The sequence below is a fragment of the Uloborus diversus genome, chromosome 2, assembly GCF_026930045.1.
Source record: "Uloborus diversus isolate 005 chromosome 2, Udiv.v.3.1, whole genome shotgun sequence".
Lineage (NCBI taxonomy): Eukaryota > Metazoa > Arthropoda > Arachnida > Araneae > Uloboridae > Uloborus > Uloborus diversus.
The window spans coordinates 82,441,261-82,585,439 of record NC_072732.1 but is presented as its reverse complement, the minus strand read 5'-3'; the positions used below and the strand labels follow the sequence as shown (position 1 = coordinate 82,585,439).

Here is a 144,179-nt window from a genome sequence, read left to right as displayed (position 1 = left end):
CAACCTCCATTAGTTGACTACTTCTCTGAGTTCACCACTGAAGTATTGCACCACATGTAGTCAACTTATACAGAGTTCACTGTACTGGTATAAAAAGGAAAAACATTTAAGTAGTGATTGCTGGTGCTATCTCAGAGCATTGATTTTGAAAACAATTGAGTTATGATGTTTTTGTTTTGAACTTTCTTTTTTACTGAATTTTAATTTTCATATTTTGTAGTTTGCAAATATCTTGTTGTCGAACTGGAAAATAGACTATCCGAAACTGGCAAATCTCACGATGTTTTAGAAATAGGATATGAACTTGATCCTGCAGCACGAAAAAAGAAGAAATATGCTCAGTCGTAAGTGAAATTTGTGTAAGTTTCTTGTAAAATCTATTAACAAATTTTTGTTTGCGGTGTTATAAATTTCAAGTGTTACTTGCAATATTTATAGTTAATATTCTTTGAGGTGATTTATGTTCTCATTAACCTTTTGTTTCTTAAAACATTTGTTTAAAATTAATCAGAGATGCAAGTAATTCTGTTGAGGTGGGACTCATGTTTTATGAAAATATGATCTTCTCACCTCGAATTTGGTCCCTTTAACTGAAAAAAAAATCAAGGAGAAATTTATGCCAGATCTAACAGTATTTAGAAGTAACAGACTGATAAAAAAGTTAATGATGCATATGATTGATATACTCTATTACTTATGGAAATTTAATTTAACAACTTGAGTATGTCATTAAAAGACATGGACGGCTTCCTGCTACCAGGCTTTTCAGGAAAGCAAAGACATTTGAGGGAGACACATAGATACATAGCCCAAAATAATATCAATTAATAATTGCCATTTATGTTACTGAACTTTAATTTTCATCATACTTATTTCATTCAAATCCTTAAATAAAATTCGAAATGTAAATGCTCACATGGTCTAAAATTTATAAAACACTAACAAAAACATGCTAACAAAGCTACAAATAAAAGAAAAAGAAAAAACAAGCAGTTAATCTGTTGTATCACCCCTCTTTCTTGTGAACGTTTCCAGTATGCTATTGGTTCAAAGGGTCTACATGGTTCCGTGGTGTAAACAAACGTCATATCTTCTCCACAAGACATAAGTGTGTGTATAGTGAAAAAAGAAGACTATGATGCATAGTTAACCATTGTTATGCGCATAGCACGAACTACGTACGCATGTACGCATCTTATATTGCCCTAGTCAAGTGGTTAATGATAACATTGCTTAAACATGTTTTATATTGTTTTAGTTTTATACTTGAAAGTAATAAAAGAAATTAGTGGACCATGGTGTGACAAATACGAAGCACTAGGTCACCTGGGTGGCTAAAAAAACCTTGATGACTAGTTCTCAATCCATATCATGCTGAGTTTTCTTATGAACAGGGAAATAATTTGGCTAGCACTTAAAATTTATCTTATAGCTAAGATTTTAGTTTTTATCGAACTCTGTCTTCTAGTCTAGGCGAAATTGAATAATATTTTAAAAAGAAAGAAAAAAAAAAAAGAAAAGAAACAGATATGCCATTTTTGTGTTGCAATCATAAACTGCATTAATCTCTTTACAAAATTTTTCCAAAGTTTTTTTTAGCTTAATTTTTAACTGTTATGGATATTTTGTATTACTAAAATTGAAGGCTTGGTTTTAATTCTTAAGGCAGGACTTAATTTTTATTTGTTTCAAATAGTGCAGGATGAAACTGTTGTGATAAAATTTATTTAATTGCTCTATCAATGTGCCAAATTTAGCTTATTGTAATTGGGATGGAAAATCTATCCATAATCTTACCAAAAAGTAGGTGATTGATCTTTTGACAGCTAACCAAACACTTTGATTGCTGAAAAGGGCATCAGAAATAAGCAATAAAATAGTTAAAAATTCAATCTTCCTCAAGCTATTTGCGTACTTTTTTGCAGTTAGTATTTTTTTTTCGAAGATTTTTTGTGCATTGCATTTCTACATATTTTAGTTTGTTAAAAGAATGGTCTTAAGTTTTTTTAGATATTGCTTACTATTTGTTTAAAATAAAAATATTAAAGGGTCACATGGGGAAACAGTGATTTTGTCCTGCATGTGACTATTCATGTATTTCATTAAAAATAATACAAAAGGGTAATGAACAATATTTTGTTGCTTTAAAAATCAAACGTACGTGTGACTTCCTAAGCAAATAATTTGTTCATCATTGCCTTTTAAATTAATTATTTTTAATGAAATTTATGAGCTATCACGTGCAAGACAAAATTGCCACTTTTTCACGGAATGGCCCTAAATTGTCTTGAATGAAGTACTGAATTGGAAGGGGGCATTCAATAAGAGTGCATGCAACCACAACCGTTAATCTGTTGTACTGTCCTTGTTAGAACCCTTAATGAAGCCTGATAACAGAAACCTCTTTTTTATTTATATAATAATCTCATAATTTTTTCAGAGTTGTTTTTAAATGAGTTAATGCAAAAAATATTGAACAGTTATCTAAACATATATATATTTCTTCTATCAAAAAATTAATGATACCCATAATTTTTTTTTCTTGTTTTTTCTATTGTTTAAAGTTAGTATATTTCAGTGAACTTCGTCTGGTTGAATCCTTGGAAGGAATATGTGATAGATTACTCGATTATAACATCCATAAAGAAAGGAAAGATAGTACTAGATTTGCAAAAGGAATGAGCACAACTTTCAAAGTGTTACATGATTTGGCGTAAGTATTCAAAAACTTTTCGTTGCATATATTTTTTTTCTTTTATGTGGGTTGTTACAGTTAATTAATGGAAAACACACAAACAAATATTATGATTATAATAATAACTATATTATTATTCCGATTGGTATCTATCAGACAATCATTGAATATTTTCTGTATTTCTTTCTTTCTTTTTCTTTTTTGTTGTACCTACATTATTTGAAAAAAAAAAAAAAAAAAACACTGACTCACAAAATGAGTTTTATTGAGCTTTGAAAAGGAAGTTGCCTTGCCACACCTTGTATGTATTAATTTTGTGCTTTAATAATCTGTATTTTGTGATTTATGTTTCTGTACGAAGAAAATTTCATTTCATAATGGTTTGTCATCTAATATTTCTTTTCTTTTTTCTTATCTGTCTTTATTGGCTCAAATTCAAATAACTAGTATTATGCTTACCTGTTTTCCCCCCTCCCTTCCAAAAAATTAAAAAAAGATAGAATTTATTAAAATTTTGATATCTAATTATGCTATTTTTCTCTTTTGTCAGAGATAAAGGAGTCAAAGTCGAACTTGGAATTCCAGAAGAACTATGGGATAAACCATCTGCTGAAGTAACACATTTGAAAATGCAGGTTTGTTTTCCTCATCTGTTTACTTTTTTTTTTTTTTTTTCAGAACATTGTTTTGTATTTTGTCAGAAAAATATTTTGATGGATAAAATGTTTACTAGAGGGTGGAGCAAAATTTTTTTTTCAATAGTTAATTTCGGGTAAAGCTGAAAATTAGTGGTCGCCACTCGCTACGTGGCGATTAAAGTTGCAAAAGTGGAGATTAAAAATGTGTCATGGATCGCCACCCCCGGTCGCCACTCTTGCTCAGTCACTCTGCATGCATTCCCAATCGAACCACATTCTCCTCTCCCTGTTTAATGTTTTTTACCATATTTAAAAACTAAAAGCATTTTGCATACATCTTCTTGGACATGCTCATGAATAGTTGGCAGGTTACAGAAATCAATGTTTAATATATCGCTCATGCACAAAAAAGGAGCACAACTCAAAACACATATTTTGCAGTTCATTTAAAAATATATAGCAGTTTGAGATGTTGCTTACAGCAGTAAAAACATCATAAAGGTCCCTATGGTTTGCAAAATGATTTACTAATGCTCTAAAACCGAACTTTTTCCGCGTTTTGCTCTGTGCTAAAAGTTTTTTTTTTTTTTGGTCTCTTTTGTAAAATTTTATGCTTTTTGGTTGTGTCACCTTTTTTGTGTGTGAGCATTATTCTGATACTATTTTTAATTATTTATAAAAATTTGAAACATAGTTGCAGCTTTAAAAAATGGCTACTAACTTTAAAAAGTGGCCACTAATAAAACTGAGTCTACCGGCCACTGGCTACTAACCAAATTTCCCAGTTTTCAGCTTTAATTTTGGGCGGTGTGGGATAGTTGCTCTATTAAACCAACGTCCTGAATATGAAATATCTTTTTAAAATATTAATATTTAATACTTCCCCAACAATGTTAAACATTTTAAAAAAATCACAGAAATTGCCATTTTTCAGAATTTTTTACCGTTGGTTAATGGTTATACTTAGTCACATTGACGAAAATGATTAAAATGTGTTCTCATACTGTTCTGTATTGTGTTTTGGTGTTAAAGACTGGCATTTGTTTGCTTGACTCCGAACAAGTTTTAATAAATCTATGCCGTCTGAAGGGTCCGCAAACCAAAGCGGACGCTTCGGCTACTTATTTTACACACCATTTAGTGGCTTGAGTGTGACAAGAGAATAGCTTGATATTGGATACAATGAATTTGTAGTTTGGATTCATGATGCTCCCTGAAATAACTTGATCATCTAACTCTTTGGTTAACGGTGGCTCAGCGACTGTCACATTAGCCCAATTTATTATATCAATGTAATTAGTAGCTTCAAAATTGAACTTGGGAATTTCAAATGCACGAATGATATTCTTTGAAGGATTCTTTACCTGCTGTGTCTTTAAGATTACTTGCTGTGTCTGTGCTTAAGTCTTTTTTATTGACAAATTTTGGGAGAATACAACACATCTTTTTAAAAACACAACCAGAAGGTGTTCAGTCTTTCAGGGATTTACCAACAGGTCCTGTAAAACTTTGAGATCCACTTGTAGTACCATCAAGGTATTTGAAAATGTGGCGTAGAATAAGCTTTTTTGCATGACAAATAAACCAGTGTAATGGCTTTTCAAATTTCGTTTCTAGAATTCAAATGACACCTCCTTGTACTCCAATATTAACCGCCGTTCTGTCGCTGCCAATAACAACAATTTTATGGTTATCAATGATATTTCTTGTTAAAAAGTTCTGAATTTCTTTACTTAGAATTATACTTATATACTCTGTATATTACCTATCCATATACTACCACTGAGCCCCATATACTCAGACCCTGGTTCCTTTATCAAGCTTATATGCTCCTCTAATATAACTTTTCTCCTTTAATCCTCCATGAAAAGAGTTATCTTTACGGCCATCAAAATATAAACCTATTTGATTAGATTTGATATCAACCAAGGTTGCATTAGTTAACAGAGCTCTTTCTTTTTGTCTGAATCGTCTAATTTTACTTCTGTCCACAACTTTCGATAAGCCACTTTGAGAAACTAAGCCAATATCTTGGAGTGCAACTGAGACAATCGCTGCTTCAGCTCAGTCAGAAATTTTGTACCTATCTAAAGTTGTAGCTACAGCGGAATACTCCTCTAAACCACTATTCATCTATGATGTACTTGGTTCACTCTCTTGATATGTTTCATTTGAACAACGTTCCATTTTCTTCCTTACTGGTGGACGGGTGTTGCTGATAATGGAAGGAATAGACATTGTATTTTTTTCCTGAAATAGTTCAAATTTCCTCTTTCAATCAAGGTTTTTCTTTGTTGATTTTAAATCAATGTTGCCAATGGTCATCTTTTGGTCAGTCCGTTGATCAAGCAAAAAATTTCTTTCTGCAATTGGTATTTTTTGCAGTGTTTCAGTTACAAGAGTCAAAAGATTCACACTTGTATGTTGCTATGTCAAAAAGGGACTTTCCATTTTCTCTGAATAATTTTATCTTATCACAATAACTTTTAACATTTTTTCTTGATGCATACGGTTTTAATAAGTTTCTATACTTGTCATGATATGCTTTAATCTTTTTCACTATCTTACAATGGTTCATAATTTTAATTGAAGCTAATTCCCATTGTTTCATCACCTTCTCAGCAACTTCTTCACAGGTGTCACTAACTAAGTTCCTGTCTTGCTTTGGTTTGCTACGACTTTTCCACACGTAACACAACATTATGTCTTCATAAGTAGGTAAACAATTAATTGGTAAATCACACCCATGCAAGAAAACAGAACACACAAAGTTGCTCCTTAACAACTACATTACATCGTTTAAACACAATTCAACCACTGAAATAATTATAGCTGTTTAAACTAGCGAAATAACTGGGAATAAAGTGAAATCTGTTGGATAGGAAACTACTTAACGGAAACAAATGCTCTAAAACAGGTGACTTCTAATCAACAGTGCACAACAGCACCTCAGACAGCTGGCAAGAGAGGGAGGGGGGGAGAGGTTGTTTGTACAATACTGGAGGCTAGGAGGCGTGGCTAACAGGAAGGGAAAATAAAAACCAGAAATAACCATATTTCTATGTGTTTTAAAAATTGCTTCATGGTGTTGGGGCAGTATTAAATATTAATATTTTTAAAACATATTTTATATTCAGGATCTTTATTTCTTAGAACAACTTTTCCTCACCGACCAAAAATGATCATTAAAAAAAGGTTAGAAAAAAAAAAAAATCTGAAAAATGGCAATCTCTATGATTTTGTAAAATGTTTATGGTTGTGTTGGGGCAGTATTAAATATTAATATTTTTAAAAGATATTTCATACTCAGGATGTTGATTTGATAGAGCAACTATCCCACACCGCCCCATTTTGATTTGAACATAAAGGACCTCTCCACCCTAATGCTTACCTTTGTGCAAAACGAAAAATTGCATCCAAAAAACTACACACATTAATGAATATAGCTGGCAGCTCTTATGAGGGAGGGGGGATCTGTCCTCTCACTTTTAAAAGTCAACAGGTTTTCAGAATAAAGGAACCACTTTTCAATGAAAAGTAACTGGCCTATGTGATGCATTCATGCTCGACAGCAGGAATACAAAATCCCAGTTATTAAAAGAGTATTTTTTCTATTGACAGCCAAAACTTAACCTTGTTTCTTTATTTCTCACTGCTAGCAACAAAACGGCTTTGAAATGATGTCTTACTTTTTAAGCTTAATGAAGTATTAAGACACTTGTGGGCATACACAGATTTCAAATTTGACGCCCGTAGAGACTATACAGCTTCTAAATGCATAGACAAATTCGTGCCAAAGACTTGAAGACTACACAAATACATACAAATAACTAATGCAGAATTTGAATATAGTTAAAATTGTTTATGGTTTTTTATATCAACTTTCAACTATTATTTTTAAAATGCTCAGTTTAAAATGTTGATTTTAAAAACGAGATTGAATGTGTAATAATTTTTCTTCAATTAATTGTGAAAATTTTTATGTGTCAGGGAAGCATATGGTCTGGTTATATTAGTTTACAGACTTGTAAGTTAGTAATGACTGATGCAAGATGTCATGCCTTGACACTTATATATTTAGTATTGACATACATCAATACAGTAGACCCTCGTTTTACGCGGGTTCATTTTACGTGGTTTAAGATTTGACACCTTTATTTTATTTTAGGCGGATGAGTTTCGGTTTTACCCTCCTTCAAAATCTTAACTCCAAATAATTGCAGATTATGCATAATCAACTGCATTTTGGCATGCTAATAACCGAGCTTGGACAACTGGAGACATTTTATGCAATTGATTCCAGAGCTCTTTCTAGAAGTAAAGTTATTAAACTCGCACAGTTCAGAACTCACTGGAAGAAGAGCTCTTAGGAGTGACAAAGGGGGCCAAAAGCAACGAGGATGCCAACTTTGATGACACACAACGAAAAATGTTCACATTGAAAATTTTGAGCCATTCCTAGACAATAGAAATGATCTTTCTGATTTATTAGTGAAGGAAGGTTCTATCATGGAAATGTGACGCATGTGATCATGGATGCATTAATGCTCTGCAGAGAATTACAAAGAAAAATTCTTAATGACTGCCAAAAGACTATCATACCCAGCTCCTCTTTATACACAGAACAAGAAATTAATTTATGTTTTCTTTATGCATGTTGTGGATAAAAGTCGATGTAAGTACACATTAAACTTATACAATTAGTCATCACTAGAATGAAGTCTTTTGTTATCTACGGAACCTAACACCTATTTTAACACTAGTAGTAGGTCTCAATTTATGTGGCATTTTCGTGGAACGTAACCCAGACGTAAAATGAGGGTCTACTGTACTTAATTTTCTATGATAAATTTATAAACTTTTAATTTTGATGGTTACAAGAAGTGAAAAAGAATGATCTTTATCTCTTTATATTAAAACAAAGTAAGGTCAAAGATATTCTGAAAGGAAGTCTGTGGCGGGCCTGCGTCCAGGAGACCACATAGCACCTACAGCCTTCAAATTTTATACAAAGCATTCTACGCGGTTTCGATTTACTCATTTCCGTGGAACATAACCCTCGCGTAAAACGAGGATCTACTGTAAAAATGCTCGTATTTATACTATCAAACTATCATGTACTAAATGTTTTTTTTTTTAATGAAATTGTTCTCAAGTGTTCATTCACAGGTCAGTCCACCCTGCATGAAAACTTAAGTATTAATGTTTTTTAGTGTGAAAATTTGTTAGAGAAGCATGAATCTGATATTGAAGATTGGTACTTTAAGCATCAAGATATTCCTTTGAAGCAATATTTGTGTATTGATAAAGCGCTACATAAAGGAGATACAGGTGTGTTTTGATTTTAAAAATTAATTAAGGGACTATTCATGTACAGTAAAATCCCTCTAATGCGGACACTAACGGGACAAATTTTTTTGTTCGCAATAGAGTGGTGTCCGCAGGACAGGGGTTTAATAATGTTATTTGCATTGGAACTGGGGAATTAAAAATTGTCCATGTAAGAGGAGTGTCTGTCTCTGAGGGGTGTCCGTTAGGAGGGCTTTTACTGTATTTCTTTCTAGAAAGATATATTTTGAAAATTTTACATAGTTCTAATACTTTTTTTCCTATGATGCAAGTATTTTGCTACAGAAACTTCCCATAATATTTCTAGTAAATACTGAGTTTAAAAAGTATTTGCATAAAATTTTAGTTCATACATAAATTTGTTGAAGGAAAATATGTTCATTATTTTTTACTAATGTCTGGTATGAAATTGAGACACACAAATTCCTTATGTTTATCAGCAGAAGTACAGCAAGTTTTGGGCCATATTGCCAATCCTAACATGTTGATAAGTTTTATACATGTATTATACCTTTAAGCCACATTGCAAATCTAGTTAAAACCATGGGTTTGAGGATAAAACCACCCCAAACCCTTGGTTTTAAATTATATTGCCAATTCTAACATGTTAATATATAGTAGCAGACAAAAAAACTGCAACACTTACAAGAATTTACATTTAAGGAATTTCTCTAGAAATAAGAAAACAATTGTTCTGTAACTTTTGTCACATAAAAACTGTTTCAACTGACATGATTCAATAAAAATTAAACCTCCCACGCATTTAGGAGATTAGCAACAAATTATAGAAATCCAATCTAGATCTCTTTTGATCAACTTTCATCATAAAATGCTTGGAATAAGTTGCAAATTTCAGCAAACATAGTACTTACTATGTGTAATAGTTTCATAGATTTTCGCTCAAGTATCACTTATATTCCCAAAGATACAAGCATTTCTTTCAGCAAATATCTATTTTGTTCGATGTTTTTATCTCATAACATTCAGAGTTTTCCGTCAAACTTTACCAAATTTCCATGAAACTTGACCGCATAGAAGAGAATTATTATTATAAAATTAGAAAATTTGATGAAATATGAACATTTAAAGCACTAATTTTTTTCACTGTCCATGGCTAAAAGACAGCAATTTATAACCTTCATAATTTTGCAAACATTTTTACATTTGCTCATGTTGCCTTTAAAACAGCACCCCTCATTTAAATAACATATTGCAGTGAAAATCTATAGAATAATCAAATGGAATCAAATTTTATTTGATCATATAAAGTGTGAATGAGAAATATGTTTGTTTAAACCTTCTCTCGAAATTCTTTAAAATGTACCTTTTTGCAAGTGCTGGAGAGTTTTTTTTTTTTTTTTTTTTTGTCCACCACTGTATTACTGAACCCCTCACCTGCAAGAGAAAATTCTGGCAGTTATAGTGGTTTAGTGCTGATAATTAGTTACATGTCTCATCAAATCAAATCAGCATTCCAAGGTCTTAGGTCTGGCTCCTTTTTTCTTCTTTTTTTTTCTGAATTTCTGAAGTTAAATACAATGAAATCATTTTACTATGAACACCAATAAAACGAAATATCCCTTTCAACCAAATTAATTTTTGGTCAGTATTTAATTTTCATTTCATTGCTTGAATTCCATTACAACAAAATTCTGGTTACAGCAAACAAGATTTGCGATTCCTTGAAGTAAATTGTAACGAAATTTCACTGTATGTACTCTTCAACATTGTAACTCGTTCTTACCTTCTACTTTACTATCTAGGCTGTCTTGATGAAGCATATGTACCCTCCAAACCAGAAGAGAAAGGTGAAAAACAAGGAACAAAATCTAAGTCAAAAAACAAATCTAAGAAACCAAAAGTAGCTGTGCCAAATAAGAATGATGAATCAAAGGATGAATTGTAAAAGTATTGAATGATTTAATACTTAATTATGTTTGTCCAAATTACAATCATACTTTGGATATTTTTTTAATATGTTTTCCAGATATTTTTTTTAAAAATGTAAATATGTATTTTGTGAATCAACATAATAAAAGTGCTTTTTCTTGTTTCTTTGTACATATTAAAAGTGCCTATAGTTTTTTTAATGAACCAGTCTTTTGCATGTTATATTGCAACTTCCATTTTGATAGTGACTGTAGATAGGATGCTGTATAATATTTAACAACATTAAATATATTTCTATCCTCCTTCTCTCGCTTTACTTTGTTTTAAAGTCATTGTCACATCACTGCAAATTTTTGGTTATTTTAAGCAAGTGATGTAAAGATCATTCCACGTCAAATCGCCTAAATTAAATAGTCAGCTGTGCCGTCATGTCTCCGATTTTTCCATTTTTTTTTCAAATAGATATCTATGAGAAAAACCCAAATTATTCTTTTAGATTTTTGGAATAAAAATTACGCTTTTGAAATTTTTTTCAACAATTCGATTTTTGATCACTTTTCGGAGTCGCGGTTTTGGCATGAATTCAGAAAATCTCTCTAATTTCTTGATTTTCCAACCAATTAAGCTGAATTTACTATCAATTTCAAGCTAATATTTTTCTCTTTCAGTGTGAACGACAGAAAGTATTCTATAAACAGTTGGGTGTTGCCACTCTTATCTAAAGTCAGTTTTTATGTTTTTTTTCAGTTGGGAGATTAAATAAGTTATATCTCCGGAGTACCTACTGCGATCTGCATCAAATTTTTTTTTTAGAGCATATTTAAATCATTCTCTTGCTATGTAGAAAAAAGTAGAAGGGTGTTTTTGTTGTTTTGAAATAAATAAAAAAAGTTTGTTTTGCAGAAAATATAAATTTTCTACTACTTTAAATCCCTTTTAAACTTAAAAAAGGCCAAAAACTTTTCAGAACAATTAATGCTGGACTCTCAAAGGATTTGTATCAATAGTTAATCGCTAAAAAGTTGTTTACTTTTGAAACGAATTGGGCAAAAACCTTCGTTTCAGCCTTCGCAAAAATAAATAAATATTAAAAAAAAAAACACTTTTGATTGAAAGTGTGCTAAATATTAAGAATAATATTTAGCACACTTCAATAATAAAAAATATTTTTAATGGAATTATTATTATCTTTTTTTTTGTCATTAAAGGATGGAAAAAAATTTACTGTTGAAAATTTTTCTTAGCATAATCTTGTTTGGGTTACGTTACATTTGACAATGAACTTCCACACTTACAGTAAGTACTTTACAACTCTAGATTTCTCTGAAGAAGATTATTTTTGCTGATTGAAGTATATTTTAAAACCTCTTTGAAACTTATTGATAGAAATTCTGGCTTTTTCATTTTCTAATACAAAGAAAATAGTAAATTTTTTAAAAAATGCCGTCCGCACAAGCATACCTTTCATTTCACATTTTATAATCGACGAAAGCTATGTGTTGATTAACCTTCAAAGCGAAAGAGAAATGATGCGTATTGCATAAGTATTGTGAGAGCGGAAGATCATTGTCAGGTGTTACGTAATGAAAACAAATTTAGGCTATGAAAACTTTTCAATAATAATTATTCTTCCCTCCCCCCCCCTCTTTTATTGTCCAAAAAAAAAAAAAAAAGCTGAATAATGCCATTAGAAATATTTTTTACACCATTCTTCTAATTATTATTCTTAATATTTAGTACACTTTCAATCAAAAGTGTTTTTTATTTATTTATTTATTTTTGCGAAGCCTGAAACGGAGGTTTTTGCACAATTCTTTTACAAAGTAAACAACTTTTTAACGATTAACTATTGATACAAATCCTTTAAGAGTCCAGTATTAATGGTTCTGAAAAGTTTTTGGCCTTTTTTAAGCTTAAAAAGGGATTTCAAGTAATAGAAAACTTGTATTTTCTGCAAAACAAACTTTATTTTTTATTTCAAAACAACAAAAAATAGCCTTCTACTTTTTTTCTACATAGCAAGAGAATGATTTAAATATGCTACAAAAAATTTTTTTATGCAGATCATAGTAGGTACTCCGGAGATATAACTTATTTAATCTCCCAATTGAAAAAACATAAACACTGACTTTAGATAAAGAGTGGCAACACCCAACTGTTCATAGAATACTTTCTGTCGCTCACACTGAAAGAGAAAAACATAAGCTTGAAATTGATACTAAATCAGCTTAATTGGGCAAAAAATCAAGAAATTAGAGGGATTTTCCGAATTCATGCCAAAACGGTGATTACGAAAAATGATCAAAAATCGATTTTTTGATAACATTCTCCAAAGTGTAATTTTCATTCAAAAAATCTATTAAAAAAATAATTTTTGCTTTTCTCATAGATATCTGTTTGTAAAAAAAAAAATAAAGGACAAAATCTGAGACATGACGGCACATGGCATTAGGCGATTTCACGTGAAATGACCTATGATGATATTTCTAAGCCATTAACTGTTTGGTTCAATATATTGAATAATATTTTCACATCAGAAATGAATGAAATGGAAAGCAAGAAATTCTTGCTTATAATTTTCCATTTTGAAAAACCCCAGGGCTCCCAAATGGTTCGCTTTTCCTGCCAAAGTCCGTTTTTGAGGGTAAAGTTCACTTTTTAATATTTTGGTCCGTTTAGTCCACTTTTATATTGTTTTTACTTAAAAATCAAATTTTAAAAGTTTTCATTACGTTAAAAGATACTGTGTACTAATGTTTGTTACGCCCTAACACGGGGCCGCAGCACCTTGTTTCTATTTAACCTGACTTTCCCATATTATTTCACTTCAGATTGACATCATTACTCCTCCTTCAACCGTTGCAGCATGGAAATCCAGCAAATGGAGAGGTTTAGGGGAGGAGTTATGACGTTTTTGCACGCTCTTTAAAAACCTTGGAAAAGTGCTCAAAAAAAAAAAAAAAAAAATCATTTGCAAGTGTTTAAAAACCTTGAAAAAATGTGAAAGTTTTTTTAGTGCTTGAAAGTGGTAGAAAGAAAATCATTGAATTGTGCTTAAATATTTTACAAGAACATTTCACCAGTGCAATTTTCTGAACTTGAGTTCGATATGCAGCATCGCGGGCTTCCTGTGTTCGCGAGTTCTATCTTTCTGCATCTTGTTAATGTTTTGATATTTTTGACAATCAGAAGTTATTTGAACGTTCATTACCTTAGATTAGCTTATTTTATGTTTAATTTAAATAGATAATAAAGTACTTTTTTTTCGGAGCCATGGCAACAGCAAACTTACTTGGACTTTGCCTAAAATTGCGTATCGAGTTTGAGTTTTTAATCTCTAATTGAAAGTTATAATGACATATGCCACCTTAAATTAGCTTATTTTATGCTTAATTTTTATAGGTAATAAACTTTCTTATTTTTTTACCATAGCAACACTGCATTACTTGGACTTCGCGGAAAAAGGCGCCCATATAGGGGCTCGAGCCCCCCCTTTGGAAATTACAACTTCTTTGCTTTTAGTACTTTTTTCTTTGCAAAAATATAAAAATATTTCTTCTCCAGCCATTAATGAATGAATAATTAAAAATGTCAAATTTTAATGACTAATCTGTCTTGAAATCAGCCTCCATGGGGAAAATATTTTGCTAAACCATGGTTAAAATTTCTGAGCCCCCCCCCCCCCTTTACAATTTTGCATATGGGCGCCCATGGCTTGTCGTGTTTGAGATTTGAATCTTTTTGCATCTTGTAAATAATTTAATATTTTTGCCAATCTGAAGTTAATTCGACATATGCCACCATAGACTAGCCTATTTTTTGTTTAATATTAATAGATAATAAAGTTTTTTATTTTTGGAATATTTCAGCATTGCACTTATTCGAATTTCGCGAAAAATTTCTTCGTGTGTTTGAGATTTCAATCTTTTTGCATCTTGTAAATATTTTAATATTTTGGGGAATCGAATGTTTTTTTCACATATGCTATCTTAGACTAGCATATTTTGTGTTTAATTTTAATAAATCTATCTAAATAAAACAAAGAATATATGTGTGTATGTATGTATGTTCATACACAAATCCAGTTTACCTCAGATCATGACCAAATTTGGCAGGGAGGTACTTAGGCACCTGAAAAGGAATGTGGAGGGGTGTTAGAACGCCAAAAAAGAACCAAACCGTTCAAACTTTAGTTTTAGGACTCGAAAATGGCTCTTACCGGAAATAATTATCCAATGAGCTCAAATTTAGCACCATTCGAAAGCCCGCGAAAAATACCCCTAGAATTGAATTAATTCCGTCAAATTTCCAAAAAAAAAAAAAAAAACAAAGCTGTAAAACCACTGGAAAAATTTTAAAAACAAGTGTTCGCCTAATGGAACTGTTTTCATATCGGGAAAACTATTGTTTGCGCCATCTCATTTTATATTAGCGTTCAGAAGGCTGCCACTTTTTTTTTCTCCTGTGACTAAATTTTTTTTTTTTTGAGATAAAAATTTCTCCTTTTGATTATTTTGATTATTATTTGATAATTTATCTTCTTTCTTTTTTTTTTTTGTACTGCCAGCAGAAGATAAGCAGGAAGGTTCTGTTTAAAATATTTGGGAATTTTTGATTTGCTGTTTTCTTTCTTTAAGAATGATTATTTTGACGGACAATTTTACAGTATTTTTGTGTCTTTAATTGATGCCTAGTTGTTGAACACGCGTCACTTGACATAACTTTTAGTTTAGAGATACACCGTGCAAAGCCGGGCGACGCAGCTAGTAATAAATAAATTTATGTTTGGAAAACATGCTAAGAGTGAACGTACTTCGCAAAAATTCGACTGTCGTGTTCGAGATTCCAGTCCTTTTGCAACTTGGGATTATTTTAATATTTTTGGAAACTGGAAGCTATTTTTACATTTGCTACCTTAGATTATGTTATTTAATTTTATTTAAAAAAAAACTAAAAACTAAATTACTTTTGTGTTTCTTTGTATCCTTATTTGTTATTGAAAATATAGTTCTATGAATCTGAACTTGCATATTAATTGATTACATTAAGTTATTCAGTAAATCAGGATCAAATTTCAGTTTAGTGTATTTATCACTTAAGCAGCATTTGCATATTTTTTGGATGAGGCGACTTCAATAAAATATTTTCTTTCTTAATAATTTTTATATGTACCTGAAGACAACTACAATACCTTGGTGGCAGAACAACTAAATACATACAAAAAATGATTTCAATACTTAGAGCACTAATAAATGATTTCCAAACCTCTAATATTTATGAGCTTAGGCAGTTAGCGTAGCCAGAAATTACCTCCTGGGTTGGGTGTTTGGTCATAAACTCTCATATAAACTACCATATTAGGGTTGAAAATATGTGTTGAAAACAAGGGCTTTGGGGGGGGGGAGAGGGGTGACTCCCTCGTGGACTTCTAAACTATATCTTCTTGTCTTGCAGTCCCTTATATCAAACTTATATTAAACTGGTTATGTGAAAATTTTTGTAAATGACTATGTGCTAAGATGTTTATTGTAAAAACTGGATCTATGAAGTTTTAACTAGGTATGCACCAGGGTTGGCCGAATTGGACCCAATTGGGTTGGACCCAATGGGTTTTTTTGAAAAAACCCATTTAAAAAAACCCATTATTTAGCCCACTTTTGGGTTTTTTAAAATTTTCTGAGAATTTTTTTTTTTAAATAATTAATTTAAATACTTTCACAATTTAAACTTCTTTCTTATTTGTTCTTCACCGCAGACAATGAACACAAAAAATGAATTTTGAACTTTAATAGAATTTCTTAACTCTTAACGGCATTAAAAAAATACTTCAAAGATTTTAAATAAATGTATTTAACTTTTTTCTTTAACTGGTCAATAAATAACTCAAATTATCTCCATCAAGTCCTGTCACGTCTGATTTTCTCAATATGTGTACAGAGGAAACTAATCTAGTTAAAAGGCTTTCATGTGAATTATTTTCTGCTAACCAACACATCACAAATCTCGAATAAACACAAGGTATATTTTTTAGAAATAAACAGATTTTTCAAACGGTCGACAGAACAGGTACGGTATTTTCATTATCTTACGAAAAAGTTTAATATTTCTTACTCTGTACACAGAAATAGAAAAACAGGCAGCATAAAATTCAAAGAAATATCTTGATTAAGCTGGAATTCAGTAAAAAGGGATTTAAACTACTTGAGGTTCTACAGTAGTTTTGCATAACAAAATAAATACAATAAAGTAAAATGCAAAAAAAAAAAAAACGTAGTAATTAAAAACGAACAATAGATTTTATCACTCGAGAAGTAACTTTGCCTTAACTGTTGGTAATAATGAAAATTAAAAAATCCGAAACTTCACCATACTTAGATTTTTTCGTCTTTCATACTTTTCTTCAGAAAATGCTGAATTTTAACTAGTTTTCCAGCTTTTTTTCCCCGAAGACAATTTTTGCACTTTGCCCATATACTTACGCTACAATATGCTACAAGTACCCTACATTTTCCCTAAAAAAAGACAAAAAAAAACCCACATTTCTTTTAAAAAACCCAACTTTAGTTGGGTTTTTTTGGGTTTTATTTAAAAAAACCCAAAAAAACCCTGGGTCCATGGGCTTTTTTAAAAAAACCCGGGTTTTTGCCAACCCTGGTATGCACTGATTCATCGGTCACTTAACTGATAATTTATAATCCACCAGTTTTCATTTGTTAATTAGTAGAAAATTCATTTTTCAGTTAAAATTAGTTAATGCATGCTTGTCACCCCCATCCCTCCCCTGGGAAATATTTGTAAATAATATAATTCAATGGATAAAAAGTCAGTTGTACAGAAGATAATAAGGCATTGTTTTATTAAAAATCATTATTATGGTTAATTAACAAATTATCTTCACGAATTTAGTAGCAGGCAGCTAATTTGCCTTTTATTGCTTCCCTATGTTTAACTATGTAAGGTCCTCCCAAGGTCCTCTTTTTAATCCTAACTGGTCTTCTTTAGTCCCCTTTTTGATTGAAAGTGGTCCTCTTTTACCCTTTTCTATATCTAAAATGTGTTGGAAACTTCTCCCAGATAAATGTTCTGGCTGCACCACTGGTGGAGGGCAGAAAGTAAATTTCCTTCCACTTCTTTTGACTACACACCTGTACTATGTAGCACTTTCCAGTGAAAAAACTGGTCTACGTCACCCCAATGTAGAAGAGGCATTTATCTAGTGAATGAGCACTAACTCATGGATCAGAAGAAGTGTTGATCACAAAACATAAATTACGTGTTTAGGAAGAGAGAAGTCTCTTGTGATTGCTGCCTATTTACAGGACGTTTGAGAAAGGACTCCCCTGCTTTAAAAGGACATAACAGTAAAACACTGCAAGATAGAAAAGTGAAACAAGTAGTATGTTGAATAGACAGGTCTGGAACTTTTTTATACCCTGGTTTTCAAAATTTGTTCAACGGTTGGACATTAGAAGGCGCTGTAGTCACAAATGTGTTCAAGTAGTGTATAAAAGTATGTACAGAGGTCAAATCCAAGGGTGTCCCAAACTAAAATGGAAGGGGGGGGGGGATTTCTCAATTAAAAAAAAGAAATAATTGTCTCCAAATTCATCAAATCATCAGGCAAAATTTGCTGAATAAGGACTTTTTCGGACCTCACAGTGACCTCTTATCAGGGCGCCCTAGTCAAACTTCATTGTAATGAACTCTTTTTGACCACTTTTCATAGCACTTACATGAATCAACTCACTTGTTCAAAATCACTCGCTATAATGTTTAAGGCAGAAGCACCCGTCTCAGTTGAGAGAAGTGACTTCAAACTTTATCCTTCAATTAAGTTATGTTATTGCTGTGAGACGTGGCCATATTGAATCCATTGCAATGAGATTTGACATCTATTCAATAAGCACATTTTCATGCACTAATTAAAAGACATTTCTGACTACAGTGTCTTCTAATGTCAAATTCTAAAAATTTTTGAAAACCTGAATAGTCGAACCTCATTAAACCGCTAACCTTAGTGACGGGCCAAAAGTTGGTGAAATTCGAGGGTGGCGGTTTACCAAAATTTCCCCTATCCTTCATAAATGCATGGTTTTAAGAAAATATAGTTAAAAATATGTATTTTCCTTCCCAATTGATCTTTGAATCATAATAGAAAACGGATACTAAGACAATAAATAAAACAAACACAAATATTTAAAAGATAAACTTACCGGCATGAACCAGTTTAATGTTTAAAAAAATAACTATCTAAAGTGTTTTGTTTTTTTTTGTCGGGTACATAATTCATCCACATTTTTTTCAAGACGGAGTACATTGTTAATCATTTCTCTGTCAGTTTTTTCGTTTTGTTCGAAGTAGAGTCTAATTTTTTAACGTAATCCTGTGCTTCTTTCCCGGTGATTTTTGGTTCTGATTCCTCTTCGTCACAATCCGATTCGCTGTGGTCTGATACTTCGGGAGCTTTAAAAAAATTAACTATTTCTTCATCTGTCAACACTTCAAATATTGGCTCGTCATGGTCAATGTTTAAAAATTCATCAGTGTTCATTTCAAGGCTAAGCACCTCATTCGCTTCTTGAAATGTTTCATTAAAAGCTGTGAGTGCAGGGTCTTGAAAAATCTGTTGGTCAACATTTGCATCGGCTCTTATCAATCCGGTATGTTTCCAACAGTTTCTGATTGTGTCCTCACTTACACAGTCCCTGGCTTTTTTTGCAAAGTAAATTGCATCTTTCAACGTAACATCACATTTACGATTTTCATTTATATCCTCCACGGTTTTCTTTACCAAAAACCGTCTGTAATGGGCCTTAAACGATTTGCTGATGCCAGCATCCATTGGTTGCAGAATTCCTGTGGTGTTCGGTGGCAAAAATTCTATTCTCACATTAGACAGTTTTTTTAATTTGTGGCATGATGCATTGTCGAGAATTAGCAGTACGTTTCTTTTTTGCATTTTCATCGCGTTGTTAAACACATTCACCCAGTCCGTAAATTCAACTTCATTCATCCATGCCTTTTTATTGAAATGATACTTCACATAGAGTTCCGGACGAAAATTTTTGAAGCAATGAGGCTTTTTCACTTTACCGATGACTTCTAAAAGTCGTTTGTCGCTTCCATCAGCATTTGTGCAGTGCACAGTTGTTATCCTTGTTTTCTTCTTCACACCTTTTTCGACTTTATTTGAAATCGTTTTGGAGGGCATCATCGCAAAAAACAATCCAGATTCGTCCATATTGTAAACATCTTTCAAGTTGTAACTCTGCAATAATTTCAGCTAGCTTTGTTTTCCCAGCATTAAGTTTTATGGCATCAACTGTAGCAGTCTCACCGTTACGAGTGTGCAAACACAGGCCATTCCTTTTTTTTAAATCGGTCGAGCCAACCGTTACTGTACGAAAAGTTTTCAACGTTCAGTTCTTTGCCAAAAATTTTTGCTTATTCCTTTATAACTTCATCAGTCACAGCACCATGATTTTCGTTCACTTGGGTTATCCACATGAGTAGAGCATTTTCCAAATTTTCGTGCTTCCCAGTTTTTATCTTCTTGACTGTATGTAATGATTTCTCTAATCCTAACCACTTTTGTTTCTCTTGCAGAATATCTCCAACGGTTCTTCGGCTAACTTTTTTTTTCCAGAATATCGGAGAAATGATTGGCAATAGATTGCTGGCTTGTGGCTTGATTTTTTTCCTTAAACACACAAATTAGAATTTTTTCGTGCACGCTTAAGATAGTTTTCGACATTTTTACTCTGCGAAATGAGAGAACGGGACGTTATAGAATGCTGATACCTAAAACAACATTCGTTTGCAAAACCTGCATAAGATGTCAAAGGTTTAGCCTCACCCCCTCCCTCCCCCAAGCCCCAAACCAGATCCAAGAAGGGGTGGAGAATAGCTGAGTAAAGGCGAAATGTCAAAATGAAGAGTAGAAACGTGGAAAAGCTGATAAGCTCAGGTTAAGAAGTCTTGGAGACGTTGAAAACAATGTTCCTTGGGGAACTGAGCTTCGCAGGGGACGGACGGATTAATGGGTAAATGGCCAGAAAGTAGAGGTGGAGCTGAATGTTGACAGAGAGCGAAAGAAAGCTGGACAATTACCTGGTGACTAATCTAGGGAAATTTGTTAAGGGCAACACATTGTGGGCAACAAGAAGTGGCAGGTGCAAGTGATGGCATATGCATGATTTCTGTGTACGTAGTCACGCTCTAGTAAATGGTTTATCTCCTACTTTGAACTGCCTGACATTCTTTGAATACAGGGCATTGAAAAGTATCCATTGTATAGTCTATCTTCTCTAGTCCTGCTTTCAATATGGCGATTTAAACAGTTATTTTAACATGCTGAGTATATAGTTTCCGTGGAAAATCAATGACGGTTGGCGGACAGTGAGGTGGCGGTTTAATGAGGGAATTTGTACTACATTTCAATACGGAATGGTTTTTTTTTCAGTCTTTCTTGGCGAACTAAGAGGGGGGCGGTTTAACGAGGTTCGACTGTATTAGAAATTCCAGACCACTCTGTCTAATGAACTACTTGTTCACATTTCTATTCCTCAGTTTTACTGTTATAAGTCATTTCATTTCATATCAGGCAGTTAACTCTGAAAAGTCACAGATTTTTTGAAAAATATACGAGAGTTGTAGCTAATTGACTTATAAAATATTCCAAAAGGATTTTGCAAGAATTCTTTTTTGCTCCAGTTACAGCTTTTCAAAATTCTGCATAAAGTCTACAATTAAAAAAAAAAAAAAAAATCAGCAAAACACTGAATTGAGTTTGAGAAGAATATTAATTCTGTTTCAAAATAGGCACTGTTTCAAAAGTATTTCACCTGTTAGAATATGTTTTTCTACAATCAAAAAAGGACCTACTTATCTAGTCATCCTTCTTAAAAATGTAAATGGATTTATTGCTAAAGAAAAAAAATGTGTTGAAGAACTGCATTTTTTACCGATTTTATTATGTTTTTCCCAATAAACGAAACTTTTATAAAGAAAACTTTTTCTTTGCTAAACCAAGATGGCAGTCAGCAGCATTTATATTGTAGTTTCATGGCATATTTTATTATAATTCTTAAATGCATATAGCCTAGGAAATCAAATTTTAAAATTTTCAAAAATTAACAAGTTTTTAAGCTTACTGAAAAAGCCCATTTTTTTAAAAAATCTAAAAATTGGCTCATTTGAACCCCTTTTAATGCGTAACAAGTGGATATATACCAAATCCCGTCGTTTTGCTCAACTGATGTGTTATGATATAAAGTGGCCTTACCTCCCATGACATTCATGCATGTGAAATGAAAATATTTTTTCTAATATCTTTAATTGAAATTCTATATTTTAATTTAGCACCTAACCTTCTAACAGTTACAATAATAACACTTTATCAGTTACAGGTTTTTTTAAAAAAATTTTTGGTTATATATCATTCAATTATACTTAGTCCCTGAAGTTATGCATTCACTGTTGCTTAGATGCTGCAATGAATCAAAATGTCTCTCATTCTATTAAATAATTCAAGGTATTTGTATTAGTGTCCATTTTAAATACAGTGTTTTGCTGATTTTTTTTTTTTCAAAATGGCCTATTTTGTGCAGTATTTTAATGGGCTGTAACTGGAGGGGGAAAAAAAGCTTACAAAATCAGGGGTCTGGCCAGAGGATATTTGGGTCCGTTAACGGACCCTTCACAAAATCCCAATCAACCAAAACGGACCTTTCACAAAATCTCGATCAACCAAAACGGACCTTTCACAAAATCCGGATCAACCAAAATAGACCCTTCACAAAATTCTGATAAACAAGATCGGGTCTTTCGCAAATTGTTTATTGAAAGAGCAAATGTGAAAGCAAAATAACGCATCTTTCTGTGTATAAACCGATAATTTTTGGAACCTTTTCTGAAGTCAAATTAGAGGGATCAGCTTATACAAAATCGTCTAATTTTGCAAAAAAAAAAAAAAAAAAAAAACCGGCACCCTTGTGATGCTCCTGCAAAAGATAAATAATTGCTACTGCCAAATAAATATAATGCTTGTTGTTTGTTTTATTACAGCTAATTAGCAGCGGTGTTGTAAACTTTTCTGAAAAGGCGTTGGTAAGCACTTTTCTCCCCGCTCATGACTTAATAAACAATAATAATATATATCTGCGAAATGAACTTAAAACTGCAAAAGGATAGTAAGGGTGGGGGGAAAATATGATCGCTTCAGATAGGGTTACCAACTTCAAAATTATCACCACTTAGAGTCTGGCGTTGAACCTTTATAATGACTTGATTAGAAACAATTCTCATCATTTTATCAGCTTGTCAATATTTGCGTTTTTAGGGTGCGTGCGGTGCGATGTTTAACTGTTATTTTGGGAGAAAATTATATGGGTTTTGATTTTTCGATGCTAACAAAGATGATTAACTTTAAATAAACTCTTTTAATTACCGTTTTTTTTTGTTCTTTAGATGTCTACACTTTAAAAAATGTAATCTTTTAACATCCGATATGAGAATCATATTTTGTTCTTTTTTCAAGCTAACTTCGCTTTATTAGGATGCAAATAAGTCTTTTTATTTTTTTTAGAACTCTCATTTCAAGTTTTTAAAGTAAAATTCAATTTTCTTTTATGGGGATAGATATAGATGGTTTAATTTTTTTTTTTGCTTCAACTGTGTCCACAGATATTAAGGAAATGTTTATCATAGGACTCTAAAATGCAATTTTAAAATAATTTTATCAAAAATATTTCTCTTACAAGCCGTTTTTTATACTTTTGATGCCTTCACTTGGAGAATTGCGATCTCTTTGCATCCGCTATGGGAATCCGATTTTTCGAATTTTTGATGTTTATTACGCTTTGTTAAGAGGTAAACAATTAAAATATGCTTTTATTTTTGTTAAAATCACGGAATTTATAAGTTTTAAACGAAATTCTGTGCTTTTTAAGAGTCTTGTCTCTTGGGTCAAAAAGTTAAAAATGCTGAACCCTTGTCTGAATTTTATTTTATTTATTTATTTTTTTGTTACAAATATTTTAAACACTGTACAGAAATGTTTCTAGTATAATTTAACATAATGTAGAATGGTAGATAAATGTTGATACTTGATAGAGCGATGCTCCCCCCCCCCCCCTCACTAAATGTCCAGAACAATATAAAAAACACTCCAGAATGATATTCTCGACATAGAGGAAAACACTTAACTTTAAGTTTAATTGATGCAGTTTGTACCATTTCTAAATTCTAAAATTTCGTTTTAACAAAAAAAAAATTTTTTTTTCTCTTTTTTTTTGCGAAATAATTTGATTTTTCACAAAATTAATTCATTTTTCACAAAATTATTTGATTTTTCACAAAAAACGGACCTTGTAAAAAATCCTGGACAGACCCCTGAAAATACTTTTGGGATATTAAGTCCATTAGTTGTAACTACTCTAATTTTTTTCAAAAAAATTGATAGTCATGGTACATGCTTTGCCTGATTTGAAATGGAATGGCTTTCATGTCATTTCAAAGTACGAGAGTCCTTACTAAAACACCTTGTAGTAAACTTTTGTTAACTGTTTGAAATTTTTAAAGAAACTGAAATTTTATTCATTGATTTCTATCTTGTTTTTCTGAAACACTTTTCTGAAAACTAGCTACAAAACATAAGCCTGCCGGGAATTTCTTATGAACATGAAAATTTTAAGTCAAGTCTGTTACAAAAATCTTAATTGTACTCAGGACAAAGCTATTATTTCCTAAAGACTAAAATTTAAAGCACAAAAAATTATTGAAGCAATTAGGTAAAAAAGGAATTTTATTTTCTTTTTGATCACAGGTAAAGATAAAAAAACAAAAATCAAATGAAAAAAAAACAACACTTGAACAGATAATAATACTATTAATATACAAATCCCCCCCCCCCCCCATTGAAAATGTTTCAATACAACTACAATATTCGGATGTTTAAATTAAAATGTTAACTAGATTTGAAACACCAAAATTCTTTCATTTTTTTGCAAACTATCTTCCAAAAATTGTATGATAAATTATAAAATGAGCAAGTCAGGTTTAATTTCTTCAACTTTGTTTTAGAAATAAAGCGTGCATAAAAATAACTTATAATATGTTTTAAAAAGGTACAGTACTTTGTGAAATGTTTGGGAGAGAGATACATGAATAATATTTTGCATTTCTGTAGTTTTCAAACAATACCAAATTTTTCACAGAAAATGTCCAGACTCTTAAATGGTTTTTTCCTTGCCCCTTTGAATTTTTTTAATAAAATATTTCTTTACTTATGGTGTTCAAAAGAAATGACTTCAATTGTTCATGTGTGTACTTAAAATGGAGAGGGATGGGCACATATGAATAAAATTCATCATTACAGGTTATAGCAGAGGGGTTGTAATCTACTTTGGAAATTAAAATTGTACAGTTTCATTGCAAAATAATATTTTCCTTCAAAATAATGTTAATTACCCTAAAATCACTCGTATATTGCATTCAAGTTTTATAGCATATTTGGTTACAATCCCCTGAAATTTATTTTAATAAAAACTCAATGTGTATTATACTGGTCTAACTAAACAGAAATTAGCTACAATGGCATGACTCCTTGACTATAAATTGTTGGAGCAGCTTCATCGTCATAACTCTTTGCAGTATTGCATCATTTTCCTTGAAAATGACCTTTCTAACAAGCTGTTTTAGTTTTTAGTTCCAAGAAAATTTTATTATACTAGGGGGCTCCGCCCCCTGCTCGCTGACGCTCACCAACCGCCAAAGATTGCTTCGCAATCTGATTTGATTCGCAAAGATTTAAATCGTCAATTAAAAAGAAACAAATTAGAAATGCATTGTGAGTTCCCTTTGGAACAAACAGCACCCCTTCCCTGGGTTTAAAAAAACTTGTACAAACTTGAAGAGCAGTAAGAGCTAAGAGGCTCTTGAGCATTTCAAAACTGCAGTTTTGTACGTTTGAAAAGTCGCTTTCATAATCGTGGTATCTAGTAATATATTTTGCTTTCTAGCTCCGTTGTTGAATTGAGTTGAGCCTAAGATCTTCCGTTAAAATTTTCGTCAAAACCCTTAAAATTTAAATAAGATGGAAGAAACATGCGAATCAAAAGAACGTAACGATGGCAACGCCAAACAAAACATGAATAATTTGAATGGAGATGAGATTTTTCGAACTTGATTAAAACGGCTTGTAGCTTTTTCTTTTGGAGGTAGAAGTTTAGTTTTTTGACCACGGGTCGAGTTGGATCTGGGGTAAAAAAAGCTGCTTTTTCCAGCGGTGTCAGAAAGAAAACTGTGGGACAATTCTTTCACTTTCTACTGATAGGTTTAATGAAGAAAGTAGTGCTTAAATTTCAGCAAAGCAAAAAAAAATTGAGCTTCAACGCGTAAATTACTCCTGCCGTAATTAAATTAAGAGCATTGAAAAAAATTGCCTAGAAGGCGGAAAATTCCACCCTTTCCAACCATATATAATATTTCAACATGCGCAAGTAATTTTCACCCCTTAAATAGACAATTTATGTGAAATTTGAGCTTAAAAAATCAATTACAAAAAACTATAACAAAATTTAAAAAACAAAACCCCAAGTGCAAACCACCGGGACTTGAAAATTTTTTGTACAAAATTTCAAGGCTGTAGGTGTTATGTGGTCTCTTGGACGCAGGCCCGCCACAGACTTCCTTTCAGAATTTTTTTGACCTTACTTTTTTTAATATAAAGAGATGAAGATCATTCTTTTTCATTTCTTGTAACCATCAAAATTAAAAGTTTATAAATTTATCATAGAAAATTAAGTACAGTAGACCCTCATTTTATGTGGGGGTTACATTCCACGGAAATGCTGCGTAAATTGAGACCTAATACTAGTGTTAAAATAGGGGTTTGGTTCTGTAGATAAAAAAATACTTCATTCTAGTGATGACTAATTGCATAATAAGTTTAATGTGTACTTATATCGATTTTTATGTATAACATGCAAAGAAAAAACATGAATTAATTTTGTGTCCTGTTTATAAAGAGAAGTTGGCTATAATAGTCTTTTGGCAGTCATTAAGAATTTTTCTCTGTAATTCTTTGCAGAGCATTAATGCATCCATGATCACTTGCATCATTTCTATGATAGAAATCTTCCTTCACTATCAAAGCAGAAAGATCATTGCTATTGTCTAATAATGGCTCAAAATTTTCAATGCGAACATTTTTGGTTGTGCGTCACCGACGTTGGTATCCTCGTTGGTTTTGGCCTCCTTTGTCACTCCTAAAAGCTCTTCTTCCAGTGAGTTCTGAACTGTGTGAGTTTAATAACTTTCCATAAAGAGCTCTGGAAGAAATCACTGAAATATGTCCCCAGGGCCCAAGCTGGATTATTAGCACACCAAAATGCAGTTTATTACGCATAATCTGCAATCTTTAGGAGTTTGGATTTTGAAAGAGGGGAAAATTTTATCTGTTTGCATTACCGCATCTACATAAAACCAAAAATCATCCGCATAAAATGAAATAAAGGTGTCAAATCTTAAACCGCGTATAATCGAAACCTCGTAAAATAACCTAAGTAAAACGAGGGTCTACTGTACTAAAGATTTCAAATCTACACAATTTTGACTTGAGTAAAATACAATTTGACATAAAATTAACTAAATGTTTGTATCACATTCTGAAATAATTTTTGCTTAAGAGTTATTGGGTTGGAGGGAAGTTCTGTCGTATTTTGAAGAAAACATTTGAATTCAGCAACAGTTCAAAAACCAAATATCCATCAAGGAAATGTACTGCTTTGTTTGAGGTGGGACAGGAAAGGTCCAGTGTACTAAGAGTTGCTGAAACAACGAAAATCTATCAATGTGCGGATCTGTACTGCAATCAGTTGAATAAATTGAATGCAGCTATCAAGGTAAAAGGGCCAGCAGTAGCATCCAGAAAAGGAATAGTGTTCCACCACGATAATGCTCGACCACATATTGCAAAGGTGAAACAACAAAAACTGAATGGGTTAGGATAGGAAGTCCTTAGTCCCCACCGCATTCACTTGACATTGCACGATCTGATTATTACCTGTTCAGATCTCGGCCAAATTACCTAACGGGAAAAAAATACGAGTCTTTTGAAAGTGTTTCTAAGGCAGTTGCTTACTATTTTGACTCCAAGGACGAGAACTTCTACAAAACAGGAATTCACAGGTTACATGAAAGATGGCAACAAGTTATAACAAATAACAGAGCATATATTATTGTGATTAATATTAAACATGTTTTTATAAATGAATTCAAATGTTTTCTTTACAATAAGACAGAACTTTCCTTTCTCTCCTACCCAATAGTTTAAGTTATGTTTTCAATTGAAGAAGTCAGTGCTAAAAATATTAGCTACACTTGCTAAAACGAAGGAATTGCTATAGCAGAAAAACAAAATGGCTCATTGCTCTGAAAAATTTAGGACTTGTATCTATTGAGAATTTTTCATGATTTTTTTTCTAAATTATTTTAATGAGTAAATAAATACCATATGCATGTGCTCCACTCTCCTCTAATCAATGTGATTTTCTTATATTATCAAATGGTTCTTTGCCAAAGTGTATCAGTAAAAGTAATTTGAAAAACATAAAAAATTAACATGAAAACATTGCACAAATAGTACACGTAAGAATATCCAAATTATAACTCTCTCTTCATTAACTGTATACAACATTTGTACTTTTACATATACTTTTTCAGTACACTTCGCTCCAAAAGCATTGGTAAGTTAAGGGAAATAAGTATTTTAAATAACTCTACACAAAAGAACACAGGATTCGGATTATATATACATAGTTTGGCCAGTCAGGTATACTAGATTTAAATTTATTTACCTTTTCAATTTGTGTTGGTAATGCTTATATTTAACAATTGCATTCAGCAGGTGGTAAGGTATAATAAAAATGAATGCCTATTTTGGGAGAAAAAATGTATTATTATGTGTAAACTATGTTTGATTTTAAAATTAAATCTGGCATACTCAGTGAGCCATGCTATATAAATATGCACACACACACACACGCACACACAAATTAATCAATTCAATTGACTAACAAAATATGTACATAGTGAATATATTTTTAAATGGCACTTAGATATTATACAAAAAATTTAGAAAGTACTTTTTTATGTATTTAATAACTATGTAGATTCTTTAGTTTTATCTTCCAACTTACAAACATTGCTTTTATTTGAAGCAGAAAGCTCTTTTTCATTTGAATTATTTGACATTAATAACTTATTACTATTGGAATATTTTGAAGATAATAGTTCTTTGTTTTCTGTCTTTTCGTTTTTTAATGTAACAGAAGATTTAATAGAAGTTTCAACAGTTCCTTCTGTAATAGATATAACTTCTGTTTTACTAAGATTTTCTGCATCTAAGTCAGTCATAGTAGAAATGCATAGATTTTTCTGAGCTGCAGGCGGAAGACTTGATGAAGATCCAGCTTCAGAGAAATCACTAATTATATCTTTTTTACCAGCCTTGTTTAGTTCTAGAAATAAAATATGATTTTCATTATGTCAATGAAAAAAAATATAATGTTTGTACTGCAATGTAATGAACAATTAAGATGGATAAAACACATATTCAGGTATAAAAACCAGTTGACTCCACTAGTTTAATATATATATATATATATATATATATATATATATATATATATATATATATATATATATATACACACACACAGGGTGTTCCATTTTAACCTGCAAAACCTCTAATTTCGCAACCAGATACAGCTTCAGAGAAATCACCAATTATATCTTTTTTACTAGCCTTGTTTAGTTCTAGGAATAAAATATGATTTTTACTATGTCAATGAAAAAACCTTATTGAAAAATAGAAAAAATAAAATGTTTGTACTGCAATGTAATGAACAATTAAGATGGATAAAGCATATTCAGGTATAAAAACCAGTTGAATCCACTAGTTTTCAATATATATATATATATATACAGGGTGTTCTATTTTAACCTGCAAAAACCTCTAATTTCGCAACCGTAAGTCCTAGATGCATACTTCCAGGGGCGGCATTTCAGCATTTCATTTGGGGGGTCGAGTTTCTTAAATATGTATTATCACAGTGCAGTCCAAAAGCAAATTAGCTAACAGGAAGTGGTCATAAAATCGGTTTAATATGAATAAAAATTAGTGTTTAGGAACAATTAAAATTTTTATTAACTTTCTAATAAGTTATCATGCAAAACATCTCAATACTGAAGTTTTTATACCTTTTGGAAAAGTTTTAATGTATGATTTTTGAAATTCGGAAGAGCAGGGAATCGTTTTACTAATCAGTGCCCAGTGTCGTGCTGTTTTGCCAGTACAGCTATCTAGAAAAGATGGTGAAAAAGCTCATGCCCTTTAGCATATATGACTTTGTTTGAATTTTTGGCCCATTAAGCTTCGAAATTAATTCTCTAACCACCTGAGACATAAAAAAAATCTTTCCCCACTGGCTGAGCTGATAGGAATAGTTAAAAAATAATTGAAGTAACAAAATCATGTATGAAAACATTTTTTATACCTTGCTCTTCAAAATCACCCAGACAACTTCAAAAACTGTGAGGGGCTTAATTTTTCATCATTGAATAATCTAGTGTCGACAGCGCTCTCAGCTTCAATGAGATGTATCTGCCTCCAGCTCTGTTATTCACTATTCCAGAATGATGAGTCCATAACAAGGACCAAACTGCAGTCTCTGGATGTAATAACCGATCTGTCGGTATATTGCTTGTAATTTTTCTCGCCTCATGCTAAAAATTTTACTCATAATTGAAACATTTTATTTTTCGTTTTCAAAATCCAATTCAGATAATATAGAGCCAACCATACAGAAAAATAATTATCATCAAATCTTGTGTTAATTTCATTCGAAACTGAATCTATTACTTTATACAAAATATTAAAAAATCAATGTTTGACTTGACATCATCATGTGGATTTTTTTTTTCACTTTTTAAAATTGTCTCGGAGGAAGAATTTTTTTGAAAAGTTTCACGCTTGATTGAAATATATATCAATATGTAAAATCTTATTTTCAGTTTCAATTGTCGATTGAAGTATGGTAGTATGGTGCACAGATCAATTGTTAGATTGAAATGTGGCTTGAATAGTCCGAAAATTAAGGGTAGCGGATTGAAGATGTTTTGATAGAGTAAAGCTTTTTTCAAAAACTTTCCTCAATACAAACAAATTGAATAAAAATTCTAACGAAGTCATACATGCTAAAGGGCATGAGCTTTTTCACCATTGAAAGAATTGTTTTGCAATAATTCTTCCAGTCGACAAATCGCTGCTTTGAAGTTATAGAGAAATGTTTTTATGATTTTAACTCTTGAAGGCCAACTTGTGTCACTTCGAGATTGCATAATTATAGAGCCACAAAAAAGGTATTTGTTGATATGTTTTTTTTTAAATGCAATAATCACATGCATTTTTAATAAGGTGCTATGAAAACATATGATGCATTGAGCAGCTGAAACGTGTTTTTAGCAGAAGAAAGCGATGAACACTCATTAAATAAATATACACTTAAAAAATTAAGCGTAAAAGGGAATGTAAAATATCAAGGAATTTTTTTTCTGAAAATTATGCAGCGACACCACTTTGCATGAGCCTCTCATATTGAACATACCTTCGTTACACTGGGCACACAAGTATGAAATATTTAGCCTATATGAGGAAATGTCTTCTTTAGTTAAAATTAACCATGGTTCTCTATCAATTTTCTATGTTCAGAAAAGGCAGAAAAATATTTCATGAATTTCTAAGTCATCATCCAAATAACGAAAAACACTTTTTCTAGTCAGGGAATGTGTCGAGTTTCATCAAATAGTTACTGAGAACCAGCGAGACTTTTTTTTTAATGAACATAGATTTCCGACTTACATAAATTGAATTTACCCATTTTCTATCATTCTGCTCAAAAGATTTGAGGGTGCAACCGCCCCCTCTTGACCCCCCTATTTGCCGCCCCTGCATACTTCCAATTGCAAAAAGCTTCAAAATCAGATGCAGAGTTAAAATATTGAAAATTTGAAGCAAAAATAGAAATGAGTAAATAAGTAAATACAAAATTTAACTTTTTATACGGACCTTAGGTCCCCAAACTTATATTTAGGGAAATACTCTCCATTGAAAAATACTACTTACACAAAAAACTGGACACTTGTGCGATCAAAACTCAAGGAGATATTCGAGTTTAAAGTTTTAAGGGACCATACAAAAGATGAGATTGGAACTTATCTGCCTTTCAGAGGATTGTCAGGTTGTCGAAGTAAAAAAAACTAAGTATTTGTATCTTTCATTGCTAATCCAAAATAAATACATTTGGTTATGATACGCAAAATTACACTGCAAAACCTCGAACTATTTGAAAAATCACCCTATATTTGCACATATGATTTCAAACCCTGGCTAACCGCTATATTCCCCCCCCCCCCCCCCAAGGTTGAAAAACCACACTATGACAAATATAATTTTAAACACTTGTTAACCGCTATATTTTCCCTCAAAAGGTGTTATTGATGGTGAATGTAAAGTGGTGGAGGTCACAAAATGCTGGGTTTTATAGCTCAGTGAATATTGGTCGTACTAATGTCAAACCTTTTCTGTTTGAATGATTTTTCGATGGAGAAAATTTTCCTAAACACATGTAAGAGGACAATAGAGCTCGTATAAAATGTTATGTTTTGTATTTTTTTTTAATTTTTGCTTCAAATTTTCAACATCTTAACTCAGCATCTGATTTGAACATTTTTGCAATTGGAAGTATGCATCTAGGACTAGCAGTTGCGAAAATAGAGGTCTTGCAGGTTAAAACGGAACACCCTGTATAAATGTATATATATATATATGCTACATGACCAAAAATATTGGGACACTTTCAAAAATTCATATTTTTAAGGATTTCACAAGAAATAAGAGACCAATTGCTTTTAACTTTTGTCACATCTGTCATTTTCCAATAAAAGTTACATCACCCACTCGTTTCGAAGATCAGTAACAAATTGAGGAAAACAAAAGTGTTTTTTGATCATAATTCATCGTAAATAGCTGATAATAAGCTGTTAATTTCAGAAAATAGCTTATTATTTTCAACTACATACTTTCATGAAAGTATCACAAATATTCACGAAGATATGAGCATTTCTTTCAAAACTACAAATTTTATTTGAAGATTTTTGGCTCATGCACAAAGTTTTCCATCAAAGCTTGCCAAACTTACAGAAAACTTGACAGCATACAAGAGAAGCATAATACTAAAATTTGAAGTTAAAATGTTAAAATTTGATAAAATATAGACATTTAAAACAATTAATTTTTCACTGTGCATGCGCAAAAGATAGCAATTTATAACTTTCATAAACTAAAACCAACTAGAATTCCTAAACTCTTTAAGAAATCCCTGTTCAATATCTTAAAAATTCAGAAAGTTATCAGCAATCTAATGAGCCCAATTTCAACAATTCTTGGATAGGCGACAAGTCGTGAGGGGTTGTTCGCAAGTTTAAAATATTTGTTTTCAATCGTTAAGAGTGATTCATGTTAAAAACAGTATATTTGAGAATGACCCCTCCCGACTCGTCACCTAGCCAAGAATTGCTGAAATTCGGCTCATTAAATTGCTGATAACTTTCTGTATTTTTAAGATATTGAACTGGAATTTTACTATAAGGTGAAGAATCTAGTTGGACTTAAGATTGTATCTTTCGCGCATGCCCAGTGAAAAATTAATTGCTTTAAATGTCCATATCATTAAATTTTCAACATTTTAACTTCAAATTTTGGTACTACGCTTCTTTTGTATGCTGTCATGTTTTGGGAAAGTTTGATAATCTTTCATGAAAAACACATGTAATGAGCCAAAAACCTTTAAATAAAATTCGTAGTTTTGAAAGAAATGCTCGTATCTTCGTGAATATCAGTGGTACTTGCTCAAAAATATGTAAAATATTTGTACGTAGTCAGCTAACTAATTTCTGAAATTTACAGATTATTCTCAGCGCTTTACGATGAATGATGATAAAAAACCATTTTTGTTTTCCTCAATCTGTTACTGATCTCCTAAACGCAAGATTAATGTAAGTTTTAATGAAAAATATCAGCTAGCGAGCATACCTTTTACATGATATAAGTTACAAAGCAATTGGTCTTTTATTTCTTGAGAAATCCTTAAAAATGAATTTTTGAAAGTGTTCCAATACTTTTGGTCATATAGCGTTTGAGCAGAAAACCCTCATTAATCCAGACTTTGTTTAATCCAAACAGCCATTTAGATGCATGGGAATATGAGGCAAAGCGAAATGGCGAAAAATTTACTCTGCTTTTAGCACCACATATCTGGTAATATTTTAACGATATAGTAGCACATACAATCTATTCCAGTCAGGAAAAAAATACCACCAAAGATTCAAGCATATGATAATACAGGCTATTTTCAAAAATTGATACTCGTATTGCAATATTTTGTTGCAAGTCAAAAATAATTTTTATTATTATAAAATGATAAAAATATTGTTATTAACATGTTAAATGAGACGTTCTAATATTATGGGAAATATTCAGATAATATTAAGCTTATTTGTATTTTAAGTATTTTCTACAATTAGTCAAGTACATGCGGCACAAAGTGAAATAGTTTATTTTGTTTACTCACTTAATCATTTACTAAATCACCTATGTATATTCCTTTATTAATTCATTTATTTACATTCCTCCATTTAGTAATTCACTTATTTTCTTATTCATTCACTGTTTTATTTGCTCATTTATTTTTCTTCATACATTAAACCTTTAATTTACTGATTCATTTGATCAAAAATATTTTCTATAATTGAGTAGAAAAGATTTTATTAGAAAAATTTTATTTTTCACTTTGTCCCATTGGAAAAAAAAGTGAAAATTTTCCACTTTTTTTTAAAGGTGCAAATTTACTGCCAAAAATGAAAAAGACTGTTTCAAATGCAAGTTTTATTATAAAATAGAATGTTCTTTATATGCTGTAATTTTCAAAATAAATTTCCCATTTGTCCATTTTGAAAAAGCTCAGTCATCTTAACTATCTCACATTGACCCACATCTCCCTACATACTGTATAAATGAAAAGCGAGTTATTACAATAATGAATTTTTTATTATTTTCTCTTATTCAGTTTTATACTTATCCTCTTGCTGTTTCTCTATGTAATACTTCATGGTGGATACCATTATGTTACAAAATGATTTCAAGTGCATCCAGCTCAATCAAGTGGAAAACTGCTGTCCAAAACTTTAATTTTTTGAAGAAAAAAAAATCTAATCTGTGAATGTTATTTGTCACTGCTGTAATAATTTTTTAAATACAAATTGAGCTGGTTTTGGTAACAAACCCCTCAATAATAAAATTAATTTGACAATTTGTACATCATTCACATTAATTCTTTAGTTAAAGCTATGAAAACAATTTCAGTATTTAGCAATTTTTATTAATGCACTCTGCAACTGCACATTAATTCTGTAATTGAAAAGAATCGACTCTTTACATACACTGCTTGACAATTGCTAAGGAACAAGTGATTTACGCAAATTTGTACCTCAACCACCTGGCCAATGGAAATAAATTCAAGTTCAGATGGCGTGGTAGAACAAGACTCCTTATCTGTATAAAAGACAGTGCATACACGCTCAAGATTCGTACGAAAATTCACGCTGTTTGGTTTTTAACAAAAATAGTGCTGGATGTTAAAAAAGGATTTTCTCTGAAATTCTGTTTGGTTCTTGAAATACTTAAGAGCAAAATGTCAGCACAAGACATCATTTGAATATCTACGATCGTGGACGAGCCGTTGGATGACTAGAAGCAGGTCAAAGTGTCACCACTGTGGCCGCTGCAATGGGTATATCAAAAAGTGCCATCTCCCGATTAAAGAAGGCCGCTTAAGGTGGAAATGTTTAGCAAAAGCTTGCCGGGGGTCATGGTAGAAGCACCACACCTTTAGAGGATCGCTATGTAGCCCTCATGGCAGAAAGGTACAGAAATTTCACTCCTGGACAGATAGCTGCAAATATAACAACCGCTACCCATATGCATGTTTCTGCAAGAACCATCTCATGGCGAGTAAATAATGTCGGTTTGTATGCACGGAAGCCCTTACGTTGCATCCAAGTTCAACCACGCCATCGTCGAGAGAGATTACGCTGGTGTAAGGAACATGTTGGTAGGATCGTTAAAATTGGTCTAGAGTAATGTTCTCTGACGAATCTCGTTTCAGTGTGACAAGTGATTCTGGTCACCAACTACTGTGGAGAGAGCGTGGAGCACGTTATGCACAAAAATTTGTTTGCGAACGTGATCGGTACGGCCCAGGCGTCATGGTGTGGGCAGGCATCATGCACAATGGCAGAACACCACTTCAAATTTTTGAATAAGAAAGCGATACGTCGCAAATGTATTGCAGAGATGTTATGCTGGACCATGTTCGTCTTTTTAGGGGGGCTGTAGGTTCACACTTTCTCTTTACGGGCGATGATACACGGCCACACTAGAGCATTGAAGTGTCAGACACACTGCAAAGTGAAAACATTTTCCGTATGCAGTGGCCTGCTTACTTTCCCGACTTAAATCCAATTGAACTTGCCTGGAAGGTTCTTGGCAGACGTGTTGCGCAAAGAACCGTCCCTCCCAAAACAGTACAAGAACTCAAATCCGCATTGAGAGAGGAGTAGGAAAACATCCCCAAGCACTCCTCAATGATTAGTGGGGAGTATGGAAAATAGATGTAAATTGTGCTTTAGTGTCCCTGGTAATCATACATCATATTAAGGTACTCATGTCACCATCATTCTGACCTAGATCATTTTTTTGTTGTTATATGAAAATCATTTAAGTAAGATTATTTTTTATTTTTAAGTTTTTACTTCATTGATGCAGTTATATCTGTATTAGTTTGTACTTATAATAAAGGCACATCCTCCCTACTAACTATATATTTCATTCTGTTTCTTTAATCATTATCTATTCTTAACTATTCCAAAAAACGTAATTGTTCCTTAGCAATTGTCAAGCAGTGTATGATGATTTAATACAAAAAATTGAAATATCATTATTGTAGTATTTTTGAATACAACTACACAACAGTAATCTAATAAAAATATATTGCCAAATTTTTTCAAACCTTTGGTTTCTTTAGGTTGTAACTCAGTGTTCATATCGTTTTTAGAAAGTTCTGACTGAAGTTCACTTTGTGAAACTTTTTCATATACTAATCTTTTCAATGATAACTCATCAGAATTATTTCTTTTGGCATTTGCATCTTCTAATTTTGTTACATCGGCTGGTAGATTTGAGTCAACAACAGCTTGGGAAAGATCAAGATTCTGCTTCTTATTCTGTTCATCAAAAGCAGGCAGTGTAGAAATATTTACATTGGTACTAATTTGTTCTTCTGAAACACTGCCAGAGGTAGAAATATTAACAGTTCTTTGTAAATTACTAATTTTTATGTCTGAGGTTGAAGGAAAACTTGAAGTGGGTACAAATGAAGATTCATAGGGTATAAGAATATCATGCAACTTGCTCAAAACAGCTTGCGTAGTTCTTTCAGAATCACTTAGATCAGAAACTGCTTCCAGGTAAGCTAGTTTTGGGGATTTGCCATCTTTCTGAAACAATTCTCTTTCTAAAAATAAAAAGTTAAAGATATGTCAGAAGCTATGACATACATGTATCTCTCAAAGCTAAACTACTCAGTAAAACATAATAGTATGATCTGGCAAAAAATTACCAGGTTTATACCAACCTTGGAGAAACAATTTGAGGAGGATCTATAATGATTTTGAGGAGCATTTTGAAATTTTGTGGAGCAGCTCAGTATTTTGTATAAAAATCAATAAAAAAAGTAAGCCCTTTATCAAAAATTGTTTTTGAGCTTTGATAATCATTTTAAGCATTAGCATAAAGATTTTAATAAAGAAAAAACAGCTGTAAATACTATATCATGTTTGAAAACGCTCGTCCTGGGAAATACGGAGCTATTAACTTTTCTGCCGAGTTTCGCTATTTTTGCGGAGAACTCCGCAAGCGGAGCAGTTGGTAACTCTGCCAAAGCAGTGGCATACATAGCATTCACGCGGTGCAAAGGGTTTTTGTTGCTACTGCAACAAAGTTTCTGAACAACAACCACTGTTAGATTACGTAAATACTGACTATTATTTGGAGGTGGCCTTAGATCAGAGGCAGTGGCGGCTCGTGGAAGGGACCAGAGGGGGGGGGCCGGGTCCCCTCACTTTTTTGAGGAAAAAAATTTATAACTTCTTTTTTTTATTTTCCCTTTTTTTTGTGTGTACCTGCTTGAAATTAAAAAAAGAGAAAAATGGATTGTACCATAATGTCCTGCGTAAAATCTGTTGATTATCTGCTAAAAAAATTAAAAAAAAAAATGGATGGTGTGGATTTTTTGTGTGTTTTTTTACCCTCAACACCAATGCATTGAACCTCAATATTTGCCCTTAGACCATTGATGTAAGATATTTGCAGAGCAGGTTTCGCACAGACAGTTAATCTGGCTGCATGTTGTTTATTTTACATACTTGAATGTTCTTCTTATGTGATTCAGGCTATGTAAAATACAACATATGGTAAAAAAAAAAGAAGCCTTCATTTGCCCAAGATTTGACCGTTTGTTCCTTACTTGACTCATTGTCTTCAAGTAATTGCAAGTGACCAATTTAGAGAAGAAATCATTAATTTTTTAGATTATTTTTTTTTGTTTTTGAATATACCTTAAAAAGTTATTACTTCTTCATGTTTTTAATTTAGTTGCTAAAATTGTATGTTAAATCAAAACGTATCTGAGAAACACAGGGCAGAAGAGATTTTAATTCGAAAAAAATAATGATGTTAGGGTAAATCTCAATTTCTTTTAAAAAGAAATCTTTGAATTAAAAATGTTCAATAGTTACAGCTAATTGGTCAGCTAGTTGCCCCCCACCCCCACCCCGTCCAAAAACATTACGGAACATCTGAACTTCCATTTGAAGACCTCCAATTTCGCAAAATTTCCAGGGAAAGTCTCTGAATACCTTACAACATCGCTTAAAATTGCATTTTTAAAGCTTCAGTTTCGAAAGATTGCTGTCGCTTACATTACCAAATATGGTTGTACAATTGCGTTTTTTAAGACTTCATTTTCAGAAAATGTTCTAGCAAGGGCCCCCGAACCACCTTCCTTTAATATCATCAAAAAATAGGTTTTTTAAACTGCCACTTATAAAAAAATTAAGAGGAATATTCTCTGAACCCCTCCTTATAATATCATAGAATATTGTGCTCAAGCTTTTTAGGACTTTCGGAAAAAAAAAAATCTAGACGAGAGCTCCAGAATCCCTTCCCGTAAAAACCTTCAAAGTTTGTCTACAATTTTTGGAACTGCAATTGCAAAAAATTGGGAGAGGGGAGAAGGAATTGATTTCTATTTATTTATCAAAAAAAAGGAAAAGAAAAAAAAATACGATTAAGGAGAGTTCCAGAGCTTCATCCCTTACCCTAACATCAAGAAATATGGCCTATAACCACGTTTTAAGGCTTCAACTTCTACAAATTTACGTGGAGTCCCCTGTACCATTCTTTCCACATACATCACCAAAGACCATCTAAAAATTGCGTTTTTAAAACTACAAGTTTCAAAATTGAGAGATTTGACGATGATCAAATCAAATCAATCAAATTGATGAGATTTTTTTCCTACTATGCCCCCCCCCCCCCCTAAAAATTATTTTCTAGTTGTGCCACTGTTGTGTGGTATGTACGTGTGTGCATATATCGTTACAAGGTTTTTTTTTTTTTTTTTTTTTTGATTCAAAAAATGTCTCCCCCTTATATTACAGAAATTTTTACTCGTTTTAAATTACTGCTCATGTACTTTTAAAGAAAATGTGACAAGTTTTCAATAATTTGTTGGCAGATTCATATCCAGAAGGGTACATCCACATGTAAATCATTGAGATTTTTTTTTTACTATGCTTTTTATTTTATTTTTATTTTTTTTAAATTTAGCTTATCTATTTTTATTTTATTTATTTTAAAGAGAATACTGATGTGTATTTTCATCTTTGTTAAAGTTAATTAATTTATAATCTTTATACATTTCTCTGATCACAATATTTTTGCACTTTTGTAATTTGGTCTCGTTTAAAATAAAGTAAATTTTACTAATTCAAAATAATTAGTTATTAAAGGATTTAAAAAGACCATTACTATTAAAAATATTAGATTAATACTGCTTTTTTAAAAATTTATTTATTTTTTTGAAAAGCCAGGGGGTGAAAGTGCCGGAAAGCGTACTGGACATTAATAATTTTCGTGATATATTTTGTAGCTTTTCCCTATCTGAATAATTAAATTTTATTTTTGAGTCAGGGGGAATAAGTGCGTCATCCTGCCGGCAATCATGTACATAAACATGATATTAATATCTTTCGTGATTTACTTTTAATTTTATTAATTTAATGCAAAAAAAATTGAAGAAAGTTTTAATATTAAAAAAATTATTTAAAATATTTAATTTGTTTTTTCAAAAACCGGGGGGGGGGGGGGGGGGCGAGTGCACCCAAGATATGGCCCCTCACTTTTTCAAGGAACAAGTCGCCACTGATCAGGGGGATCAATAAATAGCAAGGAACTAATTTGATTTTGCATGAAAATAAATGCTGATGAACTGTAAATAGCGTAAAAAGCTATACTTGTTTATAGTCATTCAGTTAACTTTGAGCTATGTCACTTTACTTAACTTTTAGACTACTACAAATTTTTTAGTACGATTGGTTGGGGATCATCCCCTAAAGCTGAATATGTGTGTGTTCAGTTTGAAAATGAAGGCATCAAAATTCTCTTTGCATCCGATACAAGAATCGAGCTTTCCTCATTTTTGACGCTTTGTTAGAAGGCAAGTAAATGAAATTTCTTTTTATTTTATTATTAACATCATGAATTTCAAATTTTCAAGAGAAAATCCTTGTTCTTTATGAATGTCAAACAGTTAAATGCTGAATCCCTCGTTTAATTTTATTATTTGCTTCAATTATGTTGATAGACCTTAATAATATGTTTATTGTAGACATTAAAATGCAATTTAAAAATAACTTTACTGAAATATTTTTTTTAATTGCCGTTTTCATACATCTAAACGTTTATAATTATATATTAATTATAATTATATTAATACACTTTATTTTATATGCCAAACATGTAATAAAGGTACCTGATTTAGATAGACCAGCCAAAAATGTCTTTTCAAACACTTCTGCATCTTGTTCTAAGCTACGAGCACCAGAACTTTTTTTGCTTGACACTGATGACATAATGGGCTGATCAGGCTCGTTTACAAAATCTGGAAATAAATCATGACAATTATCAACAATTATTTAATAAATCATGCAGAAAAAAAATTACTTCAATAGATATCAATTAAAAACCAAGAAGTCTGAATTTTTAAGCATTGATATGCAAAATAAAGTACACACAAAGCATCTAGCATTACAATACATATGAAAATTTCAATTCAAACTATAACGATTTCAGCATTAAGAATGGTGAAAAGTGATAGGTTTTTTTTCTTTCACTTATGAGGAAACTTTCAGTATCAGTAAGCTCAATATTAGCCATCAGAAATGCTCAAGATTTTATAGGAAGTTTAAAGTTTTAGATGACCAAAACGAAAAAAATTTGTATCAATAACCATTTGACAAATCAGTGGGGAAGTGCATAGAAATTTCAAAAAAAAAAAAAAAGAAACACATCTTCATTAGCCTCCCCTCAAGTATTGATCCAAGAAATGGGATACGATTAAGATTAACAAAGTAAAAAGTTTCATGAATGTAAAATAGTTAAGTTAAAACGCTTTAGACTGATCAATTGGGAAGAACTAAAGTAGTTTGTTACATGAAACTAGTCATTAGCGTATTAATTTTTAGATTATACTAAATAAATAGTGACAGACTTCTAAAAACTCAAATTACAAATAGAGGTTATGCACATATAATGCAGTATGTATAGTTGTAAAATTTCTAACATATGCTTTATTTATTTTGAAATTTGTATAACAAATATTTAAAATTAAATGAGAATAAATCTAAAGACTTCATTAATAAACTTCATTCATATTAAATCTTCCTCAATCTAATCAAAATTCCTGTAGTTCTCAAATCTGAAAATGATGTAAACACTTGTTACTTCCGAAAATCTCAATAGCTTATTTTATTTTGTTAAGGGACTGGCACCCAACATTTTAAATGCAGTTTTAAACATTTATTTGAAAATAATTCTAATGTTCATAATTAATTTCAAACAAGTTTAAACTAAAAGAATAATATTAACTTACACTGATCTTTCTTAGTTAATACATTCATGGACAATTCATTGATGGTACTTGCTGAAACAAATAATGATGGTTTAACATCTTGATTTTCAATGTCAGTAGCAGAACTTGGTTCATCTGGGTTATTATGTGAGGAAGGCAGTTCTAAAAATAAAGAATAAGACTAAGAGTTCATACAAAATATACTTTTAAAAGACCTCACAGAATTTTTACAAAAAAAAAATATTTGAAAACAAAATCATATGAATAAATCGGAGGTCTTTTAACCCCTTCAAGACCTGGTGTCCGGTATACCGGACAACCACTTTAAACAGCTGCTAATCATTTAATAATTGATTTAATTAGTTGATTAATTTTGTATTTGCTTCTTTACATTCTGCTTATTATAATCTGTGAAATAATTTTTTGTTTTGGGATTGACAACACTGACATACAAGGATTGAGAGATAGATAGTGGCTCATTTTTCCAACCATGGATTTTCATCTGAAAAGCGAGGTTTTTTTCCTGATTATTTTAAAAATATATAATCTTTAATTAATCGTTTCAAACGTTTATAGTATGTTTTATAATTGTTTGTAGAACATTTTATAATGAAGTTTGTTTGGTATTTTATCGCTTTTGTATATGAAATATTGATTTCAAAAATATAAGTTTAGAATATTGGACGTGCCATAAGTCTTTTAATTTTTCTCCTACAAACTCAAAAATTTGTCAATAAGATACCCTGTACCATAGTACACTGTGTACCAAATACCAACATTTTTGGTCAAATATTTCATAATTCCAATTGAAGGGGTTAACACCTGTTTGAGCTAGTTATATTTTGTTGATTGAATTTGATACAATAGACCAATAAAAAGCTGAAAAAAATTCTATTAAAAACTAAAGTGCGCACAAGAGAACAATAAAATAGAGATACAAAAAAGTCGACATTCGTTACAATGACCCTTGTTGTCCAAACTATATCTGAAGCTATATAACGTAAACGTACAAGGTATTGGATATTATTTAGTCATAGTTTAAAATATACTTGAATAACTTTCATAAGTTATGTTTCATTTTGAAAGAGAATCCAGGAACTAATGAAATGAATAATAGCATATAACTTTAAAATAATCCTTTTAAAGAAAATGTATATTGAAAATAACTGTCACAAACTAGTTGTTTTTTTAATTAGAAATCATGTTGTGCTTCTGCCATGTGTGAAATTTTTCAAGAAAAAAAAAGTTTCTTTTCTCATTAAGCTATTGTAGATGCTTTTCACTTTTTCCACTTTTTCAAAAAAAGTATAAATTTCCAATGTCTATCATTTGTGTGAGGTTTAGTGGCGGGACCACCGTGACAAAAATGCGCGCTTTCTTCGGTCCTTCCGGGCCCGGAATAACTTAGAAAAACCTAGGTGGCGCTACAGTCTAAGCGATTGAGATTCAAATCAACAATCCAATGTTTTGCTTTACGTTTTCCAACGACCCTTACTGAAAATGTTTGACCTTTCACCTTTCTGTAAGCAATGAATTGATGATTAACAGAAATAAAGGTAAGTGATCTGAAATGTTACTTCAAATGATTTAGTAACCTTTATTAAGGTTATGTTTTAATGTTTGCGTAAGACAGTTGTTTCACACTTCTTACAGGTTGAATTTGTTGTTAGTCTCTCTATTGCTTTTTTAAAGGAATTCTTCCGATCTTTTAAATTCAGCTTTGCACTTGCATTAAAGATTAGTAAAAACGTTCAGATTATCATTGTTTTTATTAGGTTAAAAAATCTGTGCAACGATTTAAAAGGAAAGTTAAGAATTCGATTGCTGAATCTCAGACAGCATATTGCAAGTTATATAGTGTCTTCAATTTACAATCTAGTACTATACCTACAACATCAAATATCTTTCAGTTTTACATGAATAACTTTAATGTTAATTACTTTCTAAAATGCCATCTTTCTAGAATGGATAAACAAGTGAATAAAAGTAATTTCATAAGTTTAAAATATTTAATTGGTATTTTGGAAGTAAAAATGTAATACCAATCCAAATATCAACTGAATATTCGGTGCATCTGCAATTGATTATCAATGTTTAATGAATATTTAGAAAAAAATATTTTTTTAAACTTTAGCTGCACATTTGGTTTAAATTATAGGAGAATGAATTTAAAGTGCTAAATTTTTCTCTTATTTCCTTAGTAAAATATTCAATTATTTAATTTATTTATTTTGGTTATATGCATGAGTATATAACGTTTTCTATGTTTTTCTCTTTTTAACCTACTATTTTTACTTTTTGAACTAATGGTGGTTATTTTACAATAATAATTGTTCTGATAAGTACTGTGTTATAGAGAAAGAGATATGCGAACCTTTCATGTGTCTTTCAAAAGGAAGTCTTAACTCTAAATTTGACCTATCTATTGAATTTATAAATATGCTTTAGTATATATATATTCTTGAAAAACCATTCAACTCAATCTTGCTTAGTTGGGATTTGTTTTCAGTGCGAAATAATTGTACACAGAAATATTTTTATCTTAAGACCAATCAAAAAATGACATCATTTTCAACCTTTCTTTGTTTCTGTTTTTTAATTTTATATTACATATTTTAATGAAATTAAGAGTTGCCACTAAAAGGCTCGAAAACGTATCGATATTATCTTAAACGTTTGATGGAATGTATATTGATTTTTAAATTACAAGATAATAATGATAACAATAAAAAAAATACCTTGTCTATTTATTGGTAAACACATTTTCATAGTATTGTCATGTATAATATACAATTAATAATTTGTTTCTGTTGAAAAATCTTTTTTTTTTTTTTTTTTTTGGATGATCAGGCTTTTAGCAACGTTTTCAAGAAAATTTATTTTGAAGATTTTCACAATTTTACTTTTTGTTGAGAAAATATTTTGCTTCAAAATTATTTGTTGTTATTTTTTTCTTTTTACTTTAATCTGTGGAAAACAGTTCATGGGTAAACACATTTTAAGAAGATTTAATTTGCTCTTTCAATGAAAAAAAGCTTGCAATCGAGTATATTGTCAGTGAACGAAGCAAAACGTTCGATCGCTTAGCGTGACTCACTCAACTGTGTTCCGGGCCCGGGTAGAAAGAACGCGCGGCGACGAATGGAGCGCGCGCTTTGTCACGGTGGTCCCGTTAGTGGCATAGCTAGGGGTTGCCTAAAATGGCTCTTGCCAGGGAGGGACAGCAATTTATCAAGACTATTTCTGAAAAAAAAAATGATTTTTAAGTAAAATACTTTAATAAATTTTTCTTTGTACAAAAATTAGTAAGAATGAGGAAAAGCAATCCCTAATGCTCAACAAGAAAATAAAAGAATAAATATTTTGCATTTATAGTACATTCCCTGGGTTGGCTAAAACAGCATGCAGCATCATGAGTTTCATATGGAGATGTAAAAATTTATGATAATGTCTGAGTTGTGCAGAATGAGATCTAACATTGAAACAGCAACTGTGGACAACAAATTCTCAATTTGAATAAAAATAATGTTTGGGAAAATGTGAGGCATTTTTCTATTCGGAACTCCAGCGCTCGAATACGCTACCTTGCGGTGATTTACAAAACTGCCGATGGAACTAAAACATTGCCACGTTTTAGTTCCATGTGTGTCTGTTGACGTAAACACAGGCAGTTTGTTCTGAGTATTTATTAACGCAATCGATGTGTCTTAGTTTGCTTTCAGCTACAGAAATTAATTCGTCCCCTAAGAGTATTCTCGAGCTTCTCAAAATAATGTTAGTTTTCCTTATTTCTTTCAAAAAAGTATTAAATGGTGGACGCGTAAACAAGAAAACTCTGGATTAACAAAATTGGATAACGTTATACCAGGTAAAATTTTTTATTGTATGAATTTGTAAGAATATGAGTTTTTTTTAATCTTAAATTAATTTAACTAATCATATTTTACAGCAGCATTTAGTTAGAATGGACAGTATGCAAAATATTTTCTTGGATTTATTATCGTAGAACAAAATGAAAAATGTTTAACCTAGAAAGAATTTACTTTATTCCTTTTATTCTCAGCTGAAAGGTTTCGCCAAATTTGTTTAGGGTTATAATTTTGGTATTGTGCGAGCAAAGTAGCCTTGGCGAGATTTCGCGTTTTTAGTTAAACCATTTTTAATTTTTATCATGAGTGGAATAAAATGGTACTAAGATTACAGAATTCGATAAGTGAAAAGAAATAATGGTCAATCAACTGAAAAGAAAACTACCACCATATATCCGTGAGAATTTTGTTGATGATTTGCATAACATGACACAATTAAATCGTAACTCAGAAATTAGAAAAATCGAAACAGAAAATTTTTAAATGAACCGATTCGGGAATTCGAGAGAAATAACTCAGCTACAAATGGAAAAAAAATAAGCGCTAGCCAAGCAAGGCAAAGAAGTATCATCTTCTTTCGATAATAATTTGTAATGTCATATTGAATTTTCTAGCATTAATTGTTGTTCTTGTCAGGCCACAATTATTATTTAGTTTTATCAAGAATTGATAAATATCGAATTCAACATCATGGAAATAGCTGCTTAGAACTACGAACTACGTAGTTTGCATTAATCTTTGACGTTTAGTAATGCTTCTTGAATTCTCATTTCTTTCTACGTGGGCCAGAATATCCACAAGACTTTGAAAATTAATTTAAAAAGAATAAAGCGAAAAAATCATACGTACGAACAAAAATCACAACACTTTTAGCATTTTCTTCGTTACCATGTGCGTTTGTTTTAGTTTTCAATTCCGCCATTAGACAGTGACTTCAGTGCCCCCTACAGTTCGTTGGAGTTGCGAATCTCTAGTATGAAAAAGAAAATAGTCTAGATCCAACTCTAAACTAGTATAAAGATAGTTCCACACCCATACTTGATGACACAGCACTGCAAGATTATAAGCTATAAGGTAAATCATAGAGGAGAGAACAAAAGTCATGCATTGCATTTTATTTCTATACCTCCTTGTAAATAATTGATTATCAACTAACTTGCCATTTTTAAAACTGCATTTTTTAAATGGCATATGGTGTTTCAGTCATAAAAAGCAATGAAAATATTAGATGCACATTACTTAGACATGAGTACACCAGATTGCAATTTCAAACCAAAATCTTAACATAAAGTTTAAAATGAATTGGTTGTAAACAGTTGCTTTGCAATACATTAAATAAACAAATAGTGCTGAAATTACCTAATGCTGACAATAAACTTTGCATCTTGCTGTTAAGTTCCTTTACTTCATGTTCTAAAGATGCATTATATGCATCAGACAATGTCATTTCTTCTTGCAAGTTCTAAAATCAAAATGGAAAAGGACATAAACTACAATTCTGAAACAGGAAATTGCTACCACATAGAAAGATTTTTCAGGTAGTTTGAAATGTATGTAAAAAGTTTACTTATTGGGAGTAGTATTTTCAAAGAATAAAGCAAAACTGATTTACAATAGGGGTCATGAAAGTCTACTACAGTTCAGTATTTACATCACACTGCAAAGTATTTACATGAAAGTAAGCTCAGAAGATTGAAAATGAAAACTATCTCATCTAAAATATTTTAATACAGTCGGACCCCGGTTCAACCAACCTTTTTTAGTCGATGTGGCGAATTTTTCTCTTTCCCCTACTGAAATGAAGGCAAATCCCCCAATTTACCGAATTATAAACCCCAAATTAACAAATTATTTTAACAGCCAAAAAAAAAAATTTTTTTTTTTGTTAATTTGAACTAGGAAATATTGGATTGTTTTCCAAATGATACATTCATCTTGTCCGAAGCAGAAAAAGACTTTTCTTGGAATCAGCCTTTTTAATGGACGATGGGGCAACCAATGAATAGTGATTCTGATGTAGAAGGTGAAATTGAGATTCCCATTAAAACTGTTATTTTTTCAAATGCTTTACATGGCCTGGAAACTGTAAAAACATATCTCATGCAGCAGGCTGTAAATGACACAGTATTTTTCTTCTCTCCATCAAGTTGAAAGAGAACTATTTTGAGTCAGATATCAAGGAAATTATCAAACATCTACAACTCAGTACTTTTAAATTAACTAGTGTGTAATAAATCGAGGGATGCTGAATAAAAAGTGTACACTTTCTAATCATGAATATCTTTGTGCAGTTGCTTATTAGGACTTTTAGATAAGGTAAGTGCATTTTTTCGCACCCTGATATTATGAATAGCCCCCATTTTACGTGTAAAAATTTCGGTCCCGATTAATTTGTTAAATAGGGGGTCCGACTGTATTTCTATACAACAAGGGAATGATACAAGTTTTTGAGATTCTGGCACTTCCAATATCAGACATTTTTTAATGGAAATGAAGGGCATAACTGCAACTCCCACAAAAATTACATAACCACATTTTTAAACAAAGTATTTATCACAAGAAAAATTAAAATTAAATAACCTCTATTTAATTTTCAACCAATCAACAAATATTCTATGCAATCGTTGAAGCTTGTGTGACCATTAGCTGAAAACATTACTAAATCAAACCACATTAAATTCTACGCAATCGTTGAAGCTTGTGTGACCATTATTTGAAAACATTACTAAATCAAACCACATTAAATGTTCATTGCAGGAATAAGAATACAAATGACTATGTGCCCAGTAAAAATTGTCTAATCAGCATAGTTGGAAGGTTTTTCTTATGAGTTATGATTGTATTGCTAAATAAAACCACTGATTCTAAGAATTAATCATCTGCTCTGGTCCAAATGATGAGACCTGAACCAAAGCTGCTCAAAAAGATTAAAAACTCGCCACCAATTAAAATGCATAAAAAAAAAATCCTTATACAAAAGTATGTTTATTTGTGTGACTACCTAGAAACAAAAAATAAATTTAAATCATCAGTTTTTTTTTTTTTTTTTTGATCCTATTGCTCTTTTATTCTAATGCGTTTATTTATTATTATTTTTTTGGTTTGTTAGGGGGTAGAAGGAAGCAACAAATACAAATAAATGCATTTTTTGTAATCTTATCAGTGCAATGGTAAGTTACAAATTCTTTTTATTGATAGGCCACCATGAAAGATATCTTGATTTCTGTCTACAATTTGAGTAAAAGTTTTTAGTTCAACAGTGAAATCCCAATACAACGAAATAAATTTTCAGTCCCAATTTAATTTCTATTACATGGCTTGAATTCCATGACATCAAAATTCTCGCTACAACGAACAAAATTTGTGGTCCTCTGAAGTAAGGGGATTTCACTGTTTTTGAAAACACTAGTTCCAGCAATGTCAAAGCAGTATTGTGTACGTATTTGACCCAGAAGTACAACATTTTGATTAAATCAATCTTTTAGCATTTTACAAAATGTATTCCAAAAAAGGTGACATAAAAACTTGAACTCTCCCACTGTTTTGTATGCAGGTAGTTCAAAAAATGGACTTCATTTATCACTAACTTTTCCCTACATCAACAATTATTATTAAACAATTAAACATAAATGGAATCAATTGATAATAAGGCTAATTTTTGACTTAAAATAATGTGCAACTTACATCCAATTTATCCCGCAGTCTTTTATGAAATTCAAGAATTTGATCTTCAGTTTGCCAACAACTATTAAAGTCCCTGAAAGTATTACAATATAACTTCAATCAAGCATTTTTCTGGTTTTCAATGCAAAGAGTTAAAAGGAATCTTAAAAATTTAACATACTTACCATGTACGACTTAAAACAGAATTAAAACTAGTTGATTCCATATATGCTGAAGCATCAGAATTCATGCGATATTGTCCTTTTGTATCTCCCAAATTCAACAAACTAATAGTCAGATTTTTGAAAGACCTAGGGCTATAATATTTACAATTAATATATTTCACAAATCAGTTTGAACTTGAATTGTCAGTGTTTCAAACAGTAATGCATTCATGTCATTCAAGTGCAGGCAAAAAAAAAAAAAAAAAAAAACCTCCTTTTTTAAAGGGATGGGAGATATGAAATATTAAACATTAGATAAATAAATCATATAATTCAGAAACATTTATAAAGTAATTAATTTAATGGTTATGTTACAATAACGGGTTTCATGCCATTCAAGAGCAGGCAAAGAAAAAAGTCCCTTATTAAGGGGGGGAGGGACATATGAAGTATGAAAAATTAGTCAAATAAATAATCATGGGCGCCCGTATGGGGGGGGAGGCAAGTGGGGGCTCAAGGCCCCTGGAAATGAGAAATTCCTTGCTTTTCGTACTTTTTCTTTCTAAAAATGCATTCCTGCTAAACCATCAATCGTTCTGGTGCATGGGTTGGACTTTTTTCAGTGTAGTTTTCTTTTCCTAGGCCTGGTTATACCTGTTCTGGGGAAATTGAACCCAGTGAATTGAAAATTAGTTTTAAATTTTTTTTTTTTTTTTTAATTTTAAGTGAAAGTCAAGATAAGAGAGAGCTTTTTTTTCATACTTTCTGTCAATTATGAGTATACAAATGAGAAATGAAAATTAGTTTTGGAGTGCCCAAGCTCTGTTTGGTTTGCTTGGGTGGACCGCACGTCACTGGTTATTTTGATTCTTAAAATAATATCTATAGGGGAAAGAGGGGCACATGTGAACATGGTATGTTTTACTAAGATAACTTCAAGCAAAAAATCTTCAAAGTTCTCAAGTAATGGCAGAACCAGTTCTACCTCTTGGCCGAAATTTTAGAGCAATGAGTTATTTTACGTTTATGTGATGACAACTTCTTTGTTTTAGCAGGTGTTGTTTATATTTTATCACTGTCATTTTTTTGTGAAAACACATTTTAAACTAACTATTAAGCCAAACTTAATTACTGCAAACTATTATATGAAGATTCGTATAAATTTAGGATAATGTTGAAATTTTTTTACTAAATCAAGAATTCTTCTTTTCTGCATGTTAGTTCTAAGGTAGATGACAGGGCACTTGTGAACACAACATCAAGGGGCACAAGTGAATAATTACCATATTCCTTTTGTAAAACTAAATATTAGTGTAGGATATTATAAGGGTTAAAAAAACTCTATTTACTCATCACAATCACACTTTGCTAATTTATTAGCTTTGAATTATTAGTATTCATAGCAAAACTTGGGCTATTACTACTCATGCAATATGCTAAAGCTCAGGCAATATGCCCATCAGTTTTGTCCACACGAAGTTTTGACTGCGCGAAGTAATGGATCGGCGAAGTTTTGACCCCAAACCCATTAAAATAGCAATTTATATTGCAAACTATATTACAAAACACAGCAGTTTACGCAAATAACCACGCAACCCAAGCAAAAAAACCATGACAACAGAAAAAGGGCGTTATTTTTTCTATCTTCTTATATTTTCTTCTTTTTTTTTAATTTTAAAACATTGAAAATTCAATTTCCATAGTATTACTGTTTTATTTTGGATTTATTTACAATTTTGATACTTCAGATTTATTTACAATGTAGTGGTAAGTATACAAAATTCAAGAAACAAAAAAAAAAAGAATTTCATTTTGCTGCTAATTATGTTACTGAAGTCAGTATAGATGTAAATTTTAGAAGTTGAATCAATAATGTTTTAAAATATACTTTGTCAAGAACAAAAACTAATTTATTTTACATTCATTTCTATTTTAATGTTAAAACTGTAATAGTTCAAATAAGCATCTTTAAGACGAAAAAACAACCTTGAGAACAAAGTTTTCAAAAAAAGGAAGACTTTTTTTTTCTTTTGCAGAATTTGTCTGGTCCGGTCCGTTTAAAATGCCGTGCTAAAAATACATTCAAGAGTCTTAGACGGAACTATCTGTTTAATTTCTTTTTTTTTTTTTTTAATTTTCAATATAATAGTATTGAAAATGTTGACTAAATCACTTTGCAATTAAAAATACAAAATTTAAACATTATTCAGTGATGTTCCCATCTATTTTTCTGAGGGTATACTCCCAGTAATCTGTTACGCACAATATGTGTATGCGATCATATGCATAATACGTAAATCCATGAAATTTTTTGAAGCTCGAGGGTATATGCTTAAAGGCTAAAAAATATTTGAGAGTATACAGTGTATGTGGAGTATACAGTGTATGTGGAGCATACAGTGTATGGAGAGTATACAGTGTGGTTCCCTATGGGAACACCACTGACGTTATTAATGTCTTATGTTAAATGAATGTCAAAAATATCATATATGTGTCACAGAACAATAAAATATCAATTTATATTGCAAACTATATTATAAAATACCAGTAATTCAGGCAAATAGTATGAAGAAGCAAAAAGCCATAATGACAAAAATATGCAAAGTTATTAATTAAAAAAAAAAAATTTAAAGCATTTCACCTCAATATAATTTACTGTTTTGATAAGACCAATAATAGGGCACAATAAGGGCAAAAAATTATTTCAAAATGTTGTTTGCGCAAGGAATTACAACAGTTTGAATATAAATAAAATGTGACAGTGTCCTTATTTCGGCCTAATGTAACTAAAAGCACATTAAACTTGCTTCAGTTAATTAGGCATTTTTTTAAAATGCATATACTTACCTTTCAAGCGACAGTACTTTTGCTGTGACAACTGAAAGGTGCAATCTGTTTTTGGACCTCAAAAATGCTAAAAAACGTCAAAAATGTCACTTTTTTGTGACCTTCATTGACCTTGCTACAACAACTTGCCACAAATTTAGCATTCATTTTGTAAATTTTGAACATCCTATCCTTCATACATAAAAAGAGTTTGGAGGCTAATTGTTCTCAGCAACAATTGTGGCTCATAGCAATTTCCATGTCTTAAAAATCCGCTCAATTTTTGCTGCTGCGTGTTGACTTTTAGGGGCCCATAAAAACTGAACAAATTATTCTTAAATTTTTTTGTTACTAAGCAATTGGTCAACAATTTAGTGATATATAATAATCAGGGATTGGATAACTTCAGGAAATCCAAAGACAAAAAATATTTTTATTTAATTTAAAACTGAAGCTTAAAATCATTTTAAAATACATTATCACACAGTATATGATGCTTAAAAGCAATATAATTAAAATAATCTTTACAAAATGAAATATTATTTTTACTAAGTAGTCTTATTTTTTTCATGTCTACCCAGTGCCTATGGAACAGGCTATTTAGAGTTTGACAGTAAGTAGAGTAAGACGTTTGGGAAAAATATTTTCTTGATGATTCAATTACTGTACAATTTAAACTGACACAGTGTAGGTAATAAACCCTTAAATGTAGTTAGTAGATTATATATTTCATATTAAACAGTTTTTCTTTGAAATTATGATGATTTTCAACACATTTTCTAATGGTATTCATATGTGCCCTAGGCCTGTTTACACCTGGAATAACTAAAAAAACATTATTTAAGAAATAGATAAATTAGTTGACTGAATGTACAATTTTTACCTCAGAAGTTCTTCAACAAAGAAAGCATAATCAAAAGAGTGAGTAGCAAAACTAATATTCGATGAAGTCAGAACACCAAATATCAGACAGTCATCTTCATGCACAAAATTGCTTGAAAATAATTTTTTGAGTTCTCTATGAACAAGCGTTTCATGAAAAGAAGGATACGCAGGACTGTGTCGTCTAAACTTGTACCAACCTACAACAGACTTAAAAAATAAAAAAAAAATGTTAAAAATAACCTACATAAGAAAATATAATAACTTTAATGAAAGCATTGAATATGCACAGAACCATATTTAATTACTGCATTTGGAGGAGAAAACATATTAATTTCAATGCATCTAATATAAACAATAAAATTATTAAAACAGAAGTTTCACAAGAAAAAAATATTAACAGTTTAACCACCCATGTTTGAAAAGCGGAACAAGTGATTGCTGACTAGTGGTAAAATGATACAAAAAAAAGGTGAGATTTAAATCAGGTATGGTATCTTTCTATGTGTAAAATGGTACAAGAACTTTTTATGGCTAAATCATTCTAAAGATGTTATACATACCCCTTGCATGAAGCCTGAACTACACTATACTTGTGCTTAAAACTCTTGCCATACACATTGTAGCATTTACAGTTACAGAAGCAATTGTTGCAGCAATTCAGTTTTTCAGTTTGTTATAATTTGCAGGTAAGAGGGTATAAGCACATTATCCTTTGCATACCCCAAACAGGAAAAATAAAGTGTTAAATCACCTCTCCCTTGCAGGTCCATATTTAGGAGAGGGCAGGCGGGGCTACTGCTCCGGGGCCTCCACAATAAAATTTTTACAAAATATCCTAACTTTCACGGGTCGAAAATATCGGATATATACGTATATATCAAAATATTCAGATATATATCAAAACATCGGATATTTTCGAAAATATGATGATCTTTTCGAACCTTGATTAGGGGCCTCCACTCCTCCGTTGCCCCGGGACCTCCACATTTCCAAATCCGGCCCTGCTCCCTTGATTACCATTCACAAAGTTTTGTGACATTTTTTTGAAAAAATAAAGATGAAAAAAAAGTTTAACGTCAACAGCAAACGTTAAATTTTGTGTACATAATATAAAACAAATCATCTTTTTGTGTTACAGGGTGGCGACAGGAACTGTGAAAAAAAGTTCCCTGACTTTTCCCTGATTTCCCTGATTAAGTTCATCAAATTTCCCTGATTTACGTTATCAATGATAATGGTTTTCTTTCTTTGCTCTACTTGAAATCCATTGTATGTTTGTATAAAATGCAGTATTTTAAACGTTTTAAGTTATGTAAAGTTGTTGAACTAATGATATATTTTAAAAAAATGCTACTTTTTTAATAAAATGGCTAAAAAAAACATATCAAGTCAATTGTTTTGGGGGAAAAACCCCCTACAAAACAGTACATTAAATTTTTCTACATGGAAAAATTATAGAAAATTAAAAAAAAAAAAAAACTTCACTTCCAGAAACCACTTAGCATAAGAATTTTAAGAAACTTAGAGCTAAAAAGTAATTAAAATTATTTTGAACTAAGTTTTCAAACAGTATAATAATTGTTGCAAGAATAACAAGTAATAGTGAAAGACTAGAAGTAATGTAGTTATTCTTATATAACTAATTGACATATTTATGCAAAACAGATGAAACCATTTGACATCCATTCATAAGGAGCTTTTCTCTAATCAAGAACATAGGTTATAATGAATGAATGCAGCATTTTAACAATAAAAAATTAAAGATATTTACTTAAGTACACAAGTTAACTCTATTTCAAATGATTTCACCATGCAACGAAAAAAAATCTTAGATTGCTTTTGTAACAAACAGCTTTGAAATGCAAGAAAAAAAAGAACAAAAAAAAGCAATCAGTTAATTTCAAAATATATAAAAGAAGAATACAACTTGGTTATAAAATTAAAGAATCACTCAAGTCTGAAGAAAAGAAAACCTTTATAATCTGCAGTGACAACAAACAGTATATAACGGCAAAAAACACATTTTTTTAAATTGAAAGTTCAATTTTAGCAATTAAATTAAAAACGCAAAGAAGTAATAACTTTTAAGTTTTAATAGTATTAATTCAAAAACCAAAGATTTCTTCTTGAAATCGTGATTACAGTACGCTAATTACTTCGAGACAATGGAATAAAGGCAAAGGAGCTAAGGCATTAATGAAGGCTTCCTCTTTGCCTGTATGGTTGTTTATTTTACGTAGCATTGAAAGCGTAAAAGGAAATTTCAAGCTAGGTAAAATAAACAACCAAACAGACACAGAAGCAATCTTAGGAAGTTCATCCTGTGGTTAATAAGTAAGATTCAATGCTTTGACGTTGAGGAAAAAAGATGCACAAATATGCAGCAGTGTATAATCGCACCTCATTAATTTTACTTTTTTTTTGAACAGGTAATTGGCAGAAAATGGGTAGGAATTAGAATACTTAATTTTGTAAAGCAAAAACAAAAAAAAAAATTTTTTTCCTTCATAAAATCAATTTTTCCTGATTTTTTGTTATTTTTTCAAAATTCGCTGATAATTCCCTGACTTTTCCCTGATTAATAAAGTTCCCTGACTTTTCCCTGATCTCCCTGATTTCCCTGATCTGTCGCCACCCTGTGTTATTCATAAGCCCAAAATTGAATAAATTATTGATTCTCCATACTAAAAAAAAATACCCAGACACAATGATTTGAAAGGAAAAAAACTTGATTTCAAGTTGAAACTGAAAACAACATAAAAACTAATTACACATAACTGTTTGTCTTTCTCAGCATCTATTAATGTTTAACCTGCCTCAATATTAGTCATGCAGTTAAATTTAAGTTCTATATTCAATCTGCTATTCCCCTCATCTCTTATGGTCAGAGTCAATGAATTGCATTTGTTAAAGGAGTTGCCCCTAAAAGATATCAAACTTATTTTAAAAATCTTTGCTTCCCTTTCTCTTGGTCACAAAGTGTAACCTTACACCTTATTTCCTCCCCTCCCCTTGTCACATTCCATGCTCTTTTTCAAAGGCATATTGTTGTAGAAAAAGTATGGAGTCAGATTTCTTGTTACCCCTTCCTCCCCCTCGTATAAACTATCATAATTTCAAAAAACCCCTTCCCCCTCATGGACAACCACAAAGCCAGTCTCAATTACTTTAATGCCATTGATATTGTCACGTAAACAGATAAAATGTTGCACCAATAAAATGAAAACAATTTATCAGTACAAGGCATGAAATGTCTACATAAGTAGAAGACAACGAGCACTAGTTCTTAAGCAAATAGAATAAAAATATAACAGACGCTTACAAAAAAAACTGATAGCATACACAAAATTGAATGTTTACTTACAGCTTTTCTCTCACCCAAACAAGACTCAATATCAGCCATCCTAATATGCCCTGAAGAGTTATAGAAAGACTGTACACCGCCAGAAGGCACAGATGAATATATGCCTGAAACATTTATAGTTTATTTACATAGCTAGAAATAATAGAGAAGCACATTTCTAAAAGAAAATTAAAATATTTGCATTTTATCTTTGTGGAGACAGGACAGTTGAAAGGGAAGAAAACTCTTTTCAACGGATGTAAAACAGCAAAATATATTCTATAATTACAACAAAAAATTTCATTTTTTGTAAATATCTTACTTATTTTTTGAAATACAACAAATCTCTAAATAAATCTTTTTTTCAGCAACCAAACTTAACAACACTCAAAATAACATCTACAGTGAAACTTCGATAAGTCAAAAATGCAGGGAAAGCGAAAACAAAACTGTAGATTAATATAAAATACCACCACTGAAAATTATTAAACTTATAATATGAGCAAAAAAGTGATAGAAAAATGTATCAAAGATAATATATCGTCGCCTCAAAGCACCAGTAGGATATTTTACTGATATTCCTGGGATTAGATGTCTTACTGTTGTCCTGTGGGGACAATATATACTCAGGGTGGCAAAGAAACTGTCAAAAAAGTTGCCTGACTTTTCCATGATTTCCCTGATTAGGTTCACCAAATTTCCCTGATTTATGTTACCAATGATAATGGTTTCCTTGCTTTGCCCTACTTAAAAATCATTGCATATTAAATAAAATGCAGTTTTTAAAAATGTTTTAAGCTGTTGATTAAAAATATACTTTGAAACAATACCCTTTTAATAGTAAAAATAGTACATTAAATTATCTACTGGGAAATATTATAGGAAATCTAAAACAAATACTTTACTTCCAGTAGCCAGTTAACATAAGAATTCTAAGAAATTATTACAAACATTCTTAAAAAAATATCTAATCGTGATAAAACTATGAAGTTTATATAAAAATAATTTTGAACTAAATTTTCAAACAGTATAATTATTAAGATAAATAAATACCTTTGTGCTGAACAGTAAAGTAAGACAAAACAACGTAAGTAGAAGCACAAATTTGTAAATTACAGCAGACACATGTTTCAGCGTTACAGGGAACGCCTTTTTCAATGATCCGACAAAAGCTTAGCTTTTGTCGGATGTCTTTTCACCCATAAGCTCATTATTTTTTGCATTGAAAAGGGCGTTCCCTGTAACGCTGAAACATGTGTCTGCTGTAATTTACAAATTTGTGCTTCTACTTACGTTGTTTTGTCTTACTTTAGTATAATTATTGCTGCAAGAATAACAAAAAAAAAATATACTTGTGTACACAAGGTAAGTCAATTTCAAAAGATTTCCTTATTTGTCGGGGGAAAAAATCTTAGATTACTTTTGTATCAAACAACATTGAAATGCAAAAAACAATCACTTAATTTCAAAATATATATGTTTTTTTAACTTGGTTTTAAAATGAAAGAATTTTAAGGTCTGAGAAAAAAAACCTTCGTATCACCTGAGGCGACAGCGAATAATACGATGGCAAAAAACAAAGTTGATTTTCATTCAACATTCAATTTTAACAATTAAATTAAAAACGCACAGAAGTAATAATTTTTAAGCTTTTATCTGCACTAATTTAAAAAACAAAGATTTTTCTTGAAATCATGATTACAGTATGCTAATTACTTCAAGACAATAAGTAAAGGCAAGGGAGCTAAGGCATTAATTATGGCTTCCTTTTTGTCTGTAGGGTTGTTTATTTTACGCACGGAATTCGTAAAAGGCAAATCAGATCAAGGTAAAATAAACAACTTTACAGACACAGAAGCAATCATAGGAAATTCATTCTGTGTTTAATAAGATTCAATATTTTGAAGTTGAGAAAAAAAAGATTCACAAATATGCGACAGTGTATAATTGCACCTCATTAATTTTACTTTTTTTTCAACAGATAATTGGTGGAAGACGCGTAAGAAATTAAAGTACTTAATTTTGAGAAGCAAAAAAAAAAAAAAAAATGTTTTTCTTCATTTAATTGATTTTTCCTGATTTTTTTTTTTTTTTTTTTGAAATTCCCTGATATTTTCCTAATTAATAAAGTTCCCTGACTTTCCCTGATCTGTCCCCACCCTGATACTTGACCTAATCAATGTATAATTTGATGCTATGAATTCTAGAGCTTGAATAGGTTGGAAAACAAATTTATAAATTTTTGTTAGACGTAATAATTTTTACTTACCAGGGAAAAAATCATATTTAAAAAAAATTCTGTTTTCAAACATTGCTTTCAGCAGAAATTTGTTCTTTCATTAAATAGTCTTTGGATACTTTTAAAAGCATCAAAGAGGGAGGGAAAAGCATCAAAAAGCACCGCCAAGAGAAATATTTTTTTTGATTTTTTTAAAATTGCTGAAAACTTAGCGGCACGAACTTTAATGAAATTTCCCTCTTCTTTGCTACGCTAAAATTGAATAAATTTAACTTTTTTTGTAGCTTATAATTTTAAATATTCAATTAGTCTATTTTAAAGTTCAATTCCAAATGTTCAGGAATCAATGAAACGGCACAACAAACTAGGGCTCGACTGATGGCATTTTTTGGCCGATGGGCCGATGCCGATTGTTGGCCGATTGTTCAAAGATTGCCGATGGCCGATTGCCGATTGTTTTTCTCCAAATGGCCGATTGCCGATGGCCGATGGCCGATGCCGTAGGCCGATGGCAAAAAAAAATCTAACGGAAACAAATTGATAAGATTGTCAGGGACTTAAAGTATCATTTATTCATTTCACTTTACTTCCTTTCTACGTATAAGGAATTGAAATCACAAAAAATAATAACAATAAGATTTAGACCTAAATTTCTATTTTACGATCACCCAATTTAAACTTCACAAGTCTTTTCGGCACATCTGTACATGCATATGTACCTAAGATCACATATATGACCGAAATAGTCGTTTTGAACACCTCCTCAGTTAATTATCGCAAGTTCTCTTGTGATGTCTTTATGCGCGTAAACAAGCGTCACTCAAAAACGTTATGAAATAGTAAGTTGAAAACTCATACGTATAAAAGTTCGAGAACAAGTTGTATAAAACATTACCCTGAATAGTTCACATTACCGAAGCACATCTATCTACAAAATAGTTACCTTGAACGCCTATGCATTTCTTCCAACGTTCGTATAGTTTTAAAAACACTCATGACAGCCATTTTTCGCAACCTCCTGAAGGGCCTTTTGCGCTGCTGCTTTAACTTAATCGTGGGGAAGAAGGTGACTTTCATATTGAGGATGCACGGTTCGAATGGTCAACACTCTCATATGACAAACAAATAACATAACGTTTCGTCGGACTTAGCTTCGTGTGATTTTTAGCTGTTCCCAGCAAAAAAACATTTGCATGGACGCCGCTTTCTGCCGTCAGGAAAAGATAAAGCTGCATCTTAGAAGGTTGCGAAAAATGGCTTCTAGGGGTGTTTCCAAAAGTTATATGAACACTGGCAGAAGTACATAGTCCCACCTCAAGGTGACCCTTTGAAGGTGGATGTGCTTCGGTAATAAAAACTATTCTGGGTAAGGTTTTATACAGCTTGTTCCCGAACTTTTGGATCATACTACGTACAATCTGTATAGGGTGTAAATATGCTTCTCCTTTTTTGACTGTTGCATGATGATAGAGAAAGAACAACAGCCAAAAAAAATAAATAAATAAATAAATAAAAGAAAAGAAAAAGAAAGAAAGAAAAAGGGAAGAAAAACAAAGACAATGTTTAATAACCAATTGATTTGTTTTGTTTTTTTAATTGAACATATAACTAAGATTTCAGTAATATTGTATATTTATCTAACAAAATGACACAAAAACCTGTTTCGCCATCTCATATTTGTTCCGATGGTCTCAAATTCGGAAATATATCACCAGATGATCGTTAGTCTCAGTCTCAGACGCTATATTAGTTTTGAATTGAAATAAGTAATTAAGAGCCACAAAAAAAAAAAAAGAGTAAATGGGCTTTTTAGAAAACCCGATCGAAAACAAAAAGGGAAGTGCACAACTGGAACGTACGCACAACCCACATGGAAAAATTTAACCTTCTACATCTTACCATTTTTGAGTTATGACTTTTGAGAGATACATACGTACATCCAGCCACAAGAAAGTACGCAATAATTAACTTGTTTGGTATCTGAATGCAGTATTAAAATCTCTTTCAGGGGCAAGGATGGATACAAGGGAGGGGCGATGGGGGCGATCGCCCCCTCCTTGAGCCGAGAGACAGGAAATTTCTTTATGTATATTTTCAATACTATAGTTTCAAAACCGCAATGTTACGTAATATTCGATGGTGTTAGAAGAAAGGGAGCTCTTTCTTCAAACGCAGATGTCTTTAAAACGCAATCGTACTACATCTCTTTTTACTCTGGGGAGAGAGATCAGTACTTTCTGCAGGAATTTTTTCGAAATTGAAGTACCAAAATCTCAATTTTAGACGATCTTAGATAATATTAGGGGTAGGTAAGCGACGGGTTCAGTACACTCCTTCGAAAATTTTTAGAAATTGAAGTTCCCAAAGGTAAAGAGTGAAAAGTAATCGCCCCCTCCTTGAATATTTTCTGGATCCGCCCTTGTTCAGGGGTGACTAAAATAGAAATTCACACTGAGAAATTTAAGTAAACAATTTTATATAAAAACAATAACTCCCTTTACTTCGTATTAAAAAGTAAAACAGCAAAGGTCTTTTTTTTTTCGAAAACATCGGCCAATTCCATCGGCTTCTCGATGTTTTTTAAGGCCGATGGGCCGATGTTTCCTACAAATTAGCATCGGCCGCCGATGCCGATGGCTAAATTGTTGAACCATCGGCGCCGATGCATCGGTCTAGTCCTACAACAAACATTAGCTTTTTATAAAAACTAAAGAAAAAAGTCAGTCTTGGAAAGACCAGCCACTTCGTAGAATACCCCACAATCCCAAAAATAGTCCATATAAGCCTCCCCCACCCGTTTTCACTAAAAGTGGAATTATTCCATAATCCCAAATATATGCACCCCTCTCTGTCATTTTTAAGTTCCATTTTCAATCTGCCCTTATTCAAAGTCTTGGTTTCCCCCATTAGTAAGTTTTTCTTTTCTATGGAAGGAAATGAAGCAAACAATAATTTGAAAAAAAAAAACTTGCAACATTATGTGCTAATAATCCACTTCAGAGATTTATTTGATCCACTTTGTCTAGACCCCTTTTGATGCCTCGCTATTGTGCCGATTTCTTTCTTTTTAATCATACTTTTTTGGAAGAAGAAAAAAAAGAAAAGATTTCGACTTATAGAATTACGTTAACAAGGAAACTTTGACAACAGTCAAGAAATAAAATTCAATTTATCAAATATTTCGACTCAGCGAAATTCGCCTTATCGAAAATAAATAACGTTAGTTCTCCATTCAGTTAAGACAGAAATAAATATTCACTTCGGCTAATCAAAGTTTTCGACTCATCGAAGCTCGACTTATCGAAGTTTCACTGTATTTTTTAATTTTTCAATACAATGAAGGGGGGAAAAATCCAATATTTGTATTATGTAAGAAATGCTCTATGCAGACAATTATAGAAATAGCTAGGTATGCAATGACCAAATGGTCATTGCATACCTAGCTATTTCTTTGTACAAGTCTGATTGTAAATAAGAGATTTGTACCATTTCATAAAAGTAATGATGTTACTTATTGCTAATTAAATGCTCTATGGTAATAGAAATTACCATTTACTATACATTTATTTAGAGCAAAAACATACTAGACTTTTAAAAGTTTATTTGCATTTTTCAAAAACAGCAGGAAGACTTAAGTAAAAAATCACACAAAGAATCTGTGATATTTTATGATGCTAGAATAGTTTGAAACCAGGAGGTAACTATTTAAATGGAAGAGTTACAGTAATGGGAAGTCATTGTAAAGAGCATTGACTATTTTTTTCTTTTTTTTGAAATGGAGTCATTGGATGTAGAGTGACATTGGTTCAGCTCGACCATCTTTGATTTGGATGAAATTTTATAGAGGTGCAGAGATGCCTTTGAAACTAACCTATAGGTTAGTAGTGATTCTCAACCTGGGGGCGATCAAACTCTTCTAGGGGGCCATAAATTTCTGGGGAGCGACCGGTATTCGGATACCTGGTACTAATGGGAAATTCTTGACCTTTCAAAAACTATATTTATTAAAACAAATCGGTACACAATTCAGAAATATCTTTCAGAATACCTATGTTGTGTAATACTGAACCAAGGATATGGCACGTCAAATCAAAGAAAGTTGTTCCCAGAAAATAAGGCATTTATGATTTACACCTCAATTAAATCTGTTCGGATAGAAAAAAATCCCAAAAGCGAAACATAATATCTTTTATTGTATTGCTGTTTTCACGAGGAAGAAAAAAAATCTTGTAAGCACTGTCTGACCGCTGGCGCCAGAATATATTTAACGCCTGAAAAGTGGATGGATGTGTGTAGGACTGGATTTTTGCATTTACTAATCAGTTGTCATTCAGAACCTTGCAATCAGCGCATAAACCTCCTTACGTAGTTTCTATTGTTTGATTTAATTTAGTGAATTTCTGTTTAATTGTGCATGTTTCGCAGCGTGGAAGTTCGATATGAATTCGAAAAAGAAGTGCCAGCAGTATTCAGCAGAGTATTTAAAATTTGGTTTTGTCACGTCACCGCAAAATGTGCAGTTTTCGCATTGTCTTTTGTGTGATAAAACATTTTCTAGCAATGAAGCGATGAAGCCCTCGCAAATGAAAGAGCATTTGTCAAGAGTACATGGTGAAAGAGTAAATAAACCTCTGAGTTATTTTCAAGACCTCAAAACAAAAGTGGATAAACGGCCAAAGGTGGATTAATTACTTAGAAGACAAGCAACAGATCTTGACAAAGGGCTTCTTGCTTCTTACGAAGTGTCTCTTTTGATAGCAAAATGCGGTAAGCCTCATACGATTGGCGAATCTCTTATTCTACCGGCTGCCAAAAAAATAGTTGAAATTTTGCTTGGTGAGGGCTCCAGTAAAAAGATAAGTCAAATCTCTCCCCCTGAGTAACAACACAGTTTCCAGGAGCATTGATGAAATGGGTGCTGACGTTGAATGCAAACTCATAAATGTTTTGAAACAAAGTAAATTTGCACTACAGATTGATGAATCAACTGTGACAGATAACAGAGCTATTTTATTAGTTTAAGTTAGGTTTATTAATGAGCTGAAAGAAATAACTGAGGAAATGTTGTTCGCCGGAACTTTGATTACTGATACAAAGGGATCGTCGATTTTTAAAGTGGTGAAGGATTATTTTGAAGAAAAAGAAATTCCAATGACAAATGTAAGTGCTTGCACAGCAGATGGTGTCCCTGCCATAGCAGGTCATCATATTGGGCTTCTTGCACACCTTAAAAAGAAGTGCCAGAAGTGATTACCATCCATTGTGTCATTCATTGTCAACACTTGGCTGCAAAAAAAATTCAGTGGTGTTTTACATGAAACCTTACAATTAGGTATTACTGGTATTAACAACATCAAAGCTAATTCTCTCAATGATCGCCTGTTTCGAGAGCTTTGCCATGAAAATGATGAAAAATTCGAATGCTTGCTTTTACATACGTCTGTGAGATGGCTTTCTAAAAGAAACTGTTTGTGCCGTTTCTTTGAATTATTCGACTCTGTAGCTGAGTTTCTCGACTTGCATGATCCTACTTTAAGTGAGAATTTGAAACAGCGCAAATTGGAACTTGCCCATCTCACAGATATTTTTGAAAAAATGAACAAAGTCAACATTAAGCTTCAAGGGAACAAGATGAACCTCATCAAGGCCAAAAGCATAATTTCAGCATTCATTGCCAAATTTGAAATCCACACGGCTAATATTGGCCGTAAAGAATTTATCCTGTTTACAACTCTAAAAAAAGTTTGATCATAGATGATGAACTTCCTCAATAAATTTTTCCTCTATCTTAGTAATATATCATTATTTTATCGTACATAATAAGTATATTGTATTTGTATGCATTTATTATGAAACACAAATATAATAATTTTTAAATTTAATAAGAAAAAATCCATGTTTAGTACATTTATTTGATCTATTGATTTAACTGTAAATAGTGTAATGTATATTTCAATAAAATGTTATATCTCAGAAATTCAGTTTGAGCTGATTAGTTTTCATGCAGCAAGCATGAAATTCTTGGCAAAGTGGTGTGGGGAAATTTTTTCCTGGATTTTAGAGTGTCGTAAATTTGGACCAACTAATTCAAAGCTCGTATGCTATAATTATATAATCAAAATATTTGTTTATATGTTTCACATTTGCAGAGAGCAAATATTGATTTTGCAAAAGATACTGTCATCTAAATTTGACATCAAAATCCCATGAAAAATAGTCTCTTTTCATGTTTGTCCTCTTGCATCGTCTCTTTGCAAGTGCCATTAGAAAAAACAGATTTTTTTCACTATCAAAATAGGTTTTCTTTGATATAGATTTCTCTCATGTTATGAAAAAATTAGCTTGAAATACTGCATGTTGTTCACAAGAAAATCTCATTAGCAGATGGTGTTTACCAAGGAATCCAGTTAATAGTAACTTTACAACTGTCAATATTCAGAAGTATTTTTTTTTTAATTCTTCTTTTAAATAGATAGTTTTAAAATTAAATTTGACAGAAATAGAAAACACCCTGTTCAGGAAACAGATACAACAGACAGAACAAGGCATTTTTCTGTTTCTATTATGTTTAAATTGCAAAGGAACTTCCTGAAAGAAGAATAAAAAAGTATTTCTGACTAATATGGGTTTATCAATAGATCTATTTCAAACAAATCTAAAGAAGTTCTTCTGCCCTTATATAGAAGTTTGGTAAAACCTCATTTGGAGTATGCTGTTCAGTTTTGGTCTCCTTATCTTAAGAAAGACATTAATATATTGGAAAGGGTTCAAAGGCGAGCTACAAGGCTAATAAATGGACTTTCCCACTTAGACTATGATTCCAGGCTTAGAAGGTTAAAAATGTACAGTCTTGAGCAAAGAAGAGACCGAGGGGACATGATTCAGTTGTTTAAATTTATTAAAATGAAAGATGTTACGGGGCTGAAGTTTAGCACTGAAAACAGAACAAGGGGTCATTATTTTAAGCTATTTAAATCTCAGGCTAACATGGATATTAGGAAAAATTATTATTATAGCAGGGTAGTGGAACCTTGGAACAGTTTACCGGAAGAGGTGGTAATGAGCAAGGGAGTAGATAGTTTTAAGAAAGCCATTGATCTTCACTGGGGATTGTAAATTGACTAGGACCAGTCTAGCTGGGCCCAGAGCCTGTTGCTGGTCGTCACTTTTGTATTTGTATTTGTAATATAACACAACAGTCGTAAAATCACTATAAACTGGCTTCCATGGCAATCACCATATGCTAATGAGATTTTCTTGTGAACAATGGCGGACAGTTTTCAATCTTTAGCTACAGTGCATAAAAAACACACTGATTTTCATGTTAAGAGTTTTGATCCTCAATTTGGACATTTTTTTTTTTTTACAAAACAGATAATCATGCTCTGCAACTGTTATACATGAAAAACAAGTATTTTGGCAGAAGAATTACAAAGGGTACGAGCATTCGAATTATCTTTGTTCAGAATTTATGATAATCTAAAATCCAGGAAAAAATTTTCCCACTGTGCTTTGTCAAGAGTTTACATACATGCTTCACAAAAACTAATGAGCTCAAATTCAAAAATACTAGACATACAGTAGACCCTCATTTTATGTAGAATTGATTATACATGATATAAGATTTGGCACCTTTATTTCATTTTATGCGGAATAAACTCTTTTATGCGAATGCGCCATAGAAAACAGGTAAAATTATCCCTTCTTTCAAATAAAGTGTATATTAGGTACGTAATAATCTGCTAATAAGAGAGCTTGGGCCACTGGAGACATTTTCCAGAGCTCTTTCCAGAAATACAATTAAACTCAGGCTCTGATTCAAGGGCACCCATATAGGGGGGTCAGGGGGTGCTCAAGCCCCCCCCCCTTGAAATTAGAACTTCCTTGCTTTTAGTACTTTTTTGTTGGCAAAAATGTAAAAACATTTCTTCTCCAGCAATTAATGAATAAGTTATTAAAAATGTCAAATTTTAAAAACGCACATCTGTGCTGAAATCGGTTTCTATGGGGAAAACATCCTGCTAAACCATGGGGAAATTATCTGAGTTCCCCCCCCCCTTAAAATTTTGCATATGAGCACCCTTGGCCTGATTAAGTGTAAGCCCAAGAAGCACAGGCTTTGTGGCCCCCTAGTTTGGGGGGGGGGGGGGCAAAAATTGGGGAAAAAAATTTCTTAATGAATGTATTTATTTGTTTTACACTATAAGATTTTTCTTTTTTGAAAAAATTCTAGTGTGAGTTTCAGGGTTGGCAAAAACCCGGGTTTTTTTTAAAAAGCCCATGGACCCGGGGTTTTTTTAAATAAAACCCAAAAAACCCAACTAAAGTTGGGTTTTTTAAAAGAAATGTGGGTTTTTTTGTCTTTTTTTCGGGAAAATGTGGGGGTACTTGTAGCATATTGTAGCGTAAGTATATGGACAAAGTGCAAAAATTGTTTTCTTGTAAAAAAAGCTAGAAAACTAGTTAAAATTCAGCATTTTCTGAAGAAAAAGATAAAAGACGAAAAAACCCAAGAATGGTGAAGTTTCAATTTTTTTAATTTTCATTATTACCAACGGTTAAAGCAAAGTTACTTCTTGAGTGATAAAATCTATTGCTCGTTTTTAAGTACTACTTTTTTTTTTTTTTGCATTTTACTTTATTGTATTTCATTTTGTTATGCAAAACTACTGTAGAACCTCAAGTAGTTTAAATCCCTTTTTACTGAATTCCAGCTTAATCAAGACATTTCTTTGAATTTTATGTTGCCTGCTTTTCTATTTCTGTGTACAGAGTAAGAAATGTTAAACTTTTTCGTAAGACAATGAAAATACTGTACCTGTTCTGTTGACGAACGCCTTTATTTAATTACGCCCCCTCTAAAGATAACAGCCGAAACAATCATCACCGGTATAATCAGGCAAACTAAACTGCTTTGGGGATACAATTATGCTCCTAATTGTATCCGCAAAGACCGTTGGGGGGTTGACCGTTTGAAAAATCTGTTTATTTTTAAAAAATATACCTTGCGTTTATTCGAGATTTGTGACGTTTTGGTTAGCAGAAAATAATTCACATGAAAGCCTTTTAACTAGATTAGTTTCCTCTGTACAATCTACAAATATTGAGAAAATCAGATGCGACAGGACTTGGTCAAGATAATTTGAGTTATTTATTGATCAGTTAAAGAAAAAAGTTAAATACATTTATTTAAAAACGTTGAAGTATTTTTTTTAATGCAGTTAAGAGTTAAGAAATACTATTGAAGTTCAAAATTCATTTTTTATGTCCCTTGTCTGTGGCGAAGAACAAATAAAAAAGAAGTTTAAATTGTAAAAGTATTTAAATTGATTAATTTTTTAAAAAACTTCTCAGAAAATTTTAAAAAACCCAAAAGTGGGCTAAATAATGGGTTTTTTTAAATGGGTTTTTTCAAAAAAACCCATTGGGTCCAACCCAATTGGGTCCAATTCGGCCAACCCTGGTGAGTTTACAAATAAATTTTTATTGCTGGTCTGTTTTAACAACGTTTATGAGTTCAGCCGAAAACTAACTCTCTTCTATGTAGTGAGAAAACTATCTGGAGTGACATCTAACATTGAATGAGACCACTCAGATGTCACTCCATGTTAATAGGGAGCTCAGTATTACTGCTTAAATAAGGCATTTATTTTGTTTCTGTTGATTTACTATATTTCAAGATATTTGAAACTTTTATAATTGTTTATTTATGTAAGTATCAAATTAAAGATACATTACAGTAATATTATTAAAATATACATATGTATGCCCTCAGTTTACTGCAGCCTATATAGCCATGCAAGTGTCAATGGGGGTCAACCTAAAAAAAAAATCAATGGTGAAGATTGCACCACTGATTTATTTTTTTTTGGGGGGGGGGGGGGGCGTATTAGGATTTTTTTTTTTTTTTTTAAAGATGGTACGCCATTTTTTTTGGAGGATGGGAACCTCTGCAATGACAAAAAGATGTGAGATTGAGCACGTTCTTCGGTTCTTTAAGTCGAGGTGAGGCCCCACTGGTTTGTTGTGCTTACAGTCCCAAAATTTCTAAATTGAGCCCTGATTAAACTCACATACTTCAGAGCTCACTGGAAGAGCTTTTAGAAATGACAAAGAAGAACGAAATCAACGAGGATACCGACATGGATGACGATAACACACAAACGGCTTTCACATTGAAAACTTTCAGCCTTTCTTTGACAATGGCAAATAATCTTTCTGACTTATTAGTGAAGAAGATCCCATCATGGAAATGACAGGAGTGATCGTGGATGCATTAATGCTCCACAAAAAACTACAGAGAAAAATAAATGCTGTCAAAAGAATATGATAACCAGCATCCTAAAAAAACGTTTTTTTTTTAGGTGGAGAAGGGGGACCAGGATTGTACCAAATCTGGATGGTTGAGCACATAATTTTTTAACCTTAAAACAATAACAAAACAAATGCATACTTATCACTAATTCTTCTTGAGTTGTGTACATGGACTGGTCATTTATTTCTTTCTTAATCTTTTTTGCTATTGTCCCAATTAGGAAGCCTTCCTAAAGTTTAGGATTTTATTATTAGCAAGAGAAATTAAGAATTATAAAATAGATTCATAATTAATAAATTTATATAAATATAATTTACAATAAGCTGATGTTAGACAACAAACAAAAGGGTGCATACAAAACTATTATACAAAAGGCAGTAGGGGTAAGTGGTGTACCTCAGACATGTGTGTACCTTGAACCTAGGCTGATTACAGCTCTGCTTATTAAAATATTTGAATATCAACATGTATAGTTAAAGTATTTGCCAATAGACGTCTCAGTGCATAACTTTCTGTTTTGTTGAAAGCTAATCTGATTGAAGTATTATTGAAAAACGAAATATACCATTCAGAAGTAAGTTTTCCCAGACACTTTTAAGTTTTTTTATTATGAAACATATATTGTTTATTCTGAAATGAAGGTCATGCATTATACAGTCATGTTCTAGCTATAACACCATGTGCTTGAAACAAAGCTAGGCCTAACTGTAACATAATGGTCAGCTGTTTTGTTTTTATAACCAAGTAGTGTACCTCGAACCCAATACAAGTGGTGTACCTTGGACTTTTCCAAGGTACACACTTCTGCATAATTATTACAATTCCTAAAACTTCATGTTCTTCAGTTTGTTGGAATATTTTGACGAGGATTCCCACTGGCCTTCACATTGTCAAATACAATCAATAGCTTTAAGGTCACTGGCTTACATATACTGAATGGAAATATTTCTCAAGATTTTGATTTGCTCCTATCAAATGTCACTGATCTCTCAATGCAAAAGTAACAAGAAAATAACACACAAAATGATTTTACTGGTGTGTCAAAATCTGAAGTTAGTATTTCTTTCCTAAGCCTTGTCACCCCTTAAGAAATATGACCATATCCAAAGGGTTACCGAGAAAACAATTTCGTAGGAGGAGACCTAAAAGAAAGTCTTGCATTTTGACCGATAAACCCAAGAAAGAGTGTCTTGAAGTAGAAAAGGCTAAAATGGCAATGAAAAAAGTAAAGCAAATTAAGACAGTAAAACCCCCTACCAAGCCAGCTAAAAGAAAACTTAATTTTTCCTTAGATCCTGAACTTGAGAATATTGAAGATTTATATGAGGAATTTGGAATTTCAGATCATCATTTTAACGAGCTAGAAGATCCAGATAATGTCAATATTTAGATTGGTGTTTTTCTATTGGTGAAATTTGCTGGCAAAAAAACTATCAAATATTTTCTTGCAGAAATTATTTCTATTGCTGATGATGGATATGAAGTTAAATATCTGAAAAAAGATCCAAACTCTCAGAAATTCATCATGAGACGATCTTACCCTTTATGAAGTTGACAAAAAGAATATTATATTCAAGCTACCACACCCCATACTAGCTGGTGGATACGAAAGGCAGCTTGAGAAGTTCACATTTGGAATCGACGCATCCGATTACAATCTTAGAAATAAGTGTAGCTTAAAAAAATAACCTTTAGTATGGTTTTCAGAAGCTTAAGCATCCTGTCATTTTATTAAAAGAGTGAACTGTAATAAGATAATAAGATCTAAATTTTTATTTATCTTTGAAACAAAAAAAAAATGTATTTCTAAAATTGGTGTGGTATACTAATCGATAAATTATGATGTTCTTACTGAAAATCATGTTTTCTTTACCTGTTAATCATTGGTCCAAGGTAAACCATCCCAATACCCAAGGTACACCACCGCTGGTGAACATCGGTACCAATTGCATTCTTCTGTTTTTTCTTAAAAATTTAATTGAAATAAGTTAAATAAATTTTTAAGATAATTATATGTTGTGTAAAAAATCATAAAGTTTCAGCTAAATGTATTTGTATTTAGATTTGGCAAATAATTATGAAATAAAAAATTGAAAAGTGAAAATAGGTCCGAGGTACCCCACCTTCCCCTATAAGGTTTTGTTTAATATATACTAGTACAATATTCAATAAAAATTATACGACTACAACGCATTTGGGAGACCAGCAACAAATTAAAGAAACTAAAAAGTTTTTGATTATCTTTCATCGTAAATAGCATGGAATGAGCTGCATCATTCATGCAATCAGCAACAAATTCAAGAAACCCAAAACATTTTTTGATCATTCTTAATCATAAATAGCGTGGAATAAGCTGTAAATTTCAGCAATTAGTTTATGGGGAGATGGGGAAATGTTGGACCGGTCTCAATTACTCAATTATTTTAATACTATTTTTTTATGACCAACAAAAAGCACATATGGTTCTACAAATCCTATAATGAAATCACATCGTACAGTTATATTGAACAAATTTTATTACAAAAAGTGTTATTTCGGTAGTCCTGAGTAATTTTCAGAAAACTGTAACTTAATTTTTTTTTTAATGGTTTTTATCAAGGTTACGGGAAAAAAATTGAACTCCTTTCTCAAAGTAAGTTTCTTTAGTTCATAATAATTGGCCTTTTTTTTTTTGTCAACAAGAAAAAATTATGACATCACTTTTTCAGAACAAGAAGGTGGGATAGGTTGGTCCACTCTTTGTGGAGCACGTTGGACCGGACCAACCTACCCCACATAATTTAAAAACCTTTTTTTTCCCCTCTTAAATTGTTCATAAATTTGCAACACTTGCTTGCAATTGCTCAGTGTGGTAAAAACTGATTATTTGTGAACCATCCCTTACAATTTGTTACCTTTCCAATATCCAAGAATAATTAATAAGCAGCTCATTAGGTTGCTGATACCTTTTCAAATTTTTATGATATTCGACTGGAATTTTTTTTATAAGATGCCAAATCAATTTGGCAATGATACTGTGAAAGTTATAAATTTCTATCTTTTATGCATGCACACACACAGGGAGATATTAATTGCTTTAAATGTTCAAATTTCTTTTCCAAATTTTATCATAATAATTTGCTTGAATGCTGTCAAGTTTTCTGAAAGTTTAGTAAGACAGGATGGAGAGGAAAACATGCAAACAAATTGATATTTTTGAAAGAAATGCTTATAGCTTCGTGAATATAAGTAAAACTTCTACCAAAACCTTTAAAGTTATACTCCATAGTAAGTAAATTAACTGCTGAAACTTATTACATTCTCTTTATGATGAAGCATAATCAAAAAACTATTTTGGTTTCTTCAATGTGTTACTTGTCTGTGGTCCCTTAACCCCCTTGCAGTTCGACAGTCGCAGAATTACATGTTAAATGGACGAAATATCTCGTCATAAACATAAGGTGGTTAAATACATGGGTGACACAGGCTTGTCATAGAAGGCTGATTGCACACCCATCTCCCGTGGGCTTAGAAAAACTAATGTTTTTACCATGGTTCGCCGATATATATCATGATATTTTGATATGTATTTTTTCGCAGTACCAAATTTGCAAGATAAAAATTATGTGTGTAGTAACCATATTAATATTATTCTTAAATCACCCAAAATAATCAAAAGTTATATATACTATATTTATATAGCATATTAAGTCATTAATATAATGTTAATAATATGAAGTACTCCTTCTTTATTTCATATTCATAAAATTACTAGTAATGTAAAAAATTTAAATTAAAAATATCTAGCTGAGAATTAAAAGTTTGTCAGAAGAAAGGAAAATGTCTAATGAATGTGTTCTGACTAATGCATATTTTTATTTCTGAAAGATATAAAATTAGTAAAAATAGTTAACCAAAGAAAAATGAGTGAAGCCTGCTACTGCTTAAGTAATTCAACTAAAATTAATAGAAATGTATCAATATCATTATATTTAAATGCCATTCTAAATACATAAATTTTTTTATAAAATGTATATTTATGAATATAAATAATGAAAGGAACATTAATTTTAAAGTTTACGCATTATAATAAGAACATAAGAATATTAGCAACATTGACCAAGGTAAATGGTATTAACAATCTTAAAAAATTCTGAAAAACATAAAAGGCAAACAACATCAGATAGGTTTTTATAGAAGAATCCCATGAACCGGTGCAAAAAGACATCTGAAAAAACACCTGAAGGGGTATTCAGTATACTTCAAATGTTTTTTATGGAAAGTGACCTTCCTTTCTAACAATAACTCATGTATTTCATGACCAGTATTGTCAATTATTCATTGTTCTTCACAAGTCTAAATATGCAATCATCTGTGTGATCTGGAGCAGATTACTTCAATTTACATCAAACTTTAATGTGAAAAAAATGGTTCGCCATTTGAACTGTCTTCTGGAATGAATAGTGGACAAATAGCAAGGTTCCACTTTATTTTAATAAAACAAGCAGCTTAAATAGAGAAATGTAAGAAACAATCCAGAACGTTTCTAGCATTTAAAATATCAGTAGGCACCCTGTAAAATAACCTTACCGGTTGTTAAAAAATAAATATTATTATTCTTTGAGAGAAAAAAAAGTGAACAAATATTACAGAAGTAGAAGCATACAATTTATTTAAAACATTATGTATTTTACATTTTTTTCTTTAGGAATGTGAGATTTAACACGTGAACAATGCTTAAAGTTTGGGTAACCTGAAATTGTAATACTGAATAAAAAAGGAAACACTATATAAGTGCATTCCCAAAACATTTCATCTCTTTCAGTTCTTAAATTCGCAAAAGCATTAACTCAACATCACATCACAAGATAGGAATAACTTTTTCAAAACGAGTTTCAGCTAAAAAGGGTAGAATAAGTTGAAGCAATCAGCTAAGCAGATATAAAATTTCAAAAATAGAACTATTATTTAAAACAAACAAGGATTTGTTTATCGAAGTGTACCTGATCGTCTTGACTGTTCATACAGTCAAACATTAAAGAAGACAGAACGAAACCGCTGAGGCAGACTTTTGGTTTGCGATCCATTTCTTGAAGTAACTATAATAGTAATGTTTTCAGGTACATTAAAGTAATTAATATATAAATGAGTTATGCTAATCTCTTCGCGGTACAAGAACTAGCTCACATGAAATTGTTTACAAATGCAAGATGAAGATATGTTGCCAAGTAAATTATACAAAAGAAAAACTTCAGCTTTTGACAGAACCCAAATGAAGGATTAAGGATGACTTTTTTCAGCAAACCAACATTTGTGATTCTTTTAAATGAGAAGTGTCTTATTTTTTTCAATAGCTCTCACTATCAAAATATGAAAAAAAAGCTTCAGTTTTTCTTTTTCAGGCGTCTTTTCTGATGCAATATTTTAAAGGAAAAGTTGGCAGTTCATTCTCGTATGCGGCTTTTAAAAATGACGATGATGCAATGCAATGTGTCGGAAGTTTGTTTTGAAAATTTTTAATGAATGGAATTCAGAATGACACTGCTTCGAAGAACTTTTGGAATTTGTAATTTAACTAAAAGATACGTTACGCCGAGCAAGAACTTCCAGTATTTCGCTGAATCTTGTCGTGTACTTTATTTTCCAAGAATCAACAGTGGAACTGTCATAAAAATTCCGTTTTATTGCAAAGAGTATTGGTTTAAAGGAACTACTTTATTATCTATTTTAATTGCATTCCATTCTGAAAGGTTTAAAGGTGAACTGTTATTGTTACTTAAAAGTTTTAGTTATTGTGTTATTATTAACTATGTGGGTATTTTATTATTTAGTTTGTGTGTTATTAAGGCGTGTAGATGGGGTAAACACTCCAGAGGGAAAGGGGGAAGTTAGCAAAAAGGAGGTTGGCATTAGCTGTGTGTTAGATAGTGGGAATATTCCAGAATTAAAGGAGGAAGTTAGTAAAAAGGATGTGGGAATTAGCTGTGTGCAGTGGCGTAGCTAGACCCGACTTTCGGGGGGGGGGGGGTTACTTTTATATATATATATATATATATATATATTATATATATATATATATATATATATATATATATATTATATATATATATATATATATATATATATATATATATATATATAAATAATATATATATTATATATATATATATATATATATTATATAATCGCTTGGAATTTTTTCCTTTTCTTTTTTTTTTACTTTCTCTTCTCTCTTCTTTTTCTCTTTTTTTTTTTTTTGAGACTAACGTTTCGGGGGGGGGGTTTTGTCCCCAAACCCCCCCCCCCCTTAGCTACGCCCCTGGCTGTGTGTTAGATAGTGGGAAAATTCCAGAGGTAAAGGGGAAAGTTATTGCTGAGGCGACTAACTGGGAAACAAAGGGTATAATTTTGGGAGATTCAATGGTGCGTGAGGTGGGAAACTCAATAGGCAGAGTTAGACGTAAGGTGGCTAGATGTTGTTTGCCAGGGGCTCGGGTGAGAGATGTAAATAGGGTTGCTGAAAAGAAGGGGGTATTTAATAAAGAGGATGTAGTTACTTTGTGGGTGGGAACTAACGATGTAGGCCATAGTAACAATGATGAGTTTACAAAGGAATGGGATTCCCTGTTGGACAAAGCAACCAACTGTTCGGCAAATGTCCAAGTGGTTGGTTTGCTTCCCAGGTATGGAGTGCATAGGAGTTGGTTAAACCAACGGGCTAGGTGTATGAACCTGGTACTCAAGGAAATTTGCGTTAAGCGTAGTATCAGGTTTATTGATGTGTGGAGTAGATGTAAACGAGATTGGATTGCTAGGGATGGCCTACATCTGAGCTCTACAGGGGTCAAAATGGTTAGTGGTTTGGTTTTAGAGGCTTCAGAATCAAAAAACTAAGTTGGAATGGGGGGCATGGTTTAAGGAGCAGAATTCGAAAGGGTACTAACTATCGGGATTTTAGTAGAAACGGAAATAGGGTGGCTAATAAGAGAAAAGATTTTAACACTTGGGATTCAAACAATCGTGCAGCATTAAATAAAAGTAAGATGGGCTTACTTAAGGTTTTTTATACAAATGCTCGTAGTATTAGGAACAAGATGGAAGAATTGAAAAGCATAATTATAGACGAGAGGTTGGATATTATTGGAAACACCGAGACATGGGCTACCGAAAGTGATGATGATTTATTATCTATTGCTGGGTATAATTTGTTTAGACAAGATAGAGTAGGTAAAAGAGGTGGTGGGGTTTTATTTTATGTCAGAGACGCTTTAATTTGCAATGAATTGGTAATTAATGATAAACCTAATGAGATTGATATGATTTGGATGGAGTTGATTAGTAATAAGGGCAAAAAATTACGTTTGGGGAATATTTATAGGCCACCCAACTTAAGCCAGGGTCAAGACGAACAGATGTTTAGTATTATTAGTGACATTTCTAGCAAGGGGTCAGTCATCATAATGGGAGATTTTAATTTTCCAGGAATTGATTGGAATAATTTTTACCATAGTAATAGCAGAGAAGAGGATTTTTTGAAAGTAATTGGTGACTGTTTCTTAGATCAAATTGTAACTCAGGGTACTCGACAGGACGCGATTTTAGATCTAGTTTTCTGCGACATGGAAGGCTCTGTTCAGGGGTTATGTGTAGGGGAACACATTGGAGATAGTGACCACAACAGTATTAGGTTTGGGATTAAATTTGATATGCACAAAGTAGAGAATTTTAGGTTTGTGCCCAATTTCAGAAATACTGACTTTGTGGCACTTCGGCAGAGTTTGAAAGCAGTTTTTTCTTCTGGATTGGACAATAGCGATGTGAATCTTCAGTGGGCAGAGTTTAAGGAAAATCTAGCGAATACGGTTAGGGATCATGTTCCTTTTAGGAGAAAGGGTGTCAACACTAAAATTTGGCCAATGTGGTTCTCCAGGGAAACTAAAGACGCTCTAAATTACAAGCAAGCTGCTTTTCATAGGTTTAGAGAAACAGGTAACAGTGCAGATAGGCTCCAATATTGTAAGGCAAGGCGTAAATTTAAGTACAGTAAAACCTGTGAAGTTGACCACCCTTGTAAGTTGACCACCTGTCTAAGTTGACCGCTTTTATCATGCACGGAATTAGCCATTACCATATAAATCAACCTCTGTAAGTTGACCACCTGTTAAAGTTGATCACTAAAGTAGTGCACCGCAAGTGGTCAACTTACACAGGTTTCACTGTATTTGGTACGGATTCAGAAAAGAGAGTTGGAGCACAGACTGGCAGATAACATAAACAGGAATCCCAAGAGGTTTTTTGCATACGCTAATTCGGGGAAAGTTCGAAATAGTCATATTGGGCCACTGGTTGATGAGCACGGAATTTTAATTCAGGACGATAGTGATATTGCTAATGTTCTTAATAACTTTTTTTCGAGTGTTTTTAACGATAACTGTATCTCAACAGTTGACACCAACAAGACACAAGCTATTATACAGCTTGAGGACTTTGTATTTTCCAGGGATGACGTTTTACTTCATTTGAAAAAAATTAAAGAGACTAAGGCTCCGGGGCCAGATAATATTTATCCGAAAATTTTAGTTGAATGTGCAGAGGAATTAGCAGATGTAATCGCAAACATTTTCAATGCTTCTTATAATTCGGGGACAGTGCCAGAGGACTGGAAGCTGGCTAACATTACACCGCTCTTCAAGAAAGGGTCTAAAGGGAGTGCGGGAAATTATAGACCTGTGAGTCTAACTTCGGTGGTTTGCAAAATTTTTGAAACATTGATGAAAATTAAGATAGTAAATTTTCTAGAGACTAATAATCTATTGACTAGTTTTCAGTACAGTTTTAGGAAAGGTAAATCTTGTGCAACTAATTTATTACATTTCTATGACAATGTTACCATGGCTTTGGACAATAAGAAGCCTGTAGATGTTGTTTACATTGATTTTCAAAAAGCTTTTGATAAGGTACCGCATGTTGCTCTACTTAGCAAATTAGCTGATATAGGAATAGGAGGGAAAACTTTCATTTGGGTAAAAAATTGGCTGACCGGAAGGAAACAAAGAGTAGTTGTAAGGGGAAATTATTCTAATTGGAGTGAGGTCTTAAGCGGGGTTCCTCAAGGATCAGTGTTAGGGCCTGTTTTGTTCATTGTCTTTATGAACGATATTCACAAAAATATTTCTGGGAACATGAACTGTTTTGCTGATGATGTCAAAGTTATGGGGACTGTAGAAAATGAAGAACAAGCAAATCAGCTGCAAGAGGATCTAGATCATATTACGGAGTGGGCTGATAAATGGGGTATGGCTGTTAATGTTGGGAAATGTCAAGTGCTACATTTAGGGCATGGAAATAAGTGTACAAGTTATTATTTGCAAGGTTCAGTCATTAGTCAGGCAGACAAAGTTACTGATCTGGGGGTCCTAATAAGTCAGGATTTAAAGTTTAGCCAACAGTGCAGCATTGCTAGCAACAAAGCCAATAAGATGCTTGGATTTATCAATAGATCTATTTCAAATAAATCTAAAGAAGTTCTTCTGCCCTTATATAGAAGTTTGGTAAGACCCCATTTGGAGTATGCTGTTCAGTTTTGGTCTCCTTATCTTAAGAAAGACATTAATGTATTGGAAAGGGTTCAAAGGCGGGCTACAAGGCTAATAAGTGGACTTTCCAACTTAGATTATGATTCCAGGCTTAGAAGGCTAAAAATGTACAGTCTTGAGCAAAGAAGAGACCGAGGGGACATGATTCAGCTGTTTAAATTTATTAAAACGAAAGATGTTACGGGGTTAAAGTTTAGCACTGAAAACAGGACAAGGGGTCATTGTTTTAAGCTATTTAAATCTCAGGCTAACATGGATATTAGGAAAAATTATTTTTTTAGCAGGGTAGTGGAACCTTGGAACAGCTTACCGGAAGAGGTGGTAATGAGCAAAGGAGTAGACAGTTTTAAGAGGGCCATTGATCTTCACTGGGGGTTGTAAATTGACTAGGACCAGTCTAGCTGGGCCCAGAGCCTGTTGCTGGTCGTCACTTTTGTATTTGTATTTGTATTATTATTTTCTTTTCTTGATTTACTATGTTGGGGAATTCAGAGCGAAAAAATGTACAATCATTTAAAATGTCTAATTATTGATAGTGGCTCCTTAATTTATGCGCATAGGTACGCGATCCCCCAAGAAAAATGAGCAGATAAATTGCTTAACCCGTAACAGGGGAGGTGAAAAAGTAGGACATAACAGAGGACCTGAGGTCTCAGAGACCGCTCTACTTTCAGATTTTTTAAAAATCGTATAATTAAGATACATTCCTGCAACTTCCCTTAAGTGCTCTTAGCACTATTATTAGCACAGGAAAAAAATATTTTTGAATTCTGAATTAAAATATATCTTTTGCGAAGAAATTTTACTAGAGCCTTAAGATTTTTCAAGAAAATTCATATTCTTCCGTAAATAATTTACTACTCGTAATAAAATTAATCTATTATTTATTAATCATTTTGTTTTAAGTGTTTAATATATACAAAACATTTTAATACCAGAAAATTGATTATATCATGTTACAAGAAAATTTTGACAGTCCTTTAACTATAAGTATTTTGCATTGTATTTCCAGGATTAATTCTGCCTAGAGGTGCGAGCGACACCGATAGCAAAACATCGATGTTTCAGAACATCAATGTTGGAAATTATAACATCGATGGTATTGATACATCGACTCAAAAACATCGATCTTTTTGTCAATATTTTATTATATTTTTGTCAATATTTTTAATATACTACTCTACAAACTTACATAGATGATAATCTTTAACAAATGTTTCTTAATGGATCGGGATTATTTTGGCACTGTGTCTAATTTAAGAAATACAAAAGAATACGAACCCCACGAATATATTTAAACTACTGAACTACAAATCATCAATACAATTTAATAGGAATAATTTCGCAACATCTTGGTACTATAATAAGACAAAAAATGATGATAAGACATGCAACAATTAATACAAACTAGTTAAATCTGCAAAAAAAAATCATAGCACTTACAGTCAGTTGTATGATGAGAAAGAGTTGTGCAAATTATATTAAAAGTACAAAATTAATTCTGACAATTATTATCAAGAGCAAGAAATATATTTTGTATTGTTAGTGTTATATAATTAAACACAAGTTGTGAGTAATTGAGGGACGACCTGTTGGGGGTAGACGCAGTGGCGGATATAAGTGAGGGGTCATAACACCCTCCCCCCAACCTGCAACAGTATTTGAATGTTTGCTCGAAAAAATAAAAAACTTGATCGAAACCATAAAAAGTTTATACAAGGAGGGGAGGATCATGGGGGTCATCACCCTTCCTCTCATCAAAATCTGCGACAATACTTTGTTATCTGTTTCAAGGTTCATTGCATTTGAGTAGTGAAAATGACTGCTTGAAAAAAAAAAAGCCGAACCGAAACCATAATAAGAAACAGTAAATAGTTCTCGATTTTTTTTTTTTTTTTTTTTGGGGGGGGGGGGGTAATAACTCCCTATATTATTTATAGCATATATTTAAAATATGTAGACAGTAAAAATAGCTTTTCTTGAGACAGTTAGTCGGTGGTGCTGGGTTCAGGAGCCAGTATAATGAAAAGTAACAAAGAAGTTGTGTTCACTCTAGAAAAAAAAAGGGCAGGGTGCTGGTCTTTGAAAGGGGCACTATTTGTTATAAAAAGGGCACTTTTTCAGTGCGGTGTCCCCCTAGCCAGACCAATGATGCACCCCTCAAAAAGTACTGAGTCCCCCCTTCTTCAAAAAAATAAAGAGATGAAATAACATCTTGAAACACCTTGCAAAAATTTAAACAGTGTAGTCTGCACTATGAGCCCCCTCCCCCCCCCCCCCCCTTGATCGCCGCCATCACTGACTTCAGTGTTAAATATCCTTATTTCATACGGAAAATGTATTTGTTTTTAGAAAAGGATTAGCCCCCTCCCCCAAACAAATGTTTTCCACACTCCATAGGAACATTTAGATAATGCTGAAACTTGGCTTTGTGTGTTTTTCAACACTTTTCAAGCCTTAAATTTGACTACCTGTCCAGGGTTCATACTCTATTTGAATGAAAAAATTCCATGACTTTTTCATGACTTAAATGAAAATTTTCATGACTTCATTATACAAAGAGAATCGCACTATTTATTCTCAAACTTGCTAATTTTTTGGTAATGAGCATTAGCAAAACGTCTACATAAATCCCACAGTCTCATTGAAGCACTTACTTGTAGTAGAAAAAATCTAAGTATACATTTAAAAAACTAAACTATTCTTATTTTTCTTCATCATATAAATTTAAGTAAAGTAAAAATGCAGTGAAACGAATATGATGATGCTTAAATGTCTAATATTTTTTTAAAAACAGGCAGAATGATATTGAATGGGACAAAGATTGAATGAGTCATCACTAAGTTTCTATAAATTTGCTACAAAAGTTGCCTTTTAGTGTCAACAGTGCCTTTTATCATCCACTTAACCTGACGGTATTTTGGTCCTTTAAAGCAAAGCCACATAGTTTAGTTTTTATGTTTCTAAACCAGATCTTTTTTGAAAAAATCATTAAATAATGAATCAATCTTCTGACTCAAAAGTATACTTGTTTTGTTAACAAATTTACAAAATGCATATAAATTAATAGGTTCAGAAATTCCAGAACACATTTGATTCCTGACATTGAACATAGCAGTGGGTCGCATAGATAAGTTTTGTGGGCTCTATGTTGGGCACTACTGTTTTAAAGTATTACAATTCCTCTTTTTCTGTATTCTATCGCCTGACTAAAGATATTTATTTTCTAAAACCTTCAACAACTTAAGATAAACTCTGATAAATGTAATAATAAAGTCCTTATGAGTGATGGAATCGAACTCAGATTCAATTGAATTGTCTTTTTTGAGTGGGCATGACAAAACTAAGAATGTGAAATTTTGCTACTACAGAATATGAAACATAAAAAGTGTTGAAAATAACAGAAAATTCAAAATAAGTGATGTTCAAGCAGTAAAATCTCATCCCAAAAAAAAGGCAAGCATCTGCGACAGAAGTGGATGCAATGAGATTTCAAAATTCAGATTTGATTTTTGGATCGTTCAATTTTCCACTTTTAATAGCTTTTATGTGCTATACCGTTAAATCACTCAAGATTTCTAATGCTCCTTCAGTTACTATTACTTTCTCTTTATCCAAGACATTTTTCCATGACTTGAAATAAATTTCCATGACTTTCAATGAAAATTTCAATTTTCCATGACTTTTCCAGGTCTGAAACTCTGTTATCTTTTTTCCATGACTTTCCAGGATTTCCATGACCCGTACGAACCCTGGTTATAGGCATTTCAAAACCCCATCAATTTCAATTTAAGAAGAACAGTATTTAATTACTGATCTCCCCTTCCAACCTAAAAAAAAACTGCCTAGTCATGTGCATTGTGCCATTACATATTTTCGTTGACATCAAAACAATGATGAATGTTAATTCTCCTTTTTAAATATATTACACCTCCAGCAGAACAATTAAATTAAAATACTGTGTGTAGTGCTTCAAAAATGCAGTCATAGCAAGGTGCAAAACAAAAATAAGCAGCTCTGGCCAATCCAAACTTTTTATCTCAGACAATTTTTGTGAAAATTATGTCAATAAGTTTTTAAAATAATCTGTTATACGAATTATATTCAACGATAATAAAAATATTTAGCACAAAGGAACTAAAAAAATGATTATTTTGCAGCAGAAAATTTTCTTAGAAAAGTGAAATGTTTCCATTTCAAGCGCTTTTTTTTTGAACTGGGGAAGGGGGTTAAAAATCCAAGGGGAAAAAAATACCCTTGCATTTTAGCTCTGTATGCTTTGTACTATTTTCTACTTAGGAAACAATCAGAAAGTTAACTTTCCAGAAACAGATATGAAAAGAATGCTACACAATCACTAGCAATGCGCTAAAATTGCTAAGCCTAACCTCCACGTGCAAACGAAAAACGGACACAAAGTGCTGAAATGCTAGAAAAATGTCCTATTCCCTCTCTCATTGTTGATTCTCAGAAGATCAAGGCTGGGGATGAATGAAACAATGATCTCTTCCTTCCCAAAGAACCATACCCCTTCCCATTCCCTGTTATAAACCCACCTTCAGTAGAAGGAAGAACATGCATTGGTCTCCTACTGATAAGCCTGTTAGAATTCCTAGAATCTCATCCCCTTCCCCTCTTTGCCATGGTGTTTGCTTCTCCTTTTATTTATGGGGTCGTTTTCAGGATGAAATTCTGGGAATAATGATAAGAAATGGGCGTTTTTGCGGACGATCGCTGGACAAGTAAAATTGCCCCGATATTGTGCAAGTACAAATGATGGTTGAGGCATTTTTTTAAAAACAAAAGGTGCATTTTCCTTTTTTCTTAAGGGGTGGGGCGCATTTTGCAATCTAAAAAAAGGGCAGGGCGCATTCTGCTGATGTGGAAAAGGGCAGGGCGCTGCGCCCTTCAAAAACGGCCTAGCGGGAACACTAAAAGAAGTGTCTGACGCCCGTTTGCTTTTTATCAGCAACAAATTTAATCAACGATAGTTTTTGTAAAACCATATCCAAAGCTTCAGACATCGCTTCAATCGATAAAATATTTGAGTCCGCAAATGTTTTTTTTTTATATATGTAAAGTCTCTATAGATTAGAATTTCTTTCTGTTGTAATTTTTAGATAGTTCAGTTTTTAGTCGTGCTGAGGTTATTTTTAAATGTGCTGTAAATAGTTTATTAAGTTTAAATCAGTGTTTAGGATTTATTATCGTGCAAGAAGTGTAAACTTTGAGTGTCGTGTTATCGCAAAACCTCATTATACATAGGTTCTCGCAGGGGTGCCCACCTAGGCAGTGGCAGATACAAGGGGAGTGTCATAGGGGTCATGACCCCCCTAAAGCGTCGACAATATTATCCGTTCGCATTGTTTTCAAACACTTTATGGATGAAATGTAAATGATTTCAGTTTTTGTTTCAGTTTTTGAATTCTTTTTAAAAGTAAATACTTAAAATACTACTTCTTTTAATTGTTTATAAAATTTATTTGTGAGGTTTTTGTCCTATTAAGTGCCATATCCCTGACCGATATGGTATTTTTCAAACACCTAAGCACTTTTATAAATTTTTCATACCAAAAACCATAAGTTTATTCATGGAGGAGGGGCAAGGATCACTCTTTAGCATGAACCCCCTAAAATGTTAGTCTGTATCTGCCTGTTGTGAAACTGATCACAAAAGAACTTTGAACTGTTTTCTATTTTTAATTATTCAATTCTTTATTTATTGTGATTTATGTAAATTTTGATGTAAAGAAATTTTATCTGGCAGGTGGCGCCAGATAAAATAATACCTTCTGTTGACAGGTGGTCGAATGCTTTTTTGTTTCAGTGGAAGCGCAACTCTGCGCGTTGTAGTGTGGATGGCAGACATCAATAAAGTCTGTATGTAGATATTTTGAGTTAGTTCTTGTACCTATGTGTTCAATCTCACAGATAAAAATATGGTCAAAATGAAATCAAGGAGTCTCCTAACACTGCCCCTGGGTAGACGATAAGTAACCCCCAATATTTGGTGTTTAAGCGCATTTCGCTTTTCGCTGAATATTCCACAAGGCAGAGAAAAAACTCTTTCGGAGTAAACAAAAGTCGCCATCACTGTCAAATACTTCAACACAACTTTTAACAGTTCTGAATTTTTACAGTTATAATATTCATCATAGTAATATATAGGATTCCCATTTAGTTTAAGAATTGGAGCCTTAGAATTGACTGTAAGTTCTGGCAACAGACTACCAGTGTCGAGTTCTTCCAATAGCTTTGACCTCTTCCTCACCCTCCAGTTATCTTTTACCATCTTGTAGTGATCTTCCCAAAAATCATCCTTTACACAGAAAAATCGATCTTTTTTAAATGTGCGCAAATAAATGAAATTTTTGGAGCAATTCCATACGTAAACTTCATTATTTAGCGAGAAAATTGGAGCAAATTTTACTATAATTTTCAATTATTATACAAAAACATCAAAATTGAAAAAGCATCGATGTTCCGAAAACATTGAAAGTAAAACATCGATATTAAAAACATCGATGTTTTAACGAAAACATTGATGTTTCCAAAACATCGACATTGATGTCGCACCCCTAATTCTGCCCTTATTGTCCCTAAAACATCATTGCATATTTTTTATGAACATATCAAACAACTCTCAACTTCAACTAGAATAGTTTGCATTTCTTCTACATAATGCGGGTAAGATAAAGGAATCCCTATTTAAACGGTTCGCCATGTCTACTACTGCCAAAAATTGTAACACTGAAGGTGTGGTGCGTTCTCACAGACTGCTTCTAAAGAATGCAATGAAATTTAAACCAGATGCACTCGACAAAAGATGCTGATAGGCAAAAGAGGTGTTCAAGGTCACAAAACAAAAAGCTTTTGGGAAAAACCATTTAATCGGACTGAAAATAAAATAGGTGTGGTCGGATGAACTTTTGAGCGGTCTGTGAGACTGCACCTCTCCTGTTACAGGTTAAAACTTGAAAAGTACAAGTGCTGTCCCGAGTAGTATCGATCATGTTTTAAAAAAACAACCAGCAAACAAAGATGATGAATTTTACTCTTATTCAAATTAGCAGCATGGATATTTAGCACTATTAGCCTTTTTTTACATAAAATTAAATTTTAAAATGATTTCAAGCCAAAAATTTTGCATTTGTAATTATTTTTTAAATTGCAGAGAAAAAAAAGTTTAATGAGAGATTAGGGATGCACCCAATGTTTAGTTGTTAAGGGGAGGTAAGGCATGTTGGTCGGCTTTTTTACTTATCATTTTTTATCTCATCAAAAAATTTAATGATTAGTTGGATTTTCTACAGTGAGTTTCACTACATAATTCTCAATACCAGAGATTTTTTGGAAGTGTTGAATTGATTAACTTTTTTTTACATTAATTTTTTAACGGAACCTCATAAAGTGGACCAACGTGCCCCACGGCTGGGGTACATTGGACCACATAACTGAAACATTTGTTATAATTTTAGTGATAAATTACTATTAAACTTTGTAAGTACCTTATTCTCTGTTGTATGTAGAGTGATATATATCAAGTTTAAAGATAAATATAACATATTAAATTGATTTTTTGATAAATCATCTTTATTTAAAAACAGCAATAAGCATTCGCCATTAGTATGCAATTATTTTTTTTTTAAATCATAAAATATTGTTATAATTATTGAGATTTAATTTTTAAATTATGTGGGTATCTTGGTTGGGTCCAACGTGTCCCACAAAGAGTGAACCAACCTACCCCACCTTCTTGGTCTGAAAAAGTGATGTCTTAACTTTTTTCTTCTTGACAAAAAATTAAAAAATTACTAATTATATCAAACTAAAGAAACTTACTTTAAGAAAGGAGTTCAATTTATTCCCTGCAAGCTTGATGAAAACCTTTAAATAAAGTTACAGCTTTCTGAAAATTACTCAGGACTACTGAAACAACACTTTCTGGAATAAAATTTGGTCAATGTAACTGAACCATGTGATTTCATTTGTAGGACTATAGTTGCTATTTTTTGGTCATCAAATAAAATAAAAATATTAATAGTATTAAAATAATTGAGACCCGTCCAACGTACCCCACCTATACTGTTCTAACTACTTTCCTTTCTTTTTTTGTGTTGACTGTTTTTCCATGTTAAGTATTTTTGTGTTAAGCCTACAGTGGCTCCCAAAAGTGTTCGTACACCTACGATTTTCAATGAAATAGGCCATTATCCATTGGTTAGATTTAATATTTCGGAATAAATATTTTATTATAAGATCTATGATCTATATTTAACAAAACTACATGAAAATTTTTAATAAAACATTAAAACATAATTTTTAAAAAATCAAAAAAAAAAATTGCCGGAAATTTTATCTCACAAAAGTCTTTGTACACTCAAAAAAAATGTCAAAAAATTAGTAAATAATCTAACTTTTTACAAAGTTATTATTTAGTAGAACATCATGCAGTATCAACAAGAGCTTTGAAACGTCTGGGAATAGATTTCATTGTTTTTTCTTTCTTTTTTTGCGTAATTTCTGAGTAAGTGTTCAACCCCAGTTTGAGTCTTACTGTTTCTAGCTCTATTTTCGTTTCAAAGCTGTATTTTCGTAATCTAGCCCCCAGATATCTCTAAATATGTTACATTAAGTTCAAATCTGGAGATTGAGGGGGTATTTCCAAGCTTAAGGACAGTTTTTGAGGCAACAAACGCAAACGTGTGCTTCTTATCATTATCTCGATAAAAAACAAAGTTGTTTCCGATTACCAAATTTTGGGCTAAAGTTTAAAATTGCTTTTTAAAATATTTAAATGAACAGCATAATTCATTATTTAATCAAAAAATTCCAAATTTCCAAGTCCTGATGCTGTAATGCACCCTCACATTAAAACACTTTCACCGTCCTGATTAACTGATCCAACTAAGTTCTTCAGATTAAATTCCTCATTTTTTCTTTTATTTACAATTATACAACAATGTAACCCAAAATGTTAAATTTATTTTCATCTATAAGTTAGACGTTGTTCCAAAACGTTTTGAGCTTATTTATCATTGATTTTGCGACGGAAAGCGTAACCTTACTGTTATTCGCAACGAACAAGAAAATTTCTGCAGGAAGAGGTCCCATTTAATCCAGTTAATCAGAGAACTTGCCGAACAATTTTCGGTGAAAATTAAACGTAAAATGTTTCATTCAATACTGCAGAAATTTTTTCAGCACTCAAATGTGTATTTTTCATAATTTTTTTAACTGTAAACCTCCGATCACGCATTGTTAACTTTGCCAGTTGACCTTTTCTTACCGTGTTTTCGATCCTATTCTTGTCTTTAAAGCATTTTATCAAGCACTTCACTATAGAATGGTATAAATTACCTAATTTAGAGACATTTCAAACCAATTTACCGCTACTGTGAGTAAACAATTCAAATTTCGAATGGTGTTTGTGGTGTTTTTCAAATACCAGTCATTTTAAAGTAATAAGCACTATATTAAGGAATAAATAAACAAAAAATTAAAGCCAAATGACTTTTAATTGTCAACACAATGCAAAAATAATAAAAAAATGACATATGATAGTTTTAATCATGAATTTATTCGAAAAAATTTGAGTGTACGACGACTTTTGTGGCGTATTATTTCTCCGTCTCTTCATTTTTTGACAAATTTCAAAAATAAAATCTGGCAATATTTTGAAAAAAACTACTGAGTTTTATTCAGAATGGCATAAGAATGGTGTGAAAAAAAATTGGACTTCATATTCAAATTCAGTTTTGCATTATTTTGGTTTTACTACAAAATTTCAAGGTGTACGAACACTTTTTGGGAGCCACTGTATTTCACTGTAATTGTTTTACATTGAAATTCTTGCTTAATTTATTAGAGGTGGTTTGATTTGCTAAAATTAAATGTGCTTCCAAAGATAAATTATTGCATTTGTCAGTTCTCACAATAGGTACTGAATATATTTTCTGATGCAATTTAAGAACTATTTTTAATATTTTTTAATGAACAAAGAATCCATAGTATAAATAAATAAAATTAAATTCATAGTATATGGAATGTTTATCACAAATATTCAAAAAATGTGCTCCTCTGAATGACATTAATCACCAAGGACCAGGTCTGGATTTGGAAGTGTAGAGGCCCCGGGACAAGGGAAGAGTGGAGGCCCCTAATCAGGGTTCGAAACGATCATTATATTTTTGAAAATATCCGATACTTTGATATATATCTAAATATTTTCATACATACCGATATTTTCAACCCGTGAAAGTTATGATATTTTGTAAAAATTTTATTGTGGGGGCCCCTTTTTTGTGGAGGCCCCCGGGGCAGTAGCCCTGCCTGCCCTCCCCTAAATCCGGCCCTGCCAAGGATGCCATCTAGATTCTTTTTTTTTTTCATTAATTTATTTATTGATTTTCTTCCTTTCTTTTACATTGTGTAGATGAAAATCTCCTAAGAGCAGCAAGAACTGGTAATACAAAAGAAATCAAAAGGTGAGGTGCATTTTATTTCTGAAACCTTTCAAACAGAAGATAAACTGTTTTCTAAGCAAGCCTATGTTTTGTTTATTCTGTATCGTTATGCATCCTTGCTCTTTATCAGGATTAACTTTGCGTGTTATGCCTACTGTTTACCGTAGATGGTCTGGGTTTATCATAGTTTTTGTTTTTTCCCATTCATCTATATCAATTTATTTTACAAAAAAAGTTTAGTTATTTTATTCTAAAAGTTATCGTTGTCAGAATTATTCAGGAATACTCCTCAATTTTTTGTTACTTAGTTATTTAAGCATTTACCTTTTTATATGCTAGAATGTTTTCATTTACATAAACGTACATCCCCTTAACTACGGAACAGCTAAAAACAAGTTGACTCGGGTATTATAAAAGTTTTGAAGTGTTATTTTATGTACAATATATAGTAGATATATACATAGCTAGATAATGTAGACGCACACGTGCATGCCATGACATTTGCTGGGAATATATACTTTACTCAAAATTTTTAAATTAATATCCATATTAAACAATGATTATATTGAAAATCTATAGTTAAATTAATGAAATAATTCTCTTGCCTTCATGGATAAATGATTGAAAGCAAGATAAGCATTGCATTACTGAAAATTTTACCTACTCACTGTATTGCTCTACTGCATACAGTTTCTTGAGTTTTGTGCACAGATAATTTATTTTTTTTATCTTACTATGGATATATACATATTTGGTACTTCAAATAACATTTCTGATAGCAAATTGATGTATATAGTCTTTTTTGTACTGTTTGTTTGCGATGTACTTTGAAGTCATTTCTGTTCTTCATACATTGAAACTTGAAGAACTTTGACTTTTTTTTGGACTGAAATAGTAATAAAAATGTAAAATAGTAAACACATAGGTAGTTTTTGCTATATTATTAGCATTTCTGTCCATAATTGACTTTATAATATTTTTATATTGTTTAAGATGGGTTTGGGGGATGTTTTTTCCCCATGAAATATTGCAGTTTGAACCACTTTGATCATTTTTTGCTGTGCTTGTATGTTGTTTTGCTGTTGGCTGCAAAAAAAAAATAATAATAATAATGGCTAAGAGCGATGTACGACGTATGTTGTCGAAAATCGATTTCTCCATGAGGCTTTTTTGGTGCCAAGAGGAGGGGGGGAATAAGACATTAGTTCTGCACAGTGGCATAACTAGGGGTTGGTGGCAGGGGGGTGGCATTTCAACTGATTTAAAAGAAAAAAAATTTTTGCTTTTTTTTAAAAAAGTTATCATACAAGTAGAAAAATTAAAAAAAAAAAAATAAACTTGCTTGAAAAGGAGCTAGGGAAGAAAATGATAGGTACCAGATGTGATATACCCCCCCCCCCCCCCCATTTGGCGACATCCGATTTTTTACATACAATTGAAATATTTTTCTCGCCAATGAGGCAATAACTTTTTAAGCATGGCATCCCTGGCTAAACTAACCTTTCTTTGACAACCTGAAGGCAATCTCAGATCTGTTCAATCTTGTTTACTCGTTAGCGGTCCACGTTTTAGATTCTTGTTTTTTCGTGCAATATACCTTATAGGAAAGCTTATTTTGTGGTTGTTCAGATTCAGTAGTTGTGTTTTGATGAATAAATATTAGAAAATGCCAGTTTCTTTAAACTTGACCGTTAATTAAGAGTAAAATCCAACTTGGGGTGTGTCTCGGTAAGGCGCATTGTTTCATATGTTGTGTTTCAGACTGAGTGTGAGGATTTATATAACAAAAACGTAAGTTTTTATTTTAGAATTTAAAAAAAAAAAAAAACTTTTGCTTCCGAAATTCTTTATGTTTTTACAAAATGTTGAGAGTTTCTTTTAGTTTTTAACTTTATATTTACTGCATGTAAATTTATTTTACAAAAAAAATAGTTATTTTATTCGAAAGATTAATTCTTATCGATGCCAAGAATTATTTAAGCATATTCTGTAAACGTGCCTCCTTACGTACTGAATTTCTGAAAATGAGTTGACTCTACGATTTTATAAAAATATGAAGGTGTTATTTTATGTAAAATATAGTAGATATTTTTAGTAGGTATTTTGAAAGCATTTTTGGATAGCAAATTCATGTATGGTATTTTTGTATTGTTTATGTTTGGGATGTTCTGTCGAGACATTTTTACTTTTCATAAATCAAAATTTGAATAACTAAGCCTTTTTTTGGCTGAAATAGTTATATTCAGTAAATTACCGCCCATTAGCCAGGACTAAAGCAGAAATACGTGAAATACACCGCCATATATACCTTGCCTCGCGTTCAATCTTCGAGTTGAACCGAACCATTGCTTCGGTCACTCTTCTGGTCTGCTAATTCTATATTAGCTACCAGTTTGATTCGCACTCTTGGCTTTCTTAAGAGGTTTTCCATCTCCAGCTCAGTCACTTTCCTATGCCGGGCTGATGAGTGCTAATAAGCACGAAACTGCAGTCCTGGGCTGGAAATAACTGAGCTGGCGGCGTATTTCACGTATGAAATAGTTATATTTTCGGGATGTTTTCTGATTTAAACATCTCATATTGATTCGCTTTGCTCTTTTTTAGTAGAGTATGAGAATTGTTTTTGTTCGATGAAATGCATGTTGGGAAATAGCTTTTATTTCTATTGATACATATTTCTTTAGTGAGCTTTGATAGTAATTTGTTAATTTAAGCATTTTAAATACCCACTAATTCTTTCTTTGTGTTTTTCTTTGCATACAAAAACTTTCTAGTTTCTGGTATTTCTGAAGCAAATATTCCCGATGTTTTGTGCTGTGGTTTTATGTTGTTTTTATATATATTGTCTTCTGAAGTGCTTTGATCATGTTTTTTTATCTGAATTTTTCCTGTTGGAGCTAAAAAAGCATGGCTAAGATCGATATATGACATATGTCGTCATACATCGTTTTCTTGGCGCCAACGGGAAAAGTTGCCAAGGGTGGGATATATGACATCAGTTCCAAATGATATAATCTTTAATTCTCAAAAAAAAGGGGGGGGGGATTTTACCCATGGCGTGAAATTTCATTCCGATTCATCGAGTTAGCTAGAGACTTCAAATACAATTTCTACACCAGAAAGCAGTGGTGGGGGACATTCTGTACCAGGGTTCCTTTTGGGGGGGAGGCAGTTACATTTTGTTGGTATATACAGTTTGAAGTTTATAGTTGTTCTTGTGCTAAGGATTTATTCTCATTACTAGAGGACCCGACAGAGGTTGTTCTGTTTGAACTTTGTAATTAGAAAATTTAAAAAATTTCAATAAACTGTCAAGTGTTTGAACCGTTTTGTTGAAAAAAATTAAGTAAAAAGAAAATGTTTTAAGCTGCGTGGTGTCAGAATGCCTATATTTATTACAACTTGATTTATCTTATGCCTACTGAGCAGTTGTTTTATTAACTATTTTTTCTCCCGTACTTGATGGTTCGTTCCTTCAGCCATACTCAAAGAATAAAAAAGCGTCCTCAGATATTAAGTGTAAAAAACTAACTACCCATCTAGAACAAATGGGAAATCCCTCTGCAACATCTCCCATACGAAAAAAAATGAAGCAATTGAAAGGAGATATCGTTTTAAAAAATGATAAAGGTAAAAACAGTTCTCTGAATAAGCAAAAATCACTCATCCCTCCCTCCCCCCTCCCGATGTAAAATAAACACATTCTTCAACTATAATGACAAAAATATTACTTAGTTGGTTTTGATGAACAAAACTTTTAAAACTTCATATATTGCCTAATTTGTTCTTTCCACTAAAGATAAAGATCTTCCACTGCATTGATCTTTAAAATCAAAAGACAATGCCTCTCAATTTGAAATAATTTGCCAAATAAAGAAAAAATACAATAAATTACATTAACAGTAGCTTTAAGATGTAAACATATGATCACGCAACTCTATTGTTGTAGCCAAAGTCGCCGAGCCACCACGTTACTGTAATCCAACCGATCAGTAAGCGAAGCCTACTGCGACCGATTAGCAGTCCGATCTTTTGAACAAAACTTTTTAAACTTCATATATTGCCTAATTTGTTCTTTCCACTAAAGATAAAGATCTTCCACTGCTCTGATCTTTTGTGTACTGAACTACCCTGTTGTAATTTATCTGAATAAAAATAAAATTTGTTTCGTCTATAAGTTCCATCGTCTTTTCCTTTAATAATGTACTGATTCGTTTGATAATCCTTGAAAGTATCCTTGACATTGGTGCGAAAACTCAGGTAGATTTCAGCCGAGAAACAAATGTTACTAGGTACAGTACTTTCTAATCATTTGGTTAGGAAAACTAAAAGCACTGATCTGGTCACACGTTCAACTACGACGTCAGAACACATGTTTTGCGTGAACTTTAAAATATATCACGGGACCTAAAATCATTGCTTTCAAGAGAAATGAAGGCTTCGCTCTCTCTCTCTCTACGTTTTATCTATTCTCAATTGACATATCACATTAGAAAATTTCATTACAAAAAGCAGAGCTGGCTTTCTTATTGTCCTTTGGCAATGCGTTAAATATTTATTTCAGTTCTCGCTCAACAATAATTTAAAATAAATATTAATCATTTGGGAGATATAACCATCCAATGTTTAAATAAATTGTTTAACAAAAACGTTTCCGATTCGATCCATCGCGTTTCGAAACCATGCTTGCCACAACTTAATTGCACACAAAAAATTTGATCTAAATCGGTTTAGCCGTTTAAAAGCCTTATGGTGACAAACGTCCACACAGAAGATTTTTATATATTAAGACAATAAATAATATAAGCATAAAAAAGCCTTATTTAAACAAAATCTTGGGAGTCCTTCATTAGCGAATATATAATACTTTTATTTTGCCTGTATGCAAATGGTCGTGTTTAAAAGCCAATTTGAGATTAACCATGCTCTTTGTGCTTGCTTTGCATTCCTAATTATAACAGAATTTTGTTAATGTTTTGATTTTTATTTTTTTAAGGGGGGGGGGGGTCTTTCTTTTGGTAAATGTGTAAATTATGTTTATTGTGTATTCTCTTAGTCTTTTGAAACAAATTGATTTACAGTTAAAGCTATTTTTGAAAAAAATAATAAATACATTGCTATAAACGGAACTGAAAAATATTTATTTTCATTCGGTTCAAGAACGTACGTTATTTATATTTATTAATGAGTTGCAGATATCAATGGCTATATTAAATTTATGTGAATAAGAACATTAAAATTGCAATACTGTCTCCTAATTTGTCAAATCAATTGGTCAAAATGTCCACCCCCCCCCCCCCCCGAGCCCAATTTTTTAAGGAGGTCATTTTGACCTCCGGTGGCTTTCCATCGAGGCAACCCTGGAGCGTGGGTGCAATTTCTTTCGTTCGCCAGGGGCGATAGTTTTAGTTATAATTTATGAACATTTGAAAGTGCTTTGTTTGTTTCTTAATGTTTAAGTACAGTTATGATGCAAATTTTACTTTAAAATTACAGCTTTCTCCTGATTTCAACTTAGGTGTTATCTGTGTTCTTCTCTTATTCCTCTTTTCTGTTTTGATAGGTTAATTGAGAGTGGTGTAGATGTTAACCAACGGCATGTTTATGGATGGACACCTCTACAAGTAGCTGCTATGAATAAGCATAAAAGGTGTGTATCATTTATTTTGCCTTTAAATATAAATTTATTGTACTATTCTATTTTATTATTTATCATTAAACACCATTCTCCATAACATTTCTGAACTATGTGATTAAATACAGCAACATGGGAACCAGCAACGGGCTCTGGGACCAACTAGGCTGGTTCAGATCAATTTATTAGTCTTCTATGAAGATCAATGGCTTTCTTAAAACTACCATACTAATTACAGCTTCTTCTAGTATGCTGTTTAAAGTGCCTGTAACCCTACTGAAGTAGTAATTTTTTCCAATCTCCAGATTAGCTTGAGATTTGAATAGCTTAAAACGTTGATCCCTTGTCCTGCTTTCTGTGCAAAGACTTTACCCATTAATATCCTTCACTTTGATAAATTTAAACAACTGAATCATGTCCCCTCTGACTCTCCTTTGCTTCAGACTATGCACATTAATCCTTTAAAGTCTAGTATCATAATCTAAATCTGAAAATCCTCATACTAGTCGAGTAGCCCTTTTTTAAACTCTTTTTAATTAAGAAATATCTTTCTTGATTTGAGATAAATAGACCAAAACTGAACAGCATACTCCAAATGTGGCTTTTACCAGATGTTTATACAGGGTGTAACAGTAAAGCGTTTACAGACTTTCATAGAGATAGAGTACACCTAGACCAGGGCTGTCCAACTGACGGCCTGCGGGTCGCATGTGGCCCGCCAACACATTATGCGGCCCGCCAACTTCTTATTCAGAATATTTCTTTTTTCGACATTTTGTGGTATCAAGAAGTATCCGGGACTACCGAGGGGAGGAAATTTCCTCTTGATCGCTCTTTCACTTTCATTGTATTGGGAGAAAAAGGTACAGGACCTACCATGTCTACAGGCCCAGGTCAAACACTCTTACCCTGCACGCTGATGTTTAAACGAAATAGTATTGCCTCGCATTGGCCGGGGATGACAGAGAGGGAAGAGAGAAGCATTTCAGGTAAGCAAAACCTGCCTGCAATTGGTTAAAAATAAAGACCCCCCACCACCACACTGGCTCTACAGCCTTTGTTGATTTCGAAAAAGAAATAGTTAGACCTTCTTCGGCTGGCAATGACAAACATCGATGTTGACATTCCTGCCCTTGTAAAGAAGCCGGATCGACCTCAATTTTCCCATTAAAATAGCAAATTGATTTATAATCCTTCTATTTCATTATTTTATAATTAATAATTCAACTATTAAAACACATTGTGTATCCACTGCTCAAAAGTAGTCTTTCGCAAGCCTAGAAATTATGACTCCAGTAAACACAACAGCACTTTATGCAGCAGTACAAAACAACAGTGAAAATAACTAATTCATATATATTTTTTCATTTACATACAGAACCAGCTTGTTTGACTAAGATTGCAGTGGTGTAGTCTGGGGGAGGGGGGGGAATGTTTGGATATCGAACCCACGACCTCCAGCATTCAAAGCTAAGCTTCTACCTCAAAATTATGGAAGCCCATCAAAGAACGTTTTTTGATCAACATAACACATGATAGCTTGTGAAACAATTTAATCGAAACTGAAAATATAAGATTAGTTCAATAAAAAGCCTGTTTCAAAACTTGTTTACATATCAACTTATGTTGCTTCCGGTAGCAACAAGTATATTTTTTGAAAATTTTGACACATATATATTATCAGCTTGGAAAATCCATTTCGAATAAGTGCGTGTACAAAATTGAAAAAATAAAGAAATAAAAAGTTGCAAGTTAACCGTTTCAAATATTAAAGCAGTATGCTGAAATAAAAAATTACAGACATAGACAAAGATATTAGAAACAGACAGACAATTGTTTGTGTAAGGGAGGAAAAGTTAAGGAACCTTAATTGCATGAACTCTTCTGCATAAAAAGTAAATTAGTTTATCTGAGAAAAGTACTTACCTCCGAACTTAAAAATTTATTCCATAAGGGGTCCAATATTTTCTTTGCATGCAGGTTATTCGGAATCAGAAATCACTGACACACTTTCACTCAGACACTTATAAGACTTGTATTTTTTTTTTTTAAATTGTCTATACATTCCGGTATGTGGATGTGGACAAATCCAATAGTATGGTATTGAAAAATGTGCATTCGAAGTAACATATATCCTATTTCATCCATTTTAGCTGGAGCAAGCAACACTACTGTTTACTGGTAAACTACACTGCTTTCAAAATTTCTCGCCAAGTTCATAGATCAACGGCTGGTGGCGTAACGAAACGGGGGGGAGGGGGAGGGGGGAGTTTTATGGCATGTTATCACGTTTGTCACGGGCAGGGTAGCCAACCTTGGAGGAACAATTTGAGTAGCATCTGTGGTGATTTTGAGGTGCAATTTGAAATTTTGCAAAGCAGTTCGGTATTTTGTATAAAAACCAATAGAAATAACAAAAACCACTTAACTAAAACTGTTTCCAAGTTTTAATAATCATGTTAAGTATTAGTATACAGGGGTCTGGCCAGAGGATATTTGGGTCCGTTAACGGACCCTTCACAAAAATCCGATCAACCAAAACGGACCTTTCACAAAATCTCGATCAAACAAAACGGACCTTTCACAAAATCCCGATCAAACAAAACGGACCCTTCACAAAATTCTGATAAACAAGATCGGATCTGTCAAATTGTTTATTGAAAGAGCAAATCTGAAAGCAAAATAATGCATATTTCTGTGTATAAACCGATAATTTTTGGAACCTTTTTTTAAGTCAAATTAGAGGGATCAGCTTATACAAAATCGGCTAATTTTGGAAGAAAAAAAAATCGGCACTCTTGGGATGCTCCTGCAAGCAATAAATAATTGCTACTGCCAAATAAATATAATGGTTGTTTGTTTTATCACAGCTAATTATCAGCGGTGTTTTTGTAAACTTTGCTGAAAAGGCATTGGTAAGCACTTTTCTCCTCTCATGATTTAATAAACAATAATAATATATATCTGCGAAATGAACTTAGAACTGCAAAGGGATAGTAAGGGTGAGGAAAAAATATGATCGCTTCAGATAGTGTTACCAACTTCAAAATTATCACCACTTAGCGTCTGGCGTTGAACCTTTATAATGACTTGATTAGAAAATATTCTCATCATTTTGCCAGCTTGTCAATATTTGCGTTTTTACGGTGCGGTGCTATGTTTAATTGTTATTTTGGGAGAAAATTATATGGGTTTTGATTTTTCGATGCTGACAAGGATGATTAACTTTAAATAAACTCTTTTAATTACAGTTTTTTTTTTCTTTAGATGTCTACATTTTGAAAAATGCAATCTTTTAACATCCGATATGAGAATCATATTTTGTTCTTTTTTCAAGCTAACTTCGCTTTATTAGGATTCAAATAAATGAAAAGTATCTTTATTTCTGTTAGAACTCTCATTTCAAGTTTTTAAAGCAAAATTCCATTTTCTGTTATGAGTCAAAAATTAAAATGCTAAATAGATGGTTGATTTTATTTTATTTTTTGGGTCAACTGTGTCCACATATATTAATGATATGTTTATCATAGGACTCTAAAATGCAATTTTAAAATAATTTTATCAAAAATATTTCTTTTACAAGCCGTTTTTATACTTTTGATGCCTTCACTTTGAGAATTACGATCTCTTTGCATCCGCTATGGGAATCCGATTTTTCGAATTTTTAATGATTATTACGCTTTGTTAAGAGGTAAACAATTGAAATATCTTTTTATTTTTGTTAAAATCACGGAGTTTATAAGTTTTAAACGAAATTCTGTGCGTTTTAAGAGTGTCTTGGGTCAAAAAGTTGAATGCTGAACCCTATTCTGAATTTTATTTTATTTATTTATACTTTTGTTACAATTATTTTAAGTACTGTACAGAAATATATCTAGTATAATTTAACATAATGCAGAATGGTAGATAAATATTGATACTTGAAAGAGCGATGCTTTCCCCCCGCCAAATATCAGAAAAAAAATCCAGAATGACTTTCTCGACGTAGAAGAGGAAAACACTCAACTTTAAGTTTAATTGATGCAGTTTGTGCCACTACTAAATTCTTAAATTTCGTTTTAACAAAAAAAAAAAAAAAAAAAATTTGCGAAATTTTTGTTTTTTCACAAAATTATTTGATTTTTCACAAAAAATGGACCCTGTGAAAAATCCTGGACAGACCCCTGGTATAACAATAATTATTCTTAAATTAATAAAATAGCTTTCAACACTATTTCAATCTTTGAGTGTAAGCAACTTTTTTCCCATATTAACATGTTTGACATGATAATAGCAAAATATAAGCTTGAAAAGTTCAGGCTGGGAAATGTGGAGCAAAATAGCTTCTTTTCGGAGCCGCGGAGTTTCGCCCTTTTGTGCAACTCCACAAAATGCGGAGCAATTGGCAACACTGGCTTAAGACACCCACTTTGTTAAAGGCCCTCAACTCCCAAAAATTTCATGATTTGTTCCAAAAAAAAAAAGAAAAGTTCTTGAAAAAATAAATTTTATTTTAAAGTGCTTCAAAACTTTGAAAATCAGGAAAAGTGTGGATACAAATAATAGTTGCTCTTAAAAAGTTAGAATAAAACTGTACAAACTGGAAAGGGCAAATGAAGTGCCTTAAATTACCTTAATTGTTCTTGGGTCCTTGAAAAGAATTAGATTAGTCTGAAATTCCTAAGCAAAGTGTACTTCAATTTTATTTATTATCAAGTGAATAAATTATGAATTGTCCAAATGGGAAGCATATTACTCTTGTTACCGATTTTCAAAATCTGTACACAATTACTTTTAAAGCATTTTTTACTATTGATCATTTTGTATTTAATTAAGTATAATATTTGTGAGTGGATTGGAGGCAATTCAATTCAAACTAATTGAATTTTTGGGTGGATCGGTTCAATTCAATCAAAAACTAATTGAATTGAACCGGCAATTGATGTAGTAAATAACAATGTATAAATCAACTGTTCTCTCTTGCTTTTTCTCTCTGAGTACTGGTGTCATTAATTCATTGACCCAAAAACAACTTTTACTGTGTAGTATCATAATTAGCAAAAAATGATGTTTGCCTATTTTTTCCCCCGAGATTTTTGTAGTTCCGATTACCCCTTATAAGGCTTCAAAATGCACAATTTAAGGTCTATTTTACAAAAATTCCTCCAGGGGAGAAACCCCCAGACCCCCTAAAATTGGAGATATTACATACCCCACGTAAAGGGATACTATTTTCCTTCTTAAGTTCAATTCAAAAGGATAGCAAGCAACACAAACACAAAAAAATAAGACAAGGCCTTTTGTATCACAGAAAAAAAACATAGAGGGGGGAGGGGATTTATAAAATGAACTTTTTCACAACCAACAGAAAAGTTGTCTGGACTGCAAAAGAGATCTAAAATCTGAAATAGCTTTGAGCCATTTTTGGTCTAAATCCAGCCTTGATTACAACTAATGTTGCTTTAAAAAAAAGAAAAAAAATCCTGCCCCCCCCCCCCCCCCCCCCAAGGAACTCAGTCCTAAATCGCACTATGCTTTTTAGTGATTTGTGTAGTGAGTACCGCGTCATGAAAGCGTTTCCGACCATACATTGCTATGTGATTTCCCATCATCTAGGTGTACTGTATCTGCTCTGAAAGTCTGTAAACGCTGCACTGTTACCAGGGCTGTGGAGTCGGAGTCGGACTGATTTTGCGGTAAAGAAGTCGGAGTCGGAGTGGTTAGAAAACATGCCTACTCCGACTCCGAGCTTCCTTCTTTCTTTCCTTTTCACTCACTCTCCTTGCATTTTTTAAATACTGACTACCAATTGGTTCGATTAGGTACATGTATAAAAAGATACTAATGAGAAAATAACTGCCATTGTGGCAATCAGCTAGCTTGAATGCTTACCGAACTTTCTGTAGCCGTCCCCTAGTTTGCTTGCTTTTTAACTTAACTAACAGCAACTGTCAGCAAACGGTTTTGTTGCCTAAAATTTTCAAGTAATCACTTTCAAATAAAAATAGAAATATAGTGTTTTGTTCAATCTCAGTTATAAAATAGTAAAAGAAACGTAACAAATTAGTAAGTCGAGGCACGTTTAAGGGTGATCGGCATATTCAAAGAAGTTCTGGCGCGAAAGCACGAATCCAAACGATTCGATGAAATAATCTAATGTTTTTTTTTCTTTATTAAGACTATTTCTATAAGCTTGGTTCTCACTAAAAACAAAAAGTATGGAAAAAAATAAGTGTAAATGATTTCTTGATTACAATACTCAATAATTGAAGTTAATCTTAAAATATTCATATTAAGGTTAATTCTAAAGCAGTCAATAAAATTTAAATTAAAAATTTAGCAAAGAAGAAATATAAGTATAGTAAAAGCTATTCGTACAAATTTGTATACCGCCGCATTTTGTGTAAAATAAACTCTGACGTATATGTGCCCTATTTTCGTTGAAATTTTATTGATGTAATATAATTAAATATATTTGCGAAAATTTTCAGAATTAAAATATTTACATTTTTTATAAACTCTGAAATTAACTTTGGGTGTCATCTACCAGATGGGTGTCAACCCGGGCAAACCACCCCCTCTCAAGAACTTGGATTTAGAAAAAAAGCTTTTTTCCTCTCAAGTTACAGCTTTCAAAAACTGAAAGCGCACGATTTGATCAATATCTATTTGTTAAACATTAAAGGGGGGCAAATAACAGATAATCCTTTTCAAATTTTTTAAAAAGGAGTTTTAAGTCATCTCACTTTTTAACTCGTAACTATTGGAACATTTGATTTTTAAATTGAATTTCCAACGTTGTATGCGTCTTGGGTTTACAATAAAAAACAAAATGTGAAATTTTCATAAAAAGGAATTAATATTTCAATCTCTGTTTAGAGGTTTTCCCCCTTCCCCTGAAGGTAAAGAGGGAGTTGAAAAAATACAATTTAAAAAAAAAAAAAAAATCCAGAGTCGGAGTTGGAGTCGGGCGTTTCAAAATCCAGGAGTCGGGGTCGGAGTCGGCCATTTTCCTTCCGACTCTGCAGCCCTGACTGTTACACCCTGTATGAAGGCAGAAGAACATTCTTAGATATTTTTAAATAGATCTCTTGATAAACCCAGGCATTCTGTTGGCTTTGTAATTTGTTATACTCAGGGTTGCCATGCACGGGGAAAACCTGGAATTGTTAGGGAAAATGAATATGGCCGAAAATGGTCGGGAAAAACGAAAAATAACATACATTTCTGGGAATGTCAGGCATGGGTGCAAGACCTTCCGTCTTAGGACGGATTTCCGTCTTGGACAAAATTTCCGAGACGGAGGTCGAGACGGAAAGAAATTCGATGACTTCAGTTTTTACTTAAAAAGAAAAATGGAGTGTTTCAAAAATATGGTTTAATATTACTGGACCGTTCCATAACCACGAATTTACATCGACATTCTCTCAAGTTTCTACCATGGGCTTGTTTTGTTTGCGTGCTTTTGGAGGAGTGGCTTTTAGACTCGCGCGGTTTGACTTTTTTTAGGTTGCTCTGTTATTTCCAACTAGTGATGTGGATCGGGTAAATACCCAGCGGGTAGGTAAATATTTTTTGGGTATTTACCCAAGGCCTGGGTAAATACCCAAAAACTGGGTATTTAATAAAAAATGCAAAAAAGCGAATGATAATTTTTTTTTTAAATCTAAATATGAAATAATTGGTAAAACTGATATATACATATGTATTACACAGTTTATAATATTTTTTATTGGAAGATTTGACGAAATCATGAAAGAAACATATCGTGAACCAAAGAACCTTTCTTTTCAATGTCATAATTGGAGAAGTATAAGCAATTCATTATGAACTTCAGGATTTCAAAATCACAATCTAGGTTAGTCATATCCAAAATGAAAAAAAAAAGGAAGCATGAGGGATGTTTGGAAGAATAAACTGAGAAGTTATTAAGAAACTATGGTGTTATTTATTTTATTGATATTTAAGTGATATCATGGAAAATATAGAAACAGTTTTCACATTAATAAACAAAAAAAAAGCAAAATTTTCTTTTCTGTTGCCTTGCTCATTTGCATTTGCTCCCCTGTAGGGTGGAAAGGTAAATATTTTTTTGGGTATTTATCCGAAGGCAGGGTAAATCCCCTAGTAATTGCGCATTTTGCAAAAAAATTTTAGGTAGTATTAAAAGGTGACTATAATCTTTTTTAAACATAAACCCTAAAATAAAAGATTAAAAATTTTGAATGAATTTTAAATGTTTATGTATGTTATGTGTGTGTGTATATATATATGTGTGTGTGATACAGAATACACCTGAACAATTGAACTAAGTTTGGAAGAAATTTCTGCATAAGATATAGGTAAATAAATTGTAATAATAAATTGAGCGACATTTCGTTACATTTTGATGTCATGCAGGGACATATTACTGGGTTATAAAAGACTAGGACTTTAAAAAATTGATGTTTGCTTTTTTTTGTAACCAGTTAAGCTTTTTTCTTTTTGTAGAATGGCTTTTTATATCTGAAATTTGGCTATCAACATTGATTAGGCATATCCAACACATTTAATGTGAATATCATATTAGATTGCTAAGCTGTTTCACATAATAATTCTTTAAATATGTGATCAAAATACAATTTTTGGGCAAAAATTTATTGTTTTGTATATGGTTGGTTGTATATATACATAATGGAATACATACAGAAAAGTATTTTAGATGAATATAAATTTTTGAAATAAATACCCGGGTATTTTACATCACTATTTCCAACTGCAAACCGCAAAGTTGCTCGCTATTCTCCTGATTTTTCAAATTAATCGTCTTTTACTTGAAAATTTAGTCTTTTCTCTTGCATTTTTTATCATCCTTTCGTTTTTTCTTCATTTGCGTTTTTTTTTCTTTTGCAAACTTTATATGCATAAATGAAAATTATGTGCGCTCTTAAAATGTCTTAAAGTTGAATCTGAATCACCGATTGAGAGTGATTGCTGACGGGATGAAATGTTTACGCCACAGTAATGGGCGTTCACCATCCCAGGTAAAACGGAAACTATCAGGGATTTTGAAGATTTTAGTCAAAATGTGAATTTTGGAAAGAATCGGGGGAAATTTTCAAGCTGGTTTGAAACACCAATGGGCAACTGATTCTGCATTTTTGAAATGTTTCTGGTAAAATATTCTAAAACTTGAGGAATCACTAAATTCCAATGTCTTTCAATCTAACACCCGCTATAATGGAAATATGGGGTGAAGGGGGGGGGGGGAGCGCGAAGGGAAACGAAGAAAATAACGGCAGCACTAGTCTGCGAAAAAACGCTGCTCTTGCAATAAGTAAGGGTAAGTCCGCAATTTAACCCACGATACTGTGGTCTTAAAAGTTTATATTTTCGACAATCTAAGAGGGGAAAGGGGGGTTACTCAAGGGCTCTAGAATAAAATATCGATAAACTGAATTGAAAACCATGAAGCTAGGAGTGGATCAGGATTTCTGCTCTGCAAACTTAAAAGTTAAGTCAAAATGATTAGGCTGTTTTAATGATGTAAAAGTGGGGAGGAGGAGGTAAAAAAAAAATTGAAAACTGGAGTCCTAAAAACAATAGTTTAAGCAATCATTGGTGAATTTATGAGAGATGGTTTTGGTGTTCTAATCGGAAAATGTTTTGTAGCTGATGTATTAAAATCTATTTGAGGCTATACTTAAATGACTTAAGGAAGTTGAGTCTATACTTAAATAACTTAATGGAGTTTGCGGAAGGGGAAAAAATGGAAATTGCCTATTATTGCGTTTTTTGGACTTCAATTAAAAAAAATTTATGGGGGAGAGCCCCCAGTGGCGTAGCTAGACCCGACTTTCGGGGGGGGTTACTTCTTTTATATATATATATATATATATATATATATATGTGTGTGTGTGTAATCGCTTGGAATTTTTTCCTTTTCTTCTTTTTTTTCCATTCTCTTCTCTCTTCTTTTTCTCTTTTTTTTTGAGACTAACTTTTCGGGGGGGGGGGGTTGTCCCCAACCCCCCCCCCCCTTAGCTACGCCCCTGAGAGCCCCAGACCCCCTGTTATTGGCGACTGTTAGGTTTTTGAAATTACGATATCAAAACGCTTAAATATTACCATTTAAACTAGGTTCATGTTGTTAGAAAAGTCAAAATCTTAAAATACAAATCAAACCATAATTCCAAAACTGGCATAGTTAAAACCTACAGCATTTATACATAATTTTTTTTCCCTTAAGCACGCATGCTTGGGGGGGGGGGGGGGTGTTGAAAATATTTTCCGTCTTGGACACATCACCAAACTTGCACCCATGATGTCAGGGGATTTTGTTTTATTTTCCGATCATTCTTAGTTAGTGCAGGGCTATATGATGTTGAGAATATTTTTTTTCCTCAACTTTCCCGCTGCCATTCGTCATTTTGTAGTTCGGACTTTCTCCTTCCCCTTGAAGATCTTTTTATCAACTCTCTGACATTGGTGCGCCATAGCAGTCCCATAGCAGTCGGGGCAAACATGCGCAGAAGGTATATTTTGTCTTCATAGTTAGCAGGGCTCTGTCTAAACGCTACTTTTTTACATAGGCAATTCTGAAGTTCTTATTACTATTTTGAATTCACAGCGCATTGTTTTGTCTGCAAGTGCGTTAGTTCTTAATGAGCTGCAATAATCTTTTCATGTTTTATATTATTTCTTTAAATTTAATTAATAAAATTGTTTTCTTCTAAACAGTTTTGTTCTGGAAATTTAGCTCATTAGACAATTTAGAAAATTTCCTTTTTACAAGAGTATCGCTAATATTTTAGTATTTTGGTACTGTGATCTTTAATGACTTTCAATACGCTTCTTTCTTCTTTACTAATAATAAAGCTGAAAGTCTCTCTGTCCGGAGGATGTCTGGATGTCTGGATGTCTGTAGGATGTCTGTGACGCGCATAGCGCCTAAACCGTTCGGCCGATTTTCATGAAATTTGGCACAAAGTTAGTATGTAGCATGGGGGTGTGCACCTCGAAGCGATTTTTCGAAAATTCGATGTGGTTCTTTTTTTATTCCAATTTTAAGAAAAAACTATTGGCGAGATACGAAATTATCATAACATGGAACTGTAACGTCGGTACAAGCCAATTGGCGAGAAAATTCACCATACATTATTTGTAAATATAAAAGCGAACCAAAAGACTTTTGATTTTTTCTATTACGGGCGAAGCCGTGCGGGTGCCACTATTCAAAATAAAAGTAATCCGATCTTTAAAAAAAATCTGCTCTTCAGAGAGTTTTGTGACCATTGCTCATAATTTTACTTTATCACAGGGGTAGCAACCGAGGGATTATGGCGCAAGCTGCACCATAAAAATTTTGGGGGGGGGGATTTTTTAATTTTTTATTTATTTAAATTCATTTATTGATTTTTTTATTTGAATTATTTATTTTATTTTACTTTATTTATTTTGTGTGTGTATTTCATTGGCGGAGTGCAGAACTTTTCTTTTAAAATAATAATAATTAAAAGTAAGTAAATAGGTAAATAAAAAATGTTTAAAAATTAAATTAATAAAAAAAAGAGGGTTAAAAATATAAAAGCGCAAAGGCGTTCAGAAATATTGGGGGGGGGGGGGGATTTGCACCATGGAACTTGGCGGGGGAGGGGGGCAACCCTGCTTTATGAGCAACAAATAGGGGAAGTATGTTGCTCATTTTTTCTTGATCTGAATGCAGCACTTGACATTTCCCATCATTAACTGCCATACCCCACTTATCTGCCCACTTAGTAATGTAATCTAAACCCTCTTACAGCTGTTATACTTGTTATTCATTTTTTGAAATCCCTATATCTTTGATGGCATCAGTAAAACAATTTATGTTAATAAAAATATTTTCATGATTTAAATGAGCTATCATAAACTAGTTGTAACCACTAGGATTTGGGCTGACGACCTATGTTCAAGACCACATGCTTTAGCCACTATGCTATACGGACTGCAGGCCAGTTTTTTCATCACACCTTACATCTAAAGGTTCTTAAGCTTTTTCTGAAACCAAAACTGGCACTAGTCTCATTTATCATTTTGTTTTTTCAGTTACTTTGAAACTTGATTTATGTTTCTTTTAGGGCTGTCGAAGAGCTTCTGAAATTGGGTGCAGATGTTGACCTTGGTGATGATTTCTCTAATGTTTATCTTGTTGCTAAAGAAAAACAAGTTCACTCTTTGGAAGGTAAATCCCAAATCATTCCAAATACTAAAGTAGGTTTAGAGTTAATGTTTTAAAACAAGGTTTTATATATTTCCAAGGAGGAAAACAAGAGACTGATTTCTTAAGTGTGTTTTAGAGTTATAGACATCATAGTACAGCAAAGCTGCCATCTTGTACAATTCTTCCCAACAATGTACAAATTATGATTAAATTGTGCAATTGTATTGAAAATTTTGCTCATTTTGTATGAAAGTCAAATGTTTCGTATATTTTGTGATAAAAGATTGTCATACATAAGAAGCTGTAATTTCGGAAGCTTTTTATCATGGGCGCCCATATGCAAAATTTTAAGGCGGGGCTCAGATATTTTAACCATGGTTTAGCATGATGTTTTCCTCATGAAAACCAATTTCAGGACAGATTAGAGTCATTAAAATTGGACATTTTTAATCACTTATTCGTGAATGGCTGGAGAAGAAGTATTTTTACATTTTTGCAAAGAAAAAAGTACTAAAAACAAGAAAGTTCTAATTTGTAAGGGGGGGGGGACTTGAGCCCCCCCTCTTGCCCCCCTATATGGGCGCCCTTGCTTTTTATGCTGTTTTTGAAAGTATTAACAGCTGGAAAGAAGGTACATTGCTAACACATATCCATACCTACTAACTTTAATGCATTTGTTTTTATTTGTTCCTTTTTTGATAATTTTCTGAATTGCACGCAGTGAAAGCATATTGAGACATACAAAGATATTTTTGCAACCCGTATTTGTTTGATCTCTGCACCACCAAGAAAAAAAGTTTTAAATGCAAAACATATTAATATCAGTCATGGAAGGCTAATAGCTATAAAAGCTATATTAAGCTTAAAATGTTAAAATAAAATCACTATAGTCTAGGCAAATCAAACTTGGCAACGCCGTACTGTTTTGATTGGGATTTGCGCATCCTACACAATGCTGCCAGGTTAAGTTTGCTCATTATATAGTACTGTGCTCATTAAAAATGGTCTAATTTACCATATTCTTAGTAAAAAGGCAAAAAAATGCTTTTTTTTTGTGTGTGTGTTCTGATGTATCCAAAAACTAAATAAAAGTGTTAGAGTATGTTTTAATTCCCTAAAGAATATATTTTTCTAAGTTTCAATGAATTGAACGAAGTTTGGAAGTAAATTTTACTAATGATTAAAGTGAAAAACCAACGTAAATAAAGCACAAATTTTGAAGAAAATACAGCATATAGCTATTTCAAGGCTGCAATTTAGCCTCTTCATCAGTGCCAGGGTTTGTACGCTCCTGCAGAACTCCTCCAATACTCCTTCATTTAGGAAATTTTTTTGAAGGGCCCTTCATACTCCTTCAGTTTGGTTTTAACTCCTTCTTTTTAGTTCAAGACCATGGGCGTCATGGCCGGGGGGGTCCAAGGGGTCCGGACCCCCCAATATTTGAGGACCTGACCCCCTCAATATTTGAAAATCGGACCCCCCTGATAATTGTCAAGATGAAATTCATTATTTTGGGGAAATTATTTTTGCTTTGAAAACTTTAAACAGTTGCATAATACATAATTTACCATGTTTAATTCATATCAAATAAAACGAAATGAACATCGAAAAATAAAAAAGGTAATGTGTATAGTGAACGGAAAGTCGGAAAGTGAACTCTAATGACAAACCATTGCTCTGCTCTCTGCGCACACTAGCTTTAGTGGAAGATGCTAGAAAGGGGACACCTTCTCCCGAGTGCAATGTCAACCATCCATAGTCGTGTCGCCGACCTCCCTAGCTTGAAAGTCATTCCAGCGTACTTGTTGCTATTTAGGGGGAAACAACGGGACAACTTTGAGATACTGAAACTAGCTAGACAACTCCCCCCCCCCCCTCTTTTTTACGACTTTCGTGCTAATACGCCAACAGAAGTCAGTTGCTGCCCCTTTCTTTCTTATCTCGTTTCTCGGCGCTTCCAGGTTTCTGTTTCGAGTTTTGCAGTGTATGTTTCTCCGATTCGATTTAATTTATAGCGACCCCGATGTTATCCAAACAAAATGAGACACCAGACCTCTTTGGCGGTGTTTTTCAGCTGGCAACAACACCCTGGCCAAAGGATGCACAAAAATTTAGAAGGCCACTTTTAGCTGGTCAGAGGTTAAGTTTGGGTTAAGTTTGATAGGACGTGTCATGTGTTTGACATTATTCAACACGTGGCTTAAAAGTACCTTACCGAAGCGCGGTTTCTCAAATGTGTTTGCGGCATCTCAAATTTGACCAAAAAAGCGTTACGTTACAGGAAAAAGAAGAGGAGGAGTCTAAAAATTAACGTACAATTTCAAAAGCAAATCGTAAGCCAGCATAACGATGGATACTGTGATGTCACTTCCGATAGACGAACGAAAAAAGAAGTGCAAGATGACCAGGGGAAAAAAAAAGAATAAAAGGAGCTTCCCTATTGGGAAACATTCCGACAAAAATAAAGATAATTTCATGCGGTCTTTTGGTCTCCTTGAGAGTAGGTGACCTGAAGAGCTCTCCTATTTTGGTAAAAATACTTTTTTTTACATATTCGATCACGGCTATGGCAGTGGCGTAGCTAGACCCGACTTTCGGGGGGGGGGGGTTACTTCTTATATATATATATATATATATATATATATATATATATATATATATATGTATAATCGCTTGGAATTTTTTCCTTTTCTTCTTTTTTTTTCTTTCTCTTCTCTCTTCTTTTTCTCTTTTTTTTTGAGACTAACTTTTCGGGGGGGGGGGGGGGGTTTGTCCCCAAACCCCCCCCCCTTAGCTACGCCCCTGGGCTATGGAGAGGTGGCTTGAAACGGGAAAATATAGCAAACGTTCTACATCAAATGAACCTGAACAATTTTTAACTACTAAATCATTATCAACATCCACGGAACCGTCTTCAAAAAGTCAAAAGACCATGATATATAAGTATCATTCTGTTTAGTGTAATACAAGCAGGAGCTCCCCGATTTTATACTATTCAGATGGGGTTACTTCTCAATTTTCTGAATGAAATTCCTAATTACCCACATCACTACATCTAATGAGAATATCTTTTTAATGCAATATTTCACAAAAAACTACTCGAAATTTGAAGACTCATCAGACAAAATTTTCTGGGAAAGGAAAGTTTATGAAAGTTCACAGTGACCTCCTATAGAGTAGCCTCTGAATGCCTGCTTGTCAGGTATGCTTTACAGTCAATATTTTGACCTTATGAGTCCTATCGGAGCTAATGCGTACAACTTTCTCTTTTTTTAAAAATGTTTCCTCTTTTATAAATTTCAATGGAATAAATAATACTCCTTTTAGTTATTAAAGCTTAACAGAAAATTATCCATTAATAATCCTGCTTTACTGAACAAATTTTATTGAAATAACCATTTTAAAATTTATTGTCACATGTCAGAAAAAAACAGTTAATTTCTCTATCTCTTTCCATCGTCTGCTGATCAGAATTCAATTATACACCAAATGCTGTTTGTTCTCTGTGTAGGCCAGTACTTTTCAAACTGTGGGGTGTACCTCTCAAGGCAGGCCTGTCACTTAAAGAGGATCAGGAGGGGCACTTTCCCTGCTGACTTTGAGAAATCAGAAATTAATGAATTTACATGGGCATGGTTTTTGCTGTTTTTTTGGTTTCATATGCATTGAGTGTATGGAGGATTCAACAAAAAAGCAAAATTTTGGTACATTTGTTACAAAAAACCTGAAAAAATTAAGAAAATACTTTAAAAGGTTGCATGATTAAAACATGATATCATAAGAGCTTGATTATTTCTGCCTTACTTTATTTTTGTAGCTGTGTTTTTCGTAGGTTCGTGAATGTCATAACGGTGAATTATACGCTTCAATTTTTTAATTAAAAAACATCAAATCAAACTCCTTCAATTCGAATCCAACTTGTGCCAAGAACTTAGAGCTGCAAGGTTTATCACCATGTAATATAAAAATTTAATTATACAGTTGTCGCGGCTTATATATGAGTCACATTTTGTTCTAAACAGCTTTGATTCCATAAAGCGACTAATTCAATAAAGTTAGATTTCGTTTTTGATGATTTCATTCATTAAGAACGGTTAATTCAATTGTCCACTCTTTTAAAATGTTGAAAATTTGGTGCGACTACTCTTGGTGTAATGCCCTTCGTCGTGTAAAGCTGAAAGAAGCTTCAGTGTGCTGAGAAAGCTGAAATTGTACCTAAGGTCGACTATGACACAAAAGCGGTTGAATCATGTTGTTTTATGTCACGTTCACCAAAACATCTTGGACGAAATTGATCACACACGCACACGGATATTCGTATCCCATGTGCAGTCTAGAGAAAATGTATTTGTTGGTATTTAATTTTTTTTTCTTATTGTGTAATATGTAAATCAAGATATACCCGTTTAAAAGTATTGTATTCAATGTAAACCCATGATATATATATTATATAAGACAAAAATTTGATTTTGTCTCATATATATATATATATATATATATATATATATATATATATATATATATTAGGGTGGTCCTTATTTATATGGGAAAATTTTTTTTTCGGAATTCAACAAGTGACGCCCCCTAGTTTTGTGACACTATAATAAAAAGTAACGTGTGCAAAATTTTAACTCGATCGGTCAATAATAACACGTGCCCCTAGGCCGTTGAACGTTAACACTTTTGATAATTTTCCCACAAATCTTCCCAGTTTTGACTTCAGACACAGTACATCGTTTCTCCTACGTTTGCAAAATATTTTTACAGTGAGGTAGCACTAAAATTAACCTTTTTAATTACTTTATATCATCTAAAGATTTTACATTAAATAAGAATGAAATAATGCTTTAGAAACTTTCCTTAATCGTACGCTTTTCTCAATGTATCTCGATAGAGTGTATTTTTTTCGATAGTCTTGGACGGTCTGAAAAATAAATTGCTTTGTGACTCATATTTGGTAAATTAGTTGTGAAATTCTTCGATTACTTGTGCTCCTCTTTCAGTTGTATCATTCACAATTTTCAGTATTTTAACAATCTCTCTTCCCTTTAAATAGCTTAAACATTTTGCCGTGAATCAGGATCAAATAGAAAAAAAATCTTTTGGTATTTGCAACTTATCAAACAATTTTATTCACTCGTAATTGATTCTATAAAGAGGAAGATCTTTATTAAGAAAGTATTCTAAATCATCTACTGTTATCTGAAATTTGTTAAACAGTCATCAGACACGTCTTCCTTATCACAAGCATTTTTTGGGCTAGTCTTTTCCTATCTTTGAAGTTAATTCCTTATTCTTATATTTATTAATGCGGACAAAGCTGCTAGTTTATCCCCTAAATACCATAACTGATTTATGAATTTTTCAATCACTGCTTCTGCTGTATGTTTGTCGTCGTCATTTTGTACGCTGCTAGTTTTTCAGACATATTATATTATTCAAAGAAGCCTCGATTGGGTTGCTGCGAGAAACCATATCTTCATACAGCATTCAATTGTAAAACAGCTTTGCAAAACAGCATTGAAAGGCTTTCTTTTCATGTAAGGTCAATTTAAATTGTTTCTTAAATATAAAAATTTTCAAACAAAAATTCCTCTTGCCACCCATGTGGCTCAGGGATAAGCTTCAGGTTGCCGAAAACATATCCCTGTAGGAGGAAATTCACAGGAATTATTATTACAAGTTATGAGAATTCTCTGTAATCTTTCTCAATTCCGCTTTTTACGAACAATAATATGTCATCCACTTCGTCTTTAAGAATTTAAAAGGTATGTGTTCGTGATTGAAATGTTATAAGTTCTGAATGATGGAGATCTTTCCACAAAATTTTGAAGCGCTTAAATAATTGAATATCTGATCTAGAACTAAGAAAGGCAAGAACTTCTTTAAGGACACACTCTGCAGTACGATTTCAAGTGCATGATGATGGCAATCCAAATGTAATATATCACCTTTCAGTTTTGCTCTAAAAAATTGCATGCACAATTTATACAGTTGGTGTTGCAAGCCGTTGCATCAAGCACTACAGCTAGAACAGTTAGAAATAAAGAGCTATCATCTAAGACAGCGGTTCCCAACCTTTCCCCCTTTGCGAACCCCTTCCGAATTCCGAAAGAAGTTGGCGAACCCCTTAGGTACTAGGTAATAAGTAACAAGCAAAAAAAAAAAAAACCACCTATGCACACACTCACATAGACAATAAAATTTGGGAGATTTTTAGTTTGATGCTGCTCCATAGTTTATAACAAGAGTGAAAACATAATTGCAAAATATAGAATTACGAATATTACTACGAACTAAAGTGATCGCTAAAAAATGAATGCAAACCAAATTCACCAAAAAATAAACACAGTGATGATTCTGGGTGCTTCAATCAACTTTAAAAAAAATTTTAAAATATGATATTTGTGGAACAAAGAGACTCAAAGTTTGGCTGAAATTTTTCTGGAAAAAGGGTACATTTATCTCTATTATTCTTAAATCAGAAGTAAATTAAAGAATGATCTTTAAAATATCTTTCAGGGAGCTGCCTCAGATTGACTGAATGAATTTTTTTCTTACAGTAAAATGAGAAGGATCTGTAGGTTTGAATCTTCTTAGAACGAACTATGAGCCTAGCTGTTTGATAAAGATATACTGCGTACATTAATCATTTGACTGCTGAAGAATTTTCTTGTAATTATGCTATAAGTGCGGAGTAAAATGCGTGTATTGAAAAATAATAGAAGCGTCTATTATCAAAATATGCATTTACTCTAATTTTTACACAAAAGCTAATTTTTAACAAAACAAATATTTTTAAGCTCACTTACAAAAAAAAAAAAAAAAATTCTACACAAATTTCATCAATTCTTCATTTACATGTAGCGCAAATGAAGTTGAATTGTTAAATTTCGTCGAATGTTTTTTACTGCGTAAGCACACTGCAAAACGTCCATCCACGAAAATTTTCTATAGTAATTAATTTTTTATACTTCCTTTGGTATTTTTGGGTCGTTAGTCATTCTTTCCCGTTTTCGACAATAAAACTCGAAGTAAACTGTAGTTTATATAGTGTGAAAATTATAGCAAGAAACAACAGCGCGATCTCACTTCTATGCATTTTTGACTCAACACACGAGAAGAGCGATAGGTCTTCGTCGGACTCGAATGGTACAGAAACTAAACATCACATAATTTGAGAATCTCGCATATACTCCATGTAATGTTTTCATCAAGTTTAATCAATCTTTCATATCAAAAGCTTCTGAGGAAACGAAAGCTTTCAAATTCTTTCATCTGAGGACATTGTATTCATAAATAGACCTTTTTCAGCATGGCTTCAGGGCTACCATTCTCAATGGAAGCACTGAAGCCGACGCTTTGCAATGACAGACTAAATTATTTTGATGTAAAATATGTCAGGAAGTACCATGCATACGTCTTATCATAAATATTTTAATGATAAGGCGTATCGAATGTGCGAGAGACAAATGAATAAAAAAAGAGCAAAATTTGCTTTCATCCGCTTATACGTGGGACTTCATCAGAAACAGGCATGTTAAAACTCTGCCATTACAATATTTTTTTCGCGAACCCCCTGAAAACCTCTCGCTAACCCCCAGGGGTTCGCGAACCACTGGTTGGGAACCGCTGATCTAAGATATCATATACAACTGAAGAAATATCTAAGGAATTCCGAATAGCTGTTCAATATTAGGACCTGAAGTTATCACGGTAATTCTGTCGGCGTTCTTTTTCCAGTTACATCTGGATGTAGCTTTGTATCACAGTGAAAAACTACAAAATCTAAATTTAAATTCATGAAATTTAATTTTACCTCTCGAAGATTTTCTTTTGCTCTCTTAAGGAATGTACGATTGATCACTAGGTCATTTGGATTTAAATTTACTGCATCTACATAGGCTGTTAATAAATGAACAACATCTTTATCCCTAATATGGCATTTGTCTAACAGTGATGAAAGGCGAGCAGATATCAATAGTTGTCAAGCTTTTTTGCATTGTGGTAGACCAGCTGTAGAAAACAAAAGTTCAACAGGTTAGGATAGAGAAATACTGTTGACCTAACAAATTTTGTCTATCTCCCGCAAGGAAGGTAAACACCAAGTTTAGCAGATGCCTTTCTGTTTCACATTTCTGTAGCTATCAAGTGAATGAAATGTCAGAATTCAAGTTGTATGGCTAAATCATTTTATTTATAATAATCCAATAATTAACAACTGTAAAACAAACTTTAACATGAGTAAATGGTATAAACAAGTATGAGGAATTTCAACACTCAAAAACATCCTTCATGTTCCAAAAGAACATCTTCCAAAAAAAAACATTTGACACCCTAACATGAATTATCCTAAAAATGTTTCAAAAATTTTAAGTCCCTAACTCTCATGGCGAAATTCTAAAAACCATCCCCTAAGTGCAGGACGTCGCCCCAACAGCAAACGATCCTCTCAAAAATACGACTATCGTCAGTCGAAAATGCGAAACGCGAGCAGAAGAAGTGATTTCCTTCTCATTTCCCCCTGCTTATATAATACAGCGCACTCAATGCACGTCACGCCGGATATGCCTACATAAGAGCTCAGTCTGGATGCTTCCAGAACATTCGATTTGCCGCGGAGCTATCGGGAGATTACATCATCTCCGCTCGTGCTCTGACGTCAAATCCTTCTTCCTGACGAAACACGTCGTTCTGAAGTTTACAGGTTGATTCTCCCGTACGCGAATTGAAACAAGCGTCCTTTAAGGGACAAGATTAACTGCCTTTTCATTATTAAAGAAATACAAGTGAGTAAAAACATTTACACTTAGTTTTCACTTAGCTTTCAAAATGAATTGTTGAGAATATTTCTCAAATAGACATTTTTGGCTATCAATGCCCTCCCTTCTCGACAATTCATTTGATCTCACATATTCATTTAATTTCAAGCATTATCTGATTTAAATTTCCAAAAAAAATTCTCACTCTAAATCTCAAGTTAGTTAATTTTTATCGTCTCAAAAATTTGTTAGTTTCAACATTTTGTAAAAACAAACACTTAATATTCTTCTTGAATTTAAGTAAAACAACATTTGCACATTACAACAATAATATCACGAAACATAATTGTTAAAGTCCTATAGAAGTCCTAGAGGAAAAAAGTTCAACTATATTCAGTCCAAAAATTCTCAGTCACAATCGTATCTTCACAAAATGTCACTAATCTAAAAAAAAAATCCCGTAGTTGACAAAAGCTCATGTGGGTGGACAGACATCAGATTTAATCTGAAAAATAACGATAAAAACCACAAGTAACTGTTCTAATATCAGCAATTTAACAACAATTGTATAATATGTATAATCATAATAAACAGTTTTGAATATAAGTTCAAGCTTCATTTTTGATCAAAAAAAATAAAAACAGAAGTATATAAGCTCATTTTTACATTAATTTAAGTTGACAATCCTTATGAAAAAATTTAACAAAAACATAAAAAATGACTTTCTGCATGCGTTTTTCACAAATGACTGCTCATCATCAAAAAATGATTATCAAACATTACAAACACTTTCTACAATAGATTAATCACTTGAATTGAAAAAAATTTCTTTAAAAAATTTTAAGTCGTTTTGGGTTGGTGGCTTCGTGAAAATATCTGACAAGTTAGATTTACTTTCTACATATGAAACAGTAAAAATATCTTTAGCAATCAAGTCACGAATAAAAAAAAATTTCACATCAATATGTTTACTCCTGTGATTTTCAATTGGTGATTTTACAAAATCCAAAGAAGCTTGATTGTCTGCATAAATAATTGCTTTTATTTTTATGAACTTTAAAAGTTTATTTTTCAAACATTCTTCCAGAATTCTGTCAAACCACAATGTTTCTTTTGCCGCTTCTGTCAATGCTATGAACTCCGATTCCATAGTTGATAAACTAACACTCCGTTCTTTAAAAGTTCTCCATTCAATAGGAGCTTTGTCTAACATAATCATTTGACCCCCCCAAAGAAGTTCTGTCATCTTTATTTGATGCGAAGTCTGCATCTGAAAAAGCTACTATTTGGATTTTACTGCATTTTAATTTTAATTTTAAATTTCGGGATTGATAAACATATCCAAACAATTTTAAAAGGCCATCCCAATGACGTTTCCCTGGGTTATTCTGAAATTGACTAAATAAATTTACAGTGTATGCAATGTCTGGTCGTGTTCTATTGGCTATAAATGCTAAACATCCTAACAAATTACGGAAAGGAAACTTAGTCATTTCAAACTTTTCATTTTCTGTCTTAGGACAGTCAGAGTTAGAGTAAACAATGCCTTTACTAATTGGAAGAGAGGTAGATGGGAATTTGAATTTCTTAAAACGATCATACTCTTCTTCTATATAGGAAGTTTGATGTAGATACAATTCCTTTCCCGTTAATTCAAATTCTACCCCTAACAATTTCTTTGTACTTCCCAATACCTTCAAATCAAAATGTTTACTTAAAGAATTAATTGCACTGTTTATATGACTTTCCTTTTTACCAAAAATCACAATATCATCAACATATACAAGCAATAGAACATTAGGATTAAAATATACACAGTTACATGATTCAAATTTCTTAAAACCAATTTGTGATAAAACTTGATCTAATTCATAAAACCACAAGCGTCCACTCTGGTGTAACCCGTAAATAGCCTTATTTAATTTACAAAAATAATCTTCCTTTCCTTTTGTTACAAAACCGGGAGGCTGGCTCATATAAAGTCATCAATTGGAGTGTATAAGTAAGCGCTCTTTACATCGCGCTGTATATTTAACCAATTTGCACATGTAATTAACAGAGAAAAGAAAAATCTAATTATTCCAAAATTACATACTGGGCTGTATGTCTCATCAAAATTTTGGTTTTTGATCTGATGCATGCCGTTTGCTACCAATCTGGCCTTATAAGATTTAACTACCCCTTTCTCATCTTTCTTTAAAGTGTAAACCCAGCGAGATCCTACTGGAACAACATTTTCCGGCAATTTTGCCAAATTCCAGACTTTTCGGCTATGCATAATTTCTAGCTCAGTCTCCATTGCCTTTTGCCATTCAGCACTTTCTTTTACCTTTAAAGATTGTTTGTAAGTCCTAAGGATTTGAATTTCATTTTCTAGTCATAAATTCTTATTGTTTTTCTTTGAGCTTACAGACACATTATTTACTTGCCCCTCTGTTAGATCTTTCCCTTTAAAACTAAACTTATCTGGATTGTATTTTATATCTTTTAATTTACAATACTTTTCAATGTCATGTTTAGATCTTAATCTTTTCTTTTCCCCTTTCTCATAATAATATATATCATTCCTTGTGCTATCCGGTCTTTTCACTACTTTTCTCACCCAAACTGGATCGCGTAGGTGTAAACCACTTTCGCTGTCAGAATCTTCAGATTGAGAACTCGTATCACTTTCCCCGCTAGCAATCGAGCTTTCAGAATCGGTAGAATCTGAACTCTGCTGTTCATTAGCCGTTTTATTCTCGCTCAAGGTTGCAGGCGGAAGTGCCATGGGCCATGATAGAACTCGTTTCTCCTCCTCATTTGACTCATTTCGAAAGTCAGTTTGGAAAAAATAGTTTTCTTTGAACGATACATTTATTGATTCTATAATTTTGTTGCTGTCGGGCAGATAAATTCTATACCCTTTTCTATTAAACGCGTAACCTATGAGAACACCCTTTTGTGCTTTTAAATCCAATTTCTTTCTTAATTGTTTGGGCACACCAACAAACAATATTGTTCCGAAAGCGCGGAGATGCCATATAGAGGGTTTTCTCCCCCCATAAAGTTCAAATGGGGTTTTAGTCTGATTGGCATGGCAAACCCTATTCCAGGTGTACGTAAAATATTTCATTGCCTCTGGCCAAAAATTCTGAGGTAAACCGCTCTCCTTTAAAATCACCCGCGTACTATCTGCAATTGTTCTGTTAAAGTTTTCTGCCGTCCCATTCTGTTCAGGAGAATAGAAATTGGTTAATTCATGATGTATACCTTTCTCCTTAAAAAAATCATCTAACTCATGGTTTACAAACTCAGTTCCGTTGTCTGTCCTTACAGCCTTGACTTTCTTTCCCAAAAAATTTTCCGCTTTTATGATATGATTCATCAAAATTTCGGGTACTTGGCTTTTAAACTTTATAGGGTATAGAGAACTTCTTTTTGAAAAATCATCTATAACAGATAAATAATAATGTTCTCCATTTCTACCCTCAACATTGCAAGGCCCCCAAACATCACAAAAAAGCAAGTTCAACGGACTGTCTGACTTTGTATCCCCAATAGGTTTAAAATTCACTCTTCTGAATTTTCCTAATTTACAAGTGTCACAATTAATTTTAACATTTTTAAATTCTGGTAAACCATTAACAGCTTGTGAACTCCCTGTCTTGGATACATTCTGTATTTATATGTCCGAAACGTTTATGCCAGGTTTCAATATTTATATGATTGGACTCTAAAAAAGTATTTTCATTATCAGTATTACAAACAGGCAATTGGTTTGATTTTACAGAATCAACAATATATACACCATTTTCTAAATTTGCTTTAAAAATCAATTTACAAGTTTTATCTAGTACTTTCACGGAGCTACCACCCCCTTCAAATTTAGCACCTCCCAAATCAAATTTGGGGCCGGACAATATATTTCTCCTTAACCTCGGTGAATACATGACATTTTCTAAAACAACAGATCTATTTCCGAAACGAACTTTAATTTCCCCGCTGCCTTCAATGGGAAAAGTCTGTTTATTGACTGCTACTGCCATTTGTACATCCGTTAAGGGAGAAAATGTCCTAAACCAGTTCCGGTTATGGGTATAATGATGACTGGCCGCCGTGTCAAAAATCCATGTCGATTCCTTTACCCCTACTTCATTTAAATTTGCCTCTGATTAGAAAAAGGATCTATACTCACATCTGTCAGTTGATGGAGATCTCCGCCGGTCCGTTGTATTTCTATATCTGGCTCCTCTCCGTCGACGATTCCTTCCTCGTTGGTTCGATCTTCCTCTAGAATTTCCATGTCCTGCGGTGCTTCCTCTCTCGTTGACTGGACTTGGGGACTGGTTCGTCGTGGGATTTTGTTGCCTCAGCTCTGGACAATCCTTCCTGAGATGTCCAATGCGGTCACATCTGTAACATCGCTGCCGATTTTGAACTGTCATCACCTCAAGCCGCTCCTTAGTTTTCGTCTTCAAAACCATGCGGTTCTCTTCAATCACAAGATCCTCTACCAGTTTTTCGAACTTGAAATCCTGGTCACTCCTTGTAAGCATTGCTTGGACTAGATGATCATATTCTTTAGGCAAGTTCTGTAAAAGCTGGAAGCAGATACAGTCCTCAGGATATTCGGGATACGTAACCTTAATTCGATCAAACAATCGTTGTAAACGGGCTGCAAAAAGGGAAATATTTTCATTTCTTTCAGGTTTTGAATTTTGCAGTTCCATGAACAGCTGCATCCGGGTGCATTTGTTATCCGGGTAGAAGAACAATTTCAACTTTTTCCATGATTCTCGGGGATCTTCGCAATTTTCGATAATCTTCCTAAGTCATTGCTCAATATTTAAGAAAATCATAGAAACTGCTGCTCTCCTCCGAACATGGTAATCTTTAATATCCGCTTTTGTGATTCCTTCCTCTTTGTTCTCGATCGGTTCTTCTTCCTCTCCATTAACAATTTTCCAGTAGTTCCTGTCCATTAGCAGGAACTTGAGGTTTGTTGCCCATTCGACATAATTCGAATCATTCAATTCTTCAATTTTAACGGTTTGGGTGGACATAGTTCTTTACTGGACAAAAATTTCGTATCTTCTTCAATTCATAAATTCTTTCATCTCATTGCTTCGATGAGATCGCTCTAAAAAATTAATTTCCAAATTTCTATTCGATATTTCATACAACAACATTTCTTCTTCAAATTCACTTTACTCAAGCCGACGGAATGTGAATAGGGAAGGGCAATCTGGGCCCATAACCCTCTTGTTGACCTAACAAATTTTGTCTAACTCCCGCAAGGAAGGTAAACACCAAGTTTAGCAGATGCCTTTCTGTTTCACATTTCTGTAGCTATCAAGTGAATGAAATGTCAGAATTCAAGTTGTATGGCTAAATCATTTTATTTATAATAATCCAATAATTAACAACTGTAAAACAAACTTAACATGAGTAAATGGTATAAACAAGTATGAGGAATTTCAACACTCAAAAACATCCTTCATGTTCCAAAAGAACATCTTCCAAAAAAAAAACATTTGACACCCTAACATGAATTATCCTAAAAATGTTTCAAAAATTTTAAGTCCCTAACTCTCATGGCGAAATTCTAAAAACCATCCCCTAAGTGCAGGACGTCACCCCAACAGCGAACGATCCTCTCAAAAATACGACTGTCGTCAGTCGAAAATGCGAAACGCGAGCAGAAGAAGTGATTTCCTTCTCATTTCCCCCTGCTTATATAATACAGCGCACTCAATGCACGTCACGCCGGATATGCCTACATAAGAGCTCAGTCTGGATGCTTCCAGAACATTCGATTTGCCGCGGAGCTATCGGGAGATTACATCATCTCCGCTCGTGCTCTGACGTCAAATCCTTCTTCCTGACGAAACACGTCGTTCTGAAGTTTACAGGTTGATTCTCCCGTACGCGAATTGAAACAAGCGTCCTTTAAGGGACAAGATTAACTGCCTTTTCATTATTAAAGAAATACAAGTGAGTAAAAACATTTACACTTAGTTTTCACTTAGCTTTCAAAATGAATTGTTGAGAATATTTCTCAAATAGACATTTTTGGCTATCAAATACCCATTTCGATTTCTAAATCTTGTGAATCGCAAGAATTTCATGATAATAAAGGACTATGTACTGAAAAAGAAGAAAATTAATTTAAAGTATAGATTTCTACATTGTTCCGATATGGATATTTTTTTTAAATTTATATTTTAGCTATGGAAAATATAGTATATTTTTATGTTAGCAGTAATCGAGGATGTTTCAAAATTTATATTTAAAAATCAAAAATTGCATAAGCATTTAGGTTTGTTTATAACTAAAGAACAGCGAATTAAAATATAATTGCAATTACTTATATTTATAGCATTGAAACCTTGCGACTCTATTTGACACACCTATTACATACACAGGGAATTTTGTAAATCAACACCCCCTAAGCCTGGAGGAGGCAATTTGTTGTTGTCAAAGATCGTTCATTAATGGCCTAGGTGATTCATTAATGGACTATAGAATCCCTTGTGTCCATCTTGATGGGAAGAAACGTTCCCCTGCTGCTTGGTTGGAACAAGCGCAGAAGAGCGCTACGCTTGACTCAAGGCCATTGGTGTACATTTCATTCTCTGTAACATGTTAAATTTTACAGAATGAAAGTGAGGGAATGGTCGATCTGGAAGTAGCAGCACCTATTGAGGTTCAAAATTACTTTAATGAAAAACGTTAGAGTATTTTTACATAAAAATGAGAAAATCCGCAATTTTTTCTTCAAAACTCAAAAAAGGGGGCTTCATGGATTGACTTTAAATTTTGCAAGGATCATTTATTTGTACAATGGAAAATATTGAGAAGGCGTCGTGAAAAATATCTGCAACTTCAAAAATAAGGACCACCCTAATATATATATATATATATATATATATATATATATATATATATATATATATATATATATATATATATATATATATATATATATATATATATATATATACACGCTCAAAATTTTCTTAATGCAACTTGAAAATGCCAGAGTCAAAATGGTCCCCCCCCCCAATAAATTTCAGCTGACGACGCCAATGTTCAAGACTACATAATCTTCCTCTGTGACAGTAACTTATAATACTTTGATCGACAACTAACTTTGTCACGAGTGCAATTTCAATGTATTAATTTTGTGCATTTTTTTTTTCAATAAAGATGTGTTTTACTAATTGATCATAGTTAAGTCATAAAAGTTGAAGATGAAAGTTTTATTAGAAGACTAAAACATTTCATAACTGAAGTAAAACATGCTTAAATTGTGAGTAAAAATGACAACAACGTGTGTAAAGTACAAATAAAGTAGTATAAAAGAGTTAAAAACTCAGCAAACAGCTGTTTCGGTGCTGTCACATGCAAGCCCCTTCATCAGTGCTAAAAAGAACTAAAAGTCCACACAATGTAAACCAGACGATAAATGAACAGAAAATGGAAGGCAGCAAAGTAAATAGGCATGGAAACCGGAAACACATGCGCCACAGAACAACAACGACACCTATAGTGCGGAAAAAGTTGACATTTTCGTGGAATTGCCCAAAAAATATTTAAAATTAAAATAGGCTGAATATTACAGTTTTTCAACTAATATGTAAAACAGCAGGTTTAATTTATAAATATGCTTATCCCCCCCCCTTTTTTTTATATATTTTTCTAACTATTTTAAGTTTAACAATGTGTCATGTGTCAAAATTTGGCATAAGAATCTGGTTTCTGCTCATTATTATTATTATTTTTTTTTTAAATACAATTGAGAATTTGTTATGTTTAAACATATTTTGAAAATTTATTTTTGTGAGCAGTACATTTTACTATACACCTAGTGCTGGTTGTTATTTCAATATAAAGCTATTTAAAAGCTATTCCATTTTTCACAGATAGATTAAAAATTAAAGTTAATTCTGTTTTGGCACATTAAATTTTCAATGCAAGTTTTCTTTTAAGACAAAAGCTATGCATTTCAAACTGTTTTACATTATTTGCTGTACTTTAAAATCTAACTTTAAGAGTTACCATCATTATATTTTTAGTTTGGGCTGCAAGAGAAGATGAATTCAATGAAAATTTGAATTTAAGAGCTTCTTTTAAGAATTGTACTGCTCTACACTATGCAGTGCTATCTAATGATCTACCTATTGTGGAAGTTCTTCTCAAGCATGGTAATGTATTTAATCATTAAAATTATACAGTTCCTTGGTTCATAAATATATTTTATTTCAACAGTACAATTATGAATTTCTTTCTGTTTAAAGTAAACTAAACTAAACATTTTTGCTTTTTACAGCGTTCTTTAAATTTTCCTGTTAAGATTGAAAACAAGATAATGAGAATAGTAATAAAGGGAGGGGGGATTAATAATTTGGATCCTCTCTTCTTATGAAACCTTTTTCCCTTTCTGAAGATAGGGAATAAGTCCTTTTGATCATCTCGTTCCAAAACCTTTCGGCCTTCTCTTTTAAGGAAAATTTCAAAATATTCAGTAGGAAAAGGTCTTCAATTGAACAGAATTTGATCTAAACATGATTTATTTCTTAAATTTATACAAAATTGTACCAAAAACCATAGATTAAGAGAAAATTAAGGTACAGTATTTATTTAAGTGTGAACTCTCAATTCTGAGCATTCATAAGACTTTAAAAAGTTCAGATTATGAGGGTGTTCATTATATAGGGAGACTAGAAATGCATGCATATATATTCTGTTGCGTTAATGAACTATGCTCTGTACCTTGCCAAGTGAGCTATACCATTTAGTAAAGCAGAGGTGCTTAATTTCAGATTGGAAACAAGTGCAATGTCTAATTAAACTCAGTAGGACCTAAACTCTTGTATTTCTTTCTTCCTTTCTTAATTTAAAAAGTTTTATGTACCGTTCAATTATAAAATATTACAATGCAGTTATCAGTACAATACCTGTAAAAAAGAGTAATTTTAATTTGCTTTTGCATTGTGTATTCTCGTGCAAACTATGTGTTATCATCTAATTGGTTAAGGGATTAACCAATTCTGATTCCCGGTGATTCTCAGCCCCCTATCATGGGCGCCCATATGCAAAATTCTAAGGGGGGGGGGAGCACTCAGAAATTTTCCCAATGGTTTAGCAGACCATTTTCCTCATAGAAACTGATTTCAGTACAGATTAGAGGTATCAAAATTTGACATTTTGAATAACTTATTCATTGATGGATAGAAAATATTTTTTTTTACATTTTTGCAAAGAAAAAAGCAATAAAAGCAAGGAAGTTCTCATCTGAAAGGGGGGGGGGAGGGCTTGAGCCCACCCTTGCCCCCTATTGCTTGTAGGTGATCCTATTTAAATGCTATTTTATACAATCATTGGATTCTTAGAATAAGCAGTTCAGAGGCAGAAACTTCAGGCTCATATTTCTCAGCTGAATGATTTTATGTAATGCAGTAATACCCTCAAAAATAATTTTTCTTCCCCTTCTTTTCATCTTTAATACTCTTCAATCATTGTTATAAAATTGTGAAGGTATTTTAGGTTTTCCAATTTGGTACACAGGAAGTCCCAAGTACTGATTGTGAACATGTTCAGTACATAAAGAGGCAATGACTGTAGGGAGCTAAAAATAGCATTCATAATACTGTGGTGTTCATATTATAGGGTGTTCAGGGTGCAGAGAGGTCAGCCTATGTTAAGTCTATGGAGTTTCGCCGGGGCAATCAAAATGTGTTCAGAAGATCAAGGTGTTCACATGAGGGAGTCATCTGTTTATATATTTATCTCCACCCCCCTCCCTCCATGTTTTGTTTGTTCATAAGTTAATATTCCTTTACCATTCGATTTATTTTTTTTAAATGCTGCAATACTAGCTGCCGCTTTTTTTTTCCTTTTTTTTTAATTTATTATTTTGCTTTTTCATACCCTTATTTAATTATTGTTTCATTGATAATTATTTGCATTAGCACTAGCTTTCATTTTATCTCTTACATTGCAGGAGCTAATCCAGTAAAGAAAAATGCTCTTGGGCACAAACCAATAGATTATGCTCAGACAGATGACATTAAGAAACTTCTTCTCACATATACAGAAAAAGTAAGAACATTGATAGTATTTCCATTCACAAGAGGTTTATTTATCAGCAAATCAGGAGTATTATTATTAATGGAAATCTTTTATCCTTATCTTTTAAAATATTCAAGTTATCATAAAATGTTTTTGACGGATGACCTGTCTTGAACCTGATGGAGTCTTTATTGAATTTTTATCACCATTTATTTGGTTATTGTTCCAATTTTAAATGCTAGTTGATGAAGTGTTTTATAAATAGACAAAAGCAAAAGGGTAGTTGGAACCCCTTTTTTTTTTTGGATTGTAGGATGTCATAAATTCTGAACAAAAATAAATCTAAAGCTCATGCTTTGTAATTCTATTGCCAAAATAGTTTTTTTTTTTTTTTTTTAAATGTGCGTAACATTTACAGAGCATACATATTGATTTTTAAAAATATATTGTCACCCAAATTGGCTATTAAAAACCTTTAAATGAAAAATAACCTGTTTTCAATACGCTGTAGTTCCAGTTTGTCATCCTACATCTTCTTTTCGTTAGTATCATTAGAAAGAGCAGATCTCTCCTATCAAAATGGGTTTTTTTCCCCATGGTGTTCTTTTAGATAAGGATGGAAAAATGAGGTTGAAATACTGTCTGTCCATTCATGAAAAAAGCTCGTTCTACAATATATAACGGGTGGTGATTGCCATGGAAACCAATATATAGTGATTTTACAGCTGTTATGAATAGCAGAATTGTTTTTCTGTTTGGCTTTAATTTTATTTTTAATGTCAGATCTTAAATTGATACTTAAATAATGCAGAAATAAGTCTTTAATTTTTAAAATCATATTTGATTCAGTACGCCCAAGTGCAATCTGAGAAAGAAGCGCAGGAAAGACGCAAATTTCCTCTTGAACAGAGATTGAGAAAGCACATAGTTGGTCAAGAAGGAGCCATTACCAATGTTGCTGCAGGTAAGTTAACACTTCAAAGAATATTTGTGATAAATGCAGATCATTCATATTGTTTTGAGAAAAAGTGAAGTCTTATTTTTTGAAATTTTTATCATTATTATTATTATAATTACCATTATTATTCATAATTATTTGTTTGAATGAAATTATTATTACCGTATTTTCGGGAATAAGCGGCGCGGCACATACAAGAAAAAAAGTTAACTTGACGGTGCGGCGCATATAACGGATGCGGCGGATACAGTGTTTTTTTTTAAGTTAAAAAAAAAAAAGTTGAAAATGCTGCTAACAGATGACACCACAACGTTTGCTTTCATTTTGCGAAATCCTTCGCCCTTGGGCGACAAGTAAAGCAAAGAGGGGGGGAGGGAAGGTGAGTCAGCGATTGCATGTGTTTCACTGAGGAGAGAAATGCTGATTCATGTGCGCGAGCGAGCCTTATCGCGTCAGAGCGAAGGGACAGGAAATCCTTCGACCTTGGGCGACAAGTAAAGCAAAGAGGAGGAGGGAAGGTGAGTCAGCACTTGCATGTGTTTCACCGAGGAGAGAAACGCTGATCCACTTGTGCGAGCAAGCCTTATCGCGACGGAGTGAAGGGGTCAGGAAATCCTTCGACCTTGGGCGACAAGTAAAGCAAAGAGATAAGCGCTTAAGAAGAGCGTAAGATAAGCACGATTGCACGTGTATCACTGAGGAGAGAAACGCTGATACACGTGGGAAAACCAGCCTTATCGCGTCGGAGAGAAGGGGTTAAGGAGAGGAGCCAGAAAAGTACTAAGAGAGAGCAATGGATGTCCAGTGTGTAAAGGGAATTTACCACCTCTCTCACAAGAATGGGTTGCTTGGTCAAGCAACCTACTGGGAAACTTGTCTCCTAGCTCTAATTTTATTATTCACTCACATCGTCATGTTGCATCTTTTGCTGTCGTTCATGCGCTCTTGGCTTATCTTTTTTTACAAAAAATTTTTAGAGTTGCTTTTGAAATGGCTCCTAAGCAATTGAAAAGTTATACTGCAGCCTTTAAGTTTAAGGTAATAAAGTAGGCAGAAGCAATTGGAAATCGTTTTGCTCTCAGAGAATTTGGCATTGACGAGAGATGCGTTTGCCGTTGGAAATCGAATAAATTAACTATCGAAAGTGATGGCCAATCGAGGGATGCCGAAGGCAACAAGTGCAAAATGGGAATTTTTAAAAATATATCATTATCGTTAATTAAAAATACTAACGAGAAATAAAAAAATATTTTTCATTTACATTCAATCCAGCTTTCTTACTACTAATTGTGCTTTTAAGTTTAATGCTGGGTGCGCGCTTATGGAAGGTGCAGCGCTTACACCAGGTGCAGCACGTACATTAAAAAACTTTTTCTTTGAGGATATATTACGATGCGGCGCTTATTCCCGAAAATACAGTAGGGCTTTTTTTACAATCTTGTTGAATTTTGCATTTGTGAATCAATAAAATGTTTTATTTTTAGCATTTATTAAATCATTTGCTGAGCAGCAAACTCACAAAAAATTGTTCTTTTAAACTGTGTTAAAAGTAATATGAATAAACCGCAGCAGAGATTTTTTTTAATGCTCAACTTCTTCATTCGGTAAGTTGCAGGAAGGCTTTTAATATGATGATTTTTCAAACTATCCTTATTATTATGTTAGGGTATAGATTATACCTAGACCTTTTTAAGGTTGTGAACTATTAGTATCAATATTTTAATTTAATTGTTTTTATGAATACTGGGAATGTCTCGGAACGTTTGAAACATCGTGCTTTAAAAAATTCTTAGGTACATAAATTTGGGAAATTAGCTTCTGTAGTGTTTCAGTGTGACAACGATTGAAATAATTTGCAATTATTTATTTATTTTTTACTTGTTTTTTTTTTAATTAACAAATTAGCTTTTTGTTATGATAAAGCTTTGCACTCATCCAACATTAGTGTCATTAATTACCTCAGTATTTTTCAAAGATGAATTTTAAAATATCTTATATCTCTGTATTATTTTATTTACCTTAATTGTGAAAAAGACTTTCAGCAAGAAAGTAAGACAAGAATCGTTTATAATCATTGCTGATATCATAACTGTGGGAGGAATGTCTTTTGTGCAAATGAATATTTTGTTTTGAATATAACAAAGTCACATTTTTTATTTTCTTTTTATTTTTTGTTTTGCCTTTTTTTTAGTCTACGTAATGGAAGATGATGAATATTTGTTATATGTAGTGTGTGAGATATCATTAAGTATTGCATGAAGTAATGAAGTAAAGCTTGAAGTAAATTATATTTATTTTATTATTTCATATCATGAAAAAAAAAATCATTATATTTTTCTGCCTTGTTTTCAGCAATAAGACGAAAAGAAAATGGATGGTATGATGAAGATCATCCTCTTGTTTTTCTTTTCATGGGTTCATCTGGCATAGGTAAGTTTACATTTCTCACATCATTTTCTGTTTTTTCATTTATAATAGTTGTTTAAAACAAAGTGAGATTTGATTTTTCAAAAAGACTGATTATTTTAATTTCCTGAAGAGGTTATTTGTAATTTTGTTTGAAAATGAAGTGGTAAATGATATTTATTGGCAATTTTGTCAAGTCTTGTTTCTCGCTTGTCTCTTTCTCATTAAAGAATCACAAAATAAATTGAAAGTGTAGACACAAAAGATGGAGAAAAAAAGGTATGATCAACAAAAGATGGCATTAGGCAGTGCAATAAATTGATGATTGTTTGCAAAGGAAGTTAATCAAAGCCATTTTACTTCTAAATGCAATATGAAGATTTACAACTACATAATAGAATTTTCGGAAAATATTTAATCCAGTTGACAATAATTAAGCGAGTCTTTATTAACCAGGTTTGGTAACAGGTCCAGATGTACAAATTTTAAGCCCCCCTACAAAAAAAAAATCACCAGAGCCCCTTACGGGCAGCCCACTGGATTGGACCCTTATTAACTTGCTGAAGAAAAAAATTGTAAAAACTGCATCCATAAGTTGCTTGTGCAAATTCTATTTCAGATGCTTCGGCAAAAACCTATTTTTGCATGGCAGATTATTAGGGTTTTTTCTCATGGTTTTTCCCATCTGTGGCAAAAACTTGCCAACCCACTTGTTGGCATAAAATTGTTTGTAAAAAGAACTTTTTTATTTCAGAAAGTTAAATTAAAACTTTTTTTAGTTGGCATCATTTAGTCATATTGCGTTGATGTATTTAAAAAATAAATTACAGTTTTTCAAATTATTAGTACAACATAAAATTTTAAATTTTATTTGTGTTGTATATTTTCTAGGTAAAACTGAACTTGCTAAACAAGTAGCTAAATATCTTCATAAAGATAAAAAAGAAGTAAGATTTTAAAGCTATCTTTTTTTCGACATTAATGTAAACTTATTTCATAAGCACTTTGTTTAATAATTATAAGACATTTTGTAATAAAAAAATAGAGCTAATTGTTTTAAAAGAATTTAAAGAATTTTTTGTTTGACGGTGGTACATTGTTCGTCCATAATAGAAATAAACTGTATGATCAGAGAAATTAAAATGAAGTATTAAAACTTGCTTTTCTGTAAAATGTATGCTAATCCCTCCTTTTTTTTTTTTTGTTATATGAAAATTAATACTGAGAGTTTGAAAATTCTGATCCCTCAATGTCATTTAGGAGTAGAGAGTTTGTGATCTTGTGCCCTCACATAAAAAAGAGTAATTTTAAAAATAGACTGGACCTGGAGAGAAAATGACAAAAAATAAATGAGATTTTAAAATGCCTTGTTGCATAGCAAAATAAGTAATATCTGGGAGAAGATTGTTCCAAAGTTTTTATTCTGGTTGTTAATTTTACATTGATTAGAACATTCTTCACTATTTTTTTCCTGAACTAAAGTAAAATCATTGCAAAATAGATGTTAAAAATGTATGCCTTTCCATAGATTTGAAGAAATCACCAAAACACATATCTTAAAAAGCTGTGTGAAATTTTTTCAAAATTTAAGCATCTGCAATTAACATTTTCATGTACCAAACGCATATTTTTTTTTAAAGAATGACTTGAAGGAGACTAAAGGATGAAAATAAGGTTCAAGAAATGGAGAAATTACTTTATTGTAATTTACTCGAGTGCTTGACTTACATAGATGAAGAAACATCCATCCAACCTTTCATATATATTGAATATTTTTGTCAATTCCAGGCTAATCCCATAAAAAAAACACATGAAAGGTCTATTATGGGCTACTAAGGATACTTAGGTTATACGAATAATTATAAACTAAATTTAAGTTGAATAAATAAAAAAATTAGCCTTGCCAGATTATTCACGATCATAGTTTCACAAAGGGGAGAGTGTGTACTTTTATTGACCATATTTCCACTGAACTATAGAGTACATTTTATTTTGATAATATTAATTATATCTTATTAAATTTATTATTTTTGTAAACTTGAAAGTATGTTGAGCTTGTTTTTTTTTTTTTTCGTAGTTAAAATATTTATTACAGAAAAGCTTTAAAAGCTTTTAAAATAACAAAAACAAGTAGGAAACAAATATGACTAAATTATTCTTTTTTTTTGCTATTGATGTATTAAGGAATTTGAATTCAGAATTTTGTCCTTTTTGCAGAAATATTCTTAAAACCATATTTAAGTGCATTGTTATACAGTCATGTTTTCCCGCTGTACTATGAACGGCTATGCTAGGTTGTGTCCGAATAAAAATATATCATAATTTAAATGTAATGAAATCCATAATCAATGTCATATTTTGTATTTTTCTTGTTTTTAACAACTCTTTTTGGGGGATAGGGTAGCGGATCTTTGCTGGTACGCCATAACTACAACTTTTTTACATGCCTAACTTGGCCGAGCTATTAGGAAAATGAAAGAAAATTATTGCTGCTGTTTAATACAAGTTAATAGCTCAATCTGTTTGGAAGTTCTTCCATCTGTAGTAGGCTAATTTAATCTAAATAGAATAGAACCTGTTGCTGTTTTGTTTGTATTGTAGTCAAAACTGTTTTCTCCTTAATTAATGTTATTAATCTGTTTTAAATGTTTTCTAGGGGTTTATTAGGCTAGATATGTCTGAATATCAAGAAAAACATGAAGTAAGTTATTTAATATTGTTTTTGAAAATAATAAATAGTTTTAAAAATTTAACAATAATAATAGAATTTCCTGTTAACAAGTCTATAAGAAGTGGTAGGCGATTCATGCCACTCTTAGGACAACAGATTTTGGGTGGCAGCAAATTTCACAATGCCAATAAATCAGATTCAAGCAATGTATATTTAAGCCTATGTTTTTCAGACTGAAGTGTAGAAAACTTTATATTGCTCACTTCTCTTTGCCTGTATTTCTATTATTTCCATAGTAGTCATTAATGTATATCATTTATAATGTTACATCAGTACTCATTATTTTGTAAGTAGTGGGTAGGCTACTGCCTGTAAGCAAGGAGGTTCACTCTAAGAACTACTCAAAGAGAAATACAGTTGGCTCTCTGTTTAATTACTTTCAAGGGAGCACAAAAAATCGTCCTTAAATAGAATGCTTCTAAAACTACAGTGGAGCATACAGGACCCTGAAAAGCTGTCTTTAAATAAAGAAAGTGGTTAAATAGAGCATCTTTAAACAGAGAACCAACTGTATGTATTTTAAATTTCTAGTTAAATGAGAGATTTAATTTTTAAACAACAAGAGCTCATAACACAGATAAATCAAAAGCTCATTTGGTTTGATTTTGCAGTGAAATTCCTGATGAGGCTGTATGGAGCAAATTTAAATGGTTATACAAATTTTGCTGACAGAAAATGTGAACAATTTGAATTTGTATATAATGTATAAAATTTTGCATAAAGAAAAGTTTTTGTTTTGGGGATTGGTTTTTCATTACTTTAAATTCACTTTTGGGATGCTTAACTAAATGACTCTTTAAAGTAAAAACTATATTTTTATCATTTATTGTTAATGCGAAACTCTTATGCAATGCATACAAGAGTATTTAGTAACAGATGTTTGAATGAACATAATTGCTGAACCTTAGTGTCATGTGTTATTACTTGAACACAAACTATGTATAGTAAACAAGTGTTAATTATGTGGAATTACATTAATTTTTCCCTCCTGATATTTCCTTTAAATTGATCATGCTGCAAGAGGCACCAAATTTTCAAGTGTTACAAAAAAAGTAAATAAATAAATAAGGGAAGGAAAGTAACTTAATGTTTCAGTTTTGCTTTGGTTTTGAAGTATTTTTTAAGTAATTACATATCTTTCAGGTATCTAAGTTAATTGGTTCACCTCCTGGTTATATTGGGCATGATGATGGTGGTCAGCTAACAAAACAATTAAAAGCTTTTCCTAATGCAGTTGTGCTTTTTGATGAAGTTGATAAGGCACATCCAGATGTACTCACTATTCTTTTACAACTATTTGATGAAGTAATTAGATTTTTACTCTTTTCATTTACAATAGAGGCAGTGAGAAGCAAAGGGATGTAAGTTGAGTTTAAGTTTTGAATAAAACATTTGATAAGTTCAAACCATAGGTAGGCTTCTATTGAGAAGTTTTTCTAAATCAAGCTGTATAGCAGCATCTATCAAGCTACTAGTACTATCTCTTCCCCAAACAGATACATGTTTCCCATAGCTTTTTGCACTAGTAATCTCCAAATTTAACTTTGGCACTTTCATCCTGTTGCTTCTAAGTGCTTCAATTGAGATTTCAAATTAAAGATCTTTTTAAAAAATTGATTTTTTATCCATTGAATTTTGGAGTTTTATCATTAACTAGCTGACCCGGCGAACTTTGTTCCGCCTTAATGGCAATAAATAAGCAGATTGTGTTTTTTTTTTTTTTTTTTTTTTTGGAAAAAATACAAAAAAAAATTAAATAACTACATTAATCATTCATTATTATTTCTGTATTTTAGTACATAGGTTGCTCTTCACTTAAGTACCTTGTGATACACGACATTTTTTGTTTTATCATCAGGCGCAAAAACAAACAACGCAGATGGTCTTCCGACCCGTGAACATGCCACGTATAATTGACCATGTGAAAAACATGAATGTTCTAGATTTAAACCACAAACGTTTAAGGATTGGCCTTGTGATTTGTTGATGGTCATGGCAAATGCAAGACGTATCGGAAATTGAAGTCTTTTAAATTCAAACGGCATATCGGTTGGATCATCGGGATCCTCGGAATGAGAACTTCCTCACCTTTGAATTTTCCTATCATTATCGTAGCGTAAATTACATTGTTCATCAATTTACTAACCACCAAACGCGTACCGTTGCACAGTTTTGGTTGGTTTATGTTTCGAAGCATGATTACTACGGAGCCAACCTTTAGGCGTAAATTGTGCGGTGGTAAGCCAGGCACGTCCAAAGAGTTTAAAAATTCAGTTGGATAGTTGGTGGCTTCATCTTCATTTGTGACGCAGTCAATAGATTTGAATGAATGCATTGTTCCAATGATCTTATTTTGAATTATGTAGTTCAGGTCATTTACATCTTTATTCTTAGCCGCTAAAATTGCTCGCTCACTCAACCATTCATTATTTTTGTAGTTAGAAATAATATTTGGAAATACATTGTTGATAAGTTCGTCTTTTGATGAGACAAAATTACAGAAATTATTTGGAAATGATATTAATCCGCTCAATTCATCGACAGGTACTTGACCATTACCGATAGTCAGCAATTGCTCCGAGAAATCTTCAGCAGATGTATCATTAAGCAATGTAACTCTCATGTTTGTTGTCAGCTGCAGTTTCTTCACATAGCGCCATAGATTTGACGATTTGAGGCAAGCGTTTATTTCATCGGCAGCCGTAGATCTTGGAATTACTGGCAGTATTTGGCGGAAATCGCCAGACAGTAAAATCATTGCTCCTCCAAAACATCTCGAGTCATTGCGTAAATCTTTTAATGTTCGGTTAAGTGCTTCTAATGCACGTTTATGCGCCATTGTGCATTCGTCCCAGATGATGATTTTCGATGCCGCTAAAACTTTGGCCATTGCTGAGTGTTTTGCAATATTACACGTTGGTTCTTCAATAGTTTGAAGATTTAACGGTAATTTGAATGCTGAATGAGCCGTACGGCATCCTTCTAACAATGTGGCTGCTATTCCAGAAGAAGCAACTGCAACCGCTATGTTGGATCTCGCCCGAACAGTTGCTAAAACTAATGACATAAGGAATGTCTTGCCAGTTCCACCAGGGGCATCTAGGAAATATAAACCACCATTTTCATCAGCGATTGCCTTCATTAAAGTATCATAAACTTCCTTTTGTTGGTAATTCAACAGGTGTACATTCCTTTGAACTACTTAGCTGTCATTTTACGTCAATTACATAGCTGTCATTTGCGTTTTGTTATTCCAAGTCTGATTCTTTTTTGTTATACCACGTTTTATAGTGACTGACGTTTCATGTCAAGTCACACGGGAACGCTGTAGAACGGGATAAAAAGTATCCTATGTCCATCTCCTGGCTCTAAGCTACCTCCCTACCAATTTTCAGCCGAATCTGTTCTGCCGTTCTTGAGTTATAAGTGGTGTAACTAACACGACTTTCTTTTATATATATAGAATTGTTACAAATGTCTTATTTGAATGATGAAAATGAACTATAAAAATATTCAGCAGAATTATACGTTATACTATGCCCTTGCTCATGTCTGCAGATTTAAAACTTGTCAAGTTTTTCTTCTACAAAGAAAGGACTGTTTTACATGTGCTAATATGATTGATAAAGATTTAAATTGTTTTTTCATTTTTTAACTTTATAATCTTGAAATTGTTGTATACCTTATTGGTACTGTTTAATAAATGACCATTTTTCGCAAATTTCAATTCTCCAAAAATGGAACCAATTTAACGTGAGTCAAGACTTTATGGAGGGAAAAATATTTTTGTTGTTTATCATTAGTTGTAAACCATGTAATCTTAAAAACAGACCAAAAAAATTAAGATTTTTGTTCATACAATTTATGCTCTCATATCTTCTCCCCCTCCATTTTTTAAAAATTTCTTTTGTTTCTTATATCGTTTTTTTTTTTTTTAACAATTATCTTAATATAGTTCTTGTTTATCAGCTGTTATTTTAAAAATCATTTTCCATTTTTCAACGTTTTGTTTTTCTGATTAATAATTTTGTTCTTTCGGAACTGTATCATCAATGTTTCATCTGTGTTTTAAAGTGTAATCATTGCTTCTATCGGGGTACACCTTAAGATTTATTGTCACTTAAAACCTTTTGATAAAGTTTTTTGAATATCTGTGAATAAAGGCACCCATATGCAAAATTTTAAGGGGGGGGGGGGGCTCAGATATTTTCTCCATGGTTTAGTAGGATATTTTCCCCGTAGAAACCGATTTCAGTACAGATTAGAGTTATTAAAATTTGTTATTTTTAATAACTTATTCATTAATGGCTGGGAAAGAAATGTTTTTACATTTAAGAAAAAAGTACTAAAAGCAAGGAAGTTCTAATTTCAAATGGGGACTTGAGCCCCCACTTGCCCCCATATGGGCGCCCTTGGCTGTGAAATTTATTGACTAGGAAATATATTTGAGCAAATATATATTTTTTTATTCTCAAGTTTTTTTGATAATCAATTTTGCAAAGTGTTAAAGTATCAAAAAACCACTTATATGTATATGTTATTTATACTTTGTCATAACTTTTAATTTTCTTGTCGAAAATTCTGTCTAAACTCTGATAGTCTTTATAGGGTCGCTTAACTGACGGCAAGGGTAAAACAATTGAATGCAAGGATGCAATTTTTATCATGACCTCCAATTTAGCAAGTGATGAAATAGCAAATCATGCTCTGCAGTTGAGAGCTGAAGCAGAAGAAATTGCCAAGCAAAGATACAGTGATAACATTAGTAAGGATATCAGTCTTTAAAAGAAATGTTTTGCTTTTGTAATAATTATAGAGCTGATGTTTTCTGCAATTATTGGTTGAAACTTGATGTTATAGGTGTTTGTAGCATTCTGCTCTGATGTTGCCATACAAAATGCAATTGTTTCATTTATCCTAACTGTAAAAAACATCTAATAATATCATAGTTTACTTGTTTATTCATAGGTCATTAACTTAGATTTCATAATATTTTCATTTTTATTTGGAATTTGTGTTATGTAAATATTGTTCCCAACTTTTAAAATGCTTTTTTTTAAATATAATTTCGAGTACATATTAAGTAGTATGATCACTATAGTTTACCTTTTATCACTTTTTACCCAATTCATAGACTCCTTGAAAACAATTCTTATTTTCAAATGACAGAGGTGCCTCAAACTTGAATTTTGGGGAAAAAGAAAATTTTCAGTTAGCAAAAGAAACTCGAAATTTCCCCGAATGATAAATCACAAGCATGCACAGAGGAGACGAGTATTTATTCCTCATTATCAAAAGGGAAAAAAAAAATATGCAATATTGCAGTACTATCCCTGAATTTTCCAAACTGTCAGATAAAATATACCATATAAGGAAATTTTTTGGGAGGTCACAACGATCTTCCATCAAGGACCTATGGAAGGGAAGACTTAGGGGAATGGGCCTCTCCCAAAGTAAGCTTCATCTTGAATAAGGATTTTAATATTTTCAAACTTAAATTTGGAAATTTCTCATAATGTTTGACTTAGAGCCCTCTCTTGAAATAAATTCCTATACATGCTCTTGTGTACTACTCTTCACCAAGTTAAAAAGAATTTTAACTTGCTGCAATTGCTTTTTCCATAAACGTAGAAATCAAGATTTACAGTCACCATATTGCACCTTATCAAGGAAAGTGACACAACTCAAAAAAACAGCATTGGAGAAAATTAAGATTTTATGTAATACAGTCTAACCTGTCTATCTCGGATTTTACAGAAGAAAAGAAAAATTCGAGATTTGGAGGTTTCAAGATACAGAGGTTTTGAAAAAAGTTTTTAAAAAATAGGTAATTGTAGCAATTACTCGAAAGTAAAACTTTGGAAGCTACTTTACTGATCAACAATGTCCCCTTCCTCTCAGTTTCCGAATGGATATAATTGCTGGAAAACTTGCTTTTTGTACATAAAGTTTTAATTCTGGAGGATTATGTGATTACTAATATTAAGAAAAATGCTTTGTGTCTCCAAATTCCAGTTAATAAAGACCGTTGGGGATTGAATTCAAGAAAGACACTTTATTCGAAATTCAAGATATACAGGTTTTCAGAAAATTTCATTCGAGACAAACATGGAGGAAAACATTAAATTAATACTTTATGTGCAGGGAAAATAAAAAACTTCGACATAGAGAGGTTTTCGAGATAGACAGGTTCGAGGTAAACAGGTTTGACTGTAGTAGTTTTAAGTGATTTAAATTCAAATGTTACAATGTGTGTAAAAAAAATTATATTGTGATGTTTACTGATTAGTATTTGTTGTTTGAATTAATAATGAATGTTTAAATGTTGAAAATTTTTCTTCTAAATTATAAAACGTTAATGGTGTGTCGCAATTGTGATTACATTGTTTTTACGCCACCACGCACCAGTTATGTAAGCTAACTTTGTGCATTGTTGCAAGAAGAGAATTAAATTTAGATTTTAAATCAATATCTAATATGTTTTCCCCAAATTTTGAGTTCTGTCCCTTTCCTTGCTGGTGTGCAATATGTGTGGAGACTGAGTTTGAAAAATGTGATTCAAACATTTATCAGCAGTTGCCTACTTTATTTCTTTTAATTCATAAAAAAAAACTTGCCCTTCTGAAATACATTAATAGAATCAGGTGGTGCGTTTTTTTTTTTTTTTTTTTGTATGGGTGAATGTAAAATAGTACAGATTCAGTATATTGTGCTATCTAAAGTAGAGTTCTGGCCCTTTTCCCATTTATGTGACTCTTTGTAGCTACTTTACTTACTCTCTTCTCTTCAGATAATCCTGTTTAAGGAATTACAGCCCAAAATAGTTTAAATACATCTCATACCCTTAGTGTTGGATAATTCCTTTAATGCAATTTTAAATATTTTTCTCCTAAAAGGCATTGAAAATGCAATCCTGTAGTTTTGTAAGATTCATTATTATGTTAGGTTTGTTTTATTCATTCTTCATTGTAATTTCAATATTTTTTGTGCACTAACTAAATATAAAACTTTTTAATTGCATTTTCAGATGACATTGAAATGTTTGAAAAGATTACAATATCTAAATGTTTCAAAGAAAATGTGGTTCATCCCATCCTTAAGGTATGTATAAACTTTATGGTATATTATTTATTGAGGATTTGACGCACACAACACAACCAGAACATCACTAATTTTTTATAGAGTAGACAACTGCCATTTCTATATTTTCTGTTTAATAATATTTGTCTAATAAATTATCTAGAAATTGTTGTTGCACTGCATTTTTTTCCATTATTCAAGTTTTAAATATAAAATTGGGAGGGTGTAATTCATTTTTGTTTTGTATGTTTTTTCTACATTTATGCAGATGCATACAGAAAAAACATTCTTAATTAAAAAAATTTCCTAAATAACTAATAGCTTCATTTATTTAAAGAAGATTTTTTTGTTTTTAGGTAATTGTTTTGACCATAAAAAATGATTCAGTGTCTAAATTAAAAAAAAAAAGAACTAGTTTGTTACAAATTCAATGTTGTTACAGAAAGTTCACTAATTTAATTTTGAATAATGTATCTATAACCGCATTGCCTTATTTTGCATTAGCTCAATTTTATTTAATTCATTCGTTCTGATAAAAAAGTAAATTTGTTTTGCAATTTAATTAATGATTCCAAAAACTATCTCCTTTGGTAAAACCTTGGAGATGGTGTTTGAACTCATTAATTCCAATTTTTCATACATGTAAATTACAAGCAACTGAACTTCCAGTAAAAATATAATCTTATTTTAACATGATTTTTTTTATTTACTCATTGTGGATTAAACTTGCCGTTAAATTTTTGTATTTCTTACAGGGTCATTTTAGAAGAGATGAATTTTTAGGACGAATAAATGAGATTATTTACTTTTTACCTTTTTCGAAGTCAGAGCTATTTAATTTAGTTCAGAAGGAATTAGAACAATGGGCTTTGAAGGTAAAGAAATTTCTTGAATAAATTTTATTTTTTGCTACCTTTCTGAACCTTTGATAGTTTATGTAGAGAGATTTCTCTTGTGTTTTCATGTTTTGTTAAAAACTGTAAAATTATTATTGCTTTTACTTTAATAAGTTTGTAACTATGCAGAATGGGGTCGTTTTCAAAATTTTTAAAGTATTTTTTTCTGAAAGAGCATGATTACACTTCTGTCGTGTAACATCACAAATGATAAAATGCCATTCAATGTTGCCATTCACATAGCAAAATATTTAATTCTCATCTTTACTCTCGTGTATTGGCAACGATATGGTTGATAGCAAGCGTAGAGCGCAATATTTGATTCGCTTGTTGATTATCATAACGTGGAATGTGGTAGAAAGATGCACCAAATTGCATCATATGTGACATCATCAAGACCACGCCTTGTTTTCAAAATCGGACATTTTAAAAAATTATTTAAAAAATAGTTGTTGGGAAAATGAAAGTATTTTCTTGGTCCATGTTATTTTTTTTTTTTACTCATTCTATCCATTTCAGTGACTAAAAGTAGTACTTTTGACTAACAGAAACAACCCCATTGTTGCAAAATCGTACCAGAAATCAATTAAAAATGTCTCATAACAGACTTGAAAAATAGACCCTCAATTTAGGAAAAAACAGTTCATGAAAAATCAAAAGCAAAACTACTTAATTGTGTTTTTAGATGTATCTAACTAATACACTGGTAATTATTCTACTTTTAATGTGAAATTTAAAAAACGAAAATGGTGTCTCTACATTGTATGAATTTATGGGAAATGACCCTAATATGTTTTGCGTGTTAAATAGGCCAAAGAAAGACATGGCATTGAGCTCACGTGGGACAAAATTCTTTTGGAAACTCTGGCTGAAGGTTATGATGTGCATTATGGAGCAAGATCTATCAAACATGAGGTACTATACTCCTCATTTTCTTTGTTTTACACTTTGTTGTTTTAATAAATATAAAGTAATTGTAATTTTTTCAAGATAAGCATAACTGGGATATATTTAATGGCTTGGGGTAAAAAAATTATCCCAAGAGTCTCAATTAGTAGAGATCCAGACAAAAACTCATTGCTATGAAATTTGTGAAAGGAACCAAAAATATCAAAAAACGTGTTCAATTATAACCATATAATTTCAATTACGACCATATTTTAAAAGACTCTTCTTAATGTTTTTTTTTAAGCACTGAAATTAAGAAAGCAATTAAGTAAGGCACTGAAATTATAAGTTACAAATTATTGAAAAAAAAAAAACCTTGTGATTTGATCTTAATATTATCCTTTGCAAAAAATGAAGCTGTGTTTTTTGTATCAAATGTGTCCACATTTTGATTTAGCATAAAAATAATTATTTACCTTAAAAAAAACTTTAATTTCAGCTATTTGATGTAGGATGTCAATTAAGGTTAGACTATAGGGTAATAAGGCAGCTGGTATCCTAAAGAATAACCTTAAAACAGAAACCATGTGCAGTGATGCACCTATTGCATCTAATGTGAGCTCCTGCATTCCTGTTCCAAAATTAGTTAAGCTAAAATAACTCCTATTTGCAACAGAATGAATACTTTTGCCACAAAAAAAATTACATTATTGTAAAAAGTTACAGTTGTGTGTGTGATAATTTGGCTGTTGGTATTCTTACTGAATTTTAATGCTGTCCATAGTCTTCTTGTTTCTGAGATTGTTATCTTACAATGTTGTTTAAAAGAAAAATGTTTTTAATTTCCACTTTTAAAATAGTGGAAATTTAATTTTTTTGGCAATCAACTTTTTGATTGTGAGAAATTGTTCTTTAAAATGAAAAGACTTTATGTGCATCCGAGCTGTTAAGAACTTATATAGACATGCTCCAAAAATAATTTTGCTATTCTAAAATTGGTAGTTTTATTGCTCCAAAAGTGCTCTAAAACCACATATAGACAGACGTCATTGCATGTGTGTATTTTTGTGTATGCAATTTTAGTTTAGTCTTAATAATCTTTCCCCCTATCCCCCTATGTAAAAGATCAAAATTAAACTAAAGTACAAACCGTTGTTTTCGTTTGTAGATTTATTTGGGTAGAATTTTTTCATCTTATTTATTTTTCATCATATTACACCATCTGTAATTAGTTAACTGTATAAAATTTTCCAGGTTGAAAGGAGAGTGGTGAATCAGTTAGCTGATGCTCATGAGAAGAGACTAATTGACAAAGGATGTGCTGTTCATATTACAGTTGAGGAGGTCATTGGACCACATATCAAACAAAATCTGAATGACAAAGAAAGTGTTACGAGGACTATTAAGCTGCAAATGAAGCCTAAAAATAAAGAAAAGTCTTATTTAGACTTAAAGCTTAGTAATTATGCTCCATTGAGTAGTATTTGAACCTGTGTGTAAAATGTAATAGATATGTAAAATAAATTATATTATGTACATTATGCTTTTGTGGTATTTCATTATTGAATTTACTCGTTATGAAATTAATAAGTTATATTTTAATGAAATTGCATCGACTGCCGTTTCACGTGATTAGTGAAATGAATATTTTTCATTCTACTTCATTTCCATCAATTGACAATCAGTGGATTTGAAAGTTGTTTTTCTCTTTATGGTTTGAAAAATTACACTATAAATTCATTTTAAAAAAATCCTAACAAATCTCCAGTAAAAGCCCTTTAATGCCGACACTAACAGAACAATTTTTTTTTGTCCGCATAAGAGGGATGTCCATCAGGAAGGGTTTTACTGTATGTACCATTTAAATACCTGAGAGTTATTGTAAGTATAACGGGTGCTTTTAGCTTTGCTTTTCCAAATCTCTCTGACAGATTTTTTCAAGCTTCTGGACCAAAGTAGGTCGTAATTTTTAGCTTAGGAGATATGTTGTTATTGTGAAATTTTTAAATAAAAACCAGAAATGAGAAGTAAATCTATATTAGTATGTAAAGTATTTAGAAGTGTTCTTAAATAGGTACTTAACAAACTCTTAGCTGATGTGGAACTGCTTCTGCATGTAAAAATTTGTGAGGTTATAAAGACGCATGCTAGCACAAGGAACGCAGCAGTGTTGCTTCTTGAGCAGAGCTATTGAACTGCTTCGTATACATTACTGAGGACTAGGAGCTGCTCCCTAGCGGATTCTGTCAGAATATGTTTAAAAATTGCTTTCTGAAGGTTGACAGAGAACGTTGTATCTTTTTCTCAATTTGGGCCAAAGTAGCCCGCATTTACAGTATTGAGTTTTAGAGGGGGGGGGGGGAATGTGCTGTTTAATTGAGTAAAAATCGTATCGTCAGCCCATAAAAAATTGAGAGTGGTACGCAGAACTTTTTTTTTCTCCAGAAACTGGCACTCTTCCCAAAGAGGTTGGCCGCCTCTGTAACAAATGAATTAAAGTTAAGATTATTATATTTATTTAAAATGATACAATTACCAGCATTAGAGAGAGAGAGAAATTCACGTAAATGCTTTACTACAAACACCATGAAGAAAAAAAAGGCCAAACCCTTTTTCAAATAAAAAGCTATAGATTTCTTTAATTAAATGGTTAAAGATTTTTTTTTCTTTCGGGAACATTGTTTTTATGTACCTTTCGAAAGGTTTGTGATTGTAGATAAAGATTGGGTCACTGGGGTGCACTGAACTTAAATTTGTGGGAGGCGGAAATCCTCAATTTGCCAAATGGAAGTCCAAATTTTGCCGAATGGCAATTATTTTACCGAATCGTCAGACATAATTTGCCAAATAAGGAAATTTTTGGAAGGTCCCAGTGACCTCCCATCGGGCGCCACTGCTGGGCCATTCCGCAGAAAATCAAACATTTTGTCCTGATGTGAAAGCTCTATATTTCACTTCAGAAGTAAATATACAAAACGTGTATGATTAAAAGTTTTTGGTTTATTTTTACTTCCTTCTATATCTAATATATAGAAAAAAGTATTGGATTCATGCAAATTTTCGAATTTTGACGGATTCGAGCGTTTTGAACTGTGCCGAATCCATTTCGACCATTTTTGGAAAATGTCTGTGTATGTGTGTGTGTCATACATGTGTGTGACCGGTTTTTTGTGGCCGCTCTACAGTAAAAACTACCACATGAAATCGAACGAAATTTGGTACACATATGTGCCCTTATGTGAACTTGTGCCTATTGGTTTTTGGCGCGAATTCCTCCAAGGGGGTGGAGCAATGGAGCGTTTTTTGAGTTATGCTTGCCT

General features: G+C 32.3%; 3 protein-coding genes across 3 annotated transcripts in view; 2 read left to right on the top strand and 1 right to left on the bottom strand.

Annotated features, from left to right (window-relative positions):
- LOC129217143 (protein canopy 4-like) overlaps positions 1-10,847 on the top strand; it is a 22,069-nt gene extending 11,222 nt beyond the window's left edge. Inside the window, exons 2-6 of the mRNA XM_054851402.1 lie at positions 221-344; positions 2,579-2,713; positions 3,246-3,330; positions 8,547-8,664; positions 10,446-10,847. Of these exons, the coding sequence (XP_054707377.1) occupies positions 221-344; positions 2,579-2,713; positions 3,246-3,330; positions 8,547-8,664; positions 10,446-10,588 (605 nt within the window). The 3' untranslated portion in view covers positions 10,589-10,847. The remainder of the gene's footprint in view (positions 1-220; positions 345-2,578; positions 2,714-3,245; positions 3,331-8,546; positions 8,665-10,445) is intronic.
- A 17,833-nt stretch (positions 10,848-28,680) lies between these two features.
- On the bottom strand, positions 28,681-74,402 carry LOC129217142 (BRISC complex subunit Abraxas 2-like). The gene is made up of 11 exons (XM_054851401.1): positions 74,229-74,402; positions 69,385-69,475; positions 56,714-56,817; positions 53,348-53,556; positions 49,660-49,791; positions 49,496-49,568; positions 47,171-47,273; positions 41,964-42,104; positions 40,845-40,973; positions 36,762-37,265; positions 28,681-29,093 (listed from the first exon to the last, which is right to left on the bottom strand). Exons 1-11 carry the CDS (start codon positions 74,310-74,312, stop codon positions 28,738-28,740), a joined length of 1,926 nt encoding a protein of 641 aa, XP_054707376.1. The 5' UTR covers positions 74,313-74,402; the 3' UTR covers positions 28,681-28,737.
- Positions 74,403-74,760: 358 nt separating this feature from the next.
- LOC129216384 (caseinolytic peptidase B protein homolog) lies at positions 74,761-142,379 on the top strand. The gene is made up of 16 exons (XM_054850598.1): positions 74,761-74,983; positions 89,257-89,308; positions 94,851-94,937; positions 107,000-107,103; positions 123,905-124,033; positions 125,833-125,930; positions 126,750-126,864; positions 129,211-129,288; positions 130,156-130,211; positions 131,921-131,965; positions 133,139-133,300; positions 136,604-136,760; positions 139,023-139,096; positions 139,831-139,950; positions 140,782-140,886; positions 142,114-142,379. Exons 1-16 carry the CDS (start codon positions 74,761-74,763, stop codon positions 142,345-142,347), a joined length of 1,839 nt encoding a protein of 612 aa, XP_054706573.1. The 3' UTR covers positions 142,348-142,379.
- The last annotated feature ends 1,800 nt before the right edge of the window (positions 142,380-144,179 follow it).

Coding starts and splice junctions, on each gene's coding strand:
- LOC129217142 (XM_054851401.1), bottom strand. CDS start 74,312: ATGGATCGCAAACCAAAAGTCTGCCTCAGCGGTTTCGTTCTGTCTTCT. Junction 56,818..69,384: donor TCAAGAAGAATTAGTGATAA/GTATGCATTTGT, acceptor TAAATGTTTCAG/GCATATATTCATCTGTGCCT. Junction 37,266..40,844: donor GGCTGGTCTATCTAAATCAG/GTACCTTTATTA, acceptor TTTTATTTTTAG/AAAGAGAATTGTTTCAGAAA.
- LOC129216384 (XM_054850598.1), top strand. CDS start 74,761: ATGACACTGCTTCGAAGAACTTTTGGAATTTGTAATTTAACTAAAAGA. Junction 124,034..125,832: donor GGAAGTTCTTCTCAAGCATG/GTAATGTATTTA, acceptor CTTACATTGCAG/GAGCTAATCCAGTAAAGAAA. Junction 129,289..130,155: donor CATGGGTTCATCTGGCATAG/GTAAGTTTACAT, acceptor TATATTTTCTAG/GTAAAACTGAACTTGCTAAA.